Source organism: Melanostigma gelatinosum, assembly GCF_949748355.1.
Source record: "Melanostigma gelatinosum genome assembly, chromosome: 12".
Lineage (NCBI taxonomy): Eukaryota > Metazoa > Chordata > Actinopteri > Perciformes > Zoarcidae > Melanostigma > Melanostigma gelatinosum.
In genome coordinates this window covers 25,867,210-26,011,388 of record NC_136645.1, presented here as the reverse complement: position 1 = coordinate 26,011,388, position 144,179 = coordinate 25,867,210, and the positions used below count along the sequence as shown (strand labels likewise).

The following is a 144,179-nucleotide window of genomic DNA, read 5'->3' as shown; positions in this document are numbered from 1 at the left end:
GAAATGAGAATTTGGCTTTAAATTCTGTACTCAGACCTCCTATTATGCTGGCCTGCTTCACTCAATCTAAGTAAAATTATCTTAGAGAGACCACAAACCTGTTGTGCTATGACACAGGAGTATTTGTAGGCTTCACTCTGCATTATTTTTAAAAAAAAAATGAAAGTGCTTTTTTTTCAGGTGAACCTGAAACTTTTTTCAATTTGAGCTGTGTGCCATCTTCATTCACTATTAACCAGTAACATATACACAATAGAACACATCTCACAAGTGTTACCTTTATTAGAACATCAAATTATTAAAATAGACCTTGTAGTTAGAGCTGTGGACTCTCTTGAGTATGGGTATGCAATTTTAGAGCAGAGGCCTAAAAATAGGGCTTGGCTTTAAAATGCTAGCTAGCTCCTCACTAGTGATCATTTGCCTGCATGCATGACAGCTGTCTCTCCTCCCGTCTCCCTTCCTGTCTCTTCAGCGAAGAGGTGTGGCCAGGACCTGCTGCCGTCTCTTTCCTTGTACACACACAGACTGCTGTTTGTGATTGTGCTTTTTTAAATTACGTAACTTTGTCAGGTGTGTAAACATAGAGCAAGTGCAAAAAGCAGACACACACAAGCAAGCAGACAGACAGACAGAGAGACAGAGATTAGCTCGAGAAAACAGCAGAAGAGCAGAATTATGTGTTGACCGGCGCAGAGAACAGCCATTCTTCTGCTCGGGCAACAGTTGTCAGCGTGGCTTTTTTTGACGCTAAAATGCCAGACTGGCTGGTAGTCTGCTGGTTAGGATATATCTTTGGATAGGGCTAAGCCAGCTGTTTGCTCCGCCTTCAGTCGTTATGCTAAGCTAGGTTAACCAGCCTGAATAACTCACAGAACCACTGTATGTGATGACTGCAATCTAAAAAAGCTCTCATGGTTTGCGGTGATTCACACTTTTGAAAAACACATTTTATTGATTGTTTTCAATAAAATACTCCTCAATACCCAAGAAGTTCCTGTGTCTTGCTTCCCAACTGAAGTGCAAGCCTGCACAGAGCTGGTGCAGACGACTAAATAATAATGAGAAGAACCAGTTGCGTGAGATTCCCAAAGAAAAACACCTATGAGATAGGATGTTAGACAAGTCGTTTGTATTCATTCAATCAAACATTACAGCAGTGGTCGTTGCAGAGACACCTGGTGGGGGTCTGCACTCTTCTGAGTACTCAGGCCATACAGCTTGAAAAACACAAACTGAGCCAAACTCTCCTGCATGCCTTCAATCTCAGGCAGCGCTTGACTTTGATAGTGCATGAAGCATTAGCATGAAAGGGATATTTTCCTACAACATGTCTGTGCTTTGAATGTGTTTCTGTGTTTTGTGTTTGACTTAAATTGTTTGAATGCAGTTGTTTGTGCCACCACAAAATGTGGTTGTCCGACTTCTGTATTATTACATGTATTTTTCCCTGTGCACTAGTGTTGCTTTAGAAATATGTTTGTTTGTGGCAAAAGTATGTTCAGGTGAGAAGGGAAGGTTGCTTTGGTGAAGGGGACCTCTTTATTTCTCCACTCTCTGTTCTCTCTTTCCCCCATGTATGTGTCTCCTACACTCTGGTGCACTACTCCCACCTTCTAAACTCTGCTTTAGCCAACACGCCTGCCATCCAAGAGGAGAAGGGGGCTTGCTTCCGTTTGGTCAGCTCAGGGAGGCAATGTTTGCACCCAGTATCTACCCAGCTGAGCAAACAGCTCTGCTGCTGCAGTGTGGGTAAAGCCTGGGGCCCTCGTTGTGACAAATGCCCCCCTCCAGGAACAGGTAAGGTCAAGTCAGATAGTTATCCTGTCTTAATAAGAACTAACTAACCCAAACTTAACTAAACTAAACTGATTTAACTCTGACGTTTCCTAACAAAGTTTACATAAGTGAAATATTTCAACATCTACTAGATCAGGGGTGTCAAACTCATTTCCACTCTGGGCCACATCAGCATCACGGTTGCCCTCAAAGGGCCGGTTGTAACTGTAAGACTGTATAACTAACTTCTCCCTAACATATTGTTAAATAACTCTCTCTGCATTTGATTATTGTTTATTCAAGTGTACAAATATTGTACATGCAGTTATATAAATGAAATGATATTTAAACACATTTCTGTTATTATAACATAAATCATTGTAATTGAGGGTTCAGAAACCCACATGACTCTATCAAAGATCAAACTATCAAAGAAAATAACAAAGACAAATATCAAACACAAGTTATTACATTAACTTTGTTCAAAGCTGTTTGTGTCACCTCTCTGCATCACTAATGTTCCTCCCTGTCGTCGTCCTGCATGGCAGCTACATCCAAGAGCTGCTCACTGAGAGTCAGGTCTGATGAACACGGATAGATGATGTGTCCGTGTTGTCTGTGCTTTCATCAACAGTTCATTACAAACACAAGTACCTGCTCGTCTCTTAGCTAGCTGTGTTGTTAGATTGCTGCTAGTTCATGAACTCGGTCTGCGATGGTGTTTCTTCACAAACTGACATTTGTAAAAGTCTGTATCTGGTCGGAGCTCTGCTCACATACCTTCAGCATGCACTGGGCTGTAGCTGTGTGAATATATTCTGCTGTGATTGCAGTCTGCTTTTAATTCTTGGACAGTTTGATGTTTTTCTTGGAGGCTAAATTTAGCTCCGTGTTTGGTGTCAAAATGCCGATGTGAATAGTATCCTTCATCACCGACACGCCTCATAACACAGAAGACAGACCCGTTGTTCTCCTTGAAGCGCAAACATGTATTCGCTTTCCCATCTTTCATTACATTTTCTTCCCTCTGCATCAATTTTTCTCTTCGTGGACATCTTGGGATTATTTGTCGATCTTTTTCAATCGTTGGAAAACCTCTTTTCGGGCTGTTGCCTCTCCTGTCCACCTGTTGTGATCATTTTAATATCGGTACACAGACAACATGCTATCTCATAATTTCAACTTGTTATCTCATCATTTCGACCATGGGGATACTTTTATTTTCAAGTCTAACTTTTAATTATTTTTCCAAAAAAAATATATATATATCTTTTTTTAAATTATTATTTTTTTTTTTGCTGGCGGATTCGCGGGCCACATAAAATGACGTGGCGGGCCGGATTCGGCCCGCGGGCCTTGAGTTTGACACATGTGTACTAGATTGATTGGCACTAAATATTGCACAGCTACCCATGGTTCCAAAATGATGTATACTAATGGCTTTGATGATCTCCTGACTTCATCTAAAGCTACCACAAGGTGGACATTTTGGGTATTGAAGGAAATATTTTTGAGATATTGAAAGGTCAATCAAATATGTTACAGCTAGTAATGCTCCCCTTATGGTTGAATTGTAATCAATTTGTTTATCTGACTTTTCATCTCACCATCATGTGGTCAAAATGGTAATTTGTACAATACTTTGCTTTATGACCAAATATCTGCCTAACTAATGACATTCCCATCAGCCTCAGCTGTACCTTTTGTTTAATGTTCCTTACTGTATTATATAGTCAGATATGTATTGAACTGCATATCTGATGTTTTAATACAGTACATTGTCCATTGCCCCCAGTAACCCTGCAAGGGTGAAGAGCTGGCCTACTCTTCCATGGCCTGGACGGAATTGCTCTTCCTGGATCTGAGGTCTAATAATCAGTCAGATAGTCAAAGCCTCCTTTCTAGCAGCCTGGAGTAAACTCTTCCTAGAAGGCTCAGCAATGTGATAATAAAGTGCTCAGATAATTGGAGCACATTCTCTCAACCCCTTTTTTATAAATAGAAACCACCACCCTGGTATGCCACTCCACAGGCACTGTCCTTACCCTTCACTCACACTACAGCCAAGACAGCCCAACAGTTTTTGGATACTTCTCACAGCAAATCTCATCCACACCTGATGCCTTGCTGTTGAGGAGCTTTTTGACTACCTCAGAGACCTCTGCCAGGGATATAGGTTAGGCTTTCCCTGAGTCTTTCAACTCTTCCTCCTCCACAGAGGACATGTCAATCGAGTTTACGAGATCCTCAAAGTGCTCTTTTCACCGCTAGACAATATCCTCAGTAAGGGTGAGCAGTTCTCTAATGGTTTAGAACCAGAACTTGTTTGAGGCCAACCAAAAGTCCTTTTCCATAGCCACACCAAACCACTCCCACAGTACATTTGGTCCCCTGGAACCTGTAGTAGTATGTAAAAACCGAGTATAAGAGGCTGTTGTAACTTTGTTAGCCAAACATCAGCATAACACTGAATACTAAGACTGAATATGATAAGTTGTTTCCCCGGCACATACACAGCTGTAAGGTTGTAAAGCATCATACACTGCACTTCATACCCATGTCACATCGTTTTTGAGTAGGTCGTTCAGGGGTTTGGTGACCTCAGACAGGTTTGTCAGGTACCTACCTAAATAGTGTATTATATGCAGGATCCTTCTCAGATCAGTGACATTGTTTGGTGGCTCAAGCTGAGTGACGGCCTTGACCTTGGCCTCATCTGGCCAAATGCCATGCTCATCTATACAGTGTCCAAAATAGTTAAGTCGTCGCTGACGCAGGAGACATTTGTCGTGGTTCAGCTTTAAACCAGCTTTCGCCAGTGTGTCCAGAGTCTTTTGGAGCTTCACCTCGCGGACCTCTTCAGAGTCTGAATAATTACGGATGTCGTCCATTTAAAACGCAAGGACTTCGTGATCTTTCAAGAGCTCAGTCATTTCAAACTGAAAGATTCCCAGTGCACTTGTGATTCTAAATGGCTCTATTATAGAAATATATTCCAAAGGGAGTTACAAAGGTAGTAAGTTTGGCACTCTCTCTGTCTAGTGGTATCTGCCAGAAACCACCTGCTGCGTCCGAAAGGGAAAACACATTTTTCTGCCGGCAAGTTTAGATAGGATATCATCTATGGTGGACAGAATAAACTTCTCTCACTTTACTGCCTTATTCAGGCGTTTTAGATCAACGCATATCCTTGGCTGCTCTTTGTTCTTCTTGGGCACAGCAACTATCAGAGCGCACCACTCCGTGGGCTCTTTCATTGGCTCTGATCACGCCACTGGCTACCGTGCGGTCCAGCTCCTTTTTTACTTTAGGGAGCATAGGCACTGACACATGCCTTGCAGTAGTCAGACTGTAGGGTACAGCGTCCTCCTGCAGTCTGATTTTGATTGGCTTTATCTTCAACCTGCCTAAATCTGCTGGGCTGGCATCACTTAACTGCTTTGTGCTTTTGAGCTCTACTATTTACTTGACTAAGCCCACAGCAATAGCTACATTAGGGCTCAGCAGGTTGCTGCCATTTGACCCCTTTATCACGTTTACTTTAAACCTGAACTTTAGCTTTTTCCAGTAGTAACTGTGAAGTTCACTCTTACCCCAGGCCTGCTTAATTTGGTCATGCCAGTTTTCAGTCATGGCTTATTTCTCAGCAGGTTAAAAGTATTTTCTGAAATGACACTTGTATCTGCCCCGTGTCAATTTTAAAGTCCATTTCAACATCTTGCACAGGCCGTTTTACCGCCCATGCCTTGTTTGAGTCGTCCACGTCTGTAATATCTCCCAGGAAATGAACGTGCCTCTTCTCCCTCGTAGGGTGCTGTGACCTCGTTGACCACGCGTGAGCGGCATACTGCTGCAAAATCTCCCAGCTTTTTACACTTATGGCATTTCACATTGCGTGCGGCACATCTGTCCTCTTTAGCATGCACCCTACCACATCTGGAACATTTGGGTCCCTTATTGTTAACATCTTGCCCTTGTTTTGCCCTGGCCCCACTTCACCCTAACTGTATTGCGCACGCTGCTTGTATCGATAGATAGATAGATAGATAGATAGACAGATAGATACTTTATTTATCCCCAGGGGGAAATTTGTATGTTACAGCAGCAAGACACACCAATTAGCAAAGTAGCAGAGTAACCAAAAATATTAAGTATTAAAAAATGCACAATAGAATAACAGAGTAGGACAAATTAAATATCAGAATATAGAATATATAAGATAAAACAACAAAAATGCACAGTATATACAATGAAATAGAATAGTGTTGAATTATCTGACGAGGTGAAGAACAGTAGTGCAAAAGTCAGCCCCAGCAAACAACAGTGAAGCAGTGTGTAGTTATGTGGGGGATGATCTGGCCAGAGCTGTTTTATTGTAGAGTCTTATTGCAGTGGGCAGGAATGTTCTCCTGTATCTTTCCTTATCAGCCTGTTGGAGAAAGTGCTCCGCTGTCCCTGCAGGAGGTGGTGGAGAGGGTGGTCCGGATTATCCAACATGGATAATAGTTTCTTCAGTGTCCTCCTCTCCACCACCTCTTCCAGATTGTCTTGTTTGCAGCCAATGATGGAGCCGGCCTTCTTAACCAGTTTGTTAAGTCTGTTAGTGTCACCGGCTCCAATGCTGCTCCCCCAGCAGACTACGGTGAAGTACAGTGCACTGGCCACAACAGACTGGTAGAACATCTCCAGCATCTTGCTGCACACCTTAGGACTGTATCCTACTTCATATTCACCTTCGGTACGAAATAACTGTCACCATTACAGTCTCATAATCATTTGCATCTTCATTGTCATCTTCCGAAAACGTGAACGTTTTGAAAACTTGTTCAGCTTCCTTCCCCATTGAGTAGAGAAGCGTATACACCTGTACTTCTCCAGTTTCTTTATTAAGTTTTGTTACTATTCTGAAGCGATGAAACCTCTGATGCCATTCTGGCCATTGATCCAGGTGAGAAAAGTCAAAGTTTTCAGGAGGTGGGAACTTGGCCATCTTCTGACACCATGTACCCTGAGGCTCTGGAATGCTCTGCCTGCAAATCTACGCCTCGCAGATACTGTGAATACTTTTAAAAAACAGCTCAAAACACACCTTTTTAGGCTGGCATTTGAGTAAAAACCCATGTCCTAGACCTGCTCTTAAAATATCTTTTACATTTTTCTTTTATTTTCTATTCTTTTTTATTAAATTTTTTTTCTCTCTGTGTATGTAATTTATTGACCCGAGGGTCACATTGTGTTTTTTATGCTTTTAAATGTCTGCTCTGTTAAGCATTTTGTGATGTTATGTCTGTGAAAAGCGCTCTATAAATAAATTTCATTCATCCATTCATTCATGTAGTGTTATGTAGAAAATGAGTATAAGATGCAGTTGTATCTTTGGCTAAGTTTATTTGCCAAACATTAGCATAACACTGAACACTGAGACTGACTGGATTTCCACGCCAGGTGTGGACTAAGTTCTAAGATTACTGCCATTGACCTTCTGACCAAAACGCCTTCCAGCTGCCTCCACATCAGAGGTTTTGAACATGGCCCACTCAGTTGTCCCCAACGTCCCCTCGGGACGCATACAAATAAATCTTTCAGTGGTGGGAGCAGGTATGTCCGGGAAGCTTATTATTCATTATGATTGGATTTCATATGTTGTATAGAACCTTGTGGAACCCCATGACTACCTTTGGTGTGCATGGAGGATTTGTGGTTTACATATACAAACTGTTATTGATCTCTGTAATAGGATGTGATCATCAATGGTGTTGAAATGGTGTTGAACTATATAATATAGTTTTGTTTTATTTTTTCTTACATGGCAAAATGGAAATGCAAACTGCGTTTTGTTGCACAACCCTGTTGTACAGTGACAAAAAATAACTTTGTAACCTTGAATAGTAGCTGCCGAGCTGAGTGGCACCACAGTCACAGTGGCACTTTGTTGGCAGTTGAGACTCCCTTGACTCAACTTGTCTGCTCGGCAGCTACATCAGGGGAGCTACTCAATGTCTCTCCCCTATGTTTATAGCTTAGCTATTCTCAAAATGTATTTTTTGGTTGATTCAACTGACTCTCACAACACTCTAACCTCTCTAGGCTAGTGCCAAGCTAACAGTATTGTTATCCAGTGAATTACAAAGCTGATAATGCCAGCTAACGTGACTTAACAGTTGAGGTGACCCCGGCAGATGCAGCAGGATGGACATATGGGGAAAAGTGTATTCGTCTTTGCCTACACCTCATGTAAGTGACAGGCACGACAAGCACACAAACAAGCAATGAGTGACAGTTTAGGCTTCGCTTTCATGAATTAAGCGCCGCTCAATTGTATGCAAGGCACCTTACATCAATAGGGTGAAAAGCAACTCACTATGAAAAACAAAAAACAATGAGAAAGTAGTCGGCTGGAAATCTTCTAGTGCCCGGCCACCAGTCGCTTGCCAGCGAGCTTCCCTTGCTACCCTATAACAGGTTGTTAAGCTGTTCTTCAAACTAGAAACCCACTGATAAGTCTAATTGACCAATATTATTTGCCAATATAGATAGATAGATAGATAGATATATATTTTTTTGTCATGCACATAATGTATCCAGCCCTCATGGGTTTATAAGACACCAAAAATACAGCTTTAGTAGACACACGTTTCATTCATTACAAAATTACAGGTTACTTCACCGCTCGATCTTAAACACAACATTCTGCCTTCTCTCCTAGGCCTGGCAAATAAAATCTGCTTCAAAAAAGGTTCCTTTTCCTTTCATAACCATCCAGCCAAAAGAAATCAACATAAATGGAAGTCATTATTTAGAAAGAATACATCCCTTATGTCCTCGTAGATAGGACAGTAAAACAAAAAGTGCACCTCATTCTCAATTTCCCCGAGCTCACACAACAAACAGATACTCTCTGCCTCTGGAGTGGAATTAAACCTACTAGTCTCTCGGGCTAATGGTAATGTTCCTGAGCGTAACTGTGCACATAGGGATTATTATGTTTTGTTTTATAGATATGATGGAATAGAACACTGACAAGTTTGAATTTAAACTGTAGATCTTTTTAGATAAACAACTAACTGAAATGCAAACTTGATCAGCCAGATTTGTCTTTAACACTGAATGTCTCCAGGTATTTTAGGTTTATCAACTGTGGTGCAGCTTAAGTTTGAGGGAGAATGCTTTGTTTGGAAAGACTCCAAACCAAAGACTTTCCTTTTCCAAAAAGTGGACTATTGGAAACTTTAAGATCTATAATACTTAAATAAGAGATGTGCACTGCAGAGTGGTGTCAGTGAGTTCTTTCTCCACCATCTCTCAATGGGAATGGACTATTTTATTGAACTTAGTCACTGAATTGTGATTGTATCTATTTTTCTACTTTTGTTGTTATCTCATCACATGGGAGAAGTGTTATTGGAAAAAACATCACAGTTCTTTAATTAAGGCTAACAAATTGACTTTTGAATTACAGTGGTGTAACAGTAGTGAGGTAGAAATGATACAGCAGTGTTGTAATATCTGCTGCTTTGAACAAGTTGGGAGATCTATTTAAAATGTTGAGTGCACTCATGCAGACACGACTGTGTCTTTGTCTGTTTATCAGGAATGTTTGATAGAATTCATATTGCTATTGAGATAAGCTGCAAAACACAATCTGAACATTGTACATGTCATGTTTTCTGTATCTACCTTAAACCACAATTTGAACCACTAAGTTTGAACATTCAAAGAACATTTCTAGAAATTGTGCTAGACGTTTTATTCGAGTACCCAACTTTTATATGATATGATGATTATTTACTAGTTAATATCAGCATTGGCAGAATCCTTGCAACGTGTAGCTGTGAATACTATAATCTCAGAGATCATAAAGTCATTAAGATTATCATCAACAATATTGCAATGTTTACTGTTGAAAATAATCATTTTTCACACTTCTTGTTTTCACTTGTATGATATGACTATTTATTTATTTATTTTGTAGCTAAGTTCAAAGACATCTGTCCGGGTGGAATGGGCTACACTGTTCTACCAAATCCGCCTGTCAATAAGCCAGTCATCACTTACCAGGAGCCCAATTACCCGCTACCCCCCCAACCCTTGCCAACACCAGAGAGACCAGTGGAGGCCTTTGGGAAACCAGAAGAGATTATACCAGGTGAGTTTCTACCATTTAACATTACCAGTGCATGTTCAGTTGATTTAGTTTAAGTTGATATGTGTGGCACACATATCAAAACTAGATTATCACAAGCCGCTTCTGTGTTTATTGTTGTTGAATGTTTGTAATACAGATTAATGAAATCAAATGCCAAATAATAACTTTGGTGCAGCTTCAAAATTATAGCATCCAAGTGTCTCCATTTCTGAGACGCTTGTTCTATAGTCAGGGTTGCGATGGCAACAAAGTGAGACAAGCAGCCCAAACATATTTTCACGCAGCAACTTCTTCCAGCTTTTCCTGGGTAACCCCAATCATTTCCTGTCCAGCAGGGACATTTAGCCCCTTCATTATGGACCAAGATCACTCCATGACCAAAGCATTTATAAAGGAAGGTGCCCAGGATGCAGACCAGTTGACCGCAACACATCTAGCTATTCCTGGCAATGAAATGGATCTGTGGCTCAAAACCACCGCCATCCCCAAATATTAAACTCCTCCCTCGTTATCACATTTATCAACACTAGACATATTCTTTCTAATTATTTAAGGTAGGCCTTTATATTGTTTGAAGGACCACACTGCAAAAGATCCTTTGGTCTTCAGTCTAGACTTTTGGTAATATCATTAGAACCTTTTCGGTTTATCTATCTCACTGTGTTTGGAATGTTAAAACTTAAATATCTTTTGAGGCCAAATCATTATAAAGTTTCACCATCAATTCTGCAAGTTGTAAGATGCTAATTATGTAGAATGACTGGGTATAATATTATCTTTCCTGTTTTAATAAGCAACAGTAACTCCCCAGCAACAAGTTGGATTTGTCAGCAAAACCTCTGAAGGGAGATGTCCAGGGGGCATCCTGATCAGATGCCCAAACCACCTCAGCTGGCCCTTTCGACGCGAAGGAGCAGCGGCTCTACTCCAAACTCCCCTTGTCTGAGCTCCTCACCTTATCTCTTAGCCTGAGCCCAGCCACCCTATGAAGGAAGCTCAGTTTGGCCGCTTGTATCCGCGATCTCAGTCTTTTGGTCACTACCCAAAGGTCATGACCATAGGTGAGGGTCAGAACGTAGATGGACTGGTAAAACGAGAGCTTTGCCTTACGGCTCAGCTGTCTCTTCACGACGCCGCACCGCCTGTCTATGTCACTTGTGAACAAGACCCCAAGATACTCCCTTGCTTGGGGCAGTGTCTCACTCCCAACCCAAAGGGTTTCCAGCAGATAACCATGGCCTCAGATTTGAAGGTACTGACTCTCATCCCAACCTCTTGACACTCGGCTGCAAACCGCTCCAGTGTGCGCTGAAGGTTACATTCTGAATGAGCCAATATAACCACATCATCTGCAAAAAGCAGAGATTGAATTCTAAGGTATCCAAACCGGACACTCTCCTTGAAATCTTGAAATCCTGTCCATGAAACAGGATTGGTGACAATGGACCCTAGTGGAGGCCAACACAAACTGGAAACGTGCTTGATTTTGTGCCGGGTAACCGGACATAGCTCTCACTTTGGTTATACAAGGATCGTATGGCTCATAGCAACAACCCAGGTACCCCATATTCCTGCAGTACCCTCTACTCATAGGCCTTCTCCATGTCCAAAAAACAAATTTAGACTGGATGGGAAAACTCCCATGGGCCCTCCAACAGAGGTTAAATGGTAAATGGACTTGTACTTGTATGGCGCTTCTCTAGTTTTCCGACCACTCAATGCGCTCAAACACTTAATGTCATCATTCACCTATTCACACCCATTCCTACACTGATGGCTGGGGCTACCATGCAAGGTGCCACCTGCCAATCAGGACTTTCTAATCATTCATACCCATTCATACACCGCAGGAACAGCCTGAGGGAGGTGCTTGGTTAAGAGTCTTGCCCAAGGATACATCAACATAGACTAGCAGAGCTGGGGATCGAACCGTGTCGTTAATTCTGAAATCAAACTGAACAAACATACAAAGGGATTCTAGTTGTGTTTCCTCGCCCCCACCCCACTGTTAGTTAGGAACAAGATTGTACTACTTAAAGGAATAGCTCAGTGTAGTGTTGGTGTAGCAAGTTTGTGGTTGAGCGAGAGTGACAGTGGATCAGAGCAGATGGCTTTGAAATGAGCAGTTTGACCATGAATAAACACTGCAGCTCCTCAAGACCCAAGTCAAGTTCTTGTGTCTCTTGCTTCTCATATTTATCCCCCTACTGTGTCTCACATGTAGCCCCTACCAGCCTGGGTCTGGTTAAGAGTAGTGAGTGAGAAGTCAGCAGTCTATGCAGGCACATCTATGCACGCACATACTCGCACATGCACACACTCATTCCCACACGACTGATCTCGTTTTCTCCTGGCGGATATAAAGTCTCCTCCAATCACAAGCATGCAGTCACCCACTGAACATTTGCATAAATGGAGCTGGTCAATCAAGACCTCCTTAACAGAGTACGTGTGGACCCCAATACACCAGTACTGATCGGTGTAGGACCGACAGGGCCCCTTGGTAGAGGGTGCTACCTGTACTTATAGAACTATATTACTGCTATATTCGAACCTTTTTTCTAACCATTGACTGTATAAAATATACCGGTAGATGTAGTCTCTGTGACATCACCCATAGGTTTCTGACGGTTTCTCCAACTGTCACCATCTTGTTAGTGACGACAAAGTCTTGTCCGTGTCCAAAAATGGACACGGTGTAGCATGGCTGGAGCTGAGGCAGCCCAAGTGAAGCCTGGTTGCTTAAACATGCCCACCAAGCTGGAAGCTACCAAGCTAACTAAGTCTGACAAGCTAATAAGAACCGTGGCGATATATTACTCTTTATTGCTAGCCGCCTAACGTTAACCGTGTGGTCTCGTTGATCTCGGCTGCCATTGCAATTTATTTGTCACATAAAATGCATTTGCCCTCTGAGGCAAATTTTTGATTTGTGATTTTGGGCAATACAAAATACATTGAACATTAAGATATTTAACAATCAACAGCACATACACGAGGCGAGGTTCAGTTACTTGAATTATCTGAGGTAAATGGTAAATAGACTTGTACATAGCTTCTAGTCTTCTGACCACTCAGAGCATGATGACACTACATGTCATCATTCACCTGCATTCATATACTGATGGCAGGCTACCATGCTACCACCTGCCCATCAGGACTCTTAACTGACAGCCTGCAGGAGCAATTTGGGTTTAGTGTCTTGCCCAAGGACACATCAACAGCACGGGGAACCACCAATCGAAGGATGAGCCTGCTCTACCACTGAGCCACAGTAGCTGAGGTGACACCCAGCTGACAGCTAGCGGCTGTAACAGCACCCACATGTCTGTCAACTCGGCTTAATTATGCATAACTTAAAATCGATACAGCATAGTATCGCGATATTTTGCGTGGCGATATTATATCGATACACGGACGCCAAGTATCGATATTTTATTATATAAACTATTTTAAAAAGGAAAAAAAAGAAGAAAAATCAAATCAATTGCTTCTTCAGTCCACTAGATGGTGCTGAGTTGTTTTCTGGTGAGGTCAGCAGAGGTGCCGGGTCTGCGTGCGTGAGTGGTAGGAAGTTGGTCGAAACAAAGATGGAGACATCAGAGACAGAACTCAGATAAAACATGTTGACACAGTTTTCCTTTGGGGACATAATTTGAAGTTGAAAAAAGTAATAAATCGCAATGTATGTTATCACAATACTCAGAATATCGCAGTATCGTGAAAGTATCGTGATAATATTGCAGTATCGCGATATCGAAGTATCGTGATAATATCGTATCGTGACCCAAGTATCGCGATAATATCCTATCGCGAGATCTCTGGCTATTCCCACCCCTATATATTAGCTATAGAAACCAAAACCATTTTTTGTACCAGGCATGTTTTGTTCTGCTATAAATTTGGGCATTTTAACATGGGGGTCTATAAGGGTTGGCTCGTTTTTGGTGCCAGCCTCAAGTGGCCATTTGATGAACTGCAGTGGCTCCGCGTTGGCTTATTTTTTCAGCCCGGAGGTTGCGGCATGGCTCTAACTCACAGAGGCGAATGCAAGCCCTTTCTCAACATAACATCGAGCCAAACCACGGTGATTCTCACTGGCTAAAGGTTAGTTACAGCACACCTAATTCTTTATAGCCAATGCATTCAACATAACAGGCTCAAACGCTCAAACTTGACAAAGCATCTTACTACCCTGAACTAAGACAGGATTTGGTCTGAGAGTAGCTTCATTGCTGTTACCAAGAACCAGCAAGCAACTGGGGAGCACCGACACACTCTCTCTCGCCTTCAGAGAGGAGCACTCCAGAGGGTCAAAGGGATCGTTCACTAAGGCCTTGAGCACCAATGGCAGTTCCCACAGGCAAGCATCATTGGCCGTTGTCTTGTGACCTGCTGCAAGAACAGCCTCTTGAGAGGGTAACTCAAGGCCGGTTGTTGGATACTCTATCCCAGCGGTTCCCAAACTTTTTCGGCCGCGCACCCCTTTCTACATCCCGACCGGGTTCGCGCACCCCCCCCCCCTTAATAAAAAAAAGAAAAAAAGAAGCAACAGAGCCTTTTAAGCCTTCATAGCCGCATAAGAATCGGACCAATGAGAGAACAGTTTGCTCGCGCGTGGCATTTGTTTACAAGATTTAGTCCGCTGTTAAATGTTGCAGTGTGAACACAAACCGAACAAAGGAGCAACTGCAACAAAGCAAACGAACTGAAGGTGTGAAAACGCCCTGAAACACTGCAACAAAGTTTCAATAACTTTCAGTGACACAAGGCGTCACTTTTAAAGAGCAATACGGATGCGAGCACACACGCACAGGCTCAGAGGCAGATTATCACATTTAATTTACAATTAATGAGCGACTAATGCAGCCAGGATGTCTTCGGACAAAGCATCGATGCGGTGCGTCAGTGTTGTTGGACACCGGGATCATGTCCAACTTTTTTGCTTCTTTCTCCCCAATCATACATTCCACCATCTCTCTGGCAGCTGGCAAGCTCACGTCTTCGGCGATTGTGTGCGGTAGCCCCTTTCTCGCTATTCTGAATGCTAATCTGCTTCATAGCACAACGCTTGTATTGCATGATAGATGCAGTGTGCAGAGCCAAAGTGATAGACTGAATGCAATGCATAGAAATGCATACAAATGTTGACCGTGCCCATTTGGTACTGTTGTCTGTGTCTTGTCATTGAAGGAGCTGGTAGTTCCTATGGTTAGTAATAGGCCAGTAGTTGAACCTATCCAGCCCCAGCTATCTCCAGGTCTATCCACTGTCAGGATCGAGGCAGCCTACCCAGGTGTCTGCTTCACTACCATCTAAACTTTGTGGTTGGCGGTTTAGGACATCTCAGACACAGCTTGTCAAGCTCATAGTACTTTGTCAAACTCTGCTTTCCTCAAGTTTAACGATAGTTATTTCACTTCCAGTTCTGCTGTAATATTGGAATACTAACACGAGCACACGTATAATTTCTGCAAAAAACTGAGAAAAATGCATGCTATGGTGTGCTACAGTGTGAGGAAGTACAGCTAAGAATGACAAATGCAGCTCAGAAAGTACAAGCCAGTCAACTGCTGACAAGTTTAGTCTGATGTCCTAAAAGGCCACCTGTACTGTGATCTTTTTTTACACTGGCATTAGAATAACTTGTTATTAATACATTCATTTATTTATTAATGCCATTTGTTTATCTTCTTGTCATTTCAAGCTACAATCATGTTTTCAGAACAGTGGCGCTTCTTTACTGATGGAGCTGCCAATTTTCTGGAGGTTTTGTGATGAGTTTGTAAAGCTGCACATGTTCCTTTCTAGTCCCCAGTATGAGATAAAGTCAAATTGATATTTATATAATGATAGATTTATATAGCTTATGGGATTGCATGCGTGTGTGCCATCCATCGCTAAACTGGCCCGACTGCCCCAAGGGAGATACATTTGACAATGCGAAGAGCAGAAGATGTGAATGCAGCTTCTTCACAGGCCAAAACTGCCACGTTCTCTCAGGTTCAGCTAAGACTCAATCGCAGACAGACACAGGAGACAAGGTAAAGTGGAAGGTCAGGTATCTTTACTGGGGTCCAAGCCATCAAACAGTAACAGAAAACAACTCCAACAGGGAGCGGGCAAAAATCCAAACTGAAAAAAGGCAAAGTCACAAACCATGGAACATAGAGAGAACACGAGGGATAAACTGGGGCGACTGTGGGTAAGTGGATAGCAGGGCCGTCTTTCAGTCAGAGGGTCGGTGGTTCAATCCCCGGCTCTGCTAGTTGCGTGTCGCGTGTCGATGTGTCCTTGAGCAAGACACTTAACCCCAATTTGCTCCCGTATTGTGCCTACGGTGTAGAAATGTGATAGAATCTGAATTGTAAGTCGATGAGCAAACGGGGAGGAACATGAAGCACACCGGGGGAAGAACAAAGACGATCTGACAACCAGAACAGGGAAAGCAGAGGAGTATGTGTGTGGGGTGATGAGTAGATTGCAGGCAGGGGAGTTGAATGAGTGCAGTGTGGGGTTGGCAGAGGAAAAAGCTAGGGGCAGGTGATTGAGCACAGGTGAAGTGAATGAAAGCAATCAGGAGACACAGGAGGAAGCTGGGAGAGGAGACCAGGGGCGGAGCCACACAGACACACAGGAACACAGGGGGCAAAGCCTTAGTGACAAAAACTTAGTCAGGGCACCTTGAATTACTGAAAAGCACAGTAACACACCCACAACAATCAATGTGAATGGCTGATTTATTTTCTTATTAGTGTGTAGTTTTATAATAATGTACAGTGACTACTATTGATTGGACATCTTATTAGGTTTACCTGCCTGCTACCAAACACAATCCCTGTTGGTCTCCAGAACAACATTTAGTTTCTGTAATTTATCAGCTGTATGTTCATAATACCATTTTTTGTTGAACTTCATCCGGTAAGTGCTTTGGTGGGAGATTAAGATGTGAGAACTGATAAAATAACTGGACTAAATGTTTGTAGAACCATGCTGAAGTTGTGACATGGCAGGTTATCCTTCTTGAAGTACCGGTATGTTCCTGGTCAGCGACAGTGCTAAGGTTTGCTGTGGGATTCAAATAAAGATCAGCTGTTATTAAAGTTCTATTCTGTGCAATAAACCCACTCTGTGAGTCCAGCACCACGGGCCTGCCTCTTTAACACAAACAAAGTTGAAACCTTGCATTTGTTATTATTTATGCCAAATTCTAACACTCAATTTACCATGTCTGACCAGAACCCAATTTGCCAGACCAAGTGATGCCTTTTTACTCTTTCACTGATTTGGTGATAATCTGCGCATGAGCAAAAGTCAAATTGCAGGACGTGCGATGTTGGCTAACGCTACGACTTTTTTGCTGCTTGATACAAAAGGAATATTATAACACAATATACTGTATATCAGAAAAATAAATCACAATATCAGTTTTTTTCAATATCGTGCAGCCCTACTTTGACCGATGCTGTAATCGGTGCATTTTCATTCACAAAACTGATGCTGGTTTAATGGTATCTGCATTTTCATGCGTGTGGAGAAAATAAGCTGTGCAAACATTATTGGGAATATTTGATGACTGTACAGAAGAAAGTACATCCCTTTTAATCCAGATTATGCTTATTATGAATTGTATAATATTATATTATTATTGCGACTGCACCTTGGTCCATGAATTAAAAAATATATAATATTTAAAAGCAAAAATGTAACATGCGTATTGCTGTGTACTTGTTTCATTTATTAGAAGTTGTTGAGAGGAGCTCTCCTCCTACACCAGTGGAGATCCTCCCATCTAATGCAGGCCAGGACATCGCTCCCACCCAGTCAGCAGGTAAGACATTCTTTTCTCTGTTCTTTATGTTTCTCCTCATCTGTTCTGGTATATTGTTGTCTGCCTTAAAAGTTCTATTTTAAGTTAGTGAAGAACAGCTGACAAATACATGGCCATCCTATAGTTGGCTTTCTAACTTGTTAATTAGCAAGCTAAGATGCTTGATTGCTAACTAAACAATGAGTTAACATTCTTTCGTTTCCTCTGTCAACGTGTCAAAGTTCACCAAATTTGAACCTGCCACAAAAGTTTTCGAATGGATTTACTTTTTCCCCACAATTGAATCTTGAGATTGAAGACCGTGAAGGGTAATTCTTTTGTAATTAATTGATTTCACTCCTCCCTTTTGTTGTTTTAATGTAGTGTGTGCATGCCTTTAGACTCTCGCTAAGGCAGCACACAAGGATAGTTACACAGACTGCAAGGATCTACAGTGTTTTGTGATGCAGTATTTGGGCCAAAGTGCTTAACTCAAGAGGGAACATTACCAGTTGATCTTTAAGCAAGTCTTAATGAAAAGCTGGAACAATAAGGCATATACAGAAGCTTGCACGGTATCAGTTATTCATTTTTGGGGATGGTCTTCATGTTTTGTTGTTGAAAAATCAATGAATGGAAACAAGGCAACTGGTTGGCTGTGTTAAAATGACAGTTACAAAATAATAATACATGAAACTAAAGATTCTCATTCATTGAACTGAAGTTTGCTGAGCTTCTTCATGGCTCTTTGTAGTATTTTGTGGGACCCATTACTCGTTGAAAAACTGCTGTTGTATTAATACTCTCCTCTTTCTTCTGGCCCAGAGGTAAATGAGTGCCAGATCAACCCTTATATTTGTGGCATGGGGATTTGTTACAACACAGCTGAGGGTTATACCTGCCACTGTGATGAGGGATACCGCCTGGATGACGCCCAAACCACCTGTGTAGGTGAGGAATCCAGTCCAGTGCTCAAAGCCAGTCATTTTCCTTTTCATGTACATTCATTTAGTCATACGTCTAAGGATAAACCCACGGACTATTGGGTTTATTACATTGGATTGAATGAACACCCATTTATTCATTTACATTTAAAGTTACTGTGAGGAACTTTTAACTGGTTATAAAACAGTCTCCAAATAATACGGATGCTGCTATAACACTTACAGAAGTAAACAAGACCGTCACTGAGAAGATTTCTATGAAGTTATTCTTAATGCTTTTCATCAGTGCCAGTGAATTCCATACGAAATCAGACAAAATCATGCAGGTTCACCAAGAAACCTGATTACAGTCCCCCCCATTGTTGAATGGCCCAAAAATAGTATATACTTTGTGACTGTTCCATTTTGTTGGACCTAGTAGCTCACATTGTGGTAATTCAAAGAGTCATTTCTTAATGTGTGCAACACAAAGTAAATGTTCCTAACCTTTTCATGACCTGCAATTTTAACGATATCAAATTCGGCACACGGCCTGGCTCTGTTTCTAGGGGCTTTAATGAGCTTTTTTTCTGTTAGATTATTATCAAACCCCAGGGACTGTGAACATGACTCTGAGGTGTGGGGACCACAGTTACTTAAAAGACATGTAAATGTGTTGATGTTTGCATATGGGTGACGTGAATTGGGCAGAGAAGGACAGTAGTGTGCATACTCTACGGCCCAAAACATGCTGAATCTCAAGGAGTCCTGAACAACTTTGTGTATGCTCTCAGTGAGCAACTTTCATTAGAATGGCAGTGTGCCATTGTGGAAGGCAGTAGCCAGTTCACTAAAATTTGTCCAAGATTATTATAGCATCTTCTGGTGGGGGAACAGAGCAGATCTTGCCATCAACAAAACACTACCCTGGTTCATCTCTGTATGACAAATTCTGTCATTTTGACACTTCCTTTAAATGTATATTTTATACAACAAAGTGACACATGTTGTTTGCTCTGGTTTGTGTGTCCAGATGTAGATGAGTGTTTGGAAAGCACATCTTTGTGCTTTGGCGGTCGCTGCGAGAACACAGAGGGCAGTTTTCTGTGTGTGTGTTCGCAGGGATTCCTTGTCAATGAGGAGCGAAACAGTTGTTCTGGTACGTACCCTCAACTCATGCTGCCAGAGCTCATATCTTTCTCACACACATTCCTATTCATACACAAACATACCTCAACACACATGAATGAATGAATGAATGAATGAATGAATGAATGAATTTTATTTATATAGCGCTTTTCACAGACAGTACTATCACAAAGTGCTGAACATAGCAGACATTTAAAAGCATAAAAAACACAATGTGACCCTACGGTCAATAAATTACATACACAGAGTGAATAAAAAATGTTAAAGAATAAAATAAAAATAAAATAAAAATGTAAAACAAATGTTAAGAGCAGGTCTAGGACATGGGTTTACTTTTACACAAACGCCAGCCTAAACAGGTGGGTTTTGAGCTGGCTTTTAAAAGTATCCACAGTATCTGCTGTATGTAACCCGCACCCAACATTTGCAACAGAAACTGATGTAATTAGAACTTGGTTAAAAGTGTGCCCATCCATCTCGCCCATCTAACAATGTTTTTTATGAAAGTGCCTTTTGCTTTTTCCACTTTGCCCATCACCTGGGAAATGAAAACACATGTTAAATCATCCAGTGTAAGTGATATAACTGGCCTTCAATAGGTAATAATCGAGACAAAAGCCTATAGCCTTGCCAATAGTGTCCCTACTGCCTCCATTGTTCATTACACTCGACCAGGAAAATCGAAGATGGAGATCAGCGTCATGATAATTTTGCTCGTCTGAGCTATATTAACCATGGGATCCTTAATCATTTTAATGAAATTGACAGTGAAAAAATGTATACATGAAGAAATTAAATTACATTTAAGAATTGTCAGATTCTGGCCCATCTGTGCTGTCAACTCTGAAACATACTGTCATCGTGGAGGAGTGCGAAGCAACAGGGATAGGACCCAAATGCAGAAGATGTAGACAGACTGGTACCATTCACTGATATATGCTACAGTGAAAGTATGTTTATTGGCAGGTGCAAGTAAGGAGGCAGGTACAGATAGAAGTAAAGGTAGGCAGACAGGCATGTTCAGGTACAGGTACAGGGTCAGAATCATGGCACGGTGCAGGTTCTGGTGGCTTGAAAGCAAAGCTACAAAGCACATGGCAAGGGGAACCAAAGAGATGGGTGGCCTAGAGACTCGACAGCAAAGGAGCAGGAAACCTCAGACAGCCGGCCTGGGAACTGGACAGGGGCGGAGCAGGAGACCTCAGGTGGCAGCCCAGCAGAGCCATTGGGCTGAGCAGGTTGGTAGGGCGACAAGAAAGTGGGGCGCTGGGTGTGACTGGTGGTCAGGAGGCTGGAGTTCAGGAAAGGTGTAGTTCCTGGCAGGGTGCTGGGCAGGAGGCTGGCAAAGGAATGCAGAGCATCTAGGAGCTCCGGCTCGGTGTTGACGAAGACAGCCAACTGATGATTTAGGAGATCTGGCAGGCTGTCGTCAGGCATGATCTGGCAGGGTGTCGGTGTAGATTGTCGCCTAGGTTTCAAGCTGGATGTTGGCAAGCACGTCCAGCTAGGGTTCTGTGGCACTGGTCAGCTAAGAAAGCCTTCCACCAGTATATTGCAAACTAAGATTCCTGCTTCCAGGATGTAGAGAAAGCAATACCCTCCTCCCTGCTTCTTCCCCCTTATTGGGATATAAATCTAAAGCACTCTGTCATTATGTGGTTTCCTGTCACTTCAACGCAGCTTTCCCTACGCACAAAAATAATACTGAAATAGGGCTGTGAGGGCAAACAGGCCAGATGGTTGTTTCCCCAGAGCTGCAATAAAATCTCTTTAGCTGCTGAGGATGAACCTGTCTGCACTGGTTATATTATTATATAGAGTTAAAGTGATTAACTCTGAATAGGTGAAAACCACCATTTTCTTCAATCTTGAGGTTTATCAGCTGTAATGCATCAGATAGCCGGAGATAAAAAAATTAATAAAAAAGATTATCCACAGCCATGCAGACATGCGTCCAAAGGAAGCTTAGACATACTGATTCGCATCATGTTCAAGGTGTGTTGCACAAGGAAATGCAAGTTGTAGTCCCTTGCTACACAAGAAAATAAATTAGAACAGAACTATTTTTATGATGGAGTATGGAGGATGACTTGAGATGTCAAACTACATTAAACTGTGTCAACTCTACAAATATAGGAATGAAACACACACACAAATGCAGTAAATATATCAATTTATGCAGAAAAACAACTGCTGTGAAAGTAGAGCATGGTAGTCTGTAGGCACCAGCATTCTTTATTTCTTGACACAATTGCGTTATTATTTTATTATGTCTAGCTATCAAAACATAAATCTGTTGAGGGAACACATGCAGAATAAGATGCTGTGAATCAAGCAATTGAACAAATATACCATTCCAAATAACTCATAGTATGGGCCCACAATCTAGAGATCACAGGCGTGCCCATCGCCCCTCTTTCAGTAGTTTGCTGCTCCATATTCCATGTGACACAGTTAGCTGTAAGGTTTTGGCTGTTCACACACCGTGCAAGGCGAGGCAAGCCACAGCGGGGTGGCAGCGAGTGGTGGTGGTGGTGAGAGGAAATACTTAGGCCATGCAACAGTCCTTTATAGAAAGTAATAACCCCACTCACAGATGTTTGCATGACACTGCCAAGCTCAGGGGAATGTCACAATTCACAGTCAGTGTGTGTGCGTGTGTGCGTGTGTGTGCGCGTGTGCGTGTGTGTGCGTGTGCGTGTGTGTGTGTGTGCGCGTGTGTGTGCGCGTGTGTGTGATGACATTTTGGACAGACATGGATGTAAACTGAAACATGAATGGTTGGCAGAGGCATACAACCACTATGCGGTAAAATGTGTTCACACATGTCACACTGAAACTTGATCAAACTGTAAACATCCCTTCCTGGCTTTATCAACCTCTTCAGAGTTACCTTGGAGACGCTGGAGCTCATGGATCTAGATCAGGGGTGTCAAACTCATTTTCACTCTGGGGCCACATCAGCATCACGGTCGCCCTCAAAGGGCCGGTTGTAAATGTAAGACGGTGTAAATGTAACTACGGTACTCCTAACATAGTTAGTTTAGTTTCCCGGGATATCTGTGACTTCCACAACACGTACTTCCAGTTGTGTGATTTCTCCTCCGCCATTGTTTCCTGTTGCTGGTGCAAAATGCATTCTGGGATATTTGGCTGTCCCAAGTACAGACAAGTCACCTCCGATGCATCCCGGGTAAAATGGGCAGAGCGAGCCACATCCGGGCATTAGGGCCGTGCTTGGCTCGATGTGAACTTTGAATTGGAACAGTACTTGGGCTGAGACTGATGACGTTTCAGTACAGAGAAGTACGCATGTTGAGAAACTTGTTGGAAATCCTCTTTATGGGCTGTTGCATCTCCTGTCCACCTGTTGTGATAGTTTTAATGTCGGCACACAGACAACATGCCATCTCATCACTTCGACTTTCTATCTCATAATTTCGACCATGGGGATATTTTTATTTTCACATCTAACTTTAAATTTTTGTAAAAACAAAAAAAAAAAAAAAAAATATTATTATTTTTTTTTTGCTGGCGGATTCGTGGGCCACATAAAATGACGTGGTGGGCCGGGTCCGGCCCGCGGGCCGTATGTTTGACACCCCTGATCTAGATCAACAAATCATGGAATTTCAACACTTACTCTACAGAATATTTCGGTGTCACATAAACAAAGTTGAATTTTTAAAGATCACTCTATACTGCCATTGGATCAATATAATATTGACCAATTATGATATGCCACTCTCACCCTGTGTTTACCGAAAGTGTTCAGCCCTAGAGCACTGTCTAGCTTCCACAGTGTGTCTTAAGACATTGCAGTCAGTTGTAACACAAGCAGCTTGTTCGTTATTCTTAAAAAGAAATTTGAAATTCAGTTATATAAAATAACCTATTTATTAATTTACTGCATTTAGTACATTATGTATCTACTGTTTAGCAACTGAAATGCTGGGCAAAAATTGCTTGACCTTTTGCATTCTGCTTATGTGATGTCATTGTTACATTGTTTGGGTTTTTTCAGATATAGATGAGTGCCAGGATCAGCGGGTCTGTACCAGAGGCCACTGCCAGAACACTGAAGGCTCCTTTATCTGTCAGTGTGGACTCGGCTTCAGAGTGTCTCCAGCTGGAGACCATTGTGATGGTATGATATATAGTACTAGCACGATTGTACACACATTATCAGGACCATACAATATTAGTAAGAATGACAAATTGTGATTATTGAGTAATTTTCAAAAAAAGAGTTACACCGTGCTTTGTAAAATCAGGCTTTCACACCTGTAGTTGGTGTGTTACCATTGTTGAAATATGATCTTAAATAAATATAGGCTACAGGTTCTACCCATCAATACATTTCCATAATTTGGTGCTACCAGTAACTATTTAAGATTCAATTTGTAATTGCACTTTCTGATTATGTTAGTAATGACAACCATCCCTTAAAGAATTTCATTCTCTAAATATCTGTTTCAACAATCTTTTCAAAATGCTTATAAGACTGATGTGTGTTTATTCCAGATGTGAATGAGTGTTTAGAAGAACCCAGGCCCTGTGAGGCTGTAGGGGAGTGTGTTAACAACATGGGCTCCTACACCTGTACCTGCCCCCAGGGATACCGACAGATCAATGGCACCAGCTGCAGAGGTGAGTGGCGGAGCAGGGATATATCCTCTGACCACCAGTTTCTCATCCCGGATTTAGATGTTACACACACACCTCTAAGTGGAATTCTGTCTCTCTCCTCCCAGATGTTGATGAATGTATGGATGAACCAGAGCTTTGTTCGCCCCACGGAGAGTGTCTCAACACAGAGCGGTCCTATCTCTGTGTGTGTGAGAGTGGATTCACTGCCAGCCTTGACACCCCCTCCTGTGATGGTAAGTTGCACTACAAAGAAGAGAAACACACACACACACACACACACGTGTGATGGGGTTTCATTCATTAGAACTTGCTTTTGAAACTTATATTAATGTGATGCCGTTTTTAACAAACAGGAGGTAATTGTGCATTTGTTGGGGACTATTTTCAATGGTGTTCATTTGGTGTTCTATTATATGTGGCAGCAGGACGGTGTATGAGGGATTGAGTTAAAAATAAACAGCAGTGTGTGTGTTCATGGTGATGAAGGCACATGCCACCCACTTCAATAGTGAGGCTCATTGATGTGTTTTAGCCATGCTTCTGGCATGGCTCTATTAATTGCAATGTCAGACAAGTATTGGATGGAATACCATGAAATGTGTTACAGGCATTCATTTTGTCCAGAGGATGAATCCTACTGACTTTAGTGATCCCCTTACTAATCCTCTAGTGCAGGGGTTCTTAACCTTTTTGACCTCGGGGCCCAACTTTTCAAGTACAAAGTGTCCCGGGGCCCACTCTGACTATATGCATCAAAAGTGTCAGACAACCTGTAGGTCATACAGAAACAGAGCAGTGGGCCTTTGGAGTCAGTAAAAATTTAAGATTTTTGTCCGCATAAAATAAAAAAGTATCTTTCAGTATAAATAACTGCCGGTGGCTGTATCTGTACAGGTAAAGGACAGTATAGGGCTGTAACTACACTATCAGTGAACAACTGCCTCAAATTTGAAGAAGATTGGACAAAGTATGACCATTCTACAGAGTTTCTTCATGAAGAGATCCAGGCGGAGCTCTAAAAGGATATTTGGAGACCCAAATGGACACATGGTAACCACATGATATTCTGACACACTAAAGGTGTTTCTCCTTTTATATTTTGATATTATATTATTTTCCTTTTATTATTAGCCTTTGCAAATTGCAAAAACTCTGTATATAAGGTCGAAGACATGGTGTGTGAGTAGCGGACTTGCTGTGCTTAATGGCTGCGACCGAGCGCACGAACGAAAATGAGAATAGCTCAGTTACGCAAACGTTGGTTGACGGCTTATGGAAGAGGAGGATAAGGTTTGTACTATAAGTACTAGCGTTTTCTGAAGCCACTAGCTCCATGGTAACATCCGCTAGCACGTTGTCGGGTCTGTAATGTGTCTTTTTCCGTCGAAATGCTGCAAGATACGACTTGCAGCGGTTATGGCGACTTTGGACAGTGTGTGTGGGCTCTTTTTGTGGAGAAACCATAAGAAATTAAAGAAAATCGATGATTTCTTTGCAAAGATGAGGATTTTGGGCATGCTGGGATACCAAACACGGACATGTTTTGTGACGTATTTGCGCAAACAAGCCGTAGGAACGGAAGGGGAGGGGATCGAGGATGCCGGTGTTGAACAGGCAAAACCCTTGTCAAATAAATGAGATGATAGAATGTGATGATCACAAAGACATTTATTATCATGTGTATGTAAACCTGCATACACAACAAGAAGCCCAACAGACTTTCCCACGAGCGTTGGATGTTTCGTCGCTACGTGTCGCTTTATTTTTGAAGGCTTCCGTGCTTCGTTTGATAGCATTAGCTCACATTCCACACACTGAGCCCTCGGCTCTGCCTCGTTGCCTCCGTTCACAAAGCCGTACTTAAGAAAGTCAGGGTTGTACTTGCACACACACATTTAGACTTTTGGGGGGTATGGCACCACTGTCGTCTTCATTTTTTCTTTTTAATAACTTATCCATAACTTTCGCTACAGGCTAGCGGCTAGCTGAGTGTCTTCTTCTGCTTATTGCAGCTTGTTAAACAACTGACTGACGCATTACCGCCACCAGGTGGTGGGAAGCTGTATTGTAACTGAGCGTCTCATGGATAACAGTGATATCTCTGGTGTCTTCAATTGATAACCTATGCGGTCCCGCGGCCCTCGCGGCCCACAGGTGCAAAACTGAAAGTTTTTCGCGGCCCTCTAGGTGGCGCTCGCGGCCCAATCATGGGCCGCGGCCCTATGGTTAAGAATCACTGCTCTAGTGCCACCATGAGGTTGACTTTTGAAGTTTTGAGTGAAACTGTTGGATGGATTTAATTGCACACATTCATGTTCTCCACAGGATGAATCATAATGCCTTTAGCGATAGTCAGACTTTTTTTGCACTCCCATCATCAGGTCAAAATTTCAATTTGTCAGATATTTAATTTGTGAGCCAATAGATGCAAAAAAAAAAAAAGAGACAGACATCAGCCTTCGCTGCAGTTTGTGTTTAGTGCTAAATGTTACCATGCCAACACCATAAACAAAGATGGTGAACATGATAAACATGAACTTGCTAAACATCAGTCATTGTGAGCATGTTTGTATGCTGTGTTATAATTAAGCTCAAAGCACTGTACAGTACAGGCTCACAGAGCTGCTGTAGCATGGCTGAACCCTTAGCATTTGGACAACAATGAAGATATATCAGGCTTTAGATACGCAGACAATACTTAAGATAATAATCAGTAGAATACATTCATTTTTGGTTTTGGTCTTTTCAAGGTGTTTGTCATCATAAGAAAAATGTATAAAATTGACAGTCTCCACCCTTCAAAACTTTGTTGGTTTAGAAGTCTGAGAGTAACCACTCACTTGCTTGTTACATGCCAGCAAATTCAGTTGAGTCCTCACCCAGGATGATGTCAGTGTAAAGCTGGCAGTATGCTTCCCCTGAACTGCTTGTTCTCTCTATGAATGCTGGCTTTTCACTTCGCCTCCCAGTGTGTTGGACAGCTATAGACCTTTCTGACATCGTCAGACAACATGTGGTTTAAGACAAGTTGAGACATTGAATTCAGCATTGTAACATTCAAATGACTCTGTATGGTTTCTCCCTTTTGACTTGTAGTATAGTATGAATATATTGGTTGTAGGAGGACTTCCCTACTACCTTATTGTTATTACCGAGAGTCATACTGCGAAGTTAAATATGAGAGTCATTTATATGTTCTCTGCACAAAGAGGGCTTCATTGCCTGATTTATCTCATCTTGAAGGACTGAGCTGGTGCTGTGATAAATGTTTCAACATGATCCTTTACACACCAGTACTTTTACATTGTATTATAGATACGTGCTGCTTCAATATCAACACTGAAGACAATGTTTGCAAATGAAAAGCAGGATTCAAGTATTAATTTACATAGCTTTGCTTGTTCAAAATGTACACCCACATAGTAGATGGCTCATTCTATTCTTTTCTAACCTTTGTCATGATCTGCATACTTGTGTCCATCCCTCCATTGTTTCCCTGAATATCACACTTTGTCACCGCCTCTTAAACAAGAGAGAAATATCTGAAAAAAGTCTTCGAGTTCTTTCACATTCATGCTGCCCCTATTTTCTCCAACATGGCAGAAGTCTTGGCCCCTGTGCCAGAGCTGTTTTAATGTCATTTCCTGCCAATGAAAAAACAGAGAGAAAAGAAAAGAAATGAGAGGAAAAGAAACAGACGGGAGCCTTTGAGCTAGCTGTCTGGACAAGGAGGGGTATGTGTTGCTCTCTGCCTGATTTATGTGGGGGGAAGAGAGCGTGACTCCAGTGTGAGTGTGTGTGTGTGTGTGTGTGTGTTAATGAAATAGCATGTCTCATTTACAACTTTTTACAGCAGCTGCTTCAATCCAGAAGCATTTTGTTTAATCCACTGCATTGAATTTTCACGTTTCACGTCACTGCCCTGATTTGTCCTGAAAACACAGGAGACGTGTGTATTCATGAGTCTCAATCTGCAAACATCAGCATTTATTTCTGAAGCAGATGTGCATACATCAAAGTTCAATTGAAGTGTCTTACAATGAAAACATCTAGAATAAAATAAGATGTCAGCGAGATGGATAATTGAGAGGCTGCTTTCCTTTCCTGTTCGAAAGGATGGAACAAATTAAAGAAACTAAAAATCAAATCAAGGAAAAAGCATTTGATATGTCTTGGCTTTGTTTGTTTGCTCTATAGATATTGATGAGTGTGGGCTCAATGAGACACTGTGTGGCCCTCGTGGCTTCTGTGAGAACAGACTGGGTTCCTTCCAATGCCTCTGTGAGCAGGGCTACCAGGAGTCCCAGGATGGCCAAGACTGTGTGGGTAAGTGTTGAACATTTGGTATGAGTATATTAAGCTGGACCTATTGTAGTTTATTGTATTATATGGTATTTGCATGTGAATACAATCAGACCCCCACATCAACTTTGAATCGTATGCTTACAGTCAAGTTCTAGCTTAGTGTATTAGTTTGCAAAAGAGAGAAAGAAAACAGAATGTATAACAATTCCTTTGTTTAAGGACAAACAAGCAGCAACATTCTACATCTCAGAAAATAAAACACTCATTTTCCAGCCTTGCATTTCTCACTACATTCATTCACTACTTGATTTGTCAAATACGATGTCTACATTTCCTGTCTGTAACAAAGCCGTGTCCTCTGATTTTTGGATGTTGGGATAACTTGCACGAATGAAGCAGCATGCTGCTGTTAAATGGAAACACCTGAGACTGATACCTTAAAACCATTTCAGACATTTTGGTGAGGCTTTGACCACCAAAATGGTGGTGGGGCTTGCACTGCCACGAGGGTTGAGCTGAGTGACGCCTCTACAGATTAAGCGGGGACACTAAGCTCCTCTGCTGCTGCCTCACGGGATGGAGCTGGGGAGACTTTGGTGGGATCATTATGACCTGCAAGGAGAGGGTCACACAACAGACGTTGGTTAGAGATTTTTTGGTAGCCTGGCTAGTTACCCTATTGAAAGGTTCACTCCAAGATGGCTGGGCATGCAGTTTACCTAAATTCCACCAGCATGTCCGCACCCCCACTGACAGCCTGTGCATTAAGTTGCCCCTGTGTGCCGGATTGTTTGCAGCTTGTGTCGTCCAAAAAATCTCCAATAACTCCAGAACGTTGCAAAAACCAAAAGTACACCAATCACTGGCTTTAAAATGATTCGTATTGTATAACAGCTTGAAAAATGTTGATGCATAGAAATGAGCTGCTGATCAGTGGCTCTTTACAGTGAATCACGAAGAGAGGAGGAATAGTCATTCCCTCCTTATTCTTCCATTTACGTATTCCTAACAGTGCCAGAGTATCTATCGTGCAACATAACACATCAAGAGCCTCACTGCAGTATTTATGTTTACAGCAATCAGACTGATTGATTCCAAAATGATTACGACAATCGGTGGGATCCACGATTCATTTAAAAAAGAGGAAGTTTGATCAGTGAACACAATTTATTAATTTACTTATGTTTTCTAAGGACTGATAATGAAGATATGGAGTGATCGTGCGACAGCTGTCACTGGCTTTATTTCCCCACATTGCTAATTTACACAATACTAATGTCACCATGGTTACTCCTCTGCTCCAGTGAGCTCTGATACTCGCATCGGATAGCCGTTTACAGTTTGTCTGTGTACAATATGCTGTATCTGTCGCTGTGGAATAAACCATAAATGAATCAATAAAGTCGTGTTCACTGCAGCGATTTTACTAGTTTTGGTCTCTCCTCTGTGCTCCGAGTTGCAGACAGCGCTGATAAAATATTAAGCAAAATTTGATTGGAGGTTTTAGTTGGTTTATACCATACCATTCAAATATAAGCAGTGCAGAAATAATCCAAAATAAATATGATGATTACGTTAGAAACAAATGAATTAGCGAATCCCTCAAAAATGCATTACATTGAACCTGTGCTGAATATTATGGCAAACCTAACTTCTAGTTGATTCGATTTCAAAAAACTAATTTAAAGATCAGTTCAATACATAAGTTACTGTTCAATTTTTCTATGGCAGCTCAATTATATCAGAATTTTTGCTCCAATTAACATGTGGGATGGCTTAACCAAAGACTTCCACCAATACTGTTTAGAATGCCTGGCTGGAGAAATGTTAGAAATTCAAAAGGAGACACATTGTTGCTGTTGTAAAAACATAAAAAACATGGGATTAGCCCAGTAGCGACTACCCCCTTCAGTCACATGACCCTTGACGTGCAAGTTATAGCAGTATCAAATCACTCTTGGTGGGGCTTGGATAGCCATTGGGCTGGGGCTAGTACCACATTGCCAAAGATTGCTACATCACTGCATTTGGGTGGGTGATGACTCGGTATCTAAATCATCTTCTCAGATGTTTTGGTGAGATTTTAATCTCTGGGGACTGCCGACGATGCTTATTCTTACACTTCAACAAACACCATGAACTCCTCTCAGCTTCACTTCAACCGATACCTTAAGTTCACTAGCTTGCACTGAAAGTGACACTTCAGTTTCATGTAACAGTTCCACATGGACTGAAACTTCAACTTCTTCTAGCAATTCTTTCTGAACTGCACTTCAATTTCTTTCAGTATTTACGTTTCAGCTACCTATTTAATGTTTTGCAGTACTTTAACTTCAAGATGAACCAAACGTTTCAGTGTCAACATTTAAAGAAAGTGAAACTGTTGCAAACATTTTAACAGCAATTCCTGTACAGAAGTGGACAAATACATTTTGATCATACAGTCTGGACTTTTCTAATCCATAAAATACATCTCAAACAAAGGCCTGGTATTCTCCTTCATTGAGGTAAATGAAGGACTCACATTATAGGAGAAAATGATTGTGTTACTGATTTGGCCTTAGTTGTTCAGATAATGTTCAGATTGTCTCAGATAATCTTTGAAAGCAACATTGCCAATTATTGCAGACATACATTGACATGCATGGAACTAATGATGAAAATCAGCGGTTTTCCTCAAGTTTGGTTTGTAATGAGTCTGAGCTAATGGGTGCTGGTGGTTTCCATGTACTAACTGGGCCTCTTTAGCTCCCATCTAGTCCATTTTCCTCCAACAGGAAGGACTGTCAGAACAGACTTTCCCCTGCTGAACCCTGATGGATCACTTCCCTCACACGCATTCTCCCAGTGACCAACTACACCAAAACGTGCAGACACATGAATGCAGGACTGCCAGCACACTCTTATTCACAAACCTCAATACAGTATGTCCTTTATACAAACTTACACACACTTCCAATCTATCCTTTGGCAGTGCTGCTGGGTCCCACCCAAGTTCAGTCCAGCCAGCTGCCTCTTGTTCACTGCCAAACCATCGTTGAAAACCAAGAGCGGTGGTGTGCCACTAACCATTCAGAATGTGTGCTGTCTTTCTGTCTTCCTTCCCCTCCATCTATTCCTCTTATCAGCCAAGTTTTTTATGGTTTCCTCCCCCCGTGTTCCTTTTTTTTCACTGCTTCATTCTCTCTACTCCCTATATCTTGTCTTCTCCTCCTGTGATTTCCCTTTCTTTCCTCTCTCCCCATCTCTCTTCTTTCATCTTTTTAAATTCCCTCAAGATGGCTAAGTAGCAATATTGACAGTTTGATATCTTTCTTATTTGGTTTAGCAACTGTTAACTGCAGCATCTCTTGCAAATGTATCTCTCTGAAACATTGAGCAACAATCAAGCTACTTTGTCTGAACAATTAGGAAAATGGTCTGATCCTTCCACACTTAGTCCCATCCCTCAGCCAAGATGTTGAGAGCGTATTGCAAAATATTTTATGCATACCAGTGTATTAAGTTCAAGCAACGTTAGCTTACTCTCCTTGGATTTAGCGACTTTCTCGCTAAATCTGGCGACTTTCAAAACCCTCTTGGCAACTTTTTTTGTCAAAAGCTACGAGCGACCAATCTAGCGACTTTTCTGGTGTTTTGACTCTGACGTGTTTGATATGAGCTCATTAGTGCAGTTGATGAGACACTGATACACACACACACATGACTTGGAGATATTCAGTCACTTCAGTCACATGATGATTCTGTCTCCTCTCCCACCCAGTCCCACCCTTTCAAAATAAAAGCTCCACAGAAAGAATTCTAACTGGAATGCTTGTGATGAAGCCTGTCATTTATTAACCTCTGTGTATGTGTGTCAAACATTATGATTATGTCTCCTCTCTCACCCACTCAGCCCCACCCTTTCAAAATAAAAGCTCCACAGAAAGAATTCTAACTGGAATGCTTGTGATGAAGCCTGTCATTTATTAACCTCTGTGTATGTGTCAAACATTATGATTATGACTCCTCCTCTCACCCACTCAGCCCCACCCTTTCAAAATAAAAGCCCCACAGACTGAATTCTAACTGGAATGCTTGTGATGAAGCCTGTCATTTAATAACCTCTGTGTGTGTCAAACATGATTGTCTTCTCTCCCCCTCTCTCACCCACCCAGTCCCACCCTTTCAAAATAAAATGGAGCAACTGTATCTTAACATGCTCAGAATGAGGTTCATGTTAAGATATGTTAAGTTCAAGTCTTTCCATCACAAATACAGAAATGTAATTTCCAAAGGTATATATCTCAAATAACTGAGTACAAAGCAATACTGGGGCTCAATACATCCAGTAGAGTTGTGCTGCTTCTTTTGCACACTCTTGATTGTTAAGAGGCTAATAACCAATAACCAAACTAATTCAGAATAACATTTACCAATGTGTTCTTATGTTCCTTCTCCACAGATGTGAATGAGTGTGAATTGCTGAGCAGTGTGTGTGGAGAGGCCCAGTGTGTCAACGTTGATGGTTCCTTCCTCTGCATGTGTCCCAGCGGCCAGGACTATAACGTCATGATCGCCAAGTGTGAGCCAGTTCCCACAGGTGACCCACCATCGGCTTTTGTACAAATTACATGTAACAAGGAACCGGAATACCTCAGGGTGTACCTGGTTTTACTACACACAAAAAATATAATCTCGCCATACAAATCAGTAAATTACAGTAAGGTACACAAACTTCATGGAGTAGTGTAGCATAAATGTATGAAATTATACCAAAATATGTCACAACTTGTCTTCAACTTCAAGGGGCTCGAGAAAAACATAAAATAGTACAGAAGATGAAGGAAAGTGATCAGAAAGAATTTGTTTCATATTAAATAACAGAATTGATCTTGCCTTAAATCCACCTTGGGGCACCACCCCTTCGAAACGAATTCATTTAGTCTTAATTCTGAAGATTGATACTGAGTTCTTGACACAAAATCAAGTAATTTAAAAATGGAAATGTTTATTAAACTACTGACTACACATACAACACTCAGTCAAATTAAATGAATAATGTGATGATGAATGACCAAATGTAATTAATACAGAGATGAACAAATAATGAATGAAGGAGGACCGCCGTACATACCAGGTAAAATCAGTGACGGATATCTTGGCAAGGTGTTTTAGCTTGCAAAGGCACAAGTGGAGCAGCTGTGTATTCATTCTTCTTTCCTGCTCTTTCTTTATTTATCTTTCAGTGTCATCAGTGGAGCGTAAAGAGTGCTATTATCGTCTCAACGATGAGAACCTGTGTGAGAGTGTGCTGATCAGCCATGTCACCCTGCAGGAGTGCTGCTGCACACTGGGAGCCGGATGGGGTGACAACTGTGAGGTGCATCCCTGTCCTGTCAATGGCACAGGTGAGTTAGAGGAGGAGTAGAAAGGAATTTGGACAACAACACACCTTTGGGTATAGTTACACACTACACCACAAGCTTTAAAAAGCATAATGTGAATACCTTAGTAAACTAGACGGTAGTTCTATCATGAATCTAGACCATAAAAGCTTCTCTGTTGAGTTTATTTAAAAGAATTGTGTTGCTTGCAACACCGCCACAGATGGAATAATTTACTGTATACCAGGGCCCTGTTCTTTGTATGTGGATAAATGAGTTAGCTTTATTTGATAGATGATTTGACACAAGCCATCAATTTCCGGTTCTTCAATGCTGGATTGAAGTTGAACTACAGGTGTGATAAGCACAACAGGTCCAAATTTTCCAAGTTGACTAAGTGGCTGCAAGCAAAACTGTACAAATAGTCACTTTTTGTAGATGCTGGCATGAAAGAGGATTGATTGCAGGTATCGTTGGTCTGGAGAAGTTACGATACTACTTGGTGCTGGGTTTTTTTTGGTCTATGCCTTACAGGTATCGAGTACCAACACCCAGATCTAATGTTAAGATAAACTAATATCTGTTTCTGACTGACCCTCACACATGTGCCTTCACTGTCACTGAGCATGTTGGTACCACACTAGGCCCAAGAAGTTCCATCCTTCATGTCATCTAATTTTCTGTTATTCTTGGTAAACGGGCATTCTAGTAACAACATGTTAGGAAGTACCGACCATGACAGTGACCTAAAGGAGTGTCTTACCCAGCTTAATAACTGAGCAGGAACTGAACCTCTCTGTTGGCCTATTACTTGAAGTTTATCTTACAGTATATACTGTCGGTGTGCAAACACACACACGTCAGTGCACAATGCACCCTTAACCTCCAAATCTCCATGTTGGTCCCCTTTCAGACCACTTCAATGAGATGTGTCCATCTGGAAGAGGTTTTCTTCCCAATGGAGACTTACTGTATGGAGTCCCCACATCTGACAGCTACAAAGGTAAGACTAAGCTACTTCTACACAACTTAATATCAAACATAAATCACACAACTGAATCTTTTGTGTTTTATAGAACACTGTTGGTGAAGATAAAATAAGTTTATTTTTTCTTTAACATGTTGCTGTACTTAATGCTTCTAGGTCTCACTTACATAGATTGACTTCCATAGAACAGTGATGTTATGATGCCAAAGTTCCAAAGTGCTGTTGGTAAAGTGCAGTTCCTTTGAGTTACAGTATTACACCCATTTTGCATCACATCTGTTCTCCCGTACACTTTTGATTCAGTTGTCTTCTGCATTATAGGATTCATAAAAATATGTAAAACTGTTTTATGACAGCTTTTGTTGGTAGCTTTTATCCAGAGTATAAGCACAAAAAATCATTCTGGACTGTATTAGAGCCAGTTGATCATGCAGTTCAATATATTGCAGATATAGTATCTGTATCAGTGTATGTTGGCCAATAAGTAGGTTTGAGCTTATTTACAACAGTGTCACCAGTTTGTCCACCAGAGACCACTAACAAGCTGATTTTCACACAACAAAATGTGCTGCTCAGTACACAGAAATATAAATCTAAGGGATGTCAATCAAGATTGTAATTTTTACCTTACTAAAGTATGATAGTAATTACTATCTGCTGATATACTGCTATTAGGTTCTTTGAACTCACATATATTGATATCAGTATTAGTCCCAAACGTTCAGTATCCATTGGGCGATCGTCGAAACTCAACTGAAATGTGTACAAAACATTTTCACAGTGGAAAAAAAAATGGTATCCATGGCATGCACTACTTTCTGCTAACAGTCCCACAATGCAATTATCACATTTAATAGATGCAAAAATCACGATAAGGGTCCAGCTTCTGGGTCCATGGATGACGCCATCATTTGAATATTCAATCCCGATTCCAAAACATGAAAAATCAAATCAATCTTGTGGGTTTCTTTCAGGTTTTGTAAGCATCAAAAAAGGTAAATGACAATAATCTAATTAACAATGAAGACAGAACTAAACATTTTTTTATTATTTTGTTTTGTACTTGTTTTTCTGCTGTGTGAATGCACAGTCTGACCTGCAGTGTAACTTATCTCGCGGAAGCACGCAGATTCAAAGAAGTTTGTAAAGCACATTTTAAATATAAAATGAAGGAATTTAAAAATATGCAGGAAAAATGAACCACAGATATTAACCAGGTTCATCAGTGAAGAACATGTAAAGAACATTATCTCTTCAATAAGTTTCTTAAACATGACAGTTTAGACAGTCATGCTGTGATGCATTATGAATAGTATGAAAGGAGACTGTAATGCTCTTGTTCGCTAGTTGACTCTTTGTTTGACCTGCTCACCATAGCCTATCAACCTTTGGTGAATCTGTTCTATTTGTGACACCCAGAGTCCATCAATACCACCAATACCCCAGTACACCTCATCCTCACCTTCATCAGTGGTGGAGGTGGTCAAATAGGCAGCATCATGTTCACATATAGATCCACACCAGAAGGGATTATGTAAATGACACAAAGTAGTAGTTTTAGATGTTGTGAGTTAATTAATACAAAACTAAATGTGACTACTTTTCAAACAGAGCTGACACACACAAACGCGACAAGGAAAACTCTCCTCCCCCTCAAAAAAGTGATAATGTGTGATGTGCAACTTTTTGACCTTAAAGCTGAGGTTATCTCATTATCATTACAATGCTCAGCATACTGTAGCCTTTATGTATTAGAAATGTCTTTATGATTATACCATGGCTGTCTGTCGACCAGATAGTAAAGGCCAATATCTCACTCAGAAATCCTTCAAATAACGGATAGGATTCCTCTTCTGGCTCTACTGGGTTGTGCAGCAATCATTTTCTGTGCATACGCTCGATGAAGAGAAGGCAGAAATTCACATCTGAAATACTCTCTGAAACAGAATGTAAATGACATGTAAGAATAGAGTACACTGACAAGCAACTCAGACTACATTGTAGGGTTGATTCATATTCAGTCATTCTGCAGCTTTTTGATCCTCAACCACATCTAATGATACAGCTTAAATATCAATCGTCAACTTATTACCTGGTCATCACGATCTGTCCTGATGTAACGTTCAATGCAAACACTAAAACATGTTCTGTGTCAAACCACAACGACCTTATGTTGTATATTAGCAATTATAAACTGAAACAGACTTTGTGCTGATATCGTTGGTATCGTTGAATGATATGACGATGGATGATGATGTAATGTTCTCCTCTGACTATCTGAGTCTGTATGATAATGCTACATGAATGCTAAAAGAATCGATGTTAATGTCACAGCTTCCCCACATGAATACATTATACTTCTACATACATCCACATTACAGTTACCCCTGGCTCTCCATTGTAACCCTTTTAAAGCCAACATAAACTCTCTAAACATGTACCATGACCTGCCTTCTCTCTGCCTGCTTGCAGATGCAGATGAATGTACACTGTTTGGCAAAGAGGTTTGTAAAGGCGGCTTCTGTTTGAATACTGTTGGCAGCTACGAATGTTACTGCAAGACGGGACAGGACTACGACGCTGTCAAACTGGAGTGCAGAGGTCAGTGTGGTATGCAGCAAACAGAACTGTCAGCTAATAGTTTATATATGTGTGTGATAATTAGGGGTGTAACGATACGCGTATTCGTATTGAACCGTTCGATACGAGGCTCACGGTTCGGTACGCATGACGAACCGAACAATACGTTTGAATAAAAAAAAAAGAATTTTCTTTTTCTTTTTTTTAAACCTTTATTTAACCAGGTAGTCCCATTGAGATTAAAAATCTCTTTTGCAAGGGAGACCTGGCCAAGACAGGCAGCAACACAAGAAACACATAGACAGAAAAACACAGAACAAGACAAGTTAAAAGAAATTAAAAGTGATAATACGAGTATAATATAATGATAGTAATAGTATAATAATACTAGTGCTTTTGGAAAATGCAGAAGCTTAAATTGTGGGAAATATTATGTTTTCGGTGGAGCCACTGTTCTCAAACTGGCAACCCACATGACGTAACGGACAGCGTGCTCTCTGACACGCCCACCACCAAAGAAAAACTTTGAACGTCGAGGGCTACACAAAGCTACCTGACTGTGACGCACATCACCTGACCACTGAATGGGCGATGAAGAGCCACGTTCACTCAGGTTTAGTTCCATCATTGTTCGTACTAAAATGATGATGGAGAAGATGTAAGTAACAATACTACATAACATTAAGGAGCAGTTTTTGTTTTTGATGCTTATGTGTTGCTAAGAAGACACCCCAGAAGACGGGTCACTCAGGTATAGTTCCATCATTGTTCAAAGTCAAAGATTAACTTTAAGATGTTAGTTGTAATGAATAAATATATTTTTAAATCAAGTACATTTCTCTGGCATTTATAGTTTTCTACTGTACCGAAACGTACCAAACCGTGGCTCCACTGTATCGTACCCAACCCAACCATGGATTTTGTGAACCGTTACACCCCTAGTGAAATATATATTTGTGTGTGTGAATGCATTGATCCAAGGTAATATAGGACGAGGAGGTGCAGCTGACATGAAGAAAGTTATTTTTCCATTAAATGTCTCTGATTGCTTTTCTTTCCTGCAGACATCAATGAGTGTCTGGATGAGTCGGTGTGTGCCGGTGGACAGTGTTTGAACACAGACGGCTCATACATGTGTTTCTGCACACATCCAATGGTGTTGGACCCCAACATTAACAGCTGTGTCTTCATTCCTGAGGTGGCTGGTAAGAAAGGCTGGTTATCCCATGCACACATTCTAAAAATGTTGAATCTGCCAAAATGATGTTTGTTTGTCAAAGCGTTGCAATATTTCAGTCTAACAGAATGTTAAACTTTGGCCCCAAAACGAGTTCCTTGTCAATCAAGGAACTACAGTACAGTACAATACAGTACTCTATTAATACAATAATAGAGTACATGGTTAGCCCTGATGCCCAGGCTGTGCATCGCTCCCTAAAAAAATCTAATTTCAGCAAACCATCCGTTACCAGAGTACAAGCCAAAAAAACCCAAACATGTTCAACTGTTTGAAATATAGTAGATCTAATCTAAAGTACGAAAACATACTAACAACTTACTCCACAAATATTACGGAAGCTTTTAGCTGCACTCGCTGATAATTCTACAGATCATGATGATCAGATACTTATTATCTCAAGATGACAGATAGTGCTCATATTTACATCTAAATGCCTGTTTTTCTGAACTAAAATTTCAAATACAACATTATTTCGAGATACATCATATTGTTTTCTCATGATCAGGAATTAACAGTGTCATACCTCAACATTCTGTAGTTCAGTTTGTATCTAATGAAGTCCATATGTGTAAACATAAAGTTTATTTTATGACCTTTATAATTAGTAGAATAATCCTTAAATTGTGATAATGCTGGAAACCACATATTCATTAATACATATACAATTGTCGAATGATATGATAATACCTAAAAATTAGGGATTTCTTGAATCAAGCGTCAGTATATATTGTTGGGTTATAGGTCCATACATTACTGTGTCGAAGTATGGGGAAATACGTTTAAAACAAATAAAATAACACAACCAATTGTCCTACTTTTAAAAGAGACAAAACTACTAATAAGAGCTAAATCAAAACAAATGACACCCTGAAAATATATTGGAACATGCCTGAATTTGGATAAAGGGGTGAACTTATGAACAACTATCGTGAGGAAATGAAAATATGTAGCCCACTTTTGAAAGTTTAACATAAGCTCTAAAATAATTGAATAAACAAATATGTGATCTGATTGCCACATTGACATTAGGAAGGGAATGTAAATTATACTTTGTGGTGTCAAGACGTTGATGAAATAATCTGCTGCTTCTGGCTTCACCTTTTAAATAAGTAGAGAATATTTTTGCTGTGCTGTATTGTTTTCTGCTGTTTTGTGGGAAGTATTTGCCTTCTTTTGCTGCCTGATTGTGGAGTTACTGACAGACCAAATCAAATTTCAATATCTTCGTATCACAATCTCAAATTTAAGGCCTCCAAAATGATAATCTTCTGTCTTACGAGATCGCTCTCGCCTTCCACACATTTCTAACCAATACAAATGAATACTGATAAAATGTTGAAGTATTGATTCAGTAACCCAATTATTGAAATGTACTTAATTTATGTGTGTATTTGGTATAAATCCTATTTCAAATGATTGAGTAAAATCTATTTGGATGGAAGCAGGTCGTATAACACAGCAATAAATTGTGTGGTAACCCTGTATGTGTGTGCGTGTGTGTGTGTGTGCAGAGCAACATGAGGCGGAGCAGATGGACTACCTGGGTATCTGCTGGCAGACGGTAACAGAAACCATGGCGTGCACGCAGCCGCTGGGTCCCAACAGGAAGACCACATACACTGAGTGCTGCTGTCTGCACGGAGAGGCCTGGGGCATGGACTGTGCCCTGTGTCCACCCAGAAACACCGGTACACACTACACACACACACTCCTCTCATATATAGCGTCAGGCCAAGCTCAGATACACTATAGTGTATGTGTGACTTACTGGTGTACCAGTTGTGTTTGATGAGCAGCGTCTCCAGCACTGACACAAGGGAGCTTACTCATGTAAACTGGCTGTCGGGCATTTGAGGTGCCGACGTTTCCATTACAGAAGGCAACATCTTCACGTTAAGTTTTTATAAAGTAGCTCGGAAATGAATGTAAGACAGCAAATATAAATAACTGCAAGATGATTTGCTGCCATCATTAACACCAAAGACCAAGTGTTTGTCTTGAGTCCACCAAACTTCAACATTTCTCTTGCTGAGGGTGGAGATGGCAGCACGGAGACTGTCAATTGGGATTTTAACTCGCTTTAAAGTCTCGGATACACAAAGCAAGCCAAGAAAACCGAAACTGTTTGATTTGATGGTGACTAAGCCCTTCTGTGGGAGATCAGGGATGCCCATATTAAAAAGATATAAGAAGTAAGACAAACTTAATTTATATTTTAAAATCTAATTTCATTCGTATCATTACTGCTAACATTCAAACTTGATGACTTTATGTTGTACTTGTGAGTGTAACCCTGAATATGTGATGAGTTTAACTACATTTAGAATTGTATTCATTGATTTCAGTTTAATATTGGCCACCCTGTCACTGTCCCTGAATCTTCACTCACTCGCCATCATTAATTCTCCTCAGTTAGCTGCTGCATTTACACCAACAGTAAAATACACACAAAATTGCAATGATACGTAGCCACAGCCAAAACAAGTCCGTGGAACCAAAGATTAATGAGTCGCCTAGTCGACTAGGTTCTCACATCTATTAATTATCGCAGAACTTGGCAGCTCCTGGCATTTGTCATTGAACACTTTTTGTCTTTTCTCTCCCTCTGTCTCTCTCTCAGAGGATTATGCGTCCATGTGTAACATTGGCGGGCGGCGGGCGTACGGTCATGACGCCCTTGTTGCCGGCCCGATCCATGAATATGAAGTGGGCCCAGACTATTCACAATCACCCGAGCAGCAGGCTGTCCTGCCTTTTTACGAGAACGTGGACCGTGAGTATTTGTATTTTATGCATCCTTCATAGTAACAGAGGAAGAGCACTGAAACACAGGATTTATTTTATATTACCTAACAATCAGGTCTTTACTAAGTTCATAACAGTAATGTGGACAAGTTAAAGAATTGTAACGTATATAGAATTTATCCAGGAAGCAGTCGAAAATAGTGGCTCTCAAACCTTTTTCTTGCGACTCCTTGCCACTGGTTGTGATCAGCTCAACCAAGAGCCCTTGAAAGAACCCACTGGTCTAAGATATTTACCAGTTAATACTAAACTGACCAATGGAGAGTACAATGGAGAAAATGGAACAAACTATTAATGTGTGAATGTGGCTAATTGATTTCACTGCTTCATAGAAATAGAATGGCAGCCATGTAGTGTATTCCATTTAGCTGGAAAATGTTCACTTCGTTTATCTCAGAGGTTACTGTCCACAAAGAACGCGTGCCATTAAAAACTTAGTTTAGAAGCTTATTGACAATGTATTTATCTTTTGAAACTGATTAAAACACCCGTTATTATAGGCGTATTATAAAATACGGGGAAACAACGGGGATGACAGGATCTGTGTTGTCTACCTTCATTGATATAAATTGGGGGAACAAGATATTAGAACTACCTCTCAGTAACAACAGCAGCACAAACTATAGCATACGTTTAAAGTTGAATCAACTCCTCTCTCAAACTGTTTAAAAAAATGCATTGATGTGAGTACAGGCAGGATTTATTGCTGGTTGTATTAGAGGGCATTAGTACCTAATGAGCTAGTGTAATACACTGAGCATCTACAGTTGGTTTGACAGTTGTGAGTTGTACAAACTGCTGCAAGTGAAGCAGACTCTATGAATTACAGTGCAAATTATTAATGAGTATTATATTAAATATGCAGGTTCAGCTTCTCTGATGACAAACGCTGACTGATATTCATTTCACAGCGCTTTGCTGCCGTCTAGTGACAATAAAACGAACAACATATTAGAACGAGTTCCATTAAAGGAGAGTACAAGAGTCAGCTGGTCCTGATTCCAGACCTGCAGTAGCTGAAAAGAAAACCTCTGATGTGTCACAGTGGGAAGTGATTACGAGCCATTACTCCAAACCATGTTCTGTACTGAAAATTTAAAAGCGGGTTTTTGGGGCGTGCTTTGATTTATCTATGGTAAAAACATAAGAAACAGAGGACATATGAAGGAGCCAGATGTTAGGAACCTTGTTCTACTCCCTGTGTTGACTTAGCTGGAAAAGATAAACTCCTGCAGTTATTCATTTTATTTACGGGATAAACATGCTTCAAATTTTGGAACTACGGAGTCCGTTAGTTAACTGTGATCTCAGTTAACTCAAACAAAATGTATTTGTTTACATTTTGGCAAATTTGCATCATTAAAGTATGCTGAATTATCTAGAGGCGCTCCTGTTTGCAGTATACTGACGGATGTACAGACAACTATCACAGGATTACAAGTTTACATTAAAAGTTCTGGAGTTGGTTTGTTTTTTTCTGCTCCAGATCCATTCAAGGCATTTGAGGGTTTGCAAGCAGAGGAGTGTGGGATTCTGAATGGCTGTGAGAACGGTCGGTGTGTCCGGGTTCAGGAGGGTTACACCTGTGACTGCTTCGATGGATACACCCTGGACCTGTCCCGCATGTCCTGCGTTGGTAAGAGGGCAACTTACACACAACTAGAACATATAAAAACATAACATAACTGTTAAGTATCTGTCCTCCTCTGTCCACAGATGTGAACGAGTGTTCGGAGCTAAACAATCGGATGTCCTTGTGTAAAAATGCAAAGTGCATCAACACAGTGGGCTCCTATCAGTGTGTGTGTCTGCCAGGCTTCACTGCCTCTGACAAACCCAACTACTGTGTGCCGGCAGCAACGCACCAAACATCAACACGCACAGTGAGCATGGACGGACACTAAGGAGCGACAAGAGACACTAAAGCCACACGCACCAGCTTGTATTACTATACTTGTGAGGACGTCCACCAACATTCAGCCGCTGCAAAAAACCTCAACACTAAACTTAAAGTTGAACCCTCTGGTTTGGTTAAAGTGTCCAGTAGCACTGATAAATCCCAAAACACTTCACAGCCGCTCATCAAATGTCACCTTGAGGATAGGTCAAGATTTAGGGGTCATATAAGTCATATAAGTCAGGGGGTGTACCTTCAAACTGTTAAAAATGCCCAAAATCTCAAGAACATAAACCATAAATCTTGCCTTTGAATTAATCTAATTATTTTTTCTTATTTTACTCTATTATTTAATAACGAATCCAGATCTGCTGTTTTTCAGAGTCATGTTTTTTTATTCACTTCCTGCATTTCCCTTCTGCTCTACAAACCGATGGATATATATTGGATTTCTTTTGATAAACCTGTCCTATATATTATAAATTACTCCCAATGTTATGACCTAATTAAAGAATATATATATATAACAGTATCATTTTTTATGAACTTTCAGATTATGCTGTTGACATTGCAACTTGCTCTGCTCTCTTTGGTTAAAAGAAAAGTTTGCGATCTTTCAAATCTGGATGGAAGATTTCTTGTGCTCTATGTATGGTCCTAGAGCCGGTAGGTATTTAGCCTAGCTTCCAGAATGTTGACAGTGCCTTACCAGATCTCCAAATATATCAATGAAAAATATTTAGCAAAAAGTTGGTTGCATGCCAGCATGACAGCCTCATGTAGGTATAATGTTGGCGATGTTTACTGTCTTAGTTTTGGCATATTTGAATGCTAGTATTTGCTAAATAGCACAAAACAGAAATCACAGCTCAGGCTGATGGAATGTCATTAGTTCTGGGGGTATTTAGTCATAAACCAAAGAATTGGACACTTTAAAATATTTCACCCAATGGCGCTAAAGAAAAAGTCAGGGGATCACCAAAGACATGTCAGCTGACATTGACATCCCTTTAACTAGCATGGTTAATAACTGCTTAAAAGAATCCCCACGGAATTTCTAGCAATGTATTTATAGTCCTCCCTGAGTAAAAAAATCCCTTTCTTTCTTAGCTCAACATTTGATGGAGTCCCTCAAGTCATGTTAAGTTGTGTTTAATATGGTTTATGAATTTAAAATTGTAATTGTTAACATTAAGAGGTAAATGCTAAATCAAAGCCAAACAACTTTGCCCTAAACCTTCTCTTACTATATTTTAAATGACAAACTCACAGAGGTGCAGATGAGCTCGTATGTCTTCAAGAGCCTCACATTTTTTCATCATAAGGGGACATTTGGTCCTTAAAAGTATAGAAATACAACAAACACATACTTACTTAATCAAAGCCCATATATTCTGCACTGTAAAACATACATACTACATGAAACAAAGAGTAATTTACTTGAGATGAAGATTCAACTTAATCTGATATATGGTGCCTATGTGGGTGATAGAAACAGAATTGTATAAAATGTATGTTTTGTCTGTTGTTTGTGTCTTATTTTGTTCTTTAGTAGTATTTTATGTGTTAGAGGCCGTTTTGCTCGTTTAACGTATCGACAAACCCTATGGACTTGTGCTGGGGGATCCAGTTGTTTTTTTTCTACCCAGTCACACTGATTGTGGATATTTAATTCTGTGAAGAGGCCAACTGTCTTCTCCCTCTCTTTCTCCATTGCCATCCCTTTGTCTGCCATAAAGAAAAGCGTGTTTCTACACTACAGCATCACCAAATCCCGTAATATGCACATGTTGATGTTCTAAACAAAAGTTGCGAATGTAAAGCCTTTGGAGTAAGCTTTTTGTTGGATTTTGTCTCTGTTTTGTAAGAATTGTAAAATGCAATCATAACAACAATCATAAAACTACTTATTTTCAGGGACATAAACAATGCCCAGTGTCATGTGTCTCACAAATAACTAAAATACTTTGAGTTTCCTGGTATTGCTTTCTTCCTTCCTTATAACATATGCGGAGGGTGTGTTGAGATGACTGAAATGCATTTTTATTTTTCATAATTCTCTTATCTGCATTTTGCTGCAAAGTCTTGCCAGGTTGTAAAGCTGCTATGGGACAGCGATGGGAGAGGAGACACTTGTGTACATTTAAACAAAAGAGTGGAAAAAAACAGCTGATGTATTTGTAACTTGTACATGAATAAATAGCTTTTTCTATGAATTCATATTACAGTGTACATTAAACACCTTGGTAATAAACCACAAATTGTGATATTTGCACTGGCTGGCATTTCAGTTTCTTTCTGTTTGGAATATCATGCATTGGCAAGTAATATTTCTATGTTTGCATTTGAACAAATGAAAGGTTGTCATTGCAAAGGCTACATACTCTTATTTATATACATGTTTTTATATCTTATTTGGCTAGCAAGCCAAAATAGCTCACAAAGTTAGTTGGGTTGCTAACAGTTAGCTAAGTATCAGCTAGCTTTGTTCACCTCCGTGACTAATCCACTCATCGCAGTAATTACATTTTCGGGATATCGGGTTGTCGGACAAATAGACAATTGGGAATTGAAACAATGGCATGGCACTGGTGGAGGTTTTGATCTAAGGGAACATAGGGCTGAGGAAACACAAGGCTGAAGGAACATAGGGCTGGGGATACATAAGGTTTAAGGAACATAGGGCTGAGGATACATAAGGTTTAAGGAACATAGGGCTGAGGATACATAAGGTTTAAGGAACATAGGGCTGAGGATACATAAGGTTTAGGGAACACAAGGCTGAAGGAACATAGGGCTGAGGATACATAAGGTTTAGGGAACACAAGGCTGAAGGAACATAGGGCTGAGGATACATATACTCAAATGAATGTGACGTGGTTATATGACAGATTCAGAACAACACAACAGCAGCAAACAACAAACCCAGCTGCTAAATGACAGCTACAGTAGCTTGTAAAATAAAGATAATACGGGACCATGAATTTGATGAATTTAAGACATACAAATACAAAAGCTGGAACATAAATCTGACATTTGGAAAGAAAAGTACCCTGAAATAAAATTTAAAAGTAGTCAGTAAAAATAAAAATCTATTTATTTATTTATTCAACTATATATTGACATATATATATTTACATGTATTTTTACATGTATTACCCAATTTATTTATTTCATAGCCATACTTTTTTCGTTTAATAGGCATATTTATTTATTTAAAATTGAATAAATTGGCATTCACACATATCCACTCCAATATAACTAACTTGGAAATTAACTCTGATCACTGATTACTCTTGATGCTGATTATTGCAGGTTTATTCTGACCCCAATATTTTCACATTGCTGACACTGCGTTGTGATATTAACACACCCAGGACAGTCAGGAAAATGCACGAAGTCTCACATCACATCAGATACTTCTTTCTCTCACTTTAATCTGTTTGCAGTCATGCGTTCATCTTCTCATTGTCTTTAAATGTGCAGGAGCAGAATGACGCTCCTCCAACTTCATGGCCAGTTGGCATCGAGTCGATTCCCACTCCAGCTCAACGCTTTGTGTGTTTTCGCTCTCTTTCTCCGCGGGAACTCTGAGCATCTGCACACATGTGGATGTGGTTCACTGCACTTATTCAAACTCATTTGAATTGAAGTCATTCAATTTCATTTGAATATATTTGTTTTTTTAAATTAATTCACTTTCACATTTTGAGGAGAGGAAGCCTTTAAAATGTATTATAAAACAGCTCACACACACACAGACACACACACACACACACCAGCATTGTTGTCTCCCCTCAGTCAGTCCTGCTTACAGAGAAACCGGTGTAATTATCAGGTTTTACAGCTTTGATTACCACCGGCCAGGACTTGAGGCTGTGATATTAGTACATCTATTCCCTTCCTCTCCTCTTTTACTCGCGCTATGGGTCTCCTCTATCAATCTTGCTTGGGCCTTAAGTGTGGGCACATGGCTGCTGTGAAGCTAAATCAACTAAAAGACCGGCCATTCTCACTCCTTACATTAGCGTGCCTGGGCTGAAAATGTACGCTCGACAGAGGCAGCAGATATTGGGATTGTCACTGCCCAACATGTCAATGCTAGCCCACTGACCAATCACGTACTTGTAGGCCAGTTGGAAGGCTCTGACATGTCAAAGACTATGCCCAACATGTCAAACTAAAGATCTGATTGGTTGAAGACTATGACAATCAACAATATCGTCCCCATTCACTTAAACTGCAAAGGGATTCACTTGTAATTCTAAAGGCCTCGGGCCTCTGTTCTTACCTAGAGACACAGAGGTGAAATCTGATTGGATAAAAGCTCTACTTAAAACAAGCTGCACTGGAAGCAGAGCAACTGAGGAAGACAGTAATGAGCAATGAGGTAATAAGCTAATGGGAAAGATCATTTAGAATACGTGGTGTATTTATGAAAAATAATTACATTATAAAATAGCTATAACTTTGTGATTCTGTCTAGGCCAGCAGAGAAGGCTTTGCAGGCCCTGATGGCCCACCACTGCATAACAAACATACCTATTTCAACCCCAACCATGATATCTTACTATCTACCTAACCAAGTAGTTTTGTCGGTAAAGTGTTGTGAAAAAATGTGTAGCTGTCTTTCACACTTAGAGCAGGTTTAAGAATGAAACAGAAGCTCTCAGAGGCGTATAGTTAAATCAAAGCAATAGATTTATTTATCAACAGAGTTATTCAGCCCAGCTATCAAACAAGCTTGGGTGCTAATGGATGAACTTCGCAGAGATTCACCATGAGACACGCTTGAACACATCAGCGTGAATCTTAATATAGGGGGTCCGCCCCTTGATACACATTGGCCAAAGTCAAAGATGCAGGCGTGGCACGTTTGTACGTTATGGCGCCTGGATGGAGGCCGTGAATGTCCATTCACCTTGGCCCCTCCCAATAGGCGTTGGTTTCCATCAGTGTGAGTGAGGTGTTGCATGCGAGAGGACCTACAGAAAGAGTGTGGGAAGAAGCCGGGCTCAGCTGGGGCGTTGGCCCTCGCTTGAATCTCACTGTCTTATCTATCTGAAGATGGCTGCCTGTTCCTTGTGACGCAGTTAAATAAGTAACCTTCCTCCTGCTTCTCTCTGGCCTTAGTGTATGCTGTGAGCACTGTATAAGTGGTTAATAGAGCTGCATAAGCTAATTGTTATTAAAACTACAAATATGCTAGTGATTAATTAAACTGTATATAAGTCAATTGCTACTTAAAGCTGTATATAAGCTAATTGCTGATTAAAGCTGTATATAAGCTAGTTTTATCAACAAATGTAAACCTAAAAACTAGTTAATCCAGTGTTGAAATTTTATTTTTAAAAGGGACTGTATGCATATCATGAGGGGAAACTGTATGCTTCCTGTGAACACAGGAGTTTATTTTGAAAAGACACTATGCATGTAAGGAGCAGAAACTTTACACGCCATCCCCAACAAGACTCTAGAGCAGGGGTCTTCAACGTCTTCAACGTTTATATATATATATGTGTTTTATATTAAACTGGGCCTAGTAAACATACCTCTTCATTGTGCATTCAATAATAAGCTATTCAAACAATACAGAGGTTCATATATTCATGTTTTATTGTAAACATGTGCAAGGTACAGTGAGTAGAGTGGCCGTGCCACTGACATGTATAAACATACCTTGTCAGCTGATACCAATGCCAATATCAACATTGTCTGTCAATTGCATGATATTCATGCATACAAGCTATTCAAATTGATGTTTTCATTTTAAACATAAACGTGAGCAGGGCCGTTTCTAGGATTCCAAGAAAGGGGGGGCTTAGCCCCAAGGGGAGTGGCATGTTTGCGCGCATAATGCGTGGCAATTGTTTTTGGGGCCCATTTGGGGCTGTGGATATCCATTGTTTCAGACAGTTCATAGATTGGTTCAATCAGAAAGAGTGTAATTTTGCTCTGTAGTTTTGCTTGCATTCACTATATGATAACACAAGATACAGAATTTGAGGGTCATAGTGAAATTTGACAACACAAATATGAACTTTTCTCAAATAAAGAGAGAAATAATTTTCCTGCTTGTAAAGGAAAGACGGATAAACTAGCTATCATATCCGCATCACTCCAAAATCCTAATTCTTAAAGGGACCACACACAATGGATGGAGAATGGACCTGACAGTGTCAACTTTATATCGTTAAGTATGATGATATGCTGTTCTATAAACCAGAACGCACGCACATATGTAGCATGTTAGAGTTATAAATAACTTGTCCATGTGAGAAACAATAGTTTAATTTAATGACATCACCAAAAAAAAATATATATATATGTATATTTTTTTTAGAGCCAAATAATGGCAAATAATTTGGGGGGGGGGGGGGGCTGAAGAACATTTTCGGGGGGCTAACAATAAGAATATTCTTCAACAATATTCTTTTCCTTCTTTAAATGTCGTTTTCAAAGCCACACAGGAGCCGGTTTCAGGAGATCTGCCATATTTTCAAGCTGGATATCTGTAAATAAAACAAGTACTAAAAAACATATTGACTTTTAGACCAGTTTTGAACCTCTTCACCGGAGACCATAGACGTCTTTTAAACGTGTTTTGAATGGAACGATGCTGACCTGGATATTACACAGTATACTCTATTTTATAACGTTGGGCTACAGGGACAGTCCACAAAGAAAGTGTCTCCAACATTAACTAACACACATGTCTAAGTTTGTTATCGCTCCAAGCTAACATGCTAACACTAGCTAGCAGCCTCGCCCGCATGATGATCATAACATGATATTAATGGTATGGTAATGATATTTCGGTTTGCAATATTGGAATAAAGTAGTTCAACTACTTACAGAGTACGTCGTTAGCGTGAAGCCTCGTTTATTCCGTCAGCTCGTTCACTTCGCTCATGAACTCAGTAAGCTCTAGCTAGCTAGCTCAAATAGTGCCGTGTTTCCAGCCATCGCCTCTACCTTAAAAAAATGCACAGAGTCTGTGCGCATGCGTATTCCAGAAGTAAACACAGAGTTGTATTTTAGTGAACATATACAGACATAATGTGCTCTGCTCTCATTATGATGTCCTGGGAGCTTCTTGTGGACAGCACACAGTCTATAGTTCCATATTTACGACGTTTTATATGAGACATTGAATGCGTTGAAAACACGTATTCGTGTAGACCACATATGAAGGGACAGCGTAATATGATTTTGGAGAAATACGTTTAAAGTAACCAAAATCGCGTCTCTTTCAACCTACAACTGAACAAACCATCAATATTTTAAAACAAATTGGTGTTTTGTGACACGTTGATATTGTAACTGTAATTTAGCCGGTTCAAAAGACGGTTAAAATACGTCTAAGACGTTCAGACCCCATATCAACGCTTTTTCAACCAGCAATCAACGTTGAAATCCGGGTTAGTGCTCACTGGGTTACCAAACCTTTGGAAGGTGACGGTGTGGATTGTGCCCAGTGTTTCTGTCTTCATTGTCAGGGATTTTTCGTTAGTAAAGACCCATAAACTCCAGGTCACACTCAGGAACATTTCTCGTAAGGCAGGTCTACCTCCGTAAATTGTCTTCTTGGAAGAAAAACAAACATTTATAAACTAGGCCTACTGAAAACGAAACAATGCAAACATAGCAGCAACAAATATAATGAAACTACAAAACAGGAAGACCACTTGTATGCTGTGTAACATAATTGTACAGTTAGCAGGTTTTAACAGAGGACAGCACCCTGCTAATCAAATCCACTGCTGAGGCAAGTGAAGCCTACCATGAGAGGGGTCTCCTGGACCTGCATAACGCAGGACCATCCAGGGCTCAAACTCAACACTCCCCCCCCCCCCCCCCCCCCCACACACACACACACAGTCTCCAAGGACAAGAATGAACTATATTGTTATCTATTTTATAAGGAGGTCCCGTGGCTGTGCAAATTATGACTTGTTTTAGAAGAAAAGGCGGAAGCAGCTTAAAATTGGCTGTGATGCACACCAGCTAAAATGTCAAGGGCACCAGATTGGTCACACTACTTGGCCTACAATATGTGTTAGCATATTGAACCTATATATTCTGACATGAGACTGGACAACAGTTGAATCAACAGCAGAACATGTTCATTTTCCATCTGGATTAGATTATGTCTCTCTGGTGGTGTGTCTGCTCCTCCCCTCTGTCTGTATCTGTCACAAGGCTACTCAGTGATATTTGCAGAGCTGTCCTGCACACCAACCTTTGTTTCCAGTAAACTCAGAATCTATTTATAGACCGTGTGTGAGTGAAAAAGTGAGGGAGAGTGTTTGTGGAAGTTATTGGAGACAGAGAGTTAACCTGCAGCACTTGAAGTACATTTTGACTATCATTGGCTATCCTGATAAGGACTGATAATACAGGATTATGATTTGCGCGGCAAAGGTCATCTGGCAGTAATGTTTGTCTGGGTCACAGTAAGTAAGGTAAGGCATCCCGATGGCTCGTTATATTGGCTTTAAACTGCAAAACTCACACATATTCTCACAACAGGTATATTTAGGAGGTAATGTCATGATATATATTTGTTATATATTTCATAACAATCTTTGCTACAAGGTAGGTGATACTGTATTAGGTGATATTTTGTTTCAAATTTTGATGTGGTTCTACTGCACTGCTCAGCAATCAGTGGCCAAACTGTACTGTATAACGTTTTCTGTGGACCAGGTTTGTCTGTGTTTGATGGTGGAGAGCATTTATAACAAAGAGCAGCATTACTATAGGTTTACCATTGAAGTAAAATATGCAACCTCAGGTCATTATCGGACCTGGTCAAAGCATAAATTAGGTGTACAAACATCTAATGGCACTGGGCTTTTTTATGATTTTCTGCTTGCTCTGTTAAATCCAACTTTGTGGTCTCATAACACTTTGTTAGCTTGAAGTTCAAGTTTTATCCCCAGTGCTCTTAGTCTTTGTTTTGTCAATCTAGTTGTGGCCTTTTGATTTCAGGAATGTTAACTTGTTAATTCTGTTTCTAAAATACAAATGATCAGAACCTAAATAATATGCTAATAAGTGTAATGTAATGTAATAAGTCTAACTAAAGGTTCCAGCAACATTTGTGTGTATGTGGAGGTGAGTAAGTTGCAAAGGTCAAGTCTCTTAACATGTATAGTCCTACATCCTTTGGGGTTAAGCGTCTTGTCCAAGGACACATCGACATGGACTAGCGGAGCCGGGGATCAAACCGTCGATCCTCTGATTAAAGGACAACCCTGCTCAGTGGTACTGCCCACTTAAATGAACTAACTCAGACTGCTGAATACTAGCACAGGAGTAGACTTTTCTCATCCACACTGAAAGTTAAAATTGGGACATAGCATCTTTACCACACCACATAGTGCAATTTATTTGTTAAGGGATGCTGTACAAAACTTCATCATTCCACCATACACACCTACTAATAATATTATTGTGGGTGTCATAATATTATCTCTGATACGTACACATGACCCAATTCATCAATCAGGAAATCTATCAACTTGTCTTCTTTTATCCTTAAATTACTGTAAATGACACTGAATTTCAGTGTCTCCACAGTGGCTGTCATCCAGCCTTTTGTTGAAAATGAGTGAGCGACAATACACGTTGGAGTTCAATTATTTTTGTCCAGCCAGGCAGCAGGATGTGCAGTCAATGTTTTTGTTTAGGCAGACATTTTTAGAAGCCATAAGAGACAAAACAATGTGTACAACGTCATTAGAGGGGAATATGGGATGGGTTGACCCTCTAACACAAGCACAGAGCAACATTGTGGACACACACACACACACACACGCACACAAATTCAACCTTGTACTTCTATCTGTGTGAGGACACTACCCTAACCCAAACCTAAACCTCATTCTGACCTAAACCTGAAAACCAAGTCTGAACCCTCAAACAGGCTCTGTCCCTCAATGAAGACTGACCAAAATGTCTTCACTTTCCAAAAATGTCCTCACTCTGAAGGTCTAACACTTGTACAGCTATCTTTGTCCTCACAAAGATAGCTGTACAAGCACACACACACATTCACACACACGCATTTCCTCCACCCTACTCGTGAAGATGTAGAAAATGACACTCAAAAAAGATTTTTTTTAAATGTAAGTACGTGGTCCACTGGAAACTTGACTTACAAAGTCACCGTGAATGTTGTTGGGATTTCAGACAGGAAGACACACAGAAACAAACAGAAATGTGCGCACAAGCATATTGTGATACATTTCCTGCTCTGCTCTTTTCCACTTTACCTTGTGTGGTCCCTATATTTAGCTCAGTCCAGGGAAACCAACCAACACAGGCAGGAAAACTATGTTGGGAAAGAATTGAAGGAAGTCTAGTGGCCATTCAGACAAACAACTCAGACACTGGGATCAGTGGTGGCTGAATACGCAGCAGTAGGCCTACTCTAAATGGCTGAGACAAACAAAGGGCTTTGGAATGATAGAGGACCATCTGAAGAAAGTTAGGAGACACCAGGATAGCTATGCTGGGTGCAGTGGCAGCCTTTTGGATTTGGGTTTTGATGTGGATTTAAACAGACAAAAGGTGGATCTACACATGAACATGTTTAAAAGGATCCATTTGGTCTGCTATTAGATCTTGGCTGGTTGAAAGTCTCAGTTGAGGTAAGTTACATACATGGTTGCCAAAATGTTTGAATGGAAACCTGCATCAACATGTAAAATCTTGTTTGTCTTGTTACTGATCTGCCAGATATTCAGTGGGATACTTGTCTCAGTCATAGTTGTGTGTGTTTTATTGTCTTGTGGTACTTGACATAGTACTGATTCTAGTCTTTGTCCTTAATTGGTACGGTAGTTCAAACTGCTACTTGCACTGGACATGGCGGTATGTATAGAATATTGTATGATAGCCGGTGACCATGAATACAATCAATGTTCCTCAGATGACGAGAACAATGGAGTGAAGCCACAAAACAAACCTACGGACATCCATTGGACAATACACTTATTGTCAAATGTTTACTACACACTGCGGGTTCTTTCTGGTTTTACTATTAGTTCATTGTAGTATCAGTACATGAAACTGATGAACAAATATTACTGGGCCCACTATGAAAAATTGCAGATGAACATTTAATATCCAGGAATTCACACACAATAGACAGTGTAACAATTTGGTCTCAATTTAGCACATTGACCACCCATTATGAGATTCTTTGTCTGAGGCTACTTAGGCTAGGTGCCAGAACTATACACACACACTCGAGAGGCAGTTAATGACGTGTATTTGCAGCACATGACAAGATGCAGTGTGTTTGCTGTTACACACGTCTCCTCAAAAATCATTTTCAATTGAATGTATATGTAATCTGTAACTTTATTTATTTTGTCTTTATTTAATTATGATAATGTATAAAGTTAAAATTAATAACACAAACAACACACAATTAGTTGAATGCAGAAAGGCAGTTGTCCAAAACAAAATATTCCTACAACTGCAACAATGACTTTGAAAGATGAGAGTAAAGACTCCTGTCTTCTGACTCACATGCACAAAGAGCCAACCAAAGACAAAGGCACGCTTTAATATGTCTGCAACTTTATCTGTGCGTGCACATATCTCAGATTAAGTGGAATGAAGTAGCATGTAATGTGAAAGCCTTGACAAAAATCAAGGCTTGAATCTTGACATTTTCGGCCAGTTTGATCCAGTTTGGATGTTTTTTTGGAAGCTTGTCTCCTCTTTTTCTCTTTCCTCTGCCCTCTCTCTCCTCCCCCCCCTCACCTCTCCTAATTCCTTTTCTATCAATTTTCATCACCAAAATGCAAACATCAAGACGCAAAGCCTTTATACAGTCTGACTGGGTCTTACCAGTGGTGGGCCGTCAAAGCCTTCTGTGCTGGCCTAAACAGAATCACAAAGTTATCACTATTTTATAATTTTATAATTTTTCACAACAACACTACATGTATTCTAATTTTTTCCCATTATCTTATTATCTCATTGCACAGCTCCTGTCTTCCTCAGTTGCTCTGCTTCCAGCCTGCAGCGCTGCTTCCAGTGCAGCTTGTTTTAAAGAGAGATTTTATCCAATCAGATTCAGCCCCTATGTCTCTATGTAAGGAGAGAGGCCCGATGCCCGCTAGGTAGACTTTGCAGATTAAAGTAAATGGGGACGATATTGTTGATTGTCATAGTCTTCAACCAATCAGATCTTTAGTTTGACATGCTGGGTGTATTCTTTGACTTGCCAGTGGTACTCAGGTAGCCTGCTAAGTACGTCAGCATTAACGTGCGCCGTGATTGGTCAGTGGGCCAGCGTGAGTTTTGTCAAACAGAAAGCTATCTAGCAGATCTTAGTGTTCAGGTTGAAACATATGTAAGACAGGTTATGACATTTTTAGCGTTTTGCTTGGTGTAGATTCTTTCTTTTTTTCTCCAGAGGACACGTTGGCCCTGCTTTCCCTTTCTGAGCCATTGGATGGTTTGCCAGAACCTCCTTGAGGCCAACCGAAAATCCTTCTCCATGCCCTCCCCGAATTCCTCCCATGCTCGAGTTTTAGCATCCGCGACCTGTAGCTGCAGCCCTTCTGGCCTGCTGGTACCTCTCAGCTGCTTCAGCAGACCCCTGAGCCAACCAGGCCCGAAAGGCCTCCTTCTTCAGCTTGACGGCTTCCCTCACCTCTGGTGTCAACCACCGGGCTCTCGGGTTGCCACCACGACAGGCACCAATGACCTTCCAACCACAACTCCTAATGGCCTAATCCACAATAGAGGCTTTGAACATGGTCCACTCGGATTCCATGTCCCCAACCTCCCTCGGGATGTGTGAGAAGTTCTTCCCGAGGTGGAAGTTAAAGACCTCCCGGACAGGGTCCTCCGCCAGATGTTCCCAGTTCACCCTCACTACACGTTTGGGCTTGCCAGGTCTTTCCAGCCGGCTCCCCCGCCATCTGATCCAACTCACCACCAGGTGGTGATCAGTTGACAGCTCTGCTCCTCACTTCACCCGAGTGTCCAAAACATACGGCCGCAGATCAGATGATACGATTACAAAGTCGATCATAGATCTCCGGCCTAAGGTGTTCTGGTACCAGGAACACGTATGAGCCACCTTATGTTCAAAAATGGTGTTATGGCCAAACCATGGCCAGCACAGAAGTCCAATAGCGAGACACCACACGTCACCACACGTCAGATTCAAACATCTGGAAATCATAATTAACAGTTTAATATAATACTTCAGTTTATATTAATCGTCGGGGACGATTGTGGCAATCAGAGGATCAATCAGAGGATCAGCTCCGGCTACGCTAATTGATGTGTCCTTGAGCAAGACACTTAACCCCAAAAATTGCTCCCGTAGCTGTGTATGAATGTGATAGAATCTGAATTTTAAGTCGCTTTGAATAAAAGCGTCTACTAAATGACTGTAATGTAATATAATGGATTTGGAAATGGACAAAAATACTTCACAAATAGCCAACAACCCCCACATTGACCCCTTATCTTACAGGCAGACTATCATCCTGTGTTTCCACATACAGTTTCCTGTTTGTTTTCAAGGTCCCTGATTGGGTTCTAAAGTTAAATGCAGTAGATGCAGCTGTTTATGTTTGCAGTTTTATTTAAGTATAAATGTTAGTTCAAATTTGCAATAATCAATAGGGGAAAATGTCTTTTGATTGCTTTGTAAATATGGTGAGGCTGTCCACTTATCCCGTCCTTTCGGTCAAGTTTTTTTGTTAGTTATTTTCATTATAAATGTGAACGTCATGTTACGTGTTCTCAGATGAAGAGGAAGCAATTGGATATCAGTTGGCTCATTGGCTCAGTGTTCTTTGAGAGGGACGAGTGGACGTAGAACAGATCAAAAGCTTTTGGTAACAGAGTCCTAAAGAAAAAGTGAACACAGGCGCTTCCTTATTTAGTGGGAGCAAATTGGTGTCTTGGTGCATCTTTATTTTTGTGAGACTAAAAACAAACTGAAGCGTTGACACTTAGACTCAAGAAATAAAGTGAAGCTGTGTGCTCCAGTTTCATTTGGCTTATGTGTTCTCACTCTACAGAATGTCAAGTGGCTCTGCAAAGGGATTCAAAAGGGTGCAGTACACACTGAACCATCATTAATGTGCAAATTAATTTGTATCACAGATCTGACTATCTCCACGTTTAGGAGGCATCTAGTCGAACTGTGTCTACTGTTTGAGTATGACTGATTTATTGCTCTGAGTTTGTTCCAAAATTATGTCCACACATTCTGAAATAAACCCAGAGTTACTTACGGCATGCATGTGCATGTCCAAGGATCAAATTGATCTGGCACGTCAGATGTACCTAGCTGTTTGTGGCTTCACTTTCTGCACTTTCAATGTCACACACAGACCCTCAGTAAATGACTGGCCACATGCCTTGTCAGACGATAAAGTGCATACACACAAATGCAGATGCACACAAATAAAAAGCGAGCAAGTAATGTATGTTGTAAGACTTTTTCAGAATGCTAGAATATCATTTTTTTTCCCATGATTTCAAAATACAGTAATCAATGTTTTTCTATGAATAAATTGTATATATTGGTTCTATGGTCCACAGCTTAGACAAACCTCTAAAAACTCACTGTACACGCTGCTCAGCAGCAAACAGCAGACAGACACAGTTGGAGAATAGCTACATTATAGCAGCTAAAGATAAAGACATATTTGTTTAACAGGTACAACAGGAAACAAAGGTTTTTACTTTTGATTTTAACAAAAATAATGTTCAATGTTCAACTTTCAATGTTATTTAATACAAAAATCAAAAATGTCAACACAAACTACATTTATTAGCCAAGTGAGTTATGCACTCACTGAAGACATATGAGTGGCGGTGAACACACAAACACACACACACACACACACACACACACACACACACACTCACACACACACAGTCATATACTCAGAGGCCATCTGCTTAAGCCGTTGTACCAGCATTTTCTTCCATACAATGTTGAGACCGTAAAACAACCTCACAGTAGTATTTAATCAGAAACACATATATTGAAGAATATGCAGTTAAAACGTACAGTACAGGACTTACAAAGTTGTTGCCAAATGAATCAGTTTACTCTATTGGGCTCATCAGTCTGCGCTACATGTTAAACCACAACACTAACTGAGAAAAAATATTCAGTCAAACCAAATAGCATTTTCCTCTTTCAGTGATTTTTTATGTTTTATGTTGATCAAATGTAAAAAGTAAGCACAAGGCCATATTAAAGGATGGAGGAGATTATTGGGGTTGAATGGAAACAATACAGTTTCCATTCAACACCAATAATCTCCTCCAAACACATGCAAAATGCGTCCGTTTTTTATCGTTTTAAACACATCTTATTAGAAGCTAATGATTACAATCGTGGATTAACCACACTAACTAACCAGGCTTTGGAAGTTATGCACTCACTGAAGACATATGAGTGGCGGTGAACACACAAACACACACACACACACACACACCCACACACACACAGTCATATACTCAGAGGCCATCTGTTTAAGCCGTTGTACCAGCTGTCTGAACCCAAGGTCGATGTAACATCTGTCTCCAGCAGCAGACTACACATGACTCCAACCTATCTAGTCTGCTCTGAACATCATATTCATTCCTAACGCACTCCGTGTTCACAGGCTCTGCCCGCATTTGCATCCCTGTGAGAACAACACAGCATTTTAGATTTTCCTTCTATAAGCAACTAGATTACATAATGGATCAGTTAGAAACGTGAATCAGGGTTTTGGTTACAAAAAGGAGTGCCGTCAGTTGTGCACTTTTAAAGGCTTCTACAACTATTCGTGCAATTACAATGAAATCACTTTGATGTATTTTACATTGTTTACATGTGCTTGCTTAAAAACACACTTTTGCTTTACCACTTGCTTTGAACTTCTAAAGACATTGTATTTGTACGTTCGCATCATTGTCTTTTTATCGGCTAAAGTTGTATAATGTTACATTTTTTTTAATTAAAAGGAGGAAATCTGCTTTCTTAAATTTCGATGAAAAATGTAATGCAGATAAGTCAGATATTAAAGTTGCACGAATCAATATGTATTGGAATAAACTACTATGTGTGATGTGTTGCTATAGAGCAATGAACACAGAGAATTAACAGGTTTGGGGTACTTAATAATTTACTGCAGGTACAGTGAGTTACTTTGGAACAAACAGGTACCGTTTTTGTTGTAAGAAACGTACTGTAGGTCTCACTAGATGTGTATGTTGTAAAGTAGGCCTACATGGGGTAGGTTCAGGACAGGTTTATGATGTTACACAGGATGCTGTTCATTTTGTAATGTACAGGAAGTAGCAAGGTTTTTTTTACAGTAAATACAGCAAAACTGAAAATCTCTTACGGATGTATAAACAATGTGTGCGCACAAAAAACCTGCTTACCCTTTTCTCACACATAGCCTGTGAGATATATAGGAAGGGTGTGCTCACCTTGTGCATACTTCAGACCAGAGTACAAACTTTTATTTGAAATACCTGTGAAAGACATGATTAGGAGACCTAGGACCTTGTTTTATTTATTGCAGGCTATGCAGAGATCTGTAAAATGTAAATCAAAGGTGCATTATCAAAGGTGTATAAAATTTATTTAATTTAGTTATTATTTATTATCATTCTTTTTTATTTACATTTGAGCATAATTTGCCTGTTAATGATCATTTAGTTGTATCCTTTTCTTAAATGCGTCTTGGACTTCGACATCGATGACTTTGTATGCTATAGTGCCTATAATCCCTTCCCTCAAATATGTATATACAAATACATACAAATTGACGATATATGCATATAGAAATTGGCTGTGATTCGGTTTTTAGGAGCATATTTCTCACTTCAGTTTTACTTTAATCAACAACAATGTTCTTTTCAAACTGTGCAAGTTAGGATTTAGACATGGAGCGATAGTTAAGATTAAGGCGAGGGTAACGTGTAATCAGAGGAAGGTTCTCACAAATGTAATAAACCTGATGTTTGTGTGTGTGTGTGTGCGTGTTGTTTTGTGTGTGTGTGTGTGTGTGTGTGTGTGTGTAGGTGTGTGTGTGTGTGTGTGTGTGGGTAAGGTCACATGGCAGGACTGCTGCTGCTCCAGGCTGCTGTGTTTACCAACACGAGGAGGAGGAGGTCATACTGTAGCGTAGTATAAGCTCCGCCGTGGGAGTCTCTCTACTTGACAGCCAGTAGCAGACTGCAGCATCCAGCAGCAGTGACAGATATCTCAGAGAAGGGACTGATCTTTTGGCTGGATGGTTACTGTTATGCTGCTGTTCAGGGGGTAAGTTTTGACTACTTGCGAAATCCAGATTGATATGATATTTACAACCGATAGTTTCTGCAACATTTAAGGGCTGGTTTTTGCCTTCCAAAATTGGATGGACAGTTTTAGCAAGTAGGTTTTCAGCTAAGGCTTCATTTTCTATGGTTCAGGCTGTCACTGTTGGGTTGAAACAGCTTTGTTTATAAGTACAAGTCAGGATGGCCTTGAGTCTCTGTCTTACTATGTTGTATTGGTATTTTGTGAAAATATCTCAATGTTTTTTAAGAGATGTATTGTGTGTATGCAGGTGTAAGTTTTTGCATTTGTATTATACTTTCTGTCTGAATGTAAGTCTGTGTGTGCACCTACATAAAACACACAATGACGCATCTGCAAACCAGAGGCAGACACACAGTGACCCATTGTGGAGGCAGAAAAGCACAAGTCATGCTAAAGGGCACAGCTGACTGTAACATGTAGAGCTGAGCTGTGAAATCAAAAGGAAGAAAAACATAAGAATGTGTCAGTGTGTGTATCCCGTAGCAATTGACATATAACACTATTTTACGCACCATGAAAGCAGCGTGATGTCCACACAGACAAAATAAAAGAGAACACTTTCAAAGTTTCAGAATGGCCTGTTTGTTGTTTCTGAGGCATTTATGCGTCACACTGTCAGTAGTAAGCAGCATGAAGTGACTCATTTGATATTTATTAATACATTTGCTTAATATTTGATGTGTGCTTTGACTTAAACAGTGACATTTAAATCACACTCACTTCAGAGGGTCCAACACCAAGCACAGTTAAAATTGAGTCAAGATCAAGACCAACAAATTAGTCCTCTTCCAAGTACAAGCTTGAACAACGAGTATATTTATGCAAGAAATGTCAAGGTGCACATTCTGGGGTAGTGTCTGGGACCCACAATGGAGAGATGAAGAATTGAACATTGGTTAAGAAGTGTAGAACTCCTACCGAACAAAGTCTGTGTGCGTGCTGCACATTGCTACTAGCACTATTGGAATATACAGCATCTCATCAAGAGAAATGTCTCTGCAGTAGAGCAAAGGCAAACAGGGTCAAATATACTTTGTCCTTCTGATGTACACAATTGATCCGGTTATACCTGTCACTATGCGCAAAGTCTTTTGCGCTTTGTTATTTAGCATTAAAGTAGAAATATGTTTGTATAAAGAATATATAATTGCATGTTTAAAAGGAGGATGCAATGGGCAGCACATTTTGTGTCACTAGCTTCAAATAATTTTTTCTTTTGTCTTTCATGGGTCAGACTGGAGAGACAAGGGTCACAAGGGGTTACCCAATCAGAAGTGTAAAATGTAATATATCACTCTTAAAACTGGGATTCGATACTAAACACTGAACAGGGTGTTTATTATATATATATATATATATATATATATATATATATATATATATATATATATATATATATATATATATATATATAAATATATAACTAATATATTATAGGGTGTCTTATATTTTTATCTTATGTCTTTATTTCTGACACATACTATAAAATGTAATGTAATATTTTCAGGATGTATCCTATACACCATAAACTTCTACAGCAAATGTAATGGAAATCATGTTTGAGGGACCATGACCGTTATTTTCCATGACAAGTGGAAATTTGTGCTCGAATAGTGAATGATTACCAAAATCATTGGAATCACCCTCTTCTCGCAAATTTCCTGTCAATCTAACCAGTTATGATATGACAACACAAAGCCATTAGCCAAATTATTGGCTGTTAGCCATATTTTAAACCATCTGTTCCCAACTTTTTGTTATTTTATTATTTGTTCTTAGGGTATCACACTGGTGTGGATCTGTAAATAGATTTGGCACAGATGGGTTTGACAAGTGCTTGAATGTCTCGACAACTTCTGTTGTTGTGCAATGGATAATGCACACACAACCTCTGGCCCCTTGTGACCCTGCAAGATAAGCAAGTATAAATAATGGATGGATGGAAAATCTATTTCGAGCTGTCTCTATGCTCTTGAAAACATATTCCAAAAGTTTGCCATACTTTACTGTTGTAAATCAAGGATTTAAAGAGGATGATAAATCCCTCACAGGTGGGCACCTTTCAAGTTTTGTAACTTGGCGCACATCATTACGTGGCTGTCACAAACAGTTCACTGATGAAATCACTATTTACACATTTTACAAAATAGTTTTTATATTTTAATTTGAATAAATAGTTTGTTATATTAGGATATTCAACCTTTGTTTCTTTATAATGCATGTAATACTTGATATTTTTCTTTACAGGGCTTGTAATAAGGCAATAAAGTGGTCCATGATTATGAGATATGAGTTTACAGATAATTACAATCCCTCCTCAGCATTGTGGAGGTTGATTTATGGCTTTTTGCGTGAGTTAAATACGTTACAGTCCCCTAACTTGTTGCCCTGCTTGCACTGGCTAGCAGTAGGCCTTGTAGCTGGTCTGTTGCATTAAAGTTTGACAGAAAAAGTTAAATGCAGGCTGAAATTTAACTGTGGTGTTCTGTCAGGAGCTGCAGTGACTTATAACCAAGTAAGAGTAGAAGAGCTATGAATAAGGAAAGTCCGCTAGCTGCTAGGCTAATTCATGCAATGCATTGCAATGTGTAATGTTTGTTGAGAACATGGTGATTTATGTTGGTAAATGTCAGCTTTGTACTGATTTGTAGTTTTAACCATGAGTGTGGTGGCTGGAACATTTCTGGAGCAAAGCTGTATGAGGTCAGGCGAGGTCAACCAAATTGTCATTTTTGGACCAGCCAAATTATTGTCTGTTAGCCATATTTTATAGACTATATAACTATATATTTCACTTGTTTCATCACTAATAGTGTTCAATACATCCAAATTCAGCAGTTTGGCTTCATTTTGAGAGCCATAAGCCTCTCTGAGTGTGTTTGTGTCTCTGATCCATGGGACTTTCTCGTCTGAATTCCAGTTTCCCTGTGTCTATGGGGACCTAACTCAGCCCATTGGTCGATTTCAGTCAATGAACGCTCCTTCGACGCATCAGAGCCTCTAGAATTGAGCTGGGACAACGTGGTATTGATTGACAGAATCGTTAGCCAGTCAGAATCAAAACCGCGCCGTCCCTCGCGAAGCGTAAAATCCGATATGCCGAAAGTAAAATCGTCCCCCCCTCGTACCCTGCCTTATAAATAACCCCTGTCATCACGGAAACTGTCACACAGGCATACAGGACATACGTAGAACAGTTTTTTAGCTCCAAATTATGCCTTTGTCTTCATGAATCCACGTAAAGGTGAGGAGCATTTATGATTATTAGCGGTGACGCGGTTTGTTGTTCTGGTGCTTGTTGGCTGTATCTCTCTAATGATTTCACGGAGAGACATTTGGAAGATATCTCTGGAATCGGAATGGAATTCTCTTGCTTTCTGATATATTGGTTGTCCGTGTTAGCTTTTAGCTTTGTGATGGTAGCTTTGTCCGGAGTGCGTAGCTCACTCATGGCAAAACAATACGTGATATTGTGGTACATCTTGTAGTTGATTATATGAGTTGTGTAGAATTGTGTTTGGAGTGTGTCAAATGGCTTACATGATATTGTTGCCCAGAATCTTTTCTGGGTATATAACATGTGTTTAACATTCATTATATTCGTTCCTGAGAAGTGCATTGTACGACACGCTGTAAGCTAAACTTTCTCCGTAAAACCGAGAGCCCCCCCACCCCTAGGGGGGCACTGGGGCTAAAAGGATCCTGCTATCCGTATTAACCTGCTGCTTGCTAGGTTATACTTTGCTAATTAGCAGCTGGCCTTTTGTAATCATTCTCACTGTAGCATAGTAACACAGTATATTTAGAGCAGGGGTCTCTAACTGGCGGACCGCGGTCCGGATCCGGACCCAGACGCAGTTGCATCCGGACCCAAGACCTAAAATCGATATTTCGGAATCACACATATATTAGGCAGCGAGTTTGTACTTTAACCGGTAGGGTTGCACGGTGTATCAATACTAAAAAGGTACCGCGGTACCTGTACGTTAAAAACGATACGATTTTGCATATTGCAGACAGTGAAGGAAAGCCCACTGACCTACAGAGACCCGTCTGCAAAACGTGTTTCAGAGCCACACAGACAAAGTGAGGCAACACGTCTAACACGGCAAAGCACCTTTCAGACAGACACCCCCAACTTTACAAAGAGTTCAAAGAACGACGGGTAAGCAAACGTGATTATAAACATGAACACCCCCAAGCTCACCCATAGACAGCTAACACGAGGAGCCTTAGCCTAGTTTGACAACAAGCCTACATGATCATGAGGTCACAATGCACACAAACGTGCACTAAATGAAACACAATTGATGCAAAATGGCTCCATGCTGGTGGAGCCTGAGGGTGGAGCTTGAGCTCATTATTTTTATTTTGAGTTTCGGAAAAATAATTATTCCATGAATTAAGATAAAATATGAAGTGAAAATATCAAACTCACTATGCAAGTAAATGAAGCATTGTTTACCCACCCACTCCCACAGACAGTCAGACAGATGCCAGAGTCAGCAGCAATCATGGCACCTTGTAGTTCTCATTAATATCTTGCTGTTTGCTAATATTAATGCCATTTGTTAAGTGTTCAAAAAGCAGGCCAGGAACAAGCTGGTAAAAAGGGAACCGTACAGATGTTTTATTTATTACTAGTATAGATAAATATACCAGTTCTCCAAAAAGAGAAACGTGTTCAGAGAGAATATAATTTATAAGCTGAATGAACAGACTCTTCTATGTTAATTCTTCCCACAGGCAGTGTGTCATATGTTCAGAAACCGTAACTGTTGATAAAAGCGGCAAATGAAGCGCACTACGAGGCAATGCACAACTCCTTTGAACAAACGTACCCACTCACATCTGAAATGAAGAGAGAAAATAAACCTAAGAGCCCAATATGATCAGAATCCTAACGCATGAATTCACTGTCCAACAATGTTGTTACCAGAGACGATAACCACAGATAAAGTCCATGCTCACTGATTTCTCTTTTTAGAAGACAAAAACATAATATTGTGGCTTTTTGATTGACATCACTTCACACCTGAATGAACTGAATTTAAAGCTACAGGACAATTCAGTGAAATACATTTTTCTAAAATGAATTACTTTATTTTAAGATGCACATTCTTCAAAAGCTTTCTGTTATGTCAGTTATTCTTTAATCCAGCCATTATTTTACTTGAAATGAGAAGAACATTTATTTATGTATTATTTATAATCCATCCAGTTAAATTAGAAAACTGAGAATAATAGTTTGTTAAAATATAATTGATGTGTACTTTCTTTATTTGATTTGACAGTTGTTGACTACACAGAGACGTTGTTACTACTACTAGGCTTCTTGAATATATATATATATATATATATGTATATATATATATATATATATATATATATATACATATATATATATATATATATATATATATATATATATATATATGTATATATATATATATATATATATATATATATATATATATATATATATATATATGTATATATATATATATATATATATATATATATATATATATATATATATATATATATATATATATATATACATATATATATATATACATATATATATATATATATATATATATACATATATATATATATATATGGCACTAAATAGCGCGGGTTAAATATTATTGTAATGTTTCGGACCTTTGCCCGAGGAGATTTTCTCAATCTGGACCTTTTGGAATTTTAGTTGAAGACCCCTGATTTCGAGAGTATTCAGCAACATCCTCTAGCTAGATAGTGTGAGGACATATAAAGTAGATCAGCAACTGTTTAACAGTAACGACCTTGTAACTGCTCACAGTTGTACTATCCAATCAGCAATAAAGTGAATTTGTCACAAGCAAGCCAAACTGTGGTCAAAGTCAGTAACTTTCTACTACCGTCATGACTTTTTACAAACATTTCTAACTGTCTAATTTTAACTTTGTATTTCCTGGTTTTGCAGCTGCCATGTAGAATTGTGTCCATATTGTTCCATTTCAACATCAAATAAGAATACAGAGTCAAAAGCAGACCTTTCGAAATAGCTAATACAACCTGCGTTTTATAGTTGAAAGAGGCGTTTCTGACTTTTTCAGGAATTAGTTGACATTATTGTTGTGTTAGAAGTATATGAATGAAACCACTGAAAGGCAGGCATTTCTTTCTTCCTACAGAACTATTCAGATCATCTAAATTGTTTTCATGAATCAATATAGTTGAAGTGATATATATGTATAAATCAATGTAGTTGTAGTTGTGCCAAATACAAAATGACAAGGTGGGTCGCATCTTTAAAACATGTTGACGTATTTCCTCTGGTCGTCCCCGCTGAGACACAAGCTTTGTCTGCAGATGATGGTGACGACAATATCTCATTGGTGTCAGGTACATTAGCTTACCGCAGAAGCCCACTGCTGACATCTTTACACCTGATCTTCCCACCACAGACCCTCCAACTCGCCCAACGCTTCCACCCAATAGCTGAGCCGTCTCCACTCTGGTTCTAATGACCCTAGCTCCACAAATCATCTGGCAGTGTGTTGAGGCGTCCCAGCAGGAGCCCAGAACACCGATTGCAGGTCCGGTGGATTTTCTCAGGTTGTAGGTTATATTTTCTTCAAAAAGTGAAGACGAGAAGCAGGGAGAAAGGGGGGCAAAGTTACGCCTGCTTTGCCCAGTTCATGCCGTGGCATGTTATGTTGAATGCACAGCCCACGTCAGGTGCACAGAGGGATGGTGTAGCCAGTCAACTATTATCGCTGACTGGATTGCAATTATAACTAGAAAATTCCTAAAGAAATTTTGACAGTGTGGCTTCTACTGCCCGACGAAGTCGCAATATATAGCTACACACGCCGATGTTACCGGTAGTATCGTTGCGGTTCGATTGATATATCGCTTTTCTCTTTTCTGCATTTTAGATTCATACTCTTGGACTGAATCTTGTATTCGTGATGGACAGTCCACAAATGGCTCCCGTCTTTTCTGTACTGGACATGTACATCTTTGTTTGAGAAGCCTTTGGAATTGATGGGAGCTAACGCTCACGTCATTTCTGTACGAGCCTCATTCTGAGCTTCATGTTAAGATACAGTTTCTCTATGGAGCTTTTATTTTGAAAGGGTGGGACTGGGTGGGGGAGAGGGAGACATATTCATAATATTTGACACACAAACACAGAGGTTATTAAATGACAGGCTTCATCACAAGCATTCCAGTTAGAATTCACTCTCTGGGGCTTTTATTTTGAAATGGGAGGGGGGGGGGGTTCTCTAAAGATATCTAAGACCTGAATGACTGTATGATAGAGAGAGAGACAGACAGACAGACAGGAGGTCCATGCTTCCAAGTCATGTGTGTGTGTGTGTGTGTAGAGAGAGTGTAACTGGTTGCTATGCTCTTTGAGCCAAATGTGTAAGCCCGTTGGATTCCATAGATACTTTACTGTGACCAGCACAACATTTCCAAGCTTTTGGGGGAAAACTGGTGTATAAAGAGCAAAAATTGTGGGAGCTGGAGCAATTTGTTTGTAAAAATCACAGAAGATTTTCCTGCTCTGCTCCACTCTGACAGTTATGCTCTCACTCTAGCTCTTAACGAGCTGTGCAATACACACCCATTATAAAATCTGAAACAGACCCAAAATGTTCCTGAAACTTAATCTGTGACTTCATGAAAACTGTGCTAGCTATCAAAATGTCCATTTGGCTTAATAAAGTGCAGCGTTTTGTCTACGTTTTAAACTTTGAATCATGTTTCTACGTTAAAGTACGGCTAGTCAATATGGGCCCAAAGTTAAGTGTTTTTTTTAGCTGTCTTCATGCCGAAACCCCATTCAAGTGAATGGGGCTCAGTTTTTTGGGATTTTCGGGAAAACCGCTGGGCGAATCTCTCAGAGAAATATATAGCACACTGTTCCCGATCAGGCCGCACGTTTTGATGTATTTTTCACGCCGCTGTTGGCAACGCTGTGTGAGGAGAGGCGCGCCAAACTTTGGATAAAGCTGATTATTATTATTAAGCCCGGCGGATAATATACAGTGTGCATAAAGCCACACTGAACCAGATCGATTTGAACTGGCTGGACTTAATTATATGGTCAGAGTTAGGTCAATATTCTTAACTGGGACTTTACCGTATGGTTATGCTCTGCTGTTCATTCATGCAGAATATTTTAATATACAAAACTACCTAAAAGTACATAAAAATTAGCTACACCTCCACCAGCTACACCATTAAAATATTGCTTACAGTTTTTCTCAATTGCTAAAACACTGAAACCCATTGGCTGAGCAAAGTTCTCAGTTGCCTGAACTCATTTAGCTAATTGTGCAGTCTGTTGTCAATACCTTAAACTGTTTCACATGGTAAAACACAATTTGCAGATCTCACTTAGACTTTTCAGCAAAACTCTAAACACATTCTCAGTCTCAAAACACATTCTGCACTCTAATGCACATGTCATCCATACTGGTAAACACAAGTGGCAACAATCAAATACAAATAGAGAACACATGTCATTGATTAAACACAATCACTCAAAATTGATTTCACTTGTATCAAATGATGTGACACAACCAATATAAGCCGGTTTAGAGAGCAAACAGGTGGTTGAAGGTGATGTCGACGAAGTGCTCTGGCCTGACTCAGCCCAAAGACAAGAAGAAGCACATTGATGACATGTTGACTACTTTGATTTTTGTCCCTTTTACTGTGGTATTGTATACTGTAGTAGGCCTACAGTGCATTGTAGGCTGTATAATGTACAATAAACAAATTGTATGGCCTTGAACATCGTGCTTTCTATTTGTTACAGTAACAGTACTGACTGCTCAATAGATTTTGACTGGTTGCAGGTTCATATCAAGAAAGAACAAGAATTACAGTATCACAGAGACAAAGGACATGTTTGTGAGATGCAGGGTACAGCACTGTAAAAATAGGGGTACAAGGAGGAGGAAGAACAAAATAAATTTCAAAGAGCAAAGCACAGTAGTCATTTCTGATCAATTTTGAGCGACTGTAATAGAACATGTTTCGACTTCTCCCTGAGAACTATATGTTTTGAACATTGTGCTTTCTATTTATTGGTGTATTGTTTACTGACTGCTTGATAGTGTATATTATTTTGATCACTTTGTTTATGATTTGAGAGCAGTGTTTGATTTTGAGCACAGGTAAAACTGTTTTGAGGCGAAAGTTTCATTTTGCAAGAGGATTCAGAGGTTTTGTAAATCGTGCTTGAAGATGAGGTTTTGTGTTTACAGTTTTGAGAGAATGGGCGACCGTTTCAAGAAATGTGTCTTAGCAATCGAGAAAAACTGTAATGCATCAGAAATTTGAATCTTTTAATATGCAAAAAATAATAATATTGAAAAAGACTATTATTCCTCTATAATAAGTACTTTAAGTACAATTAGCTGATGGTACTTAGGTACTTTGACTGAAATGCAGGACTTTGCAGTAATTTACATTTTACATTGTATTGCTTAAAGGCTCTGAGTACTTCCACCACAGTTTGTGAGTAAACACAAAGGCATCATTCACAGGGGTGTGACTGTGCAACAAAAATATGTGTATTTGCCAGCACGAGTCCTTTGGCTTTTTATATTGGTTGCTCAGCTGTATACACTATTCAAGGCAGCACAGCTAGTGTATGGCGACTGGCTACCCTGTGATGCTGAGAAAATGAGCTTTAGAAAGACAAAGGTTCATGTAATTAAAAACTGCAATAGTCAATGATCATATACAATGACAGAGTCACCTTATTATTGGTTTGTTGACCCAGATAAAATAACTGATCTCATCTGACTCACTTTATTAAACCCCATGGCAGGGTCAACAAAGACGGGGAACAGTGAATACCACACTGGTATTGGTTGCATTGCGCTATCAGGGTGAGTTAAAAAAATATGTCTTTTACAAAAGATTTTCTGAGAAAAGATGATCCCACACACTGCTCGAGCTAAGCATCAGAATGTATAGCTCAGCCTAACTTTTCAGTCCCTCTGGACCTTCATCAAGAGTATTGTCTTTTCTTTTTTTAAACCATCACTAATTGACATTTTGCAACGGTTCAGTTGAGATGTGAAAGAAATCCCTTATAGTGTTGAACCCACATATAATTTCAACCAGCTCTGCAGCTCTCCTCCAATTAAGTCAAGTCAATTTTATTTATAAAGCCCAATATCACAAATTTGCCTCAGGGCAGTTAATATGTAAAGTATAGGACACCCTCTATCTTTTCAACTACTTCCAAAAACACTCTGTACAGGCAACACTTAATGAAACCTCAGGAAACAACTGAGGAGCTGAAGCAATTTTTGAATCTTTGAGCTCATTGTTTTGGTTTTGTGGACTGTTTCCCTGATGTCAAATTTTTAAGTTGCAGGCCATGTTATCTGCCCAGAGAATTCACATTGTTGCTGCTGTTTACATATCTCCTGATGTAAATTCAAAAAAATGCACTGCAGGAAAGAAATGCTGTTTAATTCGTTTTACTTTTGTAGCATAAAGGGACTACAACTACATTTTGTTGTGCAACCATGTGTTGTACAATGACAATACATTGGTTAACTGTCACTGCTCTCATCAACCTTGTTTCCAGTGGCTGCAGGCTGCTGTGAAAAAGCTCTGATAAACACAACCTGTCCTGCACCAAACATTAGATAGACACATTTGGAGACGTGATAGTGGAGCATTTAGCAGCTTTTACACAATCAAACAGCAGACTAGCGGGAAAGGGAAGCAGTACATGCGAAGCTTCTCTAGTAGCTGTACACCAGACAGGTTTGGCTAGCTGCATGACGTCATGCTAATAACTTAAAATAACGGGGACAGATCCAGCACGGACTGTTACGGGAGTGAGGGACATGAAGCACCTGAGAAATGGATATATAGTTATAAATAATTATATATATATATATATATGTGTGTGTTTTATATTATAGTGAATATTATTATATGATATATATATTATTATAATATATATATCATATAATAATATTATTATTATATTATTATATGATATCTATATATTATTATATCATACAGAATATTATTATATGACATATATATTATTATATTGTACAGAATTGCCTGTGAGGGTGACAAAATAAGATGTTCTGACGTGTTTGTCAAAGTGTTATTTACTGCTTTTTTCATGTTGGAATAAAGGTTAAATATTTAACTGCAAAGTAGTAATGCGTGTTTGACAAAGAAGTTGTTCCTGCGTCTGGTGGTTTTGGTGTACAGTGCTCTGTCGCGCCTACCAGAGGGGAGGAGTTGGAACAGGTTGTGTCCAGGGTGTGATGGGCCCGTTTCCTGACTCTGGAGGTGTACAAGTCCGGGATGGAGGGCAGGCTGGCACCAATGATTTTTTCTGCAGGCCTGACAGTCCGTTGTAGCCTGTTTCTGTCCTGTTTAGTGGCCGATCCAAACCACACATTCCTAAACATATTTCCATATCTTCTAAAGTTCCATATATTCTATATTCTATAGGTTGTATGGGTGGTGATAGTACTGAAATCACCAGACACATTAGGAATCACGACATCTAAACATTGTCCCTTTTAAGATTGTATCCATTTATAGTCAAGGAACAATGCCTTCCTTCATTCAATTGTGTGCACACACAGTTGACACACTGATTGCTAATGTTGACACAAGTGTGTCAACACAGAATAAATTAGATTTCCGCCAGTGACGTATTTTTTGCCTCACCAAGTTAATGGCAGCTGATTACCGTACATCCTAAACCATTATCAAGGTTCAAACCCCCAGAGTCTCCAGCTCCCACAATGTACTGCTAATCCCCATTCAGCTGACTAAATACTGTGGTTGGCTCCAAGCTGCATAGCACCTCAACAAACCAAGAGTTTCAGACTTCTTATGGAGACTATGAACTCGATTTAATCCTGTTCCGGAAAAGATTCATTTAAGAACAGTGTTGTATTTTCATGTGTGCTGTATGCAACATGTTGTATTTTGAGAAAGAAACCACCATTTAATAGGCGCAAAGGGGTTGGTACTTTTCTTGGTTAGTACTCTAGTACTTTAGTTCCAATATTGAATCTGCAAATCATTGTCATAAATATAAAGAATTGGTAGGTGTCATATTTTGCTCTGAAATGCATACTTAAAGATGATGTGTGTTGAGTATATGTGTGCATGTGTGTGGGATGATTGAAAAAGACCACCTTTAATTTAAACCTGGTATTTCCGTGGACATCAATTTAAATGGATTGTAATATAAATGTAATTTTTTCAACGTGTTTTCATCAAGAAAATGCCCACCCGCAGACTAAATTCCATGCCAGTAGATGGGCTCCTCACTTGTCTTTTTGCCTCTCTGTCCTTCCTACCTCTCAGTGGTAAGTACCTTACCACTTCCACAACCACCTGCATGTCTATTATGCTCTTTTGCCATTCTCCACCTGTCTGGTCTTTCTTCATCCTGCTCATCTGACTCCCACATCACCATGTCACCATGATTGGAAGCAGGGTTTAAAATACTGAGGTTACATTATCTTTCAAACCACGTCAATGCACACTAACATAGATTTTGTGTCAAGCAGTCATACAGAATGAGTCAGAATGTTGCAATGAACAATACAATCTGAAAATACAGAAGAGGCTAGAATAACTTTTATAAGTTATAAGAACAGAAACCCCATTTTTATTGGGTTGAAGATCTAGGAATGATTATAGTTCTTAGAACTCTGTTTTGAAGGACTTTTTTAGCTCCTATTTCTGTACTCTTGCAGCACAAGAGGAAGCATGAGTGACGTGAGTGTACAGTGATTAGTAGAGCACATCAGCCAATGCAGACATTTGTAAAAACCTGTTAGCTGTGTCAACAATACAAAACACAAACAACAGCTTGTAACAAATAAAAGCTAACCCAGTAGCACAAAATGCAACCAGGAGCAGTGGTGGAGGACCTGTGGTGCACTTGGGCAGAGGTGGGATCAGAAGGAATCAGAATGAAGGATAAGGGGAGCTACATGTATTAAGTCAGGGATTCCCAAAGTGGGGTGCGCGCACCCCTGGGGGTGCGCGAGCTGCCTCTAGGGGGTGCGCGAGAGGAAAAGTGTAATGGCGGTCTGATGGTGTAATAATATTAAATATAAAAAGAAAATGTAATTTTAATTTAAAAACTGTCAGGTGGGACATCTGAAGCTATCAGTCGTAAAAGAGGAGAGGGACAGAGAGAGAGAGAGGAATCGGAGGCGAGGGGAACGGAGAGGTGCGTTGGGGAGAGACCGGGAGAAGAAATCGAGCCAGAGTCAGAGGAAGATGAGACGGCGCAGACTGGGAAAAAAAGAGGAAATATGATGAAAAGTATCTGTGTCTGGGCTTCACTTGTATTGGCAACGCAGATTCCCCAAAGCCACAGTGCGTGGTGTGCAGTGAGGTTCTGGCTAACAGTCTGAAGCTCTTATTTACGTCACCACCTGAACACCAAGCATGCCAGTGCAAGTCAAAAGCCCCTTACATATTTTAATATCGAAATTGGAGGAGTTACAAAACAGCCAAAACAACTGCAGTCTCATTCATGTGTTGGGTCTATAAATGACGCACTACGGGCTTCATATCTGGTTCCAGAATAGCGAGAAAGGGGCTACCGCACACAGTCGCCGAAGACGTGTGCTTGCAGCTGCCAGAGAGATGGTGGAATGTATGATTGGGGAGAAAGAAGCAAAAAAGTTGTGCATGATCCCGGTGTCCAACAACACTGTGTCGCGCCGCATCGATGCTTTGTCCGAAGACATCCTGGCTACATTAGTCGCTCATTAATTGTAAATGAAATGTGATAATCTGCCTCTGAGCCTGTGCGTGTGTGCTCGCGATCCGTATTGCTCTTTAAAAGTGACGCCTTGTGTCACTGAAAGTTATTGAAACTTTGTTGCAGTGTTTCAGGGCGTTTTCACACCTTCAGTTCGTTTGCTTTGTTGCAGTTGCTCCTTTGTTCGGTTTGTGTTCACACTGCAACATTTAACAGCGGACTAAATCTTGTAAACAAATGCCACGCGCGAGCAAACTGTTCTCTCATTGGTCCGATTCTTATGCGGCTATGAAGGCTTAAAAGGCTCTGTTGCTTCTTTTTTTTTATTTATTTTTTATTAAGGGGGGGGGGGGGGGGTGCGCGAACCCGGTCGGGATGTAGAAGGGGGTGCGCGGCCTAAAAAGTTTGGGAACCGCTGTATTAAGTGATTCACAACTTGTCGTGGAGCTGTGTGAAATGTTTTTGCCTGTTGATGTGCAGAATAAGCCGTCTATAATAGTGATACTCCTTACCCGGACCAGTTGGAAGGAGGATTTTCTAACACATTACATTTCTACTTAAAACTACTGAATCAGTATTACATCCTAGTATCCCTTAAATATATTGTATACTATTCTGTTTACTTCTCTCTGAAATAGCTTTTTTGGTTTTACTAAAGATTATTCATTCAATGCTGTTAGTGACAGTTTGGGCTCCAAACCCAAAATTGCTCCTGTAGCTAGCTGTGCCTACGGTGTGATAGGATCTGAATTGTAAGTCGCTTTGGATAAAAGCGGCTGCTTAATGTAAAGTAATGTTTGTTTAAAGTGAAAATACTTTTTTTTTGAAAGTCTTTGTCGAGTTCTTACTTTTTCTTTCTAACAATTTTATAAAATCCCTTTCAACAAAAATAATTTTACATTACACATATCAATACAAATATTTTGTTTTATTTTTCAGCCACATGGCATTTTCACATACTCAAAGCAGTTTCATGACATGAGCTTTATAACCACAATGGGTTTTAACTTAACTCAAGTCATTTGTTTTATGAATCAGCACCGTGGCATTTTTCCACTCTTTTACTTTTACAGCATGAAGAGTAAACCTATTTACCATGACTTCAAACATCAAGTCTGTTAACATAATATCAATGATTAAAGATGTATAAAAGCCAAAATTCTACTCAGAATCTTCAGACTACCAGACGACATGCTTACCACACTGCCACCCCAACAAAATATAATGTGCAAAGGAATGAAATGTAAAAGATAAAATGAATCAGTGCAAGTAGTTTTCAGTGCAAAATGGAAAGTTACAAGTCAGTGTCCAACGCTTACTGCTGCGTACTACAGACTTTTACATCTCACAGAGGCTTCACTCAGAAGTTCTTCAGAAAAATTAACATGTGTGCTTTCTCAGGTAACAGACAAACTTGCTCCTGGCTGATAGCGTCCCCAGCAGTAGAAAATGTACGCTCTGAGGGTGTAGAGCAGGGGTCTTCAACTAAAATTCCAAAAGGTCCAGATTGAAAAAATCTCCTCGGGCAAAGGTCCGAAACATTACAATAATATTTAACCCGCACTATTTAGTGCCATATATATATATACATATATTCAAGAAGCCGAGTAGTAGTAACAATGTCTCTGTGTCGTCAACAACTGTCAAATCAAATAAAGAAAGTACACATCAATTATATTTTAACAAACTATTATTCTCAGTTTTCTAATTTAACTGGATGGATTATAAATAATACATAAATAAATGTTCTTCTCATTTCAAGTAAAATAATGGCTGGATTAAAGAATAACTGACATAACAGAAAGCTTTTGAAGAATGTGCATCTTAAAATAAAGTAATTCATTTTAGAAAAATGTATTTCACTGAATTGTCCTGCAGCTTTAAATTCAGTTCATTCAGGTGTGAAGTGATGTCAATCAAAAAGCCACAATATTATGTTTTTGTCTTCTAAAAAGAGAAATCAGTGAGCATGGACTTTATCTGTGGTTATCGTCTCTGGTAACAACATTGTTGGACAGTGAATTCATGCGTTAGGATTCTGATCATATTGGGCTCTTAGGTTTATTTTCTCTCTTCATTTCAGATGTGAGTGGGTACGTTTGTTCAAAGGAGTTGTGCATTGCCTCGTAGTGCGCTTCATTTGCCGCTTTTATCAACAGTTACGGTTTCTGAACATATGACACACTGCCTGTGGGAAGAATTAACATAGAAGAGTCTGTTCATTCAGCTTATAAATTATATTCTCTCTGAACACGTTTCTCTTTTTGGAGAACTGGTATATTTATCTATACTAGTAATAAATAAAACATCTGTACGGTTCCCTTTTTACCAGCTTGTTCCTGTCCTGCTTTTTGAACACTTAACAAATGGCATTAATATTAGCAAACAGCAAGATATTAATGAGAACTACAAGGTGCCATGATTGCTGCTGACTCTGGCATCTGTCTGACTGTCTGTGGGAGTGGGTGGGTAAACAATGCTTCATTTACTTGCATAGTGAGTTTGATATTTTCACTTCATATTTTATCTTAATTCATGGAATAATTATTTTTCCGAAACTCAAAATAAAAATAATGAGCTCAAGCTCCACCCTCAGGCTCCACCAGCATGGAGCCATTTTGCATCAATTGTGTTTCATTTAGTGCACGTTTGTGTGCATTGTGACCTCATGATCATGTAGGCTTGTTGTCAAACTAGGCTAAGGCTCCTCGTGTTAGCTGTCTATGGGTGAGCTTGGGGGTGTTCATGTTTATAATCACGTTTGCTTACCCGTCGTTCTTTGAACTCTTTGTAAAGTTGGGGGTGTCTGTCTGAAAGGTGCTTTGCCGTGTTAGACGTGTTGCCTCACTTTGTCTGTGTGGCTCTGAAACACGTTTTGCAGACGGGTCTCTGTAGGTCAGTGGGCTTTCCTTCACTGTCTGCAATATAGCCAAAGCACTTCCAGATGATACTTCTGGCATCTTGTTTTCCAACAACCCGAGGACAGTCGGTAAAAGCTCCTGCATGTCTCCCTTGTGATCACTCGCTGTGAGTGCGCGCGCTGCCTGTTGCTGTCAGCGCGCTGGGGAGCCCCGCCCCCTTGCATGCCTGCAGGCAGCATGACAGGGAGCGGAGCAGCGAGCGCGCTCTGATCACGCGCTATTTTAATAAAGTATCGACACTAAAAATATGCAAAATCGTATCGTTTTTAACGTACAGGTACCGCGGTACCTTTTTAGTATCGATACACCGTGCAACCCTACCGGTTAAAGTACAAACTCGCTGCCTAATATGTGTGATTCCGAAATATCGATTTTAGGTCCTGGGTCCGGATGCAACTGCGTCTGGGTCCGGATCCGGACCGCGGCCCGCCAGTTGGAGACCCCTGCTGTAGAGCATTTTCTCATGCAAAGGTCTGGAACATCACAGTAATGTCTAACTTGTGGTATGACTTAGTCCCATTTATATTGAAGTAGCCTAGCAGTTGCATTAACGTCTGTATGCAGTCAACAACTGACAATAAATCAAATAAAGAAAGTTCAATTGAACTGTATGAATTATAGATAATAGATACTCTAATGATACATACATGTTCTTCTCTTGTTGCAAGTAAAATAAGGATACATTTAAGGATAAATTACATAACAGAAAGCTGTTGTAAGATGTGCATCTTAAAATAACTAAAATAAAAGTACTTCATTTTAGAAAGATTTATACAACTGAATTGCCCTGTTTCTCTCCTGCTCACAGGAAAACCCTGATTGGTCCAGAGCAGTGAGCAGAAAGTGTGGACCTCTGTCCTTCCTCCAGCTTGGCACTATGGGATCATCCACATTGGGAAAGGCAGCATCTCTTGATGCTCTCTTAAATGAATGCATTCATGCATTTGGTAAGTAACATATTTAATATTATTAAATTATTTTGCATATTTTTTGAGAAATTTGCCCTCAATCGACTTATAACCAAACCAAGTGCAACAGTGTGGTCCATTGATGAATGATGATGTTTCTTTTGGACAACAATAATGCAGAGGAATGAGATATATCTGGCATCAATTTATTGTTGATTGGGCCTTTTCATGGGATTTGTTGACAATAAAAAGATATAGAAAATGCCACCAGAAGGATCCTTTAAGATAACATAGTGTAACATACTGCCTGTTGTCTGTTAAGTTTAAATTTGATGACATTTTATGATTGACTTCTCTTTATAGATGACAATGGGGATCTGAAGGCCAACCTGCTTCCTCGCACCCTGCTGCTGATGCATCGCTGGTACATTAAGTCCTCAGAACTGGCGGGAAAACTACTGATGATATATCCCTTCCGGCAGAAACCCTGTAGGAACTACAGCTAATGCACATTAACACAATGTTACACAGTGTTACCGCTAATGCACATAAATACAGTGCTTTAATAATGAAATACTGCTGGCTATTGTATTTCAGTGTGCTGAAGTTATGTACTACTGTACTACGACTATAAATTGATACATTGATGAATTAGTCCTCACCTCACAGGAAATCGAAGCTTAATCTCAAAATTAAGATAGCATAGCAGTTGATGTTTCATTTCATTTAAGTGACTTCCTTTCCCTCACCTTTTATCTTGCTGTAGTACTACAGTTAAATGTAAAACAAGCAGTATTGATCTTGTCCTGAATCAATGTCCTTGGAGCTGCTGGTAAGTGCATAAGCACAATCTTACATATTAGGAGCAGTTGGCTACTGTAAAGCGCATGAGGAGCAACTTGGGGTTTAGTGTCTAACTCATGGACACTTTGAACCATAGATAAAGATATTGAAAAGAAAAAGATCAGACTAGTAACATCTTACATTCTAACTGTATCTAATATTATATAAATATCTTTATACACAGACTAATTGCATATAATGTAAAGATCTTTATTTACAGTCATACTGTAAGACCATAATATACTGACTAACTTTATAATATGATCTTTATTTAAAGTCTATGAATGAAACAGACAATCAAGGTTGTGGAAAGTTAATGTTAATGTTACATCTCCTTTTAACTTTCCTACTCTATATACAATTCTTGTGCTTCCAGCGCCACGACTATTCCCTCTAGAACAGCTTTTTCTGATCTGATTCCCTTGTAAGCAGGACAACATCATTTGCCAATGCCTCCAATGTAGTTACTCATCCCTGTTTAACATAAATCTGTTTTACCATGTGACAACTCTATGGTGTTTGTTAGGTGTTTGTCACAAAACAAATAAATTAGATTCAAGGAAACGTTATGGTTTGGGTTAAAATATGTATTTTGGTACATAACGTAAGGGAAAGATTGTGAGTTAGGTAAAGTGACTAATTTGTTAAGTTTATGGAACAGTCAAGGTCATTCTTTAAAAATAATCAAATGTCTACTGTTGACTGCCATTTGGAAACAGGAAACAAACTTGTGCAAAAGTCTGATGTTTTAAGTCAAATGATCACTTTGTGACTTTATAATAATCTCACATGACCTCCTTGCTTTTGCATGTTCTCCCAAAGTCTGCGTGTTTGTTCTCTGGGTGCTCCAAATTCCTCCCACAGTCCAAATGAATGTCCAACCATTTCTGAAGACAAAAGTATTTATAGCTTTTTTAAATGGCCACACTCAATGATGGGGTCAAAAGCTGCAGTCATAGTCAAGAGAGACACAATGAGTCATACACATTCTCAACAGCATTCTTGGTGAGGTTTGGTTGGTGAGGTTTGTATTGGTTGTACATACAAAAAGTGACAAATGGATGTGTGAAGAATGACAAATAGAGAGCTTGAGAGAGAAGTTCAAACCATGCCTACTCTCACCTCCACACATCTGGACAATTGCAGTTTAAAGTAGGTGTGATTGACAGATTGTTTCGTTAAAGGCTGGACAGTGACAAAGTATGACAAACCTTAGCCGAAATAACTTTCTCTCTTGCATAAGGATGTTGTTACACATGACTCTGCTATTTGAGGTGAGAACTGCCATCAATGTCGATTTAGGTCACTGCTGAGAGAAAGTTAGAGGCTCAGGCTGCTCATTAGCTTGTAGTCCATACAGTAGCAGCTGCACTGTCAGCTGAAGTGCTCATAAACAATTCAGATTCATTCTTCATTGTCCTCTATAGAGGAAATGTGTTTACTTGTGAGAAACGTCTGTACACAATCAAACTTTTAGAACAAGCAACACTCAGAAACAGGGTATGTTATATAACAACAGCGTGTGCCCAGGCTGGTTAAGGCTGTAATGGCTGATGCCACAAAAGTCCTCCCAAAGTGTAGTTGTCTATATCTACGGCCAGAGGGGATGTTGAGAGGCTAGTTTCCTGTTTGTCAGTTCTATATATTTCAACGATGATACAGCAGCAAACAGCTATTTGATATGTAAAGATATAGTGGAGTAATGGCATCTAGAGCAGAGAATGAAGTCAAGCTTCTCTGTGCTTGGTTTTAGTAGATAATAATTATGTTACATTGGTTGTGGTCACTCAATGAAGAAATACCTCCTTATCAAGCTGAATACCTTGGTATGTTACTAAAATAACGCAATCATAGCTAAGTTGTACATTCTCTTGCTTCCCTTGTGTACTTATCTTGTACCTTGAAGCTATTCACAAAAGCTTAACTGTATTCCCTTGTTTATTTCTCTGTGTGTCACATAACCTCGGGAGGGGAGGTGTGGCCGCCCATTTGTTTTGGTCTGAGCTGCTGGTTCTCTAGTGCGACATCTAGTGGTTTTGAATGTCATAGCATGATAAATTATTTCCTTAATTCCTGATTTGTCATACATTGGAGTCTATTGATTTGTCAAATCTTGGAAAAAGTCCTTAACTGAACCCCACGTACCGTGACAGCAAAGGTGACGCCTACCAGAGAACCAGGCTGAAGATTTGTTATCTAATGAGGTAAGATTCTACATACACATTCATCCAAAACGAACACATTTTACTCTGGATTACTCAGCCTCTGGGAAATCCAAACCCAAGCCTACAGAAAAGCCAATGCCACCTCACAATATTACCAGATTTTACGGCAATAGTGGCATAGTCGTTCAGAACGGGCCTTTCTTGACTCGCGGTATTGTTGCTTGCAGCGTTGTCGGGGTTCTGCCTTTTCAAAGCCTGTGGCCCATAGAAAAAGAATAGGAGTAGAACGACATTGAACTGTGGTCATTCGAGTAGTTCAAAAGAAAATGGCGATTGTTGTTAGTTGTTGGGGCTGTAAAGAGCTGAATTGATGATTCTGTTTAGGCCAATTCACTTTCTTTCTTACCTATAAAAGGGACAGCCAGCATGGCAGGCCTACATGCACACACACACGCTAGCCAATGTTGTTATTTTACATGCCACATTGGCATGAGTGGGTCCGCAACTTGCCGCAAGTTGGTTTGTACGGATGTTAGCCTGCTTCAACTGCAACCGGTTTCATTGAAACCGCAACCAGTGAATATCCTGCTTCGTTGATATGAATGCGAATGTCCGTTCTACTACCTATATACCTACTTACATATGAACATACAAACATATACATACAGACCGACATGCCTGGTTACCTACCTTTATGCATACATACATCCATACAGTTTCAAGATTTCACACAGAGGACGAGGCAACAGTTCGATTTGGCCCTCACAATGCTCATTGCCCGTGTCTTTTTCAATTTAACAATCAATATTTAGCTATTGTTTTAACACTGCTCTAGAGCCAGCTCACACAGGAGTTCCTATAATTATATCATGTCTTTTTAGTGTCAAAATATGTGCTGCTGAAATCTCTATGTGTGTGTCCAGGTACTGGATTGTGACATTCCCTGCAGAGTTCAACCTGGACTTGGGTCTGATCCGGAAAACAGAGGAGTTCAGAAATGTGGCTGCTCAGCTGTCCTGTGAGGAGCATTTCAAGCTCCTCGACATCTCCACCATGTAAGACACCAAGAGCATACAGATACACTTGGAGAAAATATTGACCTGATCAGTGTTACAAAGTAAGATCTTTATTGTTCCAACAATTTGGTCCTCATCCTTATATCAAAATAATCCCAATTCCAATGTTAACCCTGAAACAAAGTCCTGGTCCTAAATGATCTAAATGACAAACTGTCATTATTGAGTGGTACATAGGCCCAATTTTTCTTGTTTTGTAGCTGCTACATAACACGGGACCAATATGACTACAAACCTACATATCTCAAACTACCTATGACCTTAAATGACCATACTGGTGATCCTGCAGCTTTTTGTCTTCAAGTTACAAATTGTTTAGAATCACTGTGTCACACTTTGTCTAGATTGATTGTGCTTATTGTTTGTTCATTTTTCTCCATTGTAGTCCGTCATATGACTGGATGCGTAAATTGACCCAGCGCAAGAAGCAGGCTAAGAAAGGCAAGGCCTCACTGCTGTTTGACCACCTGGAGCCAATGGAGCTGGCCGAGCATCTCACCTTCCTGGAGTTCAAGTCCATACGAAGGATATCGGTATGTCTACAAACAGCTCAGCTTCTGTCCAGTGATTTTTTTGCCACGCTAGCAAGTCTAAAGGGTTTGTCAGTCCTTCTGGGACTGTTGAATACAACCATCATGACTTACTTAATGTGAAAAAACAACAATAAAGCTCTACAGAACAACAGGCCTGGGGTGAACATTAATATCTGAAAAATAAATATAAATCTTACTGATCTCATATCTAATATCAGTGACAAATCACACAAACTGTGCATAAAAAAGTGCATACAGACTCATTGCAAACATGTTGTTAACCTTTCCAGTGTCAGAGGGGCGCACAGGCGAGATTTGTTTGCCGACATGGATGCTCACGTTGGGGATAAACCCTTTCACTTCACCCAGAAACTGGGAAGTGAGGAGCCCAAGTGCTGCCAAAACTGCAGATCTGGAAGATCTCACAGGAAACTGCCAACCAAAGATCTCGCAAGTTTTCGGTATCCAACTGATCGGCAGAGGTGGCTGCAGGGTTCTGCCGGTTTACGGTCCCGAGGCTAGGTGACTGGGCGACTCAGAAGACATTAGCTTGTGGGCCAGTGACAGACTTGCACCGATTTAAAGGCAAGACTAATTTTGTTAATCCACAGAAAATATATCTGTCGGGTAAATTTTTGGCCAGATTGTTCTGTCAGGCAGGTGAGTGCAAGGCAACAAAGGGGAATGACCTAAATGGAAACAATTTGGCAGACAGGAACAATTCAGGGATCTATTGATAAAATGAGGTTGCATTAATTACAGCCAAACAGGTAAATATTCCAGATTAAAGGTTGCAGGTTGCAGGTTCATGTATAGGGTTTAGATGGCTGGAAAGAAAGGAATGACACAACATTAAGAATCTGAGTGGAAATGGGCTGGTTATAGGCTGCAGGGCTGATAAGGGAAAGTGGACACAGGTGAGCAGCTGTATGAGAGAGTCAGTTGACTGCGACTGGTGGGAGTCTGGGGGTATTCAGTGGTATTCACATGGATGGCAATGCAGGGACTTGGGGAAGTGAGAAGTGGCTGGGGACAGGTGCAGCAGGCCAGCCTGAGTAGAATGAAAACTACTGAGAAAAACACATGCAACCATTTAAAGCAAGACTATATAACATTTGAAATGAAAAATACAGACATCCTTCCTCTTAAAAGTTGAATTCATAACAAATAAGATACACCCATGTTCAATTCAGGACACTCTGCTACAGAGTAGCTGCTACAGCCTCGGTCTGGTATGACAAGTAGCTTGTGGTGGTGAATGCCTATCATTAGCTAATGTCAGACCAGACGGATGCTATTGTGTTACTGGCATTGCTGAGTTAGTTCTTTAACTAAGTTCAAGTTAGGTTCGATATGATGTCGTTTCATAAAGTTTTACAATCAATATTTTCAAGCCCAATAAAATATACACTGTGAATTGGGTAAACTATGTGCAACACTGATAAGAATGTTCCTAAAAAGCTCTTGGGAAGCTGAACACCTGCTGTAGAGCTTTGATGTGAAGCTAGCTGACCTCTGGGTGAACTCCCTGGTGGTTAATTGGTAACAACACCAGAAAGAAGTTCAAAGTTTCAGGGTGTTATTGGAATTGTGACAAAACTATGAACTAATGAAATTGACACTTTTATGTGTGCATGGGTTACCTTCATAACCTCTGGAGCCAGATAAGAGTGAGTCCTTGAAATTAATTGAAATTACATGAGAATCTGCTACTTCAGTTTACACAAGTACTCACATATTCCCCACACATGGCCAGAAATAGACTTCTAAAGATGTAAGATTTGCAAAACATCATTCAGTATCTGAATATCGCTGTGCGACTCCTTGAGCTACATTTTCCCCACAAGATGATTCCACATTTTCTTTTTGAAGATTCTATGAACTTTCCTCAGGCACATTGTCAGGTCAAAATATCAACTTCACATGCAACACATTTTAAAATGTACCGGAAAAAGGGCATGGCTCTCACGATACCATCTCCCCATAATCTATTTTCAATTATTCTGTGCAATGACCATTACAGACTTAAGAAGCTTAGATTGAAAATTGACAGCTGGATATCTGATCTGTAATATTTGTTTCCAGTTCACTGATTACCAGAGCTATGTGATCCACGGCTGCCTGGTGGACAACCCAACTCTGGAGCGCTCCATTGCTCTGTTCAACGGAGTCTCGCAGTGGGTCCAACTCATGGTGCTCAGCAAGCTAACACCTCAGACCCGTGCAGAGGTTATTACCAAATATATCCATGTGGCTCAGGTAAGACAGGGAAGAGGCAGCAGTGTTTTAAAGGTTTTTTTGTCCACAAAACATGGACAATAAGTGGCTCACATTATTTTTACCCAAAACTGTTTAGAAACATTATGCAAGGCTGACTACAGAACTGGGAAGCTGATTGGACAAGAACAGTGTATACATTTTACAGGCTTTCAAATCCTATCCTGAACTCTGTCGCCAGTCAAAAACAGAAAACAGCAATGTCCAGACTAGACTAATGCAACAGTAAAGTCTTGTAGTCTTTTTATGACAAAACCAAATTTGTCATAAAAGCTAACGTCATTGCTTTTCCCTAATCAGAAAAGTATGGACTCACCACAGAAGTGCATTGCAAAAAAAGTAAATTGGAGGCCTCATCTCGCAATGACTTACATGACCGAATAACAAGAAATGATCTCTTACGTGAAAATAATCTCACAATTATTAGATAAATCAAGGTGGTTATCAGTCATTTGAGAAGACAGATAATTAGCATTATTAGTCCGTCAACATTGTGCATGCATCTAAAGTCAGAAAGCACTCTGGTTTTACCAGAGTTGATCTTGAGGCGGTTCCGCTGGCACCATCCTATAAAGTCCTGGTTCAGTTCCCTGTATTCCCTGTCATCACCAGCGGAAATGAGGCCGACGATTGCAGAGTCGTCAGAGAACTTTTGCAGGTGGCAGTTTGCAGAGTTGTATTTGAAGTCCGAGGTGTAGATGGTGAAGCGGAATGGAGCTAGAATGGTTCCTTGTGGGGCCCCCGTGCTGCGGGACACCAGGTCGGACTCACACTCCCGTATCCACACATACTGTGGACGGTTGGTGAGGTTGTCCAAGATCCATGCGGTGAGGTGGTGGTCCACTCTGGTCTGCTCCAGCTTGTCTCTCGGAAGCAAAGGCTGGAGGGACTCCACTGGAGAAATCAAAAAACATGACTCTCACAGTGCTTCCAGCCTTTTCCAGGTGAGAAGGCATCTGTATAGCAGATAGATGACAGTGTCATCCACCCTGATGCCAGATTGGTAGGCGAACTGAAGTGGGTTCAAAGATGAGCTCACCAGGGGGTGGAGATGTACTAGGACCAGCCTCTCTAGCGTCTTCATCAGGTGGGATGTTTATGCCACCGGCCTGAAGCTGTTGAAGTCCCTGGGTCGCGGGGTCAGGAAGTGATAATTACAAAATTAGGCAAACCATTTTTCTTTTTTTTCTAGTGAATGCTCCCCACTTCCTCCTTCCTCCAGGAGGACTTGAGTTCGTACAGCATAGAAAGCATTCACTCAGCGAACACTTTATTTAAAGTGGACCATGGTTTACTTCCTTTCAGCCGATGTCATTCACATACACTGCAGCAGGAGATAAACTGGGACACATTTACACAACAATTACAACTGTGAAATGGACTCTAGGCTGATTTGTCACAGTGGTTATGTACAAACAAAGGTGTGGTTGAGAACTTTTATAATCTACCCCAGTTTTTTAAATGCAGGCTTTATTTCACATTTTGTTACTGATTAATAATAACCTGTGCCTCTGTAGCAGTTTTGAATGACATTGGCACATTTATTTGTAAAAATACCTAACATTTGTAACAATTAATATTTGAACTTGTTTAGTCTAACGCTTAGTCACAAGAACCATATTTCCAGTTTGGATGTATAACAGTAATATCATAAAATAACACGAACATTGGGTCAAAACAACCCCATTGTCTTGGGTGGTTTTCTACGCATATGTTGACCAGAATACTACTCGAGTAAATGCACTGTACTTAGTTCCATTCCACCACAGCTAACCATTTAATCATCAACTATAACTTGACCTAAGTGTCTCATAGTTGCTTTCATTTAATGCATGCTTAAAGTACAGCATCGGTTTTATTTAAAAAATGTGTTTCTTATGACAGAAATTGTGGACTGCCTCCACAATGAACAACTAGGAAAACTGGATGGCATCTGATGGTAATGATAATGTGATGAGAATGGGCTATTCACATTTCATTCATTAATCTAACTGGGACCTTGTGCAATACAACAACACAGACACAGAAAATGTTCTATTAGATAAACATTATTGAAGCAAGTTTTCAACATGTCCCTCTGTCATCAGAAACTTTTGCAGCTGCAGAACTTCAACACTCTGATGGCAGTGGTGGGGGGGCTGAGCCACAGCTCCATTTCTCGACTAAAAGAGACTCACTCTTATCTGGCTACAGAGGTTGTGAAGGTAAGTCATTATCAGCCTATGTATATATTTGTATATCCACACAAACATTCAGTACACATGCATTCCTACAACATTTTATACATACAAATAAGCATACCACTATATACAAGGTCTGGTTATGGTTAAAGGGGATCCAGTGGTAATGTATTTGCAGGAAAACCAGGCTTACACATGTTTTATTCAAGTTTAGTTAGTTAATTGGTTTAAAAAAAGATTCAATCCAATGAGTTGGATGAAAATGGTATCAACAAAGCAACAACCTTCTCAGCCGAGTGTTTGAGATAGTCAGCCACAAGTTCACTGAAGCCAAAATGCCTTGAGTTGCAGTTCTTCAAATGATCACTAAAGGCTTGCTCCAGGCAAGTTTACTATAATGAAGTCAGTTGAAAATCCTCAAACTTTTCTAAAAATACAAATAAATACATAATTAATACAACTTACTTTTGACCTATACAACTGCCTGCCTGCACCCAAACTAAGACCACCAAGGCAGGTCACATGAATTCCCACACCATTCACTTTGTGATTTGATAATTATGCAAACCTCAACATTCCCCACTCCCCTCCCCAGATCTGGAGCGAAATGACTGAGCTGGTCTCTTCCAACAACAACTACTCCTGCTACCGAAAGACCTTCAATGAATGCCAGGGCTTTAAAATTCCCATCCTGGGTGTGCACCTGAAGGACCTGATTGCAATGCATGTAGTCTTTCCTGACTGGGTTAATGACAGCAATCAGGTTAACCTAGTGAAGATGCATCAGCTCTACATGACCTTCAATGAGTTGGTTTCATTGCAGAGTGCAGTGGCCCAGGTGGAGCCCAACATGGACCTCATCTACCTGTTAACGGTGAGGGATTACCTTATATATATATCGTAATTTGCCAATTACAATTATAAAAGGGATAGCTCCACACAACATGCCTCAACACTCTTCTTCTTTCTGTCTATTTGTTTTTTGTTTAAATTCATGAGAACATGAGAAGAGGAGTACAGTAAGAAGGAATATGTCATTTTCAGAAATCCTGGGGGACCTGAGATGAAGGCAAGCCAGTAGTCAAGCATATTTGTAATGACTCATATACATATACATATCTCATATCATATTTCATTATATTCCTTCCGTGGCAACAATCAAAGTTAAAGTATGGAGAGAGAAAAAAGCATTATATATAGTTAAGGGCTAGTAATCCTTTTCAAATATTTTGTTGCTGTATTTGTTCAACTTCTCTTTACATACTGACAGCAATCAATAAATAAAAATGCTCTGACAAAATAAAAACAAAAAGCTGATCCCTGTGACTGTAATTAGCCCGTCCAATCATTTCACTCTGGCCAAATGACGGACTACCTGCCTGTCTGCCTGCATGCACTCTGTCGTGCATTCATTGCTCTTCACCGGTTGCTAGCTTGACAGCTCTGAGTTGTTTACATTCATTATGCTATGCTTACGTTCATAATAATACTTTTGGGGGAGTGGCTTTGGAGGGAGACGTGAATGGTCAGTGTTGCCGACTTGGCGACTTTCTCGCAAGATTTTGCAACTTTTAAAACCAGTGGCACTGGACTGACAACGTATGCAAATAACCCACTAACTGTTACCAGATTGGTATTCAAATGTTGTTAAATCCTGATTGCTGCACAGAAGAACATGAAATCACCTTTTTCCAATTGAACCCCTCCCACTTTAAAACAGTGAGAAGAGCACACACAAAAGAATACAAAGACATCCCTCAAATTATAAAACTGGAAGTTTGTGATCATGTACCCCATCATACAAAGGAAGCTGACTTTCAAAGCAAACGACTCACATAATTAAAGTGTAACTGTTACACAAACAGTTTGACAATCTTGTCTCAAACAATCCTACAAAAGTTATCTTGTACAGTTCTTATGGTCTAGGGCAGGGGTCTCTAACTGGCGGACCGCGGTCCGGACCCGGACCCAGACGCAGTTCCATCCGGACCCAGGACCTAAAATCGATATTTCGGAATCATACATATTAGGCAGCGAGTTTGTACTTTAACTGGTAGGGTTGCACGGTGTATCGATACTAAAAAGGTACCGCGGTACCTGTACGTTAAAAACGATACGATTTTGCATATTGCAGACAGTGAAGGAAAGCCCACTGACCTACAGAGACCCGTCTGCGAAACGTGTTTCAGAGCCACACAGACAAAGTGAGGCAACACGTCTAACACGGCAAAGCACCTTTCAGACAGACACCCCCAACTTTACAAAGAGTTCAAAGAACGACGGGTAAGCAAACGTGATTATAAACATGAACACCCCCAAGCTCACCCATAGACAGCTAACACGAGGAGCCTTAGCCTAGTTTGACAACAAGCCTACATGATCATGAGGTCACAATGCACACAAACGTGCACTAAATGAAACACAATTGATGCAAAATGGCTCCATGCTGGTGGAGCCTGAGGGTGGAGCTTGAGCTCATTATTTTTATTTTGAGTTTCGGAAAAATAATTATTCCATGAATTAAGATAAAATATGAAGTGAAAATATCAAACTCACTATGCAAGTGTTGGGGTCTGTGCGCCACCTCCGGGCTGGCTGAGCTCCTCACATGCTTTCCTCCCTGACCTGAATGACCTCATGTTGGCGGCGCGAGCAGTCGCAGCGGCCACTCGCGGTCCCGGAAAAACAGTGTTTTCGTCTTTTTCGTCTTTTTCGTCTAGTTTGTCTAGTCTGCCGCTGTGTTCGTCATGCCCGACGGACTTATATCGCAAAACACAACAATACAGCCGTGAGTTTCTTCTTGGAAAAAGTACAACTTTCTTCAACTTGGAAGCCAAACTCTCCGTGGATCTTAGCAGCCTGGGACTTCTCTGCTCCCCCCATTGTGTCAACCCCCACCCGGTAAGGAGACCGCGCAAGCGGTGCGAAAGGAAGCAAAAGCGGGGAAAGCGTGGAGGTATCCGGGCTAGGCTAGCGGCTAGCCCACACAAGCCGGCAATTCCAACATTACTCATGGCAAATGTCCGTTCACTGGACAACAAGATGGACAATATACGGCTACTCAGAACCAAGCGTGAGGTGAGGGACTGCTGTGTTTACGTGTTCACGGAAACATGGCTCCACCACAACATCCCGGACTCCGCTATTCAACTGGACAAGCTAACATGCTACCGAGCAGACAGAGACATAGTTAGCGTGGGAAAGTCCCGCGGCGGCGGTGTGTGTGTTTACATCAGTGATGCTTGGTGTCGAGACGCTATTGTTGTTAACCAACACTGTTCCCCGCTGGTGGAGTTTATGGTTTTAAAGTGCCGCCCTTTTTACCTGCCGAGGGAGTTTTCAGCCATTCTACTGGTGGCTGTTTATATACCTCCGAGCCCCAACAACAAGGACAGAGAGGAGGCACTCAGTGAACTTTACAGAGCCATCAGTGAGCAACAGACAGCACACCCAGACGGCATTCTCATCGTTGCTGGAGACTTCAACCATGCTAACCTAAAAACTGTTCTGCCTAAAATATACCAGCATGTTGATTTTCCAACCAGGGAAAACAACAAATTAGACCTAGTCTACACATCGATCAAGGGAGCGTACAAGGCGTCCCCCCTCCCCCACATTGGCCTCTCCGACCACCTCACGGTCTTGCTGAAACCGGCCTACAGAGCAAGGGTAAAGGTTACCAAACCGGTTTCAAAACAGGTACGGGTGTGGCCAGAGGACAGTACAGCTGCACTTCAGGACTGCTTTGGTACCACAGACTGGGACATGTTCAAGCAGGCAGCCACCTACAACCATCACATTAACATTCAAGAATACACAGAGACAGTCACAGGTTACATCACCAAGTGCATTGATGATGTAACTACCACCAGAGCCATCACCATCCGAGCCAACCAGAAGCCATGGCTGACAGGGGAGGTCCGCACACTGCTCAAGGCTCGCGACACCGCCTTCAGAGCTGGAGACCCAGCTGGGCTGGGAGCAGCCAGGGCTGACCTGTGCCGTGGCATCAGGAAAGCTAAACGACTGTACACCAGGAAAATCACAGGACATTTCAAAGACAGCAGGGACTCACGGAGCCTGTGGCAGGGCATTAGGACCATAACGGACTACAAACTACCGCCACAGACCTGTGACAGTCACACCTCCCTGCTTAACAACCTCAATGGCTTCTTTGCACGCTTCGAAGCACAGAACAACACACCTGCGCAGAAAACCACCCCCCCCACCGACGACCAGGCTCTGTGCCTGTCCCCAGCCAGTGTGAGGAGCACACTGCTGAGGATTAATACCCGCAAGGCTGCGGGACCTGACAACATTCCTGGTCGTGTGCTGAGGGACTGCGCAGAGGAGCTCACGGATGTCCTCACCGACATCTTTAACACCTCCCTGAGCCAGGCTGTTGTTCCCACGTGCTTCAAGGAAACCACCATCATTCCTGTGCCGAAGAAGTCATCTCCAGCCTGCTTCAACGACTACCGCCCCGTCGCATTGACTTCTACCATCATGAAGTGTTTCGAAAGGCTGGTCATGAAGCAGATCAAATCCACCCTTCCTCCCTCCCTGGACCCGTTTCAGTTTGCTTACCGAACTAAACGGTCCACAGAGGATGCAATCTCCTCCGCTCTACACCCAGCCCTCACACACCTGGACACTAAGAACTCCTACGTCAGAATGCTGTTCATAGATTTCAGCTCAGCATTCAATACAATCATCCCCCAGCAGCTTGTGTGTAAACTTACAGACCTGGGCCTCAGCCCCTCTCTCTGCAACTGGTTGTTGGACTTCCTCACAGAGAGACCACAAGCTGTTCGGGTCAACAACAACACTTCGAACACACTAACACTGAGTACGGGGGCCCCCCAAGGTTGTGTGCTCAGCCCCCTTCTCTTCACCCTGCTGACCCATGACTGTAAACCCAACTACAGCTCCAACCACATCGTGAAGTTCGCTGACGACACTACCGTGGTAGGTCTCATCAGCCACAACGATGAGACTAACTACAGGAAGGAAGTGAACCAGCTGGTCCGTTGGTGCCAAAATAACAATCTCTTCCTCAATGTGGGGAAAACAAAGGAGATTGTTGTTGACTTCAGGAGAACCCACTCCCAACCCCCCCTCCCTCTGACCATCAATGGTGCTGCTGTGGAACAGGTGAGCAGCACCAAATTCCTCGGTGTGACAATCACAGATGACCTCACCTGGAACAGCAACACCACTGCACTGGCAAAGAAGGCCCAGCAACGCCTGTACTTCATCAGGAAGCTCAAGCGAGCAGGAGCCCCCCCCCCCCATCATGCTCTCATTCTACCGAGGCGCCACTGAGAGCATCCTCAGCAGCTGCATCACGCTGTGGTTCGGAAGCTGCACCGCCTCCAACCGCAAGAGCCTGCAGCGCATTGTGAACTCTGCCCAGAGGATCATCGGAGTCTCACTCCCTACACTACAGGACATTTACAACACCCGCCTCACCCGCAAAGCACTCGGCATTGCGGGTGACCCCACCCACCCCTCCAACAGCCTCTTCAGCCTCCTGCCTTCAGGGAGAAGGTTCCGCAGTCTCCGTTCGAGCTCTACCCGGCTGAGGAACAGCTTCTTCCACCAGGCGGTCAGGATGCTGAACTCTCTCCCTCCCTCTCTCCTCTCGCTCCCCCTCTCTCCCCCCCTGCCATCTCTCCCCTGACCTCTCTACCCTCCCCCTCACCCACCTTTCCCCACTGCCTCAAATGGAACATACCAGGACATCTACTCCCCCTCACACCCCTTCCCTCATCCAGCACCAGTCACTTTTTATCAGCACCAGTCACTTTTTATCAGCACCAGTCACTTTTTATTCTCTGCTGCTACTTGTTTAATCCTTTATCTAGGCCCTTATGTTCTTAACTTTATTCTATTTTATTCTATTATATGTTCATGTCTATATTACACTGTGGGACTGCGAGAAACGGCATTTCGAATTTTCTGTATGCATAACACATGTGGAAACTTTGACAATAAAGTGAACTTTGAACTTTGAACTGAACTTGAAGTCTGATCCTTGCCCCCTTGAGATGACCGCACATCCAGCCTGACACCAACTCTCCATTGGCCGAAAAGCAGCTTCCCGCTGTGCGCAGAGGCCCGCTTATAAGCACCAACACAGCTAAAATCGCCCTCTTCGCCCTGGGACCCATCCTTGGACATATGAAGACACACCAGCCTCCTACCTCCAGCACGACGCTGGCAATCGAAGGCCACGAGGGAGCCGCGGCCCTCAAACCCTCAAACCCTGTCAGGTCACAAAGCCATTTCGCTGGTCGAAACAGCCGTGTTTTCTTTTTCTGAGTTAAGGCCCCTTACTCTGCTGGGACGAATCCCTTCCACGATTCCTTCCCGATTTTTCTTTTGTGCACACATACCGGCAGGAGGAAAGACGACTCAGCCTCAATCCTCCACCGATGATTCCCGGTAAGACGCACGGACCACGTCGTCTAAAACCGAAGTAAAATCATCCTCCCTGCAGCGAGGATAGATCACGTCTGCGTGTCGCTCCAGAGCGAGCCCACGCCACGACGGCCCGAATCCAGCTGCAAAGCCACGCCGACCAGCAAGCTCCCCCTGCGCCCCTTCCTGACAAGGAAAAAGGACAACTTCCCCACAAACTTTTCCGTTGCAACGAAGCATCGACAAGTAAGGTTCATTGCATCTGGGCATAGCTTAGCTTAAATTAATTTAAGTTTAATTCAGGCCATTCATTTATATGTTGATATTCCCGTGTTTTTGTGTGTTTAAGTTACTGTCGCGCGATATCGAGGTATTGCGCAACTCCTCGCGGACCAGAGAAGCTCCGCTGTATTTGTGTATTAACTGCTATGACTGTTTATTTGGGGATTATTTTCATTCATTGTATTCCACTTCGTGTGGTATTCTCTCTTCATTAAATCAGCTCTGTGAGTGAAGTGTGGAATCTCGGCTATCGTACATAACTGCCTGCAGTTCTACCGACAACGGCACTTTGTGTACGATACGGCCAGCGATCCCCATTCTCACTACAACGCGGACCGCACGCAGAGGTTTGATTCATGACCCCCACCTTTGCTCTCTTTCTTGCCTCTCCCCTAACACACACAGCTCCTATCTCTGCCCCTGGGTGAAACCCCGTTCAAACGATCGCCTCACAACACACGTGTGCATCGGCACACGTGATTACATACAGCAGTCTCACCGCCATTTTGTCCGAGTCACTCGACTCCGCCATCTGGTGGTAGTTTAGCTGTAGTATCTTAAGGCCCCTCCCCTTTTGGTCCGCATCACTCGACGCCGCCATCTTTGTAGTCTTTAGCGGTAGCTGTAAGACCCCCCTTCCTTTTCACCCACAGACCCACACACACACATACACACACACACACACACACTGATATACACCCTCATCCATTTTATTCATTCTTTAGTTTAGGCATATAAAATTGTATGATAGTGTTTATTGGTTGCAATATTAATTGATTTGATAATTTACTATTTTGATTTAATAAACTCTGTTATACTTTAAGGAGCAGTCGTCTGTGATTACTTGTGCATGTGTATTTGATAAGACTGTATGTAGTAGCCTGTGTACGAACTTAACCCTTCACTGTCACTGAATGTGTAGTCGCACTATTGACATTATGAGTGACCACTAATTATGAGACTTAGTTTTATCGTTTGGTTATTGGTCCCTGTTCGCAGGGTGGTGCCCCGTTGTTATTAATAATCATTAATAATTGTTACATACATTAATAATTCTATTGATGTCAAGAATTCAGTTTCTTAAATGCTGATAACCCAAACACGCTCCTTTACGTTCCCAACACAAGTAAATGAAGCATTGTTTACCCACCCACTCCCACAGACAGTCAGACAGATGCCAGAGTCAGCAGCAATCATGGCACCTTGTAGTTCTCATTAATATCTTGCTGTTTGCTAATATTAATGCCATTTGTTAAGTGTTCAAAAAGCAGGCCAGGAACAAGCTGGTAAAAAGGGAACCGTACAGATGTTTTATTTATTACTAGTATAGATAAATATACCAGTTCTCCAAAAAGAGAAACGTGTTCAGAGAGAATATAATTTATAAGCTGAATGAACAGACTCTTCTATGTTAATTCTTCCCACAGGCAGTGTGTCATATGTTCAGAAACCGTAACTGTTGATAAAAGCGGCAAATGAAGCGCACTACGAGGCAATGCACAACTCCTTTGAACAAACGTACCCACTCACATCTGAAATGAAGAGAGAAAATAAACCTAAGAGCCCAATATGATCAGAATCCTAACGCATGAATTCACTGTCCAACAATGTTGTTACCAGAGACGATAACCACAGATAAAGTCCATGCTCACTGATTTCTCTTTTTAGAAGACAAAAACATAATATTGTGGCTTTTTGATTGACATCACTTCACACCTGAATGAACTGAATTTAAAGCTGCAGGACAATTCAGTGAAATACATTTTTCTAAAATGAATTACTTTATTTTAAGATGCACATTCTTCAAAAGCTTTCTGTTATGTCAGTTATTCTTTAATCCAGCCATTATTTTACTTGAAATGAGAAGAACATTTATTTATGTATTATTTATAATCCATCCAGTTAAATTAGAAAACTGAGAATAATAGTTTGTTAAAATATAATTGATGTGTACTTTCTTTATTTGATTTGACAGTTGTTGACGACACAGAGACGTTGTTACTACTACTCGGCTTCTTGAATATATGTATATGTATATATATGTATATATATAGATATATATATATGGCACTAAATAGCGCGGGTTAAATATTATTGTAATGTTTCGGACCTTTGCCCGAGGAGATTTTCTCAATCTGGACCTTTTGGAATTTTAGTTGAAGACCCCTGGTATAGGGACTTGGTTCATATGGACTTCACTCCTAAAACACTTGGTTGCTCAATCTGTCATTGTCCATAGTTGATAGCTTTTACATGCCGCAGTACTTAGAGACATGACAGCTATTTTACATTATCTGAAAAGCTCATAAAATGGCTAAATTATTTATAATAATTATGCAAGGGTTTCTTTAACCTTTTGGTGACGACTGAACCCTATCCCTATTTTTAGGCCTCTGCTCGAAAATTCCGTATCCAAGCCTTGAGCTCGCCATTTTGGCCATCTTGGTTTTTGGCCGTCGCAATCTTGATTTTTTGCAACCAGAAGTGATACAAGAGGGTGGGGCTTAGTGCAACCAAAAGCTGAATTTAAAATGTTAATTACTCTTGTAAGCTGTGCCTGCGGTGCGGTGCGGATGTGTGTGGATGTTAGATAGTCCTGATGGGCAGGTGGCACCTTGCATGGTAGCCATCAGTGTATGAATGGGTGTGAATTGGTGAATGATGACATGTAGTGTTAAAGTGCATTAAGTGGTTGGAAGACGAGGAAAAAACACTATACAAGTACAGTCCACGTATGTTTACGATTTACAGAGTTTGTACTTAACTAGGTATGAGAAAAATACTTTCTATTGTGGTAATTCAACATGAAAGCACAAGACTCACAGGAGGAGACTCACAAGGAGACTCACAAAAATAAAAGTATGAACTGGAAAATGATAAACAGCATCCTATGTCACCTTTAAGTAGGACTAATTTGCTATTAATTCTGGGAAAAATAAGAATGGCTGAGCATCTGCTTTAAACTGCTCAGCACCTTATATAAAAAAATCAACTGCTACTTTTATTTTGAAATTTCAGCAAATAGTGTAACAATACAAAAAACATAGCTGTGGCAGGGGTCCGTTCTAATGCAAACTCGTATGTCAGGTTAGGATAGGATAGTTAAAATAGTGTTGTTAGTCGGAAGAAAACGGCCGACGATTTGATTTTACTGAACAGCTGGTGTCACTGATTGTTGCATGGAAACAAGGATCAGAGTTAGTCTAGTGGCTTAGTATTTAAGCTTAAAAAATTTAAATAAAAACTGTGTGACTTCTATTCGACTAATCTAAAAAGCAAGATTAAGGCGGGTCTAACACTACAGACCAGTATATCTTTATAACACAGGACCCTGATCTGATTGCTCGGACCAAAACTAATTTAAAGTTGCACTTGAGAAGCCCACTCACTTTCCCTCTTGTGTTTTCAGCTATCTTTAGACCTTTACTACACCGAAGATGAGATTTATGAGCTGTCATTGCTAAGGGAACCACGTAACCCCAAATCATTGGTAAGTTTTAGTTGAAATGGTTTGTATTTTGTCTTCAAGCTTGTGTTCAGTTTTGTTTTAACACTTTAAATTATACTTATTTTTGACAACTTACAAATATTTGTCCTTTTTTATTACTTTTTTGTTCCTGTGGAACTTTTGGGAGAATTGGAGTGAAGAGTGTACTGGGGGTGGCACAGATAATTTGCTGAACTAAGTCCTGTCTTCGTGTACTGTATCCTTCCTCACAGCCTACCTCTCCAACAACTCCCAACAAGCCCCTGGTCCCACTGGACTGGGCCTCCGGTGTGACCACCAAACCAGACCCTTCTGTGGTCAATAAACACATCAGGAAGGTGGTGGAAGTGAGTGGATGACCCCTTTTCAAATGATGCCCACACAATGCAGAAAACAGCTACTTGTTGGACAATGCCTCTGATATATGTGTGTATAATTAATTTCTTGTCATTGTGAAGTCTGTGTTCAGGAATTATGACCATGACCACGATGGCTATATTTCTCAAGAGGACTTTGAGAGCATCGCTGCTAATTTTCCCTTCCTGGACTCCTTCTGCGTTTTGGACAAAGATCAGTGAGTTTAGATATTAAAATAATTTCCTACAGTAAGTGTAATTTTTAGTACATGGTCACAGCACGATGATGTAGTTTTACCACATTTCCCAGTAAATCATATTAACATTTCCGTTCCAAGCTACTTTTTCTCTTGAAGGAAAAAAGCTCAGAAGTGAGTTTATCTTCATCAAGCGTTCTGTTCTCAACCACATGCTGAATCTGCACTTGTACCTGAAGTCTCTGACGACCATATTCATTTGTTTTGTGTTGTTATAACTTACACCACAAAATAAGGAGCGCTGCAGTTTGTAGTGTAGCTTACTCGTTTTAATAAACGGGTCGATAATAAACTACTTTCAAACAAGCCTCCCCAGCATGGAAAATTAGTAAACAAGTTGTAAAAATAGTAATTTGGAATTGAATTAATTTGTATTGTTAAACTTAATCCTTAATCCTAATTTAGAATTTCTTTAATATAGATATTGTTTTGTTTCTTACACTGTGTACATCAGCAGCCTGCACATTCTCTCAGTACCTATCATAGTTTAAAGGATCCAATTTAAAAAAGAGAAATCATCTCCAACACATTGGCAGAATTGAGGTTCAGGTTTATTTTGGCCTGGTGTAAGATAGAGATGGTACTTGTCCTTAGGTGTGACCACAGTTCGAGAACAACTGTGCTAAAGAAGCGAAGTGAGAAAAAATGTAGGGGCGAGCACGCTCATTTGCTTTAATTCTGTAATTGTAGTTTAATCTTAGGGATGAATGTTATGTTACAATTGGTCTGACCTGAAAGGACTGGAACACCTGTAAATGACTATCCTCTCTCTCTCTCTTTCTGCACAATCTTCTTTCTTTCTTCTACTTTTCCAATTCTCTTTCACTCAGAGATGGATTGATCAGCAAGGATGAGATGATAGCATATTTCCTCCGGGCTAACCCACTGCTCCAGAGTAAGATGGGTCCAGGTTTCATCCACAACTTCCACGAGATGACGTACCTGAAGCCCACCTTCTGTGAACATTGTGCTGGATTTGTGTGTATCTCTTAGATTCTGTCACTGCACTTTTCTTCTTAAAGTTCCTTATAGCAATAAACATATGAAAATATTGCAATTAAACTCACCAGTCGCATTCCAAAAATGTTGTCAGGCAAGTCAAATGTCAAGTTCAGCCACACACTGTATCTGTTTGCTAGGTTTTATAGGGTATTACACACTGTCTCGAGGTCATGTTCTTACAGATGCAACAGCAGAGTTGTGATGACTCTGCTTTAGGAAGATGTCTCCATGCTTTTAGCTAATGTTATTTTTTGTATTTTCTGAATCCACCTCCACCCTGCTTACGTTTCTGGACCTGCAGCTTTGGGGAATCATCAAGCAGGGCTACAAGTGCAAAGGTATTGTTTCATTGCATTCTTCTGTAAAGACCATACAAAGATTGTATAACTGAATTAACTGTAACTGGTTATAGTCATATTATGATCTTGAATCCTGAACTGCAGTAAATAACCTGCCATCCCCAAAAAGTAAAATAAGGTTAATCTTGTTATATATATCCAGTATATTTGCATTATATGCAATATTATAGATTTACCAAGCATACATGTCTTGTGTTCGTCAATAGGATATCTGCTTTGCAAGAGATCATTTCAAGATAAGAGATCATTTCAAAATAATAGCCAAGAAAGACATTTATTTCTGTTTTTCTTTACTAGAACAGATTTTCAGTGGCTCAAAAGTCTAACAACACATGGCTACTGATCTGATATACAGACTTTTAGAGGTCAACGCAATCTTAACATACTTTATATACTTATACTGTATATAAACTTAACACTTTCTAGTTCTTTCCAGAGCTTTCTATCGATGGAGTCTGCTCAGTTGTCAGTTGCTCAGGCGCAACAAGAAAACGGCTTTGTGCAAACTATTTAACATAACTCGACTGCATAAATATTGGGCCAGTTAGCGAAAGAACGTCAGTCTGTTGTGGTGGTGAGGTGTACATTATATTATGGACTTCTCAGTTTAAAGATGAATGAGAAACAATAAATAACACTTTAAATACTGTGTCCCTGTAGCTTGATGTTAAATGTTAAAGCATAGGCACTTTCAATTTAAAATTAGGGTTAGTTTAACATTTCATCCTGACGAAGAAATCAAAGAACTTAAAATGAACAGTAAACGGTAAATGGACTGTACTTGTATATCGCTTTTCTAGTCTTCCGACCACTCAAAGCGCTTTAGAAATACATGTACTCATTCACCCATTCACACCCATATACAGTGATTGCAGGGGCTACCATGCAAGGACTGGCGGAGCATCCTTTGATTGAAGGACGACCCACTCTATTACTGAGCCAAATAACTTAACATATTTTCACATTAAACACTAGTGGAATTTAGCTATGCAGATAGATTTAGTTGGATTTTCCCACGTTTTGGGCAAATTTGGGTGAACTGACCCTTTAAGAACTGGGAAACTGAAAACTTCCAGTGATAAGTGATAAGTCAGATTTTCATAACCTGATCCCAAGAACATGCTTCCCATTGGCAATCAAGAGTAACGGAAGTAACATCATCCTCTTGTCTTGATGCTTAACACCTTTGCGCTGAATATATGTTGTGTCACTGTGTCTATGTGTCTATATTTACTTTGCAGACTGTGGCGTTAACTGTCATAAACAATGTCGGGAGCTGCTGGTCCTGGCCTGTAGGAAGCTAATCCGCTCCACCTCTCTGGGAAATGTTTCTCCAGTTAGACTGACCCACAGCTCACTGCCCAGCAGCCCGGCACTGCCCACGTGTCAAGGTAATTTCCAGCTACAAACAGAATTGAAAAATGGATTTTTATAAATCAAAAGTAAATTGCAGTTAAAAAGGCTTTGTATGTTAAATATGAGCTTCTTTATATCAGATTACTATGATGAACAATTGATTGGTTCATCATTTCCTGGGTTCTCTCCTTTAGATGAGGATGAGGTATTTCAGTTCCCAGCTGTCACATCAACAGGTCCAGCTGTGGATACTCAGTCCATCACTCTGATGACTGGCTCAGCCCAGAGGATCTCTGTGCGCTTCCAGAGGGCCACCACCAGCCAGGTCACCCAGACTGACCCCCTGTGGCCCGAACACAGCTGGGGGGCCACAGATGGCGGCTCCCACACCTTCCCCAAAATGAAATACAGGACTCACAGAAAAACATCTAAAAATAAAGGTTGTGCCCGCTGGGAAAACCAGAACCAGGCAGTTACTTCACGGTGCAGCGTGGACTCTCAGGAGAAGTCAGAAGTCTCAGGGGAGCTTGTACAGAACGGGATTACACACAGAGGGAAGGTAAGGGAATTGGTGACTGTAACATTTTAACAGATGGTGAAATGGAACCTGTGGAGGTGAAAGCTATCTTTTCAAACATGAATGCTATTTACTATGAAAACAGAGTCATTGGCATTTTATGATGAGGACCGTATTTTGTCAAAGAACATGAAAAAATTCAGGTTGGAAAAAGATACCAGGGCTCGCTATGTGAAGACTTGGAGGGCAGACAGAAATCAACAGCCATGTGTTAAAGCTACACAAGTGTTGTGGGGGGGGGGGGGGGGGGGGTCCACTTCAAGTTACAGATCGCTGAGTCTGAATCGCTTATCAGTCACCAAGACACTGCACAGTGATTTATAATACACGCACAGGATTTTACAGCTCTGGAAACAAAGGCAATTATTTTGTCTTTAGACTGTGAGCAACCAATTGAAAGGTTCTTGGTTGGTTAAAGCGTTCTTCAACCACAAGGTTGGCGGTTGTGATCTCCGGCTCCTATTATCTTTATGTGGAAAGATCCTTGAGCGAGCCATTGAGCCCCAAGTTGCTCGTCAGGCACTTTACAGCAGATCATTTTTGTTTTGTTTTGTCAATTTACAATTCCGTTTAAAAGGACACTTACACAGTTTCAACATCATGCACAATTGAAAGAACATCAAGGACAACACCAGAAAGTCACAGGACTTATTTCCACTGTGGTCCTTGTATAAGTGTGCGTACCTTCGTGCAGAGATAGTGGATTATGGCATTAGCGGCATATAAAAGCACAAAACACATCAATATCCAAAAAAAATGTCACAATGGCCATTATTCTGACAACAGGCAAAATACAGATGTATTATATCGAACAGCCAGTGTGTTGGCCTTGCCCTTAACATGACGGGGTTTGTACTTGCTATCAGGGACTTTATTCCAATCAAAATAACTTTTACCCATCTCTGTTGTTAACGGTAGGTCAAATTTACACAATAACCATGAACAACTTTTTTCATCCATGAGCAAAAGAATTATCCTCATGGTCTATAATGTCCCCCTTTACTCTGTGTCATGAATAATAATATATTCAGGGTAAGGATGACAGTCTGATTACTCTCTGCAATAAATACATTTTATTTGACATTTTCATTTAGTCACATATGAGATTTGAGGGAGCTGAAAAACAGAGCTGGGGAACTCAGGCGGATGGCCTGTGGGTTGGAAAGAGGCAGAGTTTGAGATTTCAGGCAGACAGAATGGAGGCTGGGCTGATTAGCAGCAGGGCCAGATGGGTGGAGTAAGTCTGGAGGGCAACCAGACAGCTAGATCTGGAGGATGGGTAGGACGATGCTTTTGAGGTCAGGGACATAGGCAGGACCGTTGTGGAGTGAAACCTGGAGGTGTGTATGTTGGCTGGACCACTCTCGAGGTTGGCACACGTAAGCAGGACCTCTCTTGAAGGACGACCAGAAGGCTAAAAGTTGTGAATCCTAGTTGGCACAAGAAGATTTTTTTGCAGGTCGGGAAACGCTACAGGACTGGGGGCCAGTGGCTGGAATATGTAGCAGTAGGCTGTAGGGGTGGTCACGTTTTGCCACGACATGGTGTTTGCGACATATGCAGGGATGGCCGAGGTTCCATGGTTCTGTGGCCTGGGCAGCTTAATCTCTGTGACACTGGACAGATGAGTCTCTGTGGTGGTAGCAATCTTTCTCTTGTCAGGCAGGTAACAGGCAAAAGAAAACCACATTAGATCTATGGATGGCAAGATGGCAACAATGGAATACTGAGAGGTTGATGAGGCAGTACCCAACATGCAGGTGAGCAGTTGGGCGGGGAATGTCAGGTAATTGCAGGGCTGATGAGGAAAGTAGGAACAGGTGTGGAGATGGGTGAGTCAGATGGGGAAAGGAGAGAAAGTCCGAGGGCACGTGGTGGATGGATGGAAAATGGGAATGAAGGGTCCTGTAGCTGGAGTTGGGCTGAAACGCTAATGTTGTTTGTAGCCTTGTGGCTAAAATGAACTGCCTACGGTTTTGAGATTTAGGGTATTTGATTTGAACTATTGGTTTTGTTAACACGGTCAGCGCACATTAATAAACATTGCTGTGGAGTTCCCGGGACACCTTCTGTGAAGATTTTATGTACATAGACATTATTATCTTACACTGTGTTGTCAGACATTAATTTAAACACAATGAAACCAAGAACAATGAAAGTCAACAATAGTTTCGTGAAAACGCCATAATTCCAGATCCAAAAAAAACATATTTTCTCTTCCTCTCCAGGACAGCTGACTTGGTCACGATGATGACGACCAGTTCAAGAGGTCCAGAAAGCCCCTAACGGCTGGTACCAGGAAGCTCTTCTCTCTGGGGGATGTGCTGGGCTGCCTGAGGTCCCCCTTCAGTGACCTGGAGTTATCATGTCCTCTCTAGACTTCAGCACAGGCGTGCTGTGTGGACACACTGTAGCTGCATGGAAGAACATAATGTGTGGTCTCAACGTCACAAAGATGAAGCAAAGGAGCTCAGTGGATAATGGACTAACACCCACTGTGAATCCCATGGAATAACACCTCCGTCATGTGCAGGGTACATCCCCAGCCAATTGGCTGGGGATTACTAAAATGTATCTTACGTTGGAGTTTGATTCAGGATGTACATACGTAACATCAACACTTGAAGAACTGAGAAAAAACTTCTTTAAACTTCACTAAAGTGTGGAATGAAATTCAGTGGATCAAAGCCAGCCAGTTACTTTATGTAAGCCGCCAGCTTTGAATATCCGGCTGGGACAGTATGACAAAGTAAAAGCCTGATCTGTGGAAACCCACAGGCAAGTTCTTTACCACTTACCAAGTTGGAATGATTGGAAAATACATGATGGATATGGAAAAATGTGTCGGTATTTGTGTGGTTTGATGCAAAAAAGGGAAAGTCAAAATGAAAGTGAATATAAAGGGTAACCTTAACCCTTCCAACATATGAAGCCTGGATTCTGTTAAATTATATTTTTGAGTGTTCATTGCCAATGTTTTTATTTATTCCTAGCACCAACCCTGCTGTTCCACCTCAGGTAAACACCCGTAGCTCTGTCGGTTTACCGTAGTTTGTACTGCAAGTGCTGTTTGCACCGTTAGCTATGAGCCTTTGGCTCAGGCGTCGGCATGTTGAGAATCGTTGAGACGCAATCTAAATGCTCCCAATCTCGTGTTTTGCACCTTTAACTTTCCCGTTGTCTTAAGAGTCAAAAATGACTGCATTAGGGTGCATGAGTTGCACTGCAGAGATAACTGCCCGAATGATGGTTTTTCTCAGTATGACATTTTTGGACTTCCTGTTCTGACCCTAGCATTAGAAAAAAGTGAATCACTGTGCTTTATATTTTTATAAAATATGTACATCATCAGCTATGGGAGATTTCAAAGGCTCAAAAAAGAGGAAAATCTAAGAAATTAAGTAAAATACAACACACATTGTCGACCGTATTATAATTTGCAGACAAACACGAATGTAGCTAAATGTATTTTAATAGAGAGGCTGGAGGGGCACTAGCCTCTCCAGCCAGCTGTCCCAAAGGAAACTATTTCAATGGGACTGCTCCTGTCAGCGATGATAAGCTCTGCCTATGCTCGCACCCCCGAGCTGTGATTGGACAGTTAATTGTTTTTCATTTTGGCTCCAATGATGCGTTTCAATCTCAAAATAGACCTCAGGGAAGGTAATGATGGTGCTTTGCATTTACTATCGGCAGGTTGAAGCTGACATGTAATACACCTCTTCAGTTTGCTTTCTGTGTTGTGATTTGATTTTAATGTGGCATTGAAAAACCAACTCATTCAGTTATTAAAGAAAAAAAGCCAACAATTTTTTTAACAGAAGTTTTTCATTTAATTATGACAGTAATTTTACTTTGTAACTCAACTTTCATTTTAAATACAAAGATCACCTGTAGGTCTCTTTTTACATTTCGAAAATCTTTTACAGATGAAATGAAATTATATCGCATAATAAAATATATAAAATGTTGTATGTATTATATTAAATATAAAATAATACCATATATGAAAATGTAATTGATATATTAAACATAGTAAAGAATGAAATAATAAGGCAGGTAAAAGTAAGGGAAACAAAACAACACGCAGAGCACAGCAAATGTGAGAAATACATGCGTGAAGCCCCTCCCTCATGTGTTCAGCCATGGTGCTCATGCTTCCTAAAATAATGTTTCCAAAATAATTATAGTAATAATAATATGTCACAATAATTACAATATACAAAAAAAAAACAAGTTCAGGTTGATTTTTTAAAAACTTTTGTGCAAGTTAGGGTACAGAATATGAAGACATCAGGAAGGTTTGTTAAGGAAGGTTAAAGCGGGTGATGATGGTCCTTGAAAAGGCAGCGTCAATTGTTGGTGAACTTCAGTCTCAGTCGAACAAGTTTCATGTCCATCCACCGCCCCGACCCCCACACCTTCACTCCCCATCTCACTACACTGAGGACACACCCTCCTTGGATTATTACTGAGCAGACCTCTGTGACTGTTAACATTTCATGTTAGAAAGTCAATGAAATGATTACAAACACACAGAGCAACCCAAAACATGACACTGCCACGAAATGAGTGTTATGGGGGTAAAATACTATCAAATCAGACTTTGAATAATGTCATGGTGAAATGAAAGTATCTGTCATATATCATATAGCAAAAGATAACTACTTAGTACAATTATGGTTTCAAATATGTTTCACAATTATTATTATTACTATTATTATTATTAATAGTAGTAGTATTACTAATAGTACTAGGAGGAGGAGTAGAGTATGTAATTTATTTAATAATTACTTATTGATTTATGAACAATATGAGCCAGAACAAGGAAATCAAATCATAGGAAACACATTGTTCAAGGAATCTTACATTTATTTTATTAATTATTCACAATAATTGCATACATACGGTTAGCACATGTTTCTAAAATGTTCAGTGATTAGGCTCTTGCTGTTGGTAAAGAAATGCATTAAAGTGAGAATCATGACCTATAAAAAAAGATTAGATTTAGTTTTTGTAAGATTTTAATGTTGAAAGTACAGAAAGGTGTATAACAACACAATAGTGGTGATAGAAGTACGAGCAGAACTTGACTAAGACATAGTTAGTCAAGTTCTGCTCAATAGTTAGTCGAGCAGAACTTGACTAACTATGTCTTAGTCAAGTTCTGCTCGACTAACTATTGAGCAGAACTTGACTAACTATGCCTTAGTTAGTCAAGGCATAGTTAGTCTATATGCCGGTTATTGTCTGAACCAGCTCAGTGTTACACTGACAGCTAACTGTGCACCTCAAAGTGCACACTCTGTTAACTGTGCACCTTGAGATGCACAGTTAACAGAGTGTCAGTTGAATCTGACATGAAGAGAACTTCAGCAGCAGATGGGTCTGACATGGAAAGAGGTGACAGCAGGTGGAAGATCTCAGCAGAAACAGTTGTTAAATATGTTATGTAATGTAAAGGGTGCCACCTGCCCTTTAGGACCCCAACTAATCATTCATTCCCATTCATACACCGCAGGTGCAGTCTTGCCCAAGGACATATCAACATGGACTAGCGGAGCCGGGGATCGAACCGCCGATCTCGTGATTAAAGGATGACCCTGCTCTTCCACTGAGGCACAGCCGCCTGTAGTTATACTGTAGCGTTGCAATTAAAAGCCCCCAGTGTGAGCATTTTTGTAGTTATGGTGATGGTCTTAATGAGTTTTCCAAAGAGCTCTATCCAAAGGGACAATATTTGGATGTAAAGAGAAGAGTGGTAGGTACATTTAAAACAGTGTGGTGGCCATGTACTCATTGTTAGTGAGTTCTTCTTGGTTGTGGTTACAGTGATATTGTACTGTATACCCTGTTTGATTAAAAGAGCCACTCCACCCCCATGGCCTGCTGGTTGTTCTCTTAACATATTAAACCCGGTTTCTTAATTGAGGCCACTGTGTCCTGTTTTTTAAACAAAATTAGTGTTTCCTTATTTATTTGATGTGTAAAAAGGTGGTAGCCATAAAGGGAAAGTTAACAGGATTAACACCTGTTAACAATCCAACAGCCCGCCAGCAGGCCCAGCCAAACAACCATCGTTGAGAGGCTGTAGCTCGCTCAGTTCTACAGCTAGAAGATACTGGTTTTAAAGAGAAATAGTAAATTTAAGGAATCGGTTGGTACCAACCATGTCATTCTAGCTACTCCTCCGGGAAGGGAGCTAAATAACGCTGAAGTTTGGTGAGGGAAAAACTGTCATTGCGATTTCCGAGGGGGTCCCTTGATCTCCAACCTCAAGATGTGTGAATGAAAATAAGCTTATTTAAGTCTCCCTTTTACAGACAGCACACGTTATGCTAATCCCCTGCAGTTTGGGGGGGAAAAACATGCTACTTTTTGCATACAGTATAAATGTGATATCTTTGCCTTTTTCTAAAATAATGTATTTGAATGTTTCTACATACTGGGGTAAACCGTCTTGAAATTGGACTGGAAAGCAGACACTATTTTGATCCCAATTGTATTAATGCGTGATGATAGTGACGATCCCGCTAGTCCATGTCGATGTGTCCTTGGGCAAGACACTAAACCCCAAATTGCTCCCGCGGGCTGTGTGTGAATGAAACTTTACATCCACAAACTAGACTACCGGTAATCAATTGATCAATATATTTTTATTTTTGATTCATGACTAGAGGAATTTGACACACACTGCTGAGTTCATATCAAATTAATCTTCAGGTTCCAAGCTTTCAGGCTATTTTATGTCCAGAGGCTTCTTGGTGCTATGGTGGTGAGGCCATGTTTGGAGATGGAGGGGTGAGTGCAGCCGCAGTTAGCACATTTGTCTTCCGTCAGTGATGCATTGTTTGTGATGAGACGTGACAGAGTTCTTGCATTACATTAATGTGTGGCCGTTAACATTGTTGAGTTTATGGGATTTATCAATTGCGTATTGAGAGAAGTTTATAATACATTTTATTTATATAGCGCTTTAAAAAACTAAAAAGTACTCAAGCACTGGTCAATAATGAAACGATAAAAGCAATTACAATATAAACAAAGGTGACATAAGGGTAAGGAACACCACAAACTAGCTTCACAGGTTAAAAGCAGATTTGAGTAGGTGAGTTTTAAGTGCAGTTTTGAAAGTAGTGGTGTAAAATGAATTAAAGGCTGCTCATCCTTTCCTTGTTGGTGGTCATTCGCCACCTTTTTGTTTGGTATTCAGCTCCTGTTCACTTGCAGACAAGTCGGTTTGTTGTTTGTAGCAGGCGTCCGATTACCGAGGAAATAGAAACTCCAGTCTGGGTGTTAAACGGCTTCCCTGCCATCACATGCATCAAGTCTTGCAATATGCTAATTCCACAACTCCTGAGGGACTTTACTTTCTCCTGCAGTACTTTTGTCATGACTGCTGCACCATCATTTTGGATGTCTAATATATTTTACAGAAAGACTTATTTACATGAAAGAAATCAAAGACTATTTCCAAAACCATTATTGCATTAAGATAACTTTATAAAAACAAATTCAAAATTAACAAAGCGTTTGCAAAAAAAGTACCACTGAAGGTAACAGCAAAAAGTGTTTTGACATTACAATGTGATTAAGATGCCAACTGAACAGACCCTAATCAAGCATCTTAAGACTCATTCATAATGCATTGAACTCCACCCTCGGTGGGTGATGTGTTGGCTAGCTACCTGATTTCCTTGATCATTTAAAATTTCATGACTCAAATATAAAACATCAAAAAAAAAAAAAACTGAAGCATTAGTACAAACTCTATAAAAGTACCATACATTGCCAAAAATACACAAATGTTACCAGTGCAACTGCAAGCATCCGTGTATGTGTCCAGTGTCGCCCAGTAAGCTACAACACAGGCTGAAATATCTGTGAATCACCATTGAGACTGATGCGTGGCTCCACGTCTCAATGAACAGAACGTTTACAAAAGGCAAAGTTAGTCTTTAGCATAGAACTAAACAGGGTTTTAAAAGACAGGCAGACAGAACGCATGTATACAAAAACAAACAAACTCATTCTTTGGCTTCTGAGCAGTGGCTGGTAACTGCTGACAGGACTGAATGGACAACAAACCTCAATCCCCACACAGAAAACAACATCTGTGGGCCTACCGATGTCTGGCTGCACTATAATTTCCCTGGGACGCAGTCATTCACCAGTCCATGCTTACATCAATCTAACATTCACACAGCCATATTACTTTCCCTTTGGTACATTACATCATGTCGTCATCATCATCATCATCTCCTCCTCCGTACATGTCGGCCAGTTTCTTGAAGCGGGATCCCCACTCATTGAGGCAGTTGTAGTCCTGGTCTCCGCTGCAAGACGAGTTCAGAGAGGAAAGGCTTCCTGCATCAGAGCCGCCTCCTTCATAGTCGAACACCAGCAAGGAGTCGTAAGGGGGTGCGGTCGGGTCGTTGTCGGCTGCCTTCAGGTTCTAAGAGAGTCGCAGAGGACATATGTTCTCATTAAACTGAACTCCATTATTTTATATACAGTGGAATCAGAAGTCAGGAAAGATGGAGCGGATGATGCAACAAGTATCAAACAACATCATGCCATGACAAATAAACTCATCAACTGGGACACCAAAGGGAGCCTCATCGGTTTGAAGTCAAGCCTTTGACAGCTCGTGTTAACTAATAATCTATATGATAAGAGAATGAAAATGCTCCTTGAAATTGCAATGGTGCGTGTGGCAACATGGGATCATTTGTGATTTCAAACAAATATGTGCTTTAAAAACACTCATTCAAAAGCAGCGATAAATAAACTATTTTAACCATTTTGATTTGAATTTGTTTGTATGAGCTCTTGTTTGTTTGACTCACATCGTCGATGAAGTTGCCGATTTCCTCTGGGTTGGCGGGCCGAGGCCGGTACTGAGGAGCCGGCATGAAGTTTGGCACCACGTCATTTCTGAACACCTCGGGCCGGTTGTCAAGACCACGGTGGAGAACACCCAGATCATAGTCCTGATTGTAAACGCGCAGGGGTTTACACAAAGATACTGCATATTTCATTTCAACAAACACATCTGTTGGTGCATTCATTGAATAAAAGTAAACTGTTGATATTTCTATATGCAACTCACTGTATTCTATGTCTCCTGCTGTTAGATGATAGATTAGCAATGGTGCTTTTGCTAAAAACAACCATCTGATACCATGTCTTCCCACTAACGTTAATAAGTGCTGGCCAGCGGCGCTGCTCAACTAGAGTAACGGCATGAGATTTTCATGGTACGAGTATAACCTCCGAAAATAACCATTTCACAGCAACAATATTAATGATAATGTGATACCATAGACCAGGGATTCCCAAAGTGGGGTGCGCGCACCCCTGGGGGTGCGCGAGCTGCCTCTAGGGGGTGCGCGAGAGGAAAAATGTAATGGCGGTGCAGTCCTGTCTCCTAAAAATTACGTTCCCCCAAAACTAAAATGCATTCTCAATTACGTTTTACCACGAACGTATTTTCTCCCTGATTACGTTTGTGTTTGACGTACAAATACGTTTCTCATCAACATATCTTTGCTGTACTCCAGTCTTTATTATTTTTCTGTGATCTGCCTCGCCTCTACCCCGCCACCCACGAGTTATTGACCCGCGGCCTGTTCCGAGGGCTGACAGACCTGACGATCGGGTGCCTCACGGCGGGGGCGGCTGGAGACCTCGCGTCCCGGCGCCAACGAGTGAGCGCCGCCACTCGGAACCATAAAACCAAGTCCCGGATTTCACCCGGGGGACATTCTGGAGGTATTGTGACCGGGTGATGTGCCTCGTTGCTGGGGAGGTATGAGCCGAGAGTGGCGGGGTGTTATGGAGGTATATATTACAACTCGGTGTTGTTCCCGTGCGTGGATGAGCACATTTCTGCCGGAGACAGGCGGCGTGTTGTGGTAGTATTGTGACCGCGTAATAGGGAGAAGGAGAGGCGGTGGTGGAGAGGGAAAAATGTTAAAGAGATGGTGGAATGTATGAGTGGAGAGAGAGAAGCGAAAAAGTTGGACGTGATCCCGGAGTCCAACAACACTGTCGCGCGCATCGATGCTTTGTCCGAAGACATCCTGGCTACATTGGTCGGTCGCGTGAAGAAGAGTGAGTTTTACTCTCTGCAAGTAGACGAGCCTACAGATGTGGCCAATCGTCCGTTACCTTCGTAACGTTGCGTCCGTTACCTTTTCGAAGGCACGGTGCAGGAAGAGTTTTTGTGTTTTTTATCTTGTAAACAAACGCCACGCGCGAGCAAACTGTTCTCTCATTCGTCCGATTTTTATGCGGCTCTGTTGCTTTTTTTTTTTTAAGGTGTGTGTGTGAGGGGGGGGGGGGGGTTGGGGGTGCGTGAACCTGGTCGGGATGTAGAAGGGGGTGCGTGGCCTAAAAAGTTTGGGAACCGCTGCCATAGACTATCATTATTATTACTCTTAAAATATTGAGAACTGACTTATAATAAACAGAATTATAAACCTGATAAAACGTAACTGTTCTGTAACTGAAGCAAGTTAGTTTACATGTTAGCAGCACTGAAGAATGTTAAATGTACTAAATAAACCGCAGTAAGCTCTTAGAATAGCCTATGATGATTAAAAATGGTCACATAATGCAGGTGTGTGACACTGCAGCCAGGCTGCTTCTGTCTGTACCTTTAACTCTCAAGATCATTTTCTTCAACATTGTAGCTAATACTGACTGACATGTCCCTCCAGCTTTTCCAGTCAGAACCACCTTCATTATTTTGATATGATGTGGTATGACTTGCCCCTGATTGAGCCTCGTCATAAATCAATCAGTCCAAATCCCCCGTCCTAATTTACCTGATCGTCCTCCCCGCCGCCCTCTTCATCATAGTAGTAGACGTTGTCTCTGATGTCGTCGTCTTGCAGTAGAGGTACCTTCTGCTCTCCTCTCCTCCGTCTCGCGAAAATCAGCAGCAGCAACACGAGCACTAACCATACAGAGCACAAAGCTTAATACAACACACCCATGATTCACCACAAGTCCAACCATTTCATGCAGAGCAAAGAAAGCTTAGGTGAAGTGCTGAGAGTTGGGCCACCCAATGCTCCCTGCACAGTGAAACATTCTGGAGAACACATCACAATGCAAATAGACCATCAAATACAGACATACCATGTGTTAATTATTCCAGCATCCCGACTGGGGTTTTTTAACTAAATATCAGACTTACTGAGCAGCAACAGGATGCCTCCAAGTATTCCCAGGATTACAGGCAGTTCAGTGCCACCTGCCACACGCCCTTTGCAGGTCACTTCTTCCCCGGTGCAGTCACAAACTGTGGCCTGGACGGTGCTCTCCTGCGCCTCGCCGTGGTTGTCTGAAACCCTGAGGACCACAGTGTACTCTCCACTTTCTAGCTCAGTGGCTAAATTTAGGATGATGCCGGTTCCTGAAACAGAGGAAAATTGACTTTATAGCCACGGACCAGTTGAGTTTCTCATTTTGTCTTATATTATTTGGAAAAGTGTTGCATGAGGGGCTCCTTTCAATGAGTTCTCTTCAGACACCGATTATGTGCCCCAATAAACCATCCAAATCTCAGCAAACACTTTCTAAACTTACACCTCAACTGAAGCATCTGACTGAGTACACTGCCATGGAAGAACTACCGGTTATATGAACTTTGATCTTTTTGGCGACGGCTAATCTGAGGACAATTTTCAGCTCCTAAACAGTTACAATATTTTCTTGATTTAATTAGTTGTTTTTTCTGCAGACAGGACTGACCTACGAGTTTCTCCTGGTAATGGCTATTTGATTGGCTGGTTACAAGTTTGTGGCTTACCATGTGTAAAAAACCTTGTATTTATTGTGTATTAATAGCGTACATACTTGAGTCGTTCATCCTAGCAGTCCAGTTAGTCTTCGACATGCCCTGTAATGAGACGCTGTATGGAGCAGCAAAGCCCGGTCCATCTTTATCCGTCACAGACAGCAGCTGAGGAGCCGATTCCTTGTGACACACCTGAGGAAACACAATGAGAGAACGACTGTCTTTATTTGCTCATGTTACTGCAAAACTTTTTGTGAGATCGTGACAATGTTTATTAGTTTTCATTAAGAAGTACAAATGACAAGGACAAACAAGGTTCCCTCTCCTCCCACCTCACTTCCCCAAACCTTTCATAAGGTAGCAGCAGATCAGACATGTATTTTGACCAGTGGTGTATAAAGTACCCAAAAGCCATACTTGAGTAAAAGTAAAGATACCTTACTGGAAAATGACGAGTAAAAGTAAAAGTCACCTATTAGAATACTACTTGAGTAAAAGTCTTAAAGTATCTGATATTTATTGTTCTTAAGTATCAAAAGTAATTTTCTGATATTAAATGTACATCATAACCTGAACATTAAATGAACATCATAACCTGTTCATTCAAAGTAAAAGTACAAGTGCATGCTGTTAATAAAAAAGCAAAGGGTCAGAATTTTGAGAATGATGAAGTTTATTCTTTTAAGTGCTGTGGCACCATGACCAAGGACATGGAGCTGTGTTGAACATAATTGGGTTGGCTGTGATCCATCCAGGAGCAACAATGTTCAACATAATATATTGTACATACGTGTACATACTTTTGCATCTACTATGAACTTATCATCATAACTCTCCGAAAAGCAATATGACACTATGAAGGAGTTGTAACAGTGCGTTTATAAGTCTGCTCATTAGACTAGAGGATGTAGAGGCAAATGCATAATATTATGTTCAGCAAAACATATCCACTTGATGCATCAGGTCAGTGTTTAGAGAAAGGACACCTGCCTTGTAAACTCCTATGGGCCTGATTTGAACACAATAGACAAAGGTTTGTCTCAAGCTGAATCTGCAATTGGGCGACTGCTACCATCATAACTCCATCTGATCATCCACAACATGACTCAAATATCAAAACATGATCGATACTAAAGCAGCACCAAAAGTAACCCAGTCATTACTTGAAACTGAAAAATGTCCGGTTCATCTTCAAAAGACAATTCTATTAGAATGTAAAGAAGTTACATTGTATTACAATGATTCTATTGAAGTCACTTAAAAGAGTGATTATAGCTGATTTAACTTACAGACATGAGATTGATCTTCTCATGTCACTCTCTTTATACAATGATATAAATTCATCCCCGTTTTATTGATATCTTACGAAATGTTCTCCTCATTTTTCGTGCGTTTTTCCTGAAAAAGTCCAGCAACATGAGTCTGTTTCCGCTTGTTACATGCATACTGTCTTTTCAAAATAAACTTCCATCTTCACAGGAAACAACTAAGGTTTAGGCGATGAAACTACTGAGTTGGGTTTAGGAAAAGATCGTGGTTTGTGTTAAAATATCTACGGAAGCGGCGTTTCTTAAGTACGGAAGTCACGTCACAAATAAATCAACATTGGCTTCTCGTTTCACACACGGCACAAACTGCGGCCTCCTGGAGGAAACACCAGTGTTTGTTTGACCCGTCCACCTCTCCTCATCCCACCCGTCCTGTGTGGAATGCTACTCATGTAGTCGCCCGCTAGCTATAGCATGTAGCATCATGGGCATCACTAGGAATCAAAACACTTTGAGAGCACTTGTTTGCAATTGTGCATTCACGTGATTAACCAATGATTTAACTTGCTGCTAGGACCACTGATTCACCAAACCTGCTTGCGTGCAGTCTGTGTTCCACCACAGTCCCCGACGCTGCTCTCATCATTCATTTTGTTTCTAAAGATAGATTTGATTTTGTAGCGAGTAATGAAGGTTTCAGGGGAAATGTATCGGAGTCAAAGTATCAGTTTTCTTTGCAAAATGTAGTGAAGTAGAAGTAAACAGAAATATAAATAGTAAAGTAAAGATATCCAAAAATACGACTTAAGTACAGTAACGAAGTATTTCTACTTCGTGACTATACACCACTGATTTTGGCCCTAAACCATCAGCAGGATTTTAAAGTCAATTCTTTGTTGGACAGGAAGCCAGTGCAAAGACCTCAGAACTGGAGTGATATGATCCACCCTCCTGGTCTTAGTGAGGACTCGAGCTGCAGCGTTCTGACTGACTTGTTACAGAGACCTGTAAACACACCGTTACAGTAGTCTAGTCCACTGAAGAGAAATGCGTGGACAAGTTTTTCCAAATCCTGTTGAGACATAAATCCTCTAATCCTTGATATATTCGTCAGGGGATAGTAGGCTGATTTATACATGATGCCATGATGATAATCTATTTTTGGTCAATATGCTTTCTTGCAAGATACACTAAGCGTATGTTCCTTTTTCTTCAGTTTTATGTTTGAAGGGTTGCGGTTCAAAATGTAAATCTTAGGTAGCAGAGGGACCTCGATAGGGATGATTGTGTTCATCTTTTACTTTTTCATAAAAATATTTTTTCCGATATTCCAAATACAATGATACAAGGTCCCTTCACATTCATTACATACATCGCCAAAATGGTGTAATTGTACTGGTGTTATTTCTATATGCACAAGTGAATTATTTTGCAATATTTTCGGACGAGTATTTAGAGATCATTTCTGTGCATCTTCACAAACCAATAGGATGTTCCAATCCTACAATGTTGTTTCCTTATTCAAGTCCTTCCTCCATGCTTCTAATATTCCCTCTGAGGACACTTGGGAACCAGGAATTAAGTAATCATAGAAAGAAGAAATCAAGCCTTTGCAAATATTTAAAAAACATTTTCTTGGTAGGATGAATTTTTCCTTCATCAATTGAAACAGAAGCTGTTTGTGTACATCACCAATTTTCCTCAGTCCCCTCTCTGTGCATATATAGCCCCCATCTGCTCTTCAAACCCAGCACTGCCTAAATCACACCCATCACAGATTCCAAGTTCTGTACCCAAAACATGCGAATTCAAATCTCATCTGCATTAAAAATTGTTTTGGGAAAGGAGACGCACCTTGATTGAACGTTCCTCAATGGTGGGTGCATTGTCATTGACATCTTCTAGCTGGATTATTAGTGTACCAGTTCCTGTGGCTGGGACATCATCTGGTGAGGTGGCAGACACACATCAGGAGAACAACTCAATTCTAGGGAAGCTAAAACGTCAGTGAGATAACGTACATATTTAGTTTGGCCCCTAAAGCAGTGCAGAAAACTAGATGACCGTGTACAAGTCTTGCCTCCTACCTACCATTGTCATATGCACCAATGAGTACTGTGTATTTGTTGTCCTTGACGAAGAGAGCCTCTCTATCCATGTCCTTTCGTACTTTAATCAGGCCCATGTCTGACACATTCAGCCATCCGGCAGGGTCTCGAATTATTCTATACCTGGATATAAACAAGAAAAACGGACAGTTAATGCTATGCAAGCGAGCGGATAACAACTAACATGCTTCATGACTGGGCATTCACAGATCCGATCACCATAAAAAGATTCAGTTGATATTTGCCATATACAGTTCTTTGAGTTTTGCATGGACATATTGTCAACTTAAGCCTGAAACATTTTACTTTTTATTTGGCTAAATGCTCATTAAGCCAAACTTACAATAAATTGAAAAACTGGAACATTTAAGGTTTTTAGTGGTTGCAATTATTGACAGCAGGACTGACATATTGAACCATGATTATTGCTTTATCATCAACGAAACTCAATCTCTATCAATTTCCAAATCAAAGTGATGCAATGAATATCAACAGCTACTGATTGGAAATGGTGGAACGAGAGGTCGTTTTCAGCATTTTAAAGAAACACAATAAAATCATAGCTTAATTCTAATATGTTGGAGCAAACCAAATTACACAAAAACTTTGGAAGACAATAGTTAACATGTCGTAAATGCTGGTTGCACTTTAATAGTATACGGTGAAATTAAAGATTAATTGAATAGTCTTTGTTGCCCTCAGAGGTTGGAGAATTGACACCTAAAGCTTGTTTTTTCTTATTTTAGTTCTCTGACATAACCTTGCGTTTAAATACTTGTTGAAAATAAAGATCAGAGTATGAGCTTACTTGACTGTCTGTTTGCGTGCAGTGTCTGGGTCAGAAGCAGTGTACTGCACCACATCACTGCCCAGTGCAAGGTCCTCCCGTTTTGACACATGTTTTTCTATTGGATCAAAGATTGGAGCTTCATTGACGTCCAGCACACTCACCACCACTGTGGCAGTGGCAGTGGGCAATGGAGTAGCAAAAGGAACCTCATTCTCCACTGCAACCAACAGAGTGTGCGTGGTGCTCCTCTCAAAGTCAAGACCCTGATTGGATGGAAGGAAAAGCAGAGCAGCACAATTCAGACAAATGTCTCACAACTCTTACTGCTGTACAACTTACACTCAAATTCCCTCAATACATAACCAGTGGCGGCTGGTCAATAGAGGGCCATGGGGCCTGGCCCCACCATGAGCCACACGAAAAAAAAAGAAAACAATAATAATAATTATAATAATCATAAATTATACAAATTGTCAATATTTGTGTTTTTGAACAATGGAATGTACCCAGTAATATGTGTAAAATATGATATCTGCGCAAAATATATGCTTTTCCTGCTCGTCCTCTCCGCCTGTGTGCTCGTCTGCTCGTGCTCTCCGTCTGTGCGTGGACACGTCTGAGAACGCGCAGCTTGGGGGGCCCAAAAGAGGCGGGTCTATGAAGCAGTTTAGCCAATTGCTGATTAAAGATATAAATGAGTGACATACAATTTAGCCAATCAGCGCCCTCAAATAGATTCAGAGTGGGGCCAGAACGACCAGGCCCCCCTCGCTGCACTAATTGAGATGTTAAATTCACAGTGAAAACTCATCATAGCTTAATTTAACATCAGTATTCATAATTACACTTCATGTTTACTTCTCCTGATCTTTACCTCCTATAACAAGGTCCATAGGGGCATCTCAATAAATGAACATGTTATATTATATTATATAAGTGTTATTTACTGATTGTTTTCGTGTTGGAATACATGTTAAATATTTAACTGCCAAGTAATAATGCGTGTTTGATACTTACATTTTTTTTGCATTAAATCATACTGGGATGTTTGCTGAAATTGATAGGATGGCCCTACCTAGAACATTTTCCACCTGCCGCCACTGTACATAACAGTGATTGTTATCTAATAAACTCACAAAAGGTTGCTGAAATACTATCTATGGAACAAACATTTAATGACAGATATCTCATAACTTTAATATTGTGACTGTGAGAATTCTTTGTATATTTCCTACCTTGGCAGTAGAAATGATTCCTTCAAGTTTGTTAATTCCTGTTTTCACAGTGAAATGTCCTCCAGGATCACCATCGATAATCGTGAACTTAGCGTTCCAGGCTGGGGAAAGTGGCTCGTCACCATCTGTGATCAACATCCTAACGACATGAGCGTCCACTGCATTTTCTTTAACAGATGCCGCATACTGGGAAAATTTAACAAGGGAGTTAAAAGAGAAAAACAGTGAAGATCAGAAAAAAGGATGCTGCTTGTAAACAAGTATTTTTTTAACCATGGCCTTGATTTCATAATCCGCATCACCATGCAGTTTAGTTCATGACTCTACAGCTATGGGATTCTGTTTACTATAGTTCACTTACCATGAACGAGCCAGCTCATACATGGTCAACTTTAAACTAGAGTACTAAAAACAACAAAATGAAGCATGGCAAAAACCCCAAAGCTTGACAGATCTGCGGTGCCTAGTTATGGTTGCTGAGCTAGGATTGTAGACCTGCTCATCTGGAGAGGTGTTTAGTGAACGTAGCTCTCTAGTCAGAATCATGTACTTACGGAAGGCTGAGTGAAGGCCGGAGCATTGTCGTTGCTATCGGTGACAGTAAGGATTACTTTTGCTTCCCTTGTCAACCCTTCTCCTATCAGGTCTGCTGCTTGAACCACTAGAGTGTACTTTGGATATTTCTGTTCGAAGAGAAACACAAATGAGTTTAACTCACCAACTTGAAGGCATAAACATTTTTGACGTAATTTTACAGACTCCGTTGGAGAAAAATCCATTAAGAAAAATAGCTAAGAAGCTAATGAGTCCCATTAGCCCTGGGTGGTGTGATGTTACATGATGACAAATGTTACTTTGAACAACAAAATGAAATGTACAGTGTATAAAAGCAACAGACTACTTTCTACTCCATCAGGGGGCATTCGTAAGGTTCAGCGTCATCAAAATTGCATTTCCTGTTGCTCTAGGCAATTCCCATAATATTCTCTTTGGAAATGCAAAACGGAGGAAAGTCGCAAGGTGGTATGAACGTTACCGCGACAACAAATTTGGAGTTACTTGAAATGACTGCGTCATGAATGAATAGGAAAACGTCAGTTCTACAAGCTACCTCAGGCTGGTTGGCAAGATGTACAGTTTCTTCTGCATGGGGATTATTGTTTTCTATGTCTGCTAACAAATATCCTGAATCTGTAGTTTTGTGTCAATGAATCTATATCTGCCACATATCTATAGATTTCCAGATATGCATCATTTGATCTTTCCAACCCCACTTGTCAAGATCAGCCAATAGCAGATGGCTATATAAACTTTCACACAGTTTCTGTGATCAGCTGTGTGAGATCTCAGTCAGTGGTTTCATACCAACATCTACTAATAAACTACTTCCTATGTAAACAAACTACTTCCTCAGTCGGCCCGCACGAAAGACAGACAGGTTTTTAGAAGGCTCACCTCTCTGTCAAGCCCGCCGGCATTGACTCGGATGGCTCCAGTGACTGGGTTGATGACAAACAGAGATGCGGTGGGCAAATCTGGATCCTGGCTCAAAATACGGTAGCGAATATCTGAGGCGTCAGTATCTGGCTGGTCAAGATCTTCGGCCACAACCTTAATTACCTCATAACCTGGAGAGAGGGAAGTCAGAGGTGAAAATTAAGTATGTGATATTCTTGGTAGGGCTGGGGCTTAGAATTTTGTCTTCCAACGATGATGAAATCAAGGTAATTGAGATAAAACTATTATTGTGCCGCTTTTCAGCCCTCCGCGGCCAGACCAGAGGCTGCGGACTCGATGGAACCTCTCCCTGCAGGAAAGGACTCATGCTCCCAGGGCAACGTCTAGGACGAAGTCGGCAACCCACTAAACCAGTCTTCAAAAATGGACCCTTTCTCGATAACCATGCTTTGTGGCTTTGTCATCACCATTTATATCTATACACCCAATGTGTTCATAAATAAATTGTTTAGCACAACATTCTTCATAGATCCAGCCTCTTGGCTCTCAAAGTGCACCACATTATTGCATTTAACTTGAAGACGTACACAATTTTATTTCTAGATGCATCCATAGTCAATGAGTAATCGTTGATTTTTCCCATAAACGAGCAGCGCACTTCATCAAAAACGTGATTTACAGAATGAAGCTGGTACGATCATTTTTTCCAACAATGCACTTGTGATGGTTGTGGTCAGTCAGTGACGTCAATTAGTCTAATGCAGGGATTCCCAAAGTGGGGGTGCGCGAGCTGCCTCTAGGGGGTGCGCGAGAGGAAAAGTGTAATGGCGGTCTGATGGTGTAATAATATTAAATATTAAAAAAAAATGTAATTTTAATTTAAAAACTGTCAGGTGGGACATCTGAAGCTATCAGTCGTAAAAGAGGAGAGGGACAGAGAGAGAGAGAGGAATCTGAGGCGAGGGGAACGGAGAGGTGCGTTATTGGGGAGAGACCGGGAGAAGAAATCGAGCCAGAGTCAGAGGAAGATGAGACGGAGGAGACCGAAAAGGAGGAAGGGATAGCACAGACAAATCGGGAGCACATCGGCCCATCGCGGAGTCAAGGTGAAAAAAGAGGAAACGAGAGTGAGCATCAGACTGGGAAAAAAAGAGGAAATATGATGAAAAGTATGTGTGTCTGGGCTTCACTTGGATTGGCAACGCAGATTCCCCAAAGCCACAGTGCGTGGTGTGCAGTGAGGTTCTGGCTAACAGTCTGAAGCTCTTATTTACGTCGCCACCTGAACACCAAGCATGCCAGTGCAAGTCAAAAGCCCCTTACATTCTTTATATCCAAATTGGAGGAGTTACAAAACAGCCAAAAACAACTGCAGTCTCATTCATGTGTTGGTCTATAAATGACGCACTACGGGCTTCATATCTGGTTACAGAATAGCGAGAAAGGGGCTACCGCACACAATCGCCGAAGACGTGAGCTTGCCAGCTGCCAGAGAGATGGTGGAATGTATGATTGGGGAGAAAGAAGCAAAAAAGTTGTGCATGATCCCGGTGTCCAACAACACTGTGTCGCGCCGCATCGATGCTTTGTCCGAAGACATCCTGGCTACATTAGTCGCTCATTAATTGTAAATTAAATGTGATAATCTGCCTCTGAGCCTGTGCGTGTGTGCATCCGTATTGCTCTTTAAAAGTGACGCCTTGTGTCACTGAAAGTTATTGAAACTTTGTTGCAGTGTTTCAGGGCGTTTTCACACCTTCAGTTCGTTTGCTTTGTTGCAGTTGCTCCTTTGTTCGGTTTGTGTTCACACTGCAACATTTAACAGCGGACTAAATCTTGTAAACAAATGCCACGCGCGAGCAAACTGTTCTCTCATTGGTCCGATTCTTATGCGGCTATGAAGGCTTAAAAGGCTCTGTTGCTTCTTTTTTTTTCTTCTTTTTATTAAGGGGGGGGTGCGCGAACCCGGTCGGGATGTAGAAGGGGGTGCGCGGCCTAAAAAGTTTGGGAACCGCTGGTCTAATGAATAGTCTTGTCATAACCCATATAGTTAACTAAAATGACCCTTCAATATAAAAAGTAGTATACAATTTATAGCAAGGTTAACTACCATGATGAATTGCATGCACATAAAACAAAAAGGTAGATTTAGACAACTGGCAGTTGGGAATAATGACCAAGGTGACAAAGGTTATTTTTGATTTAGCCATCAGTGTAAGCTTAATTAGGATGATCACTTTTTTGAGAATACGAGTTTGCAAACTGTCTTACGTTTTTAATTAGGTTACAGGTCGCATCAGAAAAAGTCCCTTTCAGTAATGGCACATCCACTGTGTAGTATTCCCCAAATGTGTTGGAGCAGGACCTTGATTTAACTCTATCAAAGCTTTAGGTCAAACAGTAGCAGTTCAAATATGCTCTTTTATCTTGTGATAACGAAAAACACCGTGTAACATTAACAGACATCTTCAGGGCTAAAGGAGATCCACTGCCTGTACCTTTTGGCGAGGACTCAGCAACTTCTCCCAGGAAGGTGTCTTGAGTAAAAGTTGGTTTGTTGTCATTCTGGTCAATTACTTTCACAATAATGTCCATAGGCTCCTCGGCAGTTCCTGCACCTTCTGCCACAGCATGTGCTTTAAACTGCAGAAGACAAACGCATTGGAACTATAAAACTGTATACTCAATAATAATCCATGTAGATCCTTTATTCCATATAGCTAGCATTCACACTGGTGACACAACATGCCACTGGTTTCACTTTAAATCTCTGATCTACAGGTGTACCAAGATAGGCAGTGAAGAAGACCGTTAGCAATTAAACATCATGTTACCAATGTAAGATTGAATAATTATTGTTTTTGGAGGAAAGGTTGATTAAACGCCCTGAATAAACATCTGTGATTGTGCCGATATGCACAAATTAGTTTGAAGGAATATGAAGCTCGGCCATGTAATACTGAGCTAGCTGCTCCAAGGTGATTTTTTTGTTCCAGTTATAGTTATGGGGCAACTCGGATAGCAAAAAAGCCCAGCGCTGTGGGTCACAGCGGGCTGGTGGAGCGCCGGGTCTAAACTGTAACGCCATCAACAGGATGAGAGCCCTGGTGCTGGGCTTTGCTCTGGCTGAATGTAAACTGCTAATGAAAGCTCCATCCGTCTCCCAGAGCAGGTGCACGCTGTACGCTGTACCCCAGTAGCATGAGATGAGGTTGCGAATCGTTTTCTTGTTTCTTCCACTTAGACTTTAAAATCAATAAACAAACTATAAAAAAGGCACAAGGATCATGGATGTATGATTGAAAAGCCTTCAGGGCAGCTCTACATCTTTGTCATCTCATGTTGGACTGAGGACAGACTACAGTGACTATCTTCTTATTCTAGGAACAAGTGGTATTACATGACAGGACGGGTCGGGGCTAGCATGCTCATTTTAGTAGATACAGCATCTCTGATCAACAGACGTCTTTGACTTAATCACTGTAACCTCTTCACATTCGACTGGTACATTTTTGGAGTCTTTTAAACTAAAATCCTGGACAAATTACACATGTAATTCAGAAAGGAGTACAAAGTGTGTCAATATGATTGCCTGCCTGATCATGAAAAGAGAGTATAAAACTAACATCAGAGAGGGTGCTTACCATGTACACGCCTATTAACTCCCTGTCCAGCGGTTGTGTGAGATACAGATTACCAGTGTTTTTGGTCATGGTGAAAAGGTCAACAGGATCCTCACTGGCTCCTGGACCAGTGATGCTGTAGAAGATCTTCTGTAGTTTATCCTCATTAGAACGGATCTGGAAAAAACACACCAGGCCGGAGTTATACCACTCTCACCGTTATATTAGCTACAATATTGTGTACTGCAGAGGTCTGCATTCACCTTTCTGAGGTACAGAAACCGGTTACAATACTCTACATGGCTAACAGCCGATTCATTATTTCAGCCATAGTGCAACTCAGAACATCTATGCATTATCTTTATAATTTCACCCGATAACAGGATGATTACACTTTAAAAATATAAAACAAGGTTATTAACTTATTATCACCAGTTAATGAAAAATTGAAACTATGGCTATATTTAGGGAGGAGTGGGGAGAGATGCACACATGAAAATGGAACGCTATATTTGAATGTACTGTAAATAGAAAACCAAAAATGTAATAAAAAGCCGAGCTCAATGACTGCAGCGGGAACCTTGGCCGAAACAGAGAAACAAATAATCAAAATACAGTTCAGTATCAAATTCTCAGGAACAAGGGGCTTATGTTCCTCTTACTTGAGCTACTAGTAGGGGGTAGGGTCCTCTGTCATTCTCAGAAACTTTTAATTCAGGAATAACCCAGTCTCTCTTCCTCCTTATCAGCCCTTCACCAGTCTTGGGAAAATTCAGAATGGGCACCTGGAAGAAAATGCACATTTGTAGCCAGTTAGTGTGACAGACACAAGACATTGGACTCTTATCGCTGCAGCGCACGTTAGTGCATAGTTGTAACCCTGCTGTTTTTCACAGTTGTCGTTACAGTTAGTCAGTGCTACATACCTGGTTGAACTCTGAATATATAAATTAATAAATATTCAAAATTTGACTATTCAGATAGATAGATAGATAGATATTTGATTGTGAAAAAAAAGCGACAATAATTCAACAACTGTAATGATGACAGAGCGAATGACACCGTTTCCCAACAGCAAGCGCTATATTCCACCGTTTGTACTTTTTAAAACAGAAAACATTTTATTTTGTGATCATAAATGAAAATGACATACAATTTAGCCTCCAGCAACCAGACACGTTTATTTAGATTTTTATTAATGAAATGAGACGGTGTCTTATAGATAACTCCATATTGCAACTTCAGGAATCAGCCGTTCCGCGTCCATTGCGACGATTTCTTAGCGAGCAACAGAGATAAATGAAAACCGGGCGTCTGACAAAAGTTTAGAGCTGCGCAGTGCTGACAGTTGAGACACGGCGTCATGACCATAATGCGCTAAAATTGATGTACAAATAGTTTGAACACATATTTGGCTAATTTTGACAGTACTCCTAATAAGTTACATTAAGTTAGTATAGAAAAAAAATTGAATTCCAAACTTACATCCCACAGCATTGCTATGAAAAAGACTTCTGCTAACAGAATTGAACCGGTGAGCTTTGGCAATTCATACACAGCCACAAAGGGGCAGCGTTCTATAGAAAAACTGATCTTCGCATGCAGAGCCTTTCTCCTGTCAAACCTGTCTCTAACTATGTCAATTCTTCCAGACCCTTGATAAACACCAATTTGATGCATGTGGCACATGCAAAACATATTTTACATCAAATATATTATTCGAATGAGCGTAATTTAGAAACGTACATTTGCAAGTTTCCTTCATGCCCTTTCAAAAGTGTCTCTAATCCTACAGTACCTCTGTCTTATTAGCAGAGTCCACTTCAGTGTGGTGGTGCTGATGGTTGTGGTGTTTGAGTTCTCCATGGTGATGCTGGACATTATGGTGGTGGTTCCCATGGTCATGCCCATGGTGCACTACTCGGACAAGAACACTCATTTTGTGACCTTTTGAGTCCCAGGAGTGGATGAAGAATTCCCGGTGTCCATGAATATCAACTGGTCTTTTTACCTGGAGGGGGAAAAAAACATCCATTAGCAAAGGTCAACCTGCTGTTAACAGATTTGGATTCAAGAAAGCTCTCAACATGACGTCAAACTTCTAAAAATCCAAAGTGTTGAAGGTAGTTTGACATGAAAGACCAACAACAAGTGTTGTTGCCAGTCAACTAAATCTGTGCTCCATTCAGGTGGGTCCAAGTTACACATGTAGGAGTCACTCAACAGAGATACTGCCGCCTTGAAACTTACATTGGTTCTGTCATCATACTTCATCTAAGTTGAGTCAAAATGGTATTTTGTTATCGTTTCTGAGATAAACCACCTGAAGTGTTGCTGAGAATTCATATTTTCACACAATAGTTACTCAAATCCCCTAATCATGTTAAGGCACAAAGGGATGTGCAAGGATTTTGGAGAGGTGAGCATTAGAATTTTACAATAGTCTGTTGAACTCTACTGACCTTCAATATGCCATCTGTCTGTACTTTGAAATGGCTGTTATCGGTGCTGAAAAGAAATGTTGCGCGGCCTGTGCAGTCAGAGAAGCCCACTGGAATTTGAAAGAAGAAATAGTTATCAATTACAAATGCAGAACATACAGAGAAAACAGAAATAATTGGCAAGTCTTCATATGATGTGTTCTGGCTAATAAAAAAAAGTAGCCTTTCTAATAAATAACACTGCTACTATTATTATTAGTGGTAATATTTTTTTACTATTATTCTATCATATCCACTTCGGCAGTTTTTTAAAATTTTAGTAGTAATCCTTTTTCTATTATTATTGGGCCTAACATTACTGCTTCTACTGCTATTACTACTCATTGTATGGTATGGTCATATGGATCGATTGTTCATTCTGTACACATGACATCTATTGCACTTCTGACCATCCTGATAGAGGGATCCCTCCTCAGTGGCTGTCCCTGATGTTTCTTCCTTCCCCCCCCCTCAATGGTGATAAGATTGATGCTTCCTTTACCTCAAACAATCTTTGACACGGTACAGACAGCTGCTTGTAGAGTGCACATCAACCTGACAGTCAAGTGTTGTTTTGGCCTGCCATCAACTTACTCACAGAATTTTTTGCATTAATGTGCAACAGCTGGTATGACCTGCAGCTGGTAACATTACAGCCAGAGCTTATAACCTTTATCAATCACCAAATCATTTCTCACATTTCCACACTCCAATTCATCACTCTCATATGCAGTGAATTATTTGTACTGTATTCTCAGCTGTGGTGAAGGAGCGCAGCAGTGCAACACTAGCAGGCTGAGATGGACAAAACACAGCAGAGTCCAGTGAAGAAGAGTTTGCTTCTGATCAATATCGATCCATTAAAATATGTACATATTATCCCGATAAAGATCCTTAGGATTAGCTCAGAACATCTTGTTACAAAAGATTAAGACTACTGTAACCCAAGTTGTGCAATATGTTGTGACAAACTCATGACTGAGGTGAAGTCTCCAAATAAAAATAAAAAGCATGAAAAAGCTTTAGCTGCATACGTCTATACTACGGTTGTCCTTAGTGATATGTTTAATTTTGTTTTCAAGAGTGGCATCTTTCATTTAATAAAGATTATTCAAGTTTGGTGAAATTGAATACCTCCTATGCCTATTGTATATGGGGTCAGATCAGTATTCATATTAATAAATGCACACAATCGTACTCACAAATGTTTTTTGTGATTTATAAATAAATGACTCGACAAAAATATTTTTCATAGCACACATGATAAAAGCGAAATCATTCATTTTAGGTTGGTACCCACAGGCTAGATCACAGGGAGCTACCACTTGTGTTATACCGGGTATATGCATTATAACATTTCAACCAAAAGAGTTGGATCATTGTCGATCCGTACGGATTTGGCACACATGTGAACCGTGGATTAATAACTCAGTTTAACGTTTATCATTACGGAGTGAAATAAAGTTTTACTGATGAACGTTGGAGCCAATAGCCATTACAATATGCGATCAGGACACCATACTTGTCCAGGAGGATATTACCATGCATCAGCCACTAAACAGACTGAATGTAAAACTGCCATAACACAGCACCAAACAGTTTATTATGACCAAGCAACCACAAGACAACCCAGTTTAATGATTTGGTAATGCCATGAGTTGACACATTGTACGTCTGCAGCGTCATTAGGGACTCTTCCCTCCTCAAGCAAACCAGAAGACTGGTTCATCTTGTTTTAGACAAGAAAAAGACAAAGGCCAAACCAAAGAGGGTGATCAGCCATTCTACTGAGATAATTGGGAAAAAAGTAAACGGTGGAACACTTCCGTGACCTGACAAACATGTCAGGTCTGTAGTGAAAAGAACTGCAGCCGTATAGTGCTTCTTTTCTAAGACTATTTGATAAAGCAAGGCCTGTAAAACAGGCTCGGGGAGATTGTTTTTCCCTGCAGGTAAGAGCAGTACAGGAGGTGCGGAGTGAGTGCAAGCTGAAACCTGAGGTTGTTTGTGGGTGAGAACAATGTGAGCAGCTAATCTGTAGATGGCCAAATGAGGAGCACCGTAGCAAAGCTAAGGAGTTTAGTCGATCACTTTAACTTTGGTCTCGATGTTAAGCTAAAATGTTCTTTCCTGAAGGTACAAGCTGAAAATAATCCATAATAATGAACATCGTAAATGAACAGCACACCGTTTCCTTCAGGTGCGCATTAGCCAATGAGAGAGAGCGGCTTCCTGGATTGTACCTACCTTTTCCCAGTGTCGTGCCCTGCCTCAGGTGCTTCCTGAACACCCGGATAATCAACACATCCGACTTGAATCCAGGCACACATGTTGATGCCTTAGTGGTCAATAAAGATGAGGCCTAAGAGAAGAAAACAGCATTTTTATTCATCATAATCCAGATGTATGGAAATGTGGAATCAGTAGGCTACAGGATAACTTTTTCAGTCGGATTTTGTTAAGGAAACTGTAAAATGGCATTCCGAGCCATCACTCAGCATTGGAGTCATCCCCAATTAAGGTGGATAAACTTGCCACCCAGGGAGTCATAGGGTCCAATCTGGGCTAACAAATAATTGCACTGTTGAATTGAACAATCTCAATAATTTTTGTTATTGATCTATTAGTTTGGTCTATGTAATGTTGAAAAAGGTGAAACATGCCCATCAGAAGCACTGAGAATTCAAGGTGATGTTTTTGAACAGTTTTTGTTTTGGCCAAAGCTCAAAAGGCAATATAAAATGATATAAAACAGAGATATAACAGCAAATTCACATAAGAAATAAGCTTGAACTAGCATATTTAATTAAGTAGCAATACAATTATTTATCAAAGCTGTTGCTCTAGGTCTATCAATAACTCTAAATCTGTTTTAAAAAAAGAGCTTGATTCAGTAAAAACTATAATTCGCATATTATAAGAAACTATTTCCCGAAATGTTCACAGTATCATAGTAAACGCAAATGCTGTGAACACCATCGAAACATGTTGGAATTCAACCTGCCGACAACGTCATCAACGGAACTAGGGCGAGGCCCGTGGAGACCTAGTGGCTACTCGAGGGGAGGAAGAATGAAACTCTGAACGAGATTAAACGCTTCCTTGGTTCAAAGGGGTGACATATTTGTTAAGACATTGTTTTTAAATTACTTAATATTTTATGCATCATTATTTACGCCATCTGCAATTCAGTCGAAGCAGCGCTTATTAATATACAAGTTCGCCATTATCACCCGCCCCAACAACCGAACTCCTTTAAGTTAAATACAATGCAGAGCCGCGGCAAGTGTTGACTAACACAAATAGAGAGTACTGAAATAAAAAAGCTGCTCGGTGCAGAACCGAAAGTTTCGTCAGAAATAGTTTTCTAAAAACACCCAGTAAGGTAACTAACGTCGCCACTTTATTTTCTCGTTCTCTAAATCTAACACGAGAGAATGACAGAAATGCGTGGAAGAGTTAACGTGAAGTAATAATGAAGGCAGGAAATCTCACCTGAAAAACGACGATTAAAATGCCCAAAACCGCGACCCGGCCGGTCCCCATCTGTCTGTAAACCCTCTTTCTATAGTCCTTGCAATGAAAGTAGAAAACCACTGAATTGCGAGGTGATTTTAAAATATATATCCCTTTGCGAATTTTCGTCGTGGATTCTTTGTCTTCTCTCGTGAAGGTAGATTCAGTTACTGACTGAGTTCAGCTGGACGAGTTGCTGCAGGTACTTTCAGCGTGTGACGTCAACCTACAGGTGCGCGGTTTCCGTGTTCCCGATATGGTCATACAGGCTGAACACACCTGTAGAGACAGATACCGGTAGTTTCTGTTACTTCCTGCTCATGAACCGGTAGCAGATAAACAACAGATAACACACCGACAGCAGTGTTATTGACCAGCAGCTGTATCAGAGCTAAGTGAATAGCATTCTTAAACTTTCTGTCTCATTTCCTCTTACTGACAACCCCGGCTTTCTCTCTCTCTCTCTCTCTCTCTCTCTCTCTCTCTCTCTCTCTCTCTCTCTCTCTCTCTCTCTCTCTCTCTCTCTCTCTCTCTCTCTCTCTCTCTCTCTCTCTCTCTCTCTCTCTCTTCAGCTCCCTCTTGCCTCTTCTTTCTCTCTTTCGCTCCCACTCTTTCTCTATACCTCTCTCCTCTCTCTCTTTCTCTCTCTCTTTATCTCCCCCTATCTCTCTCTGTATCCCCCTCTCTCTCTCTTTAGTCTGCATACAATTGACAACACTTTACATCCTAATATTGACAAAATATTTTCATATGGTGACATAAAATTTTAAACTACTTTACTAAATTACTAAAAACTAAATTTTAAACAACCCTGTGGGATTTAAGATTCCAACTAAGGTCGTTCATAGACTGCTGTCAGGGTATGAAACCAGCCTCGGAAAACCAGTAGAAGTTTCAGGTTCCCCATTTTCATAGAGCTTAACGAGATCCTAACCATACACTGCCATGCACCATGCATGTGATGTGTTTATTATTGCTGCTGTATTTACAGTACACCGTACAGCACACTCCCATGACACTATTCAGTGTGTTTGAGTATGCAACATGCAGCAAAATAATTTGCTAATAGACTGTACACAGAGTCTAAGAAACGTTTTAAGAGCACTTCTTCCATCCATCCATCTATTCTTTTCTTACCCTGACTGTCTGGACATCTGACTGTGACCTGATTTGTACTTTATAGTCAGTATCTACGGACTGCCCAGTAACTAGGCTTTGCCCCCCTCACAGGCAAAACCATGAGCTGATTCACAATAAGGCTTCATTTGATTTCTGACTTTATTATTATTTATTTACTCAGGCTTTTTGTGGACCTTAACTCAATATAAATGGACTGAAAATACAAACTGAATATAAATCAGAACAATCTCATCTCACTTGCTGCTGCCATTGTTTTACAATTTACTTTTAAAGTAAAATTTGTGGCTTATTGACCACAACTTCAGTGGCTATAGCAAGATAGGTTTACACTACAGGGGTAAACAGCAAATCATTTGGTAAATGGTGAATGGACTGTACTTGTATTGCACTTTTCTAGTCTTCCGATCACTCAAAGCGCTTTAACACTACATCATTCACCCATTCACACCCATTCATACACTGATGGCAGGGGCTACCAAGGTGCTGCAAGGTGCCACCTGCAATCCGAACTATCTAATCATTCATACCCTTTCATACACCCACGGGAGCAATTTGTGGTTGTCTTCGGCAGATTTTATGACGACCCGCTCTAAAACTGAGTCACAGTCACCTCCATGAAAGTGCATTTGAATTGCAAATAATAGTTTTTTGTCCACCCGTGTTGACCATGCGACATAAGCCTGACACTTATTCAGTGTCAAGTGTGACAATATATCATGGCGAGACCCAGGAGGACGCCCCACAGAAACTCACTATTCCTCACCAAATCAGAGAGCCTCACAGAGATCAAAACTAATTGTGCATTCCGGCAGTCCTGAACCCGCAAACATTTCAAAGTTTAGGGTTGCCCTTAAGCTGCAGACAAAATATACAACATGGGCATTTTACCATGTTCCACTCAAAAACATAATGGACAACCACATTAGTGTGCAAGTTACTCTCCCTGTGTGCAGTGGTTGACAATATACTGGCTGTATAATAGCTGGCTGTATATCTAGGCTGCTAACAAGAGCCAGCAATATATTATGGGCCTTATCTCATGTAGCATTAACATATTCGGAAATAGCTAAAAATAATATAATTTTAGGCCAACACACAGTGTTCAGGCTAGCCACAAACAGGGATTATACTGCCTTACTAGCTAACGCCTGGGAACAAGTGAAAGAACACTTGCTAATATTGTCAGCATCATAAGAAAAAGAACAGCAATGAAGTAAACAAAAAACACTGTCTGTATTAAAGTATTTAAAGCCAGAGTAAATGCCAACACAAAATCTTTAAACATTTGCTGTTGATGGAACTAGCCTGGATTTTCTCTCTTCCTCTTAGCAATGGTAATGCTAGCTAAAAGAATTTACCAACAATTCACAACTTTATTTGTGATGTCAACAGAAGAATTTCTCAGCTCCACAGAAGTTTAGTGTTGAATCCTATCTGTGTATATGTTATCAGTTTTTAAAAATGATTATTACTGATAAGTATGATATTGATATAACTTTAGCGAGGTTAGCCTTGTAGCAGAATGTAGCTTAGGGTGTAAGCAAGTCCTTGCTAATGTTTGTTAACTTTATGTTGATGAAAGATTTTTTACACTCCTTCAAATATCATTCCCTGGAATTTTTGATTATAGATAAAAGTAATTAAAGCAGTAAATCCTAATTTACTTACAGTGAGTATCAGGCAGACTCAAGAGCAGGTAATGTTAGCTTCTGTGTTGTTGTTGCTTTGGAGTTAGGGGCAACTATTTTTCTCAAATCATTGAGCGAACAAAATGTCACAATGGTAAATGTTCATATTTTACTGTATCACATAGGGCTAAAATATTAGAAATAAACAGACAATAAATAACATAAACTATGGTTTTTAAATGTATTGAGGCCGAGGACTATCGTAATTTAGATATGTACTCTTTTCATAAATGAGATAGGGCTTATGGTTTTGTTTATTATTTTCAATATTTTATTGAGCACCAGGGTCTTTGGTGTCAGATTCCTTTATTTTTCTTTGCTGAAATTGGAACTTAACTACATTCATTTGAAGCTAGTCCTGATTAAAGCGCTGTGCCAGGGGCACGTGTAATAGTGATAATCGTTACCCGGAGAGGTTGGAAGGAGATATATATTTTTTGAAGAAGTTACATTACATTTCTGCGGATATACCTGTGGAGCTAACATTAGCAGAGTACTGCACATCACCACTTCAATGTTATGCTAGTTACCGAAGGTTGTGCTAGTTACCGAAGGTAACAACAATCAATTGTAAAACATTAATTTTAAGTGTCCCTTCCATTAAAGACATAATAAAGTCTATAACATAATCCTCTACAGCTTCAGAGTGAATGAACATGAAAGATGGGGGACTTTTCAAAAAAGCAATTAAGAGATGTTATCTTTTGCTCTTCCCCTCATCAGTCATCCATCCTTCCCACAGAAGGACAGAGGGAAGTGGGGTCAGAAGAAGAAAGACTGGTCAGTTTACAGTGGCCACCACTTAGCCAGTAAAAAGGGTCGATGTGGGATAGAAAGGGAGCGAGGGAGAAAAGAGGAGGAATGAAGGAGTGAAGGAATAGGGCAGGAGTGGGAGGAAGGCAGCAAGCAGTGTCAGATTACATTGTTTGTTGAGTTTGAAGAGCGATACACTACCTTATGTGGGACTATGGGTGTAATCAGGACTTTAATGTCTATGTGTATAATTTTAGTATTTGTCACATTTTAGTTTTTGGTTGACTGAAGTTCTTCTGGACAATAATTTAGCCTTTTGTAAACAGGGCTAGACACAAAACTGGGCTTGCTAGTGGGGTTCATTAGCAATGGGTACTAATAGCCATGACTGTAATCGTCATGTTAACATCAAGTGTTGTTCAGGGTATGATTAAGCCACAATCACTGAGTGTTGTCGTTTAAAAAAATATAAGTTATTTTCAATAGCTACGAACAGTCCCTCCCCCCATGAAAGTTAACACTAACCATAACTGGGACCATATTAGCCGAACCCTACGCTGCTGGCCAACTACATCCCCGTGAGGAGAGCAGATGGGAGTGTCAGTAACCGATTCTTCCCAGCTGCCAGATCCGTTCTGTCATGTGCGGGACATGACGGTATGTCTTGTATCCAGTATGTCTTGCGCGAAGACCCACCCCTACTCTGCCTCTGATTGGCTAGAGGCTGTTAAACACTAACATTAGCCTATGATCTTAACTGGTGCTTCGAACTAGACAGGCCTGGGAGGAGTGGCTCAGCCCCGCTAGCTCAGGTTTTTGTTACCCAAGTCTGAAGGTGGACTTCCTGGTCCGAACTATAGTTGTTGTTTTTTTTTTACAATTTTCGTAAACTATTTCAACATTTCCGATAATTTTTTAAGCGAGAAATCAACTATGTATATTTTTCATGTTGGCTGTTTTTCTGAAAGAAATCAATATTATTGATAATATAATTATTAATTATTATTATGACATGATTATGATTTATTATATTACTATAGGCTGGTGCCGTGGTTTGCCTGCAAGGCCGTGGGCCTTGCAGGTTCATCTGCAACCAGTTGACCTTGAGTGTCCCTGCCCGGAATGTAGGCGTCAACAAAATTCCTGGAGAAAACAGAGACATTACTGATCCTGTTGAACCTTTAAGACATCACAGGTGTCATCCAGTTAATTTACCAATAGTGCATAAGGCTTTGTGGCGGGGTAGATTGATCACACAATGGATTCAAATACAGTTGTGTAAAATTCGTCCAAATACCATTACAAGTACTAAATAATTTAATTTTTAATTATTAATTACAGCTTTATTTATGGATTTTAGGTATTGTTAAGGGACCTGTGTAACCCTAACCCTTGTTATTCAGTGAAGAAAGTAATACTATTACTAATTACACTAGTGTGACTTTGTTGATACCATATCATTGGCATTTTTGTTACAATTAATCTGTCACAAATTCAAATGTCAGCCCTTCAGCCTGGTCTCACTCCCATGGTGTCAAATACCAACACTTAGGCAGTGGCCCTCTGCATCTTGATACTCACGCACCAGGCACCCTTAAAAGTCTGTATGAGACGCACAAGGCTTTCAAGACACTCCAAACCCTAATCAATATTAGAAACAGAGCAATGGGTTTAGTATTTAAGAGCAAGAAGTTGGCTAATGGCAGGAGGGAGGGGTGGGGATGGGTCAAACAAACACAAGACTTTTACTGGGGACGTTTGTCTCCCGTGTGAACCACAAGTTGCGTGAATTTTACTTCCAATGTGTATGTGGTTTTGTTGCCTAAACCTAACTGCCGCTGTTTTATAATGTTAACCACATGTAACAACGTTAACCGCGACTCTTTCACAACATTAACCACGCAGTGTCATGATACTGCCCAAAAGGCTGCCCCGGCGTCATGATAGTGATGCCAGAGGATTCTGCCTGAACAGCAAAATATTTCATGAACCTTTCAGACATGTATGTAGCAAAAATGTGATGTAAATTTTACATGTTGGTCTCATGTCTGAATAAGTATCCGAGTCAATTTCACTCAAAAGTCACAATGTAAATCTTGACCAGACCTAATAAAACTTCTGTAACACCTCCAACATGGCACAAGTCTGAATTTACTGTTGGAACATTATTATAAATGCTGCAGTAGCAAATACAATTACAATTCACTGTGCACAAAGAAAAGAAAATCTCTTTTAAAAAACAGGAAACCATGCTTACTGTAACAGTCCTGTTATGTCAATTCAGACATAACAGGTCTACCGGGAGATTTGTTTTTCGCAATGCTAGCTCCCCGGGCCAAAACAAGACGGCAGTCGTTCAATGCTACTTTGGTACCAAGATCGTGGACCCAACCGCTCAAAAAATAGTTGTAAGCCTTAAGACTCTTGTACGCCTTCATCTGGCAACCCGTGTAGGAGGTCTGGAGGACGAGGTAATTTGTTAGCAGTTTAGTGCAAAAAATTGCTCTTCTTCATTTTGTAGGGATCGCATCCAATATGTGTTTCTATTTTCTGGCAATAACTGCTGCGTGCAGGTTCAACCAACCCTTTTATGTATTCACTTTGCTTAATTTCCAGTATATAGGTTCTTCACTTCCTGCCCTCTATTTGAATTTTGCGCGTCATAATAGTCACGTGATTACAAACAAGCTATCACCCACTGACCTTGACTATGTTTATGTGTGTCAACTAAGAGACAAAGTTTATTCTGACCAGATCACTTATCTCATTCACTTTCTCACACACACAGAAACAAGCATGGTGTCCTTCCACTATCATACAGGAATGTAAAACAAGCTCCCAAACTCCAGATGAACTTGAATCTGGTTAATTACCGGTAGTAGAGAAAGCAGATGGTTGGGAGTGGGAGAGATGGCGCCAGAGAATCTTTTGTTAATACTTTGGTGATATTCTGAATTTTCATCTAGCACCATCATAAGGTCAGAATTTCAATTTGTCTTTGACCTCAGCCTCAGCAGTTGTTTTTAGTGCTAATTAGCAAATGCTAGCATGCTAACACGCTAAACTAAGGTGGCAAACTTAAACTACGGGTTTTTTAGCTGTGATATGACTGCACTGTGATGAAACACGTGCTGGTGTAGACATTTCTTACCAAATTTAGTCTTTAAAAATCTTCATTTGCAATGGCTAAAAAACACCATCTACTGTTTTAAAGTGGCCCTTATCTTGCGAGGCCATTTTTGAGATAGAGTCGACCTTTTAGGACTAATCTACGTATCTTCGCCTCTTCCCACAGCGTCTATCGTTTTTACTTTTTCAGTAACCACTGTGTAGCATTACAATCAAGTTACAGTAACATTATACTGTATCTGCAAAACATCAGCATGTTAGCATTGTCACTGTGCATACATTGCCATGCTAGCATTAGGATTCAGCTCAAAGCCCTGTGCACAAGTACAGCCTTACAGAGTTGCTTGCATGACTGTAGACTGTCTTGTTGTAAAAGTACTGGTCATGATCAATGAGTAACTGCACTGACATCAGATTAGAAAAGAACATGGAATGTTTGCTTTTCCTTCATGTTTGATCTTCAACAACAAAACGCTTAAAGCTAAATAAGTCATAACTCAAGATCCACATTAGACATAACTATTGTTTTCCAGAGCTTTCAACCATCTCATGGTCTTTGCTCAGTTGCAATAGAGATGGCTCAGTTGTTGTTGTTTTTCCCAACTATTTCACACTCAACAAAACAGACCACACAAAGTAAAGCTCTGCTATAACTTAATGTAGTGTATGCTCTGCTTTTATTCCTTGAATAAAAATACACAACATAATTCCACATAAAACATAATTTTTGCTCCTTTGACTTTCTGTTAACTGCCCAGCAGATTGTCTCCCTTTGTCCAGGCCTTTAGTGGTGGCTGCTAAACGGTTATCATGTCAATCATTAACTGTCAGGTCAATGTTTAGGATAGTCTAGTATCTGCTGACAGCACTGGGGATACTGGTGGATTTACAACAACAGCTCTGACAAAGTGAAATACTTTAAGAGTATAACTTTCAAAGAAATTAAGCCGAGTCATGAATAAATTGTATGCGATAGAATATTTGGTTTCTCACTTTGGCAACATTATGTTATAGCCTTGTTTTCTATCTCAATGGATACAATTTAGATCACAAGAAGAAAATAAGACTCCAGGGGAAATCAGGGATGCACACAATCACATAGTTATTTTTACATAACATATTCGAAATTATTATGCAATTCTGAACATGCAAAATAAAACTAAAAGGGCGTACTTTATCGAACTAAAATCCCTTTAACTTCTTAACATTGGCTGTAGAAGAGAAGGCCTAGAGTGTTTCTCTATATGTCTGCAGCTGACTACAGCACAAAAGCACTTCCATCATTCAGTAACACTGGACTTCCTGTTGAAAGCCCATCATCAGGCCATTCGGGAGCTTTTAGTTCCCATCAAATCTTTATGGCAGCGAAGCCGTTCCCTTTCTGGTTAGAGCTTCACATGTACACAGTCACATGATCACAATGCATGCACTTGCAGGCGAAAACAACTTTAGCTTTGCAGTGAAAAGCTATAAGTCGAGCATCTGAAACCACCATGGACAAGAGTTTAGATTATATCAGTTTGTATGTGAGTGTGTCCGTGTGTGCGGGTGTTGGCGGAGGACAAGCCCAATCATGATTGCTTTTCCTGGAATGTGTGTGGAGGTGTGGTTTCACCTGAAGAACCACATTAATGCAGTGGAGGGGGGGGACAACAGGGAGGAGGGGTGAGAGATCATCTCCTTATTCCTGAATAATTGTTTTAGCACATTCCTGTTTACTGCTTAACCACTAAACTAAGGCCGATGAAATTACTTGTCTGTGTTCTTGGATAGAAGAGCAGACTGAAAATGGATGCGCTTCTGCTTCATGAGTAAAATGCAAACATGTCTCCTAAACCTCAGACGAGTGAGTAAGCATCTGCTAAAGATACAAATAAAACGACTGTAATGTAAGTGCTTCATGCAGGGGAAGCTGGAGTCATCTGGTAAGATAAGATACGTCTTCATTGATCCCCGAGATTTGGTTTAGCAGCAGCACTGGGACAGAAATAAGAACAGATAAATAGAGAAAGTTAAGATAAAGAGCAGTTAAAGACAAAATTACAAAATATAGAGATATTTTGTAATAGAGATAATTTGCAACTAGCTACACACATAAAACGCATGTAGTTCAGTCAGCAGCTGCATACTTGCCTTGCACTGCCATCTGGGGCTGCAAGACCTCTAAACGATGTTTTCAAATCTGCTGATATATTTTAGAAAACTCCAACAAATATAGTCACGTCACTTTAAACTTTAAATTCTCAATTTATCAACACTCTCTCCATATGAGGCCATAATTGATTTTTTAAATGATACATAGTTCCTCCTTATCATCTTTTCCCACCCTTGCGCTACTGTCCTCCTTTCTTACGCATAGACTGTATTGTCAGCAGCTGCTTTAGTTACACCCAGTTATTCATATGAAGAAGTCACAGATGATGAAACTACATCCTCTACATTACATTACACCTCCGATACACTGCAATACATGGTAACATGTATTAATGATTAATTTGTCAAAAGGACATTCACTTCATTCAAAAGAATACATCAACACACAAGTGGAAAAGGGGCAGGGGCCTCTACCTCCGGCCCCCTTGCTTAGACTTCCATTACCTTCATTTTGATCTCAGCTCTATGCCTTTATCAGCACTTATGATTTTTGTATGACAGATATCCTTGGTGCATAGAGGATGAACTGTGCTTTTCACCAAGCACCACCATCAGGTCCAATACTTAGTTTTTTTGGTTTGGTTTAAACATCAGCATGCTAGCGTTGCTATTGTGAGCATGGTAGCAAGCAGTCATTATCATTTAGCTCAAAGACCTTTTGGCCAGGTCACTCTTCAAAAAGAGATTTTAATCTCAATCACCTGTTGAAATATAATAGCATTAGCTGTTTTGCTTTTTTTGTTAACATTGCTTAATATATATATATATATTATAGTGGTGTTCAGTTTTATGCAAATATTAATAGCAGTCTTAAAAGAATCCATCGGCATTCATGTTAAAATAAAATAAAATTTTGAAGTTATAACCAATTTAAAAAACAATAAATATATATCTATATATATATAGCAGCTAAAACAACATCAGATCGAGACAGTAATCAGATAAAACACGGCATAAAATCACTGCAAAATTGTAATAATTGAGACTACACCTCGTCTAAAAGGTCAGGCCAGCCTTTCTGTCCATGTTTTACTATTTTAGTAATAAGTTTGAAGAGCATCATGATAACAGAAACCTGTTTCAAAGAACCTTAAGTAGTACAAAGCAGTGAACTGGTAGAAGAAACTGGGATAATGGTATTCTGAGTGGTGAAACATTCGTAATCACACTGTCATGATGAGTAAAAGCTTCTCTCATCGTCTCCCCCTATGCAACTTCCTGTTTGCCCTGTGTGTGTGTGTGTGTGTGTGTGTGTGTGCGTGTGTGTGTGTGTGTGTGTGTGTGTGTGTGTGTGTGTGTGTGTGTGTGTGTGTGTGTGTGTGGCATGCCGTTGAAGCCATGTGAGTCATGCTGTGATGAGTCGGTCAGTCATGCTGTGATAGGAGGAACTCAGACTGAAGCTCTGTTGAAAGAGTGCTCCCAACTTCTCATGTGGCGGGTGGGGACATGTGTCTTCCATTGTTTTACAGATGAAACCCAACTCTACCTTCCTTTAAGGTCCACCAACTTCGACCTCAACAGTCTGCATGGGAACCTTTAGGAACATACAGTATACATGAATAGAATGTAAGTATTGTTGATGTGGTTACGTGAGTAGTCATATTCCCAGAGAACTATGTTTGAGGTGTCCCAGTATACTGTCTGTTGTGAACACATGAAGGAGTGGCCAAATATGAGCATCATTTTGCGCCTGTTCCCACACAAGCCATCACCCCCTGAAATGTAAGGTTATTTCCTGTCATGTGCTATGTGAGGGGAACAACCGCTTCTCTTTCGTATGCCGTTGTTAATACTCCAAGTGATAGCAACAAAATTCACTGCGACAGTTAATTATACACAATACCTGACAGCTAACCTGACCTAACACAAAGAGACAAAAGTCTGTTACACTTCTCTGCTAAAGGAAATGACGAACAGAGTGTATGTCTTTGTTTGAGTTTGCTGGAAACTGTACGTTGTAACAGACCAAGGCTGTGTTTCTCTCATTGTCAACAAATCCCGGGAAAAGAACAATAAATTGATCCCAATAACAAGTATCGTGTGTGTATCTTATTCCTCTGAGCCATAGAGCTCCATTTTTGTCCCAAAACAACTCCATTGTTCTCCTCACTGTTGCACTGGGTGACATGCTCCTTCATTACATGAACACACTGGGTTACTTTGACTCAGTCCAACATACACTGTCCTGTTGCCTCAAATACTCCAGTTTAGAAATAATCCTCCTGTTTGAGTATCGTTTTTTTTAACTACAATAACTAATAATTAATAAAATAATTTAGATTCTCTTGTTCAATCAATTCATGAATTCTAGTTTGGCAAACATGGTGATAAAAGTTGGCTCAACTAAGCATCTTGTTGAATATTAAAGCCCACTGCTTCACCACCAACCACGCAGGTCAGGTGGAAGGTGACATGGGTCAAATAAACACAGGAAACAAGGAGACCAGTGTTTGTGTCCCGAAATGTTGTTGAGTAATTTATAAGCAACATTAGTGATGTTTCTGACCTATTTTCTATTCCGTTTTAATTAGTTTCCGTACCTATTTTAAGCCCAACCATGTTGTTTTGTTGCCTAAACCTAAGCAATACTTTTTGAATTCAAAACGTTAACCACGTCTTTATTGCGACCATAGTGGCTCATTCTAAGCTAACAAAAACACAAGGATTCCTATTATCAGGTGATTTTACACGAAACAAACTAATTATTAGTACTATATCCATTTCTGCCAATAGATTTCCCTTAATGCGACACAAAGTTCCTTTAATGGCATCTGCATATAATTGTTCATTTATTATATCTTATTTTAAACACAGTGTGGCTGGAATATTTGTTCAAAACTGGATGGAGCATTTTATTTGCCATAGAATTTTGCAGAATTTAAATTTACTTATTCTAATGTTCTTATTCTTGGTGACTTTTTAAATTGTTGTTGATTTGTCAAATGATAAGATGTATTGTTTCATGAAGAATGTATTAGAATTATGCCACCTTAAACAAATGAAGGGAAATAAAATGTTCTGATTTGATCAATATATGTAAAAAAAGAGGCAAATGCTGTTCTTTAATAGTAATATTTCTTATTTATATAGCACATAATATTGCAATATTCCCTGATCGAAGCATGTCCCAAGAACAAACCTTAGTAAGAGCCACGCAAAGGTCCCCAAGGATGACAAAATGTATTCAGGATAACTTCCTTACCTCTGATAAAGAGCAGTGCACAGCTGCTTCCCTGAGCTTTGTCCTCACACAGCTGATGAGACGGTCCCAAATAAGGTTAGGGATCCACTCGCATTTAGCAGTTTCTTCATCAGCACTGTTGGTAGCTGCATCTACTGACACAGCATATTGGTTGTGTTTATGTTCTTGCTCCAAATGTTTTAAACGGCTTGGCTCCCACACAAACACCCTGATCATGTTTGGTATGAACTCGCCTGTATAACTTCAGTGTGTTTTATGCCAACCTGTCCTGTCATGTTTTCTTGAGCTGTGAATTTCAAAAAAAATACATCACTCATATCCTCATCTGAGTTCACATATTTATTACCCAAAACCCTTCAAACACTTTCTTCTGGATACATGGAACTTTATTGACTTGAATTGACTCCTGCAAAGGTGAAGACTGCCCGAGGACAAGGCCTGACGGCTGTTTACCTCTTTAAGCTCCTGACCACACCCTACACTGAGCCTGCCTTTATACTGCGTGTGTTACCAGTCTATTGTCATGCTCTGTGGGTGTAGGTGTGGTTCTTCTTTAGAATTACAGTCATTAACATTAGTCAACAGACAGAGCAACTCCACCTTCAAAGACAGCGAGAGATCAGTGCAAGCATTAGACATAACTCAAAATCTAGAACCCCATAGCGATTTTGAATAAGATAATAGAACACTACACAGTCTTCAAGTTATCGAGATATCAAGGTCTGACGTGTGTCTGATGCTCTCTGTTTTTCACAAAGTTTCCTTCAGGCTCAGACAGTAGAGCTCACAGCCAAGCTGGCTGGGCTGCCCTCTATTTCAATGCAAATAGAAGTACACACACACACACGCACGCACACGCGCACACACACACACACACACACACACACACACACACACACACACACACACACACACACACATACATACACACACACACACACACACACACACACACACACACACACAGTTGCAGGAAGATGTCTGCCATGTCCAGCAAAAAAAAAAACAACGCCACTCAGGCTGCAACAGACAGGCAGGCAGGCTGCAGCAAGCACCAGCACACCCAGAGGCCTGCTTTACAGGAACCCATGGTGTGTTACTCGTTAGACAAGAAGATATCTATGAGACAATGACAACACCCACGCCCTTATTTATCTTGTAACTACAACTCTATTCTTCTTTTACAGTAGAGAGGCTCGCAAAAGCCTGGAGGCATGAATAAATTAAGAACCAGCTAATTACATTTATTCATTTCTCCTTCTATTGACCACAACAGGATCTAACTGACCCAGGGCCCAGTGACATTTGCATGTTTATTCATGTGCTGCAGCTGAACAGTTAAATAGCTATGTAGCCTTCTCACTGACAGTAGCAGTGCACTTTTTTTGTTGGCTACCCAGAAAGGAACAGTCCTCTCTGGAGCTTTATCCAATCACCAGGCTCCTTCCATCAGATTTAACACCAAAGTCTGTCTCGAGAAGTGGGTGCATCTTGAGCTATGAACCAACATGTGACAGACCACGCCCCCATGCATCACTCTGTCTACCAAACAAATGCTCAACGAGTTATGGCTAATTTCCTGTTTTTGTTATTGACGGCGGCCGTGTTTTGGAATGGCTGATATGATAATGTTATATTATGCGACTCTGGGTTAATCCCTGTGCAGCTGTTGTGAACAGAGACTGGCGTCTAAGTGAAAGTAACAAAGGCAGCAGGAGGGACGTCACCCTCTTTAAACAGCAGACAGAGACGAGTTGAGACAGAGGGGAATGCAGAAAAGGCTGAATCATCAAACTGTCCAGTGAAGTGTAACAACATGTCACCTGTTAAGTTTTGTTTTGAGGAAGAATTTCTGTTTCTTTATAGAAATGAAACATTCCAACGTGAATCCGTATCGACAGTCTTTATTTCTTTTGTGAAAATGAAAGTAATGTATGTTAAGCGCTTTGCATTCTCGGACTGGAGAGGTGTATAGATTCATGAGAATGTCTCTCCATCTGCTGGGCAACCATGGATATAACAGCTT

At 40.6% G+C, this 144,179-nt stretch overlaps 3 protein-coding genes across 5 annotated transcripts in view; 2 read left to right on the top strand and 1 right to left on the bottom strand.

Annotated features, from left to right (window-relative positions):
- ltbp1 (latent transforming growth factor beta binding protein 1) overlaps positions 1 to 45,911 on the top strand; it is a 137,227-nt gene extending 91,316 nt beyond the window's left edge. The window contains exons 11-28 of one of the 3 annotated variants that reach the window (XM_079280217.1): positions 1,633 to 1,800; positions 9,752 to 9,925; positions 17,670 to 17,756; positions 18,561 to 18,686; positions 19,698 to 19,817; positions 23,832 to 23,954; positions 24,332 to 24,457; positions 24,562 to 24,690; positions 28,655 to 28,783; positions 33,207 to 33,344; positions 33,991 to 34,152; positions 35,042 to 35,131; positions 37,589 to 37,717; positions 38,761 to 38,901; positions 40,448 to 40,624; positions 41,557 to 41,709; positions 43,228 to 43,377; positions 43,458 to 45,911. In XM_079280217.1, the coding sequence (XP_079136343.1) occupies positions 1,633 to 1,800; positions 9,752 to 9,925; positions 17,670 to 17,756; positions 18,561 to 18,686; positions 19,698 to 19,817; positions 23,832 to 23,954; positions 24,332 to 24,457; positions 24,562 to 24,690; positions 28,655 to 28,783; positions 33,207 to 33,344; positions 33,991 to 34,152; positions 35,042 to 35,131; positions 37,589 to 37,717; positions 38,761 to 38,901; positions 40,448 to 40,624; positions 41,557 to 41,709; positions 43,228 to 43,377; positions 43,458 to 43,645 (2,510 nt within the window). In that variant the 3' untranslated portion in view covers positions 43,646 to 45,911. Of the gene's footprint in view, positions 1 to 1,632; positions 1,801 to 9,751; positions 9,926 to 17,669; positions 17,757 to 18,560; positions 18,687 to 19,691; positions 19,818 to 23,831; positions 23,955 to 24,331; positions 24,458 to 24,561; positions 24,691 to 28,654; positions 28,784 to 33,206; positions 33,345 to 33,990; positions 34,153 to 35,041; positions 35,132 to 37,588; positions 37,718 to 38,760; positions 38,902 to 40,447; positions 40,625 to 41,556; positions 41,710 to 43,227; positions 43,378 to 43,457 lie in introns of all 3 variants that reach the window. The other 2 variants (XM_079280216.1, XM_079280218.1) reach the window with 2 other exon arrangements.
- A 14,923-nt stretch (positions 45,912 to 60,834) lies between these two features.
- Positions 60,835 to 105,308, top strand: rasgrp3 (RAS guanyl releasing protein 3 (calcium and DAG-regulated)). Its single transcript, XM_079280023.1, has 17 exons — positions 60,835 to 60,961; positions 78,528 to 78,666; positions 78,991 to 79,105; positions 81,624 to 81,674; positions 82,559 to 82,690; positions 83,097 to 83,244; positions 85,330 to 85,503; positions 87,609 to 87,725; positions 88,297 to 88,575; positions 97,816 to 97,896; positions 98,127 to 98,240; positions 98,352 to 98,467; positions 99,337 to 99,484; positions 99,810 to 99,846; positions 101,109 to 101,258; positions 101,418 to 101,782; positions 104,029 to 105,308. Exons 2-17 carry the CDS (start codon positions 78,597 to 78,599, stop codon positions 104,035 to 104,037), a joined length of 2,106 nt encoding a protein of 701 aa, XP_079136149.1. The 5' UTR covers positions 60,835 to 60,961; positions 78,528 to 78,596; the 3' UTR covers positions 104,038 to 105,308.
- Positions 105,309 to 109,282: 3,974 nt separating this feature from the next.
- Positions 109,283 to 130,273, bottom strand: LOC306785502 (B-cadherin-like). The gene is made up of 18 exons (XM_079279916.1): positions 130,067 to 130,273; positions 128,819 to 128,933; positions 126,554 to 126,642; positions 125,890 to 126,102; positions 124,754 to 124,876; positions 124,113 to 124,268; positions 122,967 to 123,111; positions 120,466 to 120,638; positions 119,565 to 119,693; positions 119,011 to 119,196; positions 117,794 to 118,038; positions 116,969 to 117,108; positions 116,732 to 116,823; positions 113,669 to 113,801; positions 113,007 to 113,225; positions 112,633 to 112,763; positions 110,650 to 110,793; positions 109,283 to 110,255 (listed from the first exon to the last, which is right to left on the bottom strand). Exons 1-18 carry the CDS (start codon positions 130,115 to 130,117, stop codon positions 110,031 to 110,033), a joined length of 2,709 nt encoding a protein of 902 aa, XP_079136042.1. The 5' UTR covers positions 130,118 to 130,273; the 3' UTR covers positions 109,283 to 110,030.
- Positions 130,274 to 144,179: the final 13,906 nt, after the last annotated feature.

Coding starts and splice junctions, on each gene's coding strand:
- rasgrp3 (XM_079280023.1), top strand. CDS start 78,597: ATGGGATCATCCACATTGGGAAAGGCAGCATCTCTTGATGCTCTCTTA. Junction 81,675..82,558: donor AAGATTTGTTATCTAATGAG/GTAAGATTCTAC, acceptor GTGTGTGTCCAG/GTACTGGATTGTGACATTCC. Junction 98,468..99,336: donor TGCGTTTTGGACAAAGATCA/GTGAGTTTAGAT, acceptor TCTTTCACTCAG/AGATGGATTGATCAGCAAGG.
- LOC306785502 (XM_079279916.1), bottom strand. CDS start 130,117: ATGGGGACCGGCCGGGTCGCGGTTTTGGGCATTTTAATCGTCGTTTTT. Junction 123,112..124,112: donor AGTTAATAGGCGTGTACATG/GTAAGCACCCTC, acceptor TGTCTTCTGCAG/TTTAAAGCACATGCTGTGGC. Junction 119,197..119,564: donor CGGCCTTCACTCAGCCTTCC/GTAAGTACATGA, acceptor AAATTTTCCCAG/TATGCGGCATCTGTTAAAGA.